We start from the raw sequence: 144179 nt of genomic DNA on the forward strand, positions 1-144179 counted from the left end.
TGACCAAAAGACAAAGGTTTTGATCATTTTGAGGGGAACATTCCAGTTCAAATAATAATGAAAAATGAAGAAAAAGAGGCTTCGATCTCAATGGGATCTTACCTGGTTAATTAAAGATAAATACATGAATAAAAAATCAAACAAATAATCAATACTATAGTTAATTATCTTGTATTTTAATAATTGTAAACTGCAATATTGATCTAAAATGACTAGACTTCTGCAGTCTTTATAGTGGAACTTAGCAAATGGATTTAATTGTTTTAAAAAATGGTCAGTCTGGATTTTTTTTTTTTTTAATAACGTACATGGATAAGTCTTTAAACTTTAAAGACTAATCAACTAATCATAAGAACGGCAGGTGGAAACTGACATTTTCTGAGCGCTCAAGTCTCAAACGCAGGGCAATACAGGATAAAAGAAACCGGCAATTTATCAAAATACAGTAGGTCATTTTTAGTATTGAAGTGTGATAAAAAACATTCTTCAAAGCACAGTCTCTGCATCCATCAACCCCAAACATGCACCATAGGGACAATCCTCCAGCTAAGACCCTGACAGAGTCCAAGACAGGTCCCCAAGACAGGTCCCCGCTTGTCCAGATCCTTTAAATGTTTAAATCCACGCGCTGCCCGGCCTTAAACGATACAAACTAAAGTTCAAAGATTGTACAACAGTTGAAAGGTCTGTGGGGGGTTGTCGCAGCAAACATCACTGACAAATGAAAGAAACGCAAGTATGTTTGAAAAAAAAAAGACAAAAGAACAGTGAGTCTTTTATACAGGCTTTAACTTTTTAAATAAATGCTCTCTTTTGTCACACTTGATTTGAAGATGAAAGTGGATTAAATTAAATAAACACATAGCTTTAGAATTGGATATTTTACTGGGGAACAATGCAAATGGCCAAATATGTTGCAGATAAAAATAATTGTCAGTGGATTAGAAGTGTTTGGCAGATAATATCCTTGTACGTAACGGCCTAAATAAAACGACATGATCTGTTCAGAAATCTTCCGTCCGATAGTCCATCAACACTAAAACCCCGAAAGACGCGACGCTGCCAGTTCCTCTCAGAGTATTACCAAAGTACCCACACGTCAATTACACAGCCAATCCATGCTATTCGCAATTACTGCTAATTAGCAATTAAGTGTACAATCACATCAACAACAGGCTAATGGGCTGCTGCGCATTACTGTCTTGTTCTCTTGGGCTAAAGGACTATGATTGCCCAAGTGTGAAGCGCCTTTCTTGGCCTGATTGGACCATTCAAATACGACTAATGAACTATTTCAGATTCATTTTGATTTGGTACCAACTGGGAGAAATACATATCTGACATAAACGCATTGTTGCTATTGAATAAAACCTTGTACAATGATGTTTACGGCTGTCAAAGGTAGTAACATACAGACAAATTATATATAGCATTTATATTCTGTATTGTATGTCAGGTTGGGCAATATTGACCACACCATTTGTATTAAGTACTATATTTTATATTTTATTCTGATGACAACATTTAGATGATAATATATCAATTTGCTAAAATGTGACTCAATATTGTAATTCCTTAATATATGCCGAGTATATCAGGTTGCAACAGGAGACATGAGTAAGTCAAAACTAAAATAAATACATACTTATACCGGAGCGACTTATCTGTGATATTATTTGTTATTTTCACATTTGCAACTGCATTTCATACTCCAGTGCAACTTATATATGTTTTTTTCTTCTCTATTATGCATTTGGCTGGTGCGACTGATACCTCGGTGCGAATTATAGTCCAGACAATACGGTAATCAAATGAGGAAAAAGTAATACTTGAAAAAAATTAAATAAAATTATAAACCAAATGAATCATATGTTCCAGTAGATTCTGCACTTACCAAGGGGGTACTTGGAATGATTTTCTGATTTTAAAAAGGGGACAATATTGTATTTAAAAAATAAAGAAAATATGATTTGGTGGTTGTAAATTTAACATCCTTAAGAATATTTTGGGAAGATTTTGGACACCAAAAATAACCGTAACAATAACAATATACTTCTGTATTAAACAGATTTATTTGCATAGTATCACAAGTTACGGGGTACTCCGAGTGTGAGACAAGGTTTAGGAGGCACTCGAGATGAAAAAGGTCGGCACCCACTGATCTAGGCTCTATAAACCAGACCCCATGTTATTGCTAAGCGGAGCTCTGTATGGCTGATTGAATTCTTGTCATGGTGAAGAACAGGTGCTCAGTCTAAGGCAGGTGATCCAAGAAGAGCCTCATAAGTGGTGGAGGTGGGTGCAGGCGGGTGGAGGCGGGTGGAGGCAGGTGCAGGCGGGTGGAGGCAGGTGCAGGAGGCTGGGGAAAACAGTAGGGGAATGGACGAGCAAATCCTGTCTTTTCTAGGATGAACCGAGTTTTAGCTGTGCATTCATCCAGGCAGTCAGTCACAGGGTTAATACCGCAGGAGGCTCCAGAAACAGCAGGCCCTTTCAGACACATGAGCCCATTGAGGGAGGGCGAGGAAGTAGTCAGGGAAAACTCAGGCCAACTTATCAAAATATGTCAATAAGTCATAGTTGGGCTCAATTAAAGGACACACATTATGCCCTATTTGTACAGTTATTGTCTTTCAAGCTCATGTTTTAGAGCTGAAAACAGCTACACATGACTTTTTATAAGTCAGGAGTTCCCTCATCAAGATTTGGTGTTAGCACTCCATCTAGTGGCAGAAGAGATAATTACCAAGGTGAAACGAACAAAGCTAGCTTACCTGCATGCTAATGTTAGCATGCAGTTGTAATGGACATGCTTTGATGACAGAAATGATCATAATTTCTGACAATGATTTATGGACTTAACAAGTACAGTCCCCAGTGATGAGCCCCAAAGACTAAATCTAAGAAAACTTCAACCAATTGATCAAGCTTTTTTAATTGTTATCATTTTTAAGCAGCACTGCTGTGTGCAAAGTGAGAAGACAAGATCGATTGCAAAGTGCATTTAAGGCTTTCTCTTCTTGGTTCTATCTTGTGTCTCATATTAAAAAAAAACTTCCCTTTAATTAGTCACCTTTCCCTCCTGTCAGCTGGGATGGAAAACAGCTCCTGCACCTGTATCCAGTCATGCACAAACACCAAATAGATACAAGGAAATGAGAATGATCAGACTTGGAAACAACTTCCAACAATGAGCTGAGTGCTTTGCCTGGACGTGCTGATTTTCTGAAAGATCGCAAACCACAAGGGGCAGCAGTCACGACTCCCAAGAGGCTAAGGTTCAGCCTGATATAGAAAAGAACACATTCCCAAATGCAGGTGTGGTACATAATAAAAAACAAAACAAAATATATATATTTTAAAAAACTCTTTCTCACCCTCCGCGGGTGGTCTCTCTATTCCTCCCCCTTCAAGCTCGGGTCCTCTACCAGAGGCCCCTGGGAGCTTGAGGGTTCTGCGCAGTATCTTTGCTGATCCTGCACTGGACCGAGATGTCTGATGTTTTTCCTGGTTTCCTGGTTTTTCCTGCTCAAGCCACTCCTCCAGTTTAGAGGTCACTGCCCCAAGTGCTCCGATCACTACGGGCACCACCGATACCTTCACGCTGCAGGCCTTCTCCAGCTACTCTCTGAGGCCTTGATATTTCTCTAGTTTCTCATGTTCCTTTTTCCGGATGTTTCCATCACATAGCACCACAATGTCCTCTGACCCTTGTCGACCACCACGGCTTTCCTCTGACCCTTGTTGACCACCACGGCTTTCCTCTGACCCTTGTCGACCACCACGGCTTTCCTCTGACCCTTGTCGACCACTACTATGTCCGGTTGGTTCGCCATTACCATTCGGTCTGTCTGTAACTGGAAGTCCCAGAGGACCTTGGCGTCCACCACCTTTGGAGGTGTTTTTACCACCTTGTCCTTGGGGTCTCCAGCCCATACTCTGCTCAGATGTTTCTGTACACTCTGCCAGCTACCTGGTTATGACGCTCCATGTATGCTGTCCCTGTCAGCATCTAGCACTTGCAGTTATGTGCGGGACTGTCTCAGGGCCCCCTTTGCACAGCCTACACCTTGGGTCTTGTCTGGTGTGGTAGATCTGGGCCTCTATTGATCTGGTGCTCAGGTCCTGCTCCTGTGCTGCCATGATCAGGGCCTCTGTCCTTCAGACCGGCTCTTTCTAACCATTTGTAGGATTTCGTGACATCAGCCACATCAGTTATGTTCCGGTGGTACATCCCGTGTAGGGGCTTAGATAGCTATATAGAATAATAGAATATATATATATATATATATATATATATATATATATATATATATATATATATATATATATATATATATATATATATATATATATATATATATAAAGAGATTAGCAAGAGAGAGAGATTTTATTATTAGGGATATTCAAGCGAAAATGTCTTTTGTATTTGAGAGATGTGGGCTAAAAAGAAATGATTTGCTGAGAGCCTGTTCCCAGAACCTCCTGCCTTTGATAATGAGGAAGTACTTTCAAACAGTGGCCATAGAAGTCATTTTTATTTTCATTCTGACATGATAAATTTGTGATTTACTTTTACTTGGGAGGATTCTATAACTTTCTGTTTTAATTTGAACACCATAATCTGAGAATGGAAATAGTATCTTTTAATACCCTTTGGGTTTCAGACAAGCAGAATATACAGTTATCCAAAAAAATACACATAAACAACTCAAGGCTGAAACGCTGTTGCGTAGTACAGCTAAAAATGACTGAGCTTAAATAACAAAAGATATCATGTCTAAACCAGTTCATTTTATTTAAATAGCAAACTGCAGATGAACTCTGAATGTTGCCATGGTGACAGGAAAGAGTAAAGTTGTACCATGGGATTTATGACATATATCTATCACAAGGAATACACTTGTCTATCTAGTCGGAATAAACTTTTAAATCAGATAACTGCTTTTGGATTAAAACTATTAGAATAATTTCTATCTCAAGACAAAACTCAGCTAAAAAAACTGTTGTTTTAGTAAACAGTCATATGATTGCAGACTTTGTCCACAAGATTAATTTTCTGTCCTGCATGTCCATTTAACTGTTTTATGACTCGTCTTGTGAACAATTTCCATCTATCCATCTTCTTCTGCTTTTCCGTGGCCGGGTCGCAGAGGCAGCAGTCTAAGCAGGGACTCCCAGACTTCCTTCCCCCAGACACTTCTTCCAACTCCTCCGGGGGGATCCCGAGGCGTTCCGGGGCCTCTTCCTGGTGGGACACAGCCACCCAGCCACCCAGCCACCCGACCTCTTGTATCCGCAATCTTGTCCTTTCGGTCACTACCCAAAGCTCATGACCATAGGTGAGGGCAGAACGTAGACCGACCGGTAAATCGAGAGCTTTGGGTAATGATTTACCCAGAGCTTTCGACTCAGCTCCTTCTTCACCACAACAGTCCGATGCAGCGACTGCATCACTGCAGCCGCTGCACCAATCCAACTGTCGATCTCACGCTCCATCCTTCCCTCACTCGTGAACAAGACCCCGAGATACTTGAACTCCTCCACTTGGGGCAAGGACTCCCCACCCACCTGAAGAGGGCAAGCCACCTTTTTCCGGTCGAGAACCATGGCCTCGGATTTGGAGCTGATTCTCATCCCAGCCGTTTCACACTCGGCTCAAACCGTCCCAGTGCAGCTGCAGGTCCGGGTTTGATGCCAACGATGACAACATCGTCTGCAATCAGCAGGGATGAGATCCTGTGGTCCCCCTGGAAATTATGTCCATAAAAACTACCGGTGACAAAGGGCAGCCCGGGTTGAACAATTTTACCTTTGTAACTACGTGGCCTAATGTTCAACCAATGGCTGCATTGGATATGTTCTGGATCTTCTTCTCTGGTCATGGCATGCATGCTGACAAGGAAGGTCCGAGGAGAGAAGTCTCTCCCCTGGCCTAGCGATTCTAAGCTAACATAGGGAACAAAGACATTCCTGAGAGAGATATGCCCGCCGCTAACTTTTCTCCTCCATAAAATAATCTTGTGCCGTCTTTGGACTGCAACATGCAAACTCAAGCAAAGGACCTGTTTTCCCAGTCTCCCTGATGTGTTTATTGCATGTTTTGCATGGGATTTCTTTAATGACGATGCATTTCACTTGTTGGATTCTGTCCTTGGGGTGCACTATAGTAGTTGTTTTTGTTCATCCTTTACTAAGGCAGGAAAAACTGTAATTACAATACAAAATGTTTTAAAGAATAACAAATTATTACAGAGGATTACTGACACAGAGGATTACTAATTACACGGTGTTAAATGCCAAAGAATAAAAGTGGGTCTAAATACGAGACTTAAAATATTACTCCACCTTGTCATTGTTTGTGCAACGATGCACAAACAATGACAATGATTTATTTTTCTAAAGGTCTATTAATAAAATGTATGTGCTTAGACGGTCCCAGATTGATCCGCCCGGGGTACACTTTAACACAATGCTATGGTTCACCCCCTCATGCTGCAGGTGTCAAAGGGAAATCGGATGTGACACTGTTCTCTGCTCTTCCATCTGTGCTGTGAGTTCAAATACATTTCCTGTTTAGTGACACTTTGCCATAAATAACAATGAGACCAAGAAGCTATTTTTTTTGTACAATTATAGTAGAAAAACAGCACAGTTTAACAATTATTCACAATTAAACCATAACCAAACAACAGTGAAATATTTCCTTTTTGTTCATTTCCTATTTAGATGCAGATTTTAGACCATTGATTGAATTTTAAAGACTTAAATGTGCTTCAAAATTTATCACAGTGTTTACGATTATATTGTGATCTAAATAAGCAGAATTATCAATTAACTTAATAAGCGTGTCATCCCTATTACAGACACTAGGCTTGTTTTTTCATCAGAAACACTTAACGTTCATGTTTAAAGCGTCGCAGTACTGTAACAGAGCGTGTAATAAAGCAGAGCGTGTAATAAAGCAGAGCGTCAGGAGCAAACGGAGTGACGAACACACAAAGGTGCAGGATACACACGATAAATGGCAAAAAGGACAATGATTACTTACCTCTCGTAAAAGTAAACTCCATGTTCTCAACCATGTCCTTTTATCCAACGGTACTGACTCCGTAAATGCTAAATATCTGTCTGATCCTCGTTTTACGAAATAAAAATAGTAACTTTTTTGACTTGATCCAAGAAATACAATGGTCGGATCATTTTGAAAACTTTGTCATTTCAAAGTAATTTTACTAGTCATTTTATCTAGACAGAAAACAGCTGACTCTAAGGTTAAAGTTAAAGTACACTTTATTGTCCCTGCAGGGAAATGAGGCATGCTAGCTTTGTTAGCTCGCGACTTTTGGCTCTGCAGTTTTTGTGGCGATTATAAGATTTTAAAATCTCATATGATTCTCCTCATGTCTTTGGTCGGTGCTTTTTGTCTAAAAATCGTTTAAGTCTCAAAAATCCTGTGGTTAAACTGTGTATGACAGAGAGAGATAGATAATCAAATTACAAACCTAAAAAATGTGTTCGATAATATTTTAACTGCACTTTAGTGCAACCTGTCATAGGCACTTTAATCTGATCCTAAATCTTCTCAAATGGAATTCTGGTAGTAAATAGGTCAACTTGGTAAGACTTGCATGCAGAGAAAGAGACTACATAGCTAAACGTATATAATGCCAGTTTGTGTAAAAGGCGTCCTGCGTTAAATGTCAAGCTTTTCCTAAGGGACTGGAACGAGAAAGAAAAGTAGATCAAATAAGCAGCAAAGTGTCCGCGCGCACGTTCTCCCAAAACCGCCGCCGCTGCAGTGTGTAAGTGTGTGTTTGTCATGTGCACGTGTGAGTAAAAGAGACGAGAGTGGAGGAGCGTTCAGGGCCTTCTGTCTCTGTGGGACTTTTTAGCGTTTCATTCAGACAACATCATACATCATACTGTGTTTATATCCAGAGCAGCTGTCGGAGAAAGAGCAGCGCCGTCACTGAAGGAGGAGCCAGGAAACAGGAACAGTGCAAGGGTAATAACTAAAGAGTGGGCGATATTGACGAAAATTAATATTCCTCTGTATTTTTGCAATAACAATATTTTCAGAAAGCATCAGGAATGTGTTCGAATGTGAATGTGAATGGACCGCAATGATAACCTTATGTTTGGGAGATTACAGATATTTCTTTCCAGTTTTGAGCTCATTTTTGATAGTTCAATTAAAGACGATTTATGCCATGTTGTAAATTGGCATAATACAAATTAAAATAAAAGTTTTTTTCATATTTAAAAAGGAGTGAGTTGAAGATATCCCACTCCCTTTTAATTATATTATACATTGCATAAAAGGAAGTTTCTCCCTTAATCCCTTCAAGATAAATCAAGGATATGACAAACCCAAGAATAACAAAACGGAAGTATCAGTTAGAGTTTGATTTGATGTCTTCATAGTTTTAATTGCTTAAGAATATTCCACAAAATGTTGCAACAACGATTGCAAAATCATCCAGCTTTTGATATACATTCCACCTTTTATTGTTGGCTAATAATAATTCATATCACAAGAGAAGTCAGTGTAACCCCTCATACATTAATTGTGTGGGTGAAATGTAAAAATAAAATAAAAATAAGTTCTGGGGTCTTTATTTGAACACAGTTTAAAGAGTAAATTAAGTCACATTGTCATGATGCATTCATTTATATACCACTTCTCCAGACACATAACGTTAGCATTGTAAACATAAGCATTGTAAAATGCTCCAGGCCTTCTCCAGCTCTTCTCTGAGGCCTTGATATTTCTCTAGTTTCTCATGTTCCTTTTTCCGGATGTTTCCATCACATGTCATCACAATGTCCACCACGGCTTTCCTCTGACCCTTGTCGACCACCTATGTCCGGTTGGTTCGCCACAACCATTCGGTCTGTCTGTATCTGGAAGTCCCAGAGGACCTTGGCTCGGTCATTCTCCACCACCTTTAGAGGTGTTTCCCACCTTGTCCCATATATATTATATATATATATATATATATATATATATATATATATATATATATATATATATATATATATATATATATATATATATACAATCTTTATTTGTTTAAATTTTTTTTTTTAATATATATATTTTGAAGCCTTAGTTTACAACCACGATCCAAACTACAATCAATCAAATGATGATGATGGGTTACGTACCCAAAGGCATTCTGGGAATCCTACATGCAGACACTTGTCAGCACTTACTCTCGAAATAACATTCTTGACGCGTTTTTTTCTTAAACTGTCCATAGTATTTTAATTATGCACTGAATTCAAATGAAAAAGATAAAACGGAGTGGAAGTTTTGAATTAAATATTAGGTATTGCGTTTCACACAACATAATAAATATATCCGTCTTGAAAACGGCTTAGTAAGAAAGTATAAAAAATATACTTCTACTACAATAGAGTGTGAAGGGTTTGTGGCACACTGTTCTCTTTGGGTATTTTGTTTGTCAATCTGTGAAGATAAGCCACAGCCCTGAGCCAAGCAGAAAGCAAATACCATTGAATAAAATAGAATTCATTTTAATACTTCTCCCCACACAAACAGGAGGCAAGAGGAATGAGAAAGTAACAAACACAACTGATGCATTGAAGAGACGCTGAAAAGACTTGCAACAGTAAATAAGTCCAGGGACCAGAATCTTGGTCTAAACAAATGTAAAACTGTGGTATCTGACTTTTCAAATGTGAAAAGCAGGACTCCTTTAATCCTCCTTTGGGGCTGCGATTAACGATTAATCCACTAATTGTGTCTAGTCAACTCAAAAAACACCTTTCGATAACAGTAATTGTCATCTAATATAAAACACAAAAGATATTTTTCATTACAAAGACAGTGGCAATATTAAATACAAATAAAAATTACATTAACATTCAGTCGACACATTTCAAACGTTATTTAGGGATGATTCATTTAAAAAGGCTCAATATAAAATTAATCGCTTGACTGGTCGACAAATTGTAAAAAATAATCACTGACCAGTCGACTGGAATAATCGCAGCCCTAATTCATGTGCATGCATTTTTTTAGACACGTACACAGTTTAGGACTTTTCACAAAGAAAAGTGAAGCAGGTTGGACCGCGACCGCACAGCCAAGACCAAGACTGATAAACTCAATGAAGATGCCAAGAGATTGGCCCGATTTCGATCATTTGTTCCAAAATATAATCATCTTATATAAATAAATCTTCTTTAGTCAGGTTTTTCATCCCAAGCTAAATATCGACCTATGTCCAACCCTACAATAAGTTGCTGCATTAAATATCACAATAAACGACACTATTGACACTACTTTATGCCACTGACACGTTAACCTTAAACTTATAATCTCCCTTTTAAGAGTCAGACCGTAAAGGAAACATGAGCTACAATCAATAAATGGCACAATAAATAATACATGTTTAGTCCATTTACAGTTCAATTTGTGCCATAAATAAATAAAATAAAACAAATAGAAAATAAACATAAAAATAAATTAAATAAAACATAAAATAAATGAAATAAATAATCAATATATTGTGACAAACCAAGACACACAACCTTTTCTTACAAGTTTACAATCGATAAAATGTTGTGCAGTGGACTGATTTTGCACTGGTTTTACGATGCACTTTTTGGGAAGAAAAAAACGGAACCTCAAGTCGACTTAAGTGTTACAAAGACATCATTTGCAAGAGAAAAGCTGGATAATGCAGCCTCAATATTGACACTCAGCTTATGCCTGCGCACTAATAGTGGTCCCTTTCTTTTCAAACGATCCAGTAAACTTTGAATCGATCAGTTACAAACTGTCAGTTTGCACACCAGCCACACTCATACAACATTTAATTTGCACTGTCAATAGAGCCTTACCTGGACTTGAACCTGGACTTGAACCTGGACTTGAACCTGGACTTGAACCTGGACTTGAACCTGGACTTGAACCTGGACTTGAACCTGGACTTGAACCTGGACTTGAGTTTTGATGAGTGTTATCACTGAAGTTCACCAGAAGAACTCCTGAATGATCCCTGAAAAAACAAAAAAAGATCCTGTAAAACAGCAGTCAAGGATAATACCTTTTGTCACTGGGGATTTTTCCATGTTTTCCACAAATATTTAGATGTTTCTGACTTTTCAAACAATTAAATAGAGGCTAAACAGTGTGACATTTCCAAACAAATCAAGTTCAACGAGATGATTTTCCTGTTAGTGAGGCACAGCACACGTATGCCAGGCTCCACGTGCAGCCGGCCGCAGTGGCGTGAGTTCAAATCCCGACCCTGATGATTATGATGTTTACTGCATGTCCGCCCCTCTCTCTCATCCCCCATTTCACACTCTCCTCTCCTGTCTAATAAAGCCTACGGGCAACAAAAGACAAACGAGTCTGGATTTGTGAAAACCATGCTATCAAGTTATGCAAATTTCAGAACGGCAAACCTTGCATATCACTCTCCAGGACAGAAACTTTGAGTCCTAAGTTCCACTTTAGCAGTACTTCAAACGCTCCTACAAAAACTACAACTGCTATAATCACTACCAACAGTCTCATCTTTTGTCATTAAAGGCGACATGTGATGCAAAATGGACTTTTAAGAGTTTTTCGGCTTGTTATTATGGTGGTATGAGGTTGTATTGAGTTAGAGGCGGAGCTATAAGCATTGTCCAGCAGAGGCGGGGTTATCAGCATGGTTCAGCAGAGGCGGGGTTATCAGCATGGTTCTGCAGAGGCGGGGCTATCGGCATGGTCCAGCAGAGGCGGGGCTATCAGCATGGTTCAGCAGAGGCGGGGCTATAAGCATGGTTCAGCAGAGGCGGGGCTATCAGCATGGTTCAGCAGAGGCGGGGCTATCAGCATGGTCCAGCAGAGGCGGGGCTATCAACATGGTCCAGCAGAGGCGGGGCTATCTGCATGGTCCAGCAGAGGCGGGGCTATCAACATGGTCCAGCAGAGGCGGGGCTATCAGCATGGTTCAGCAGAGGCGGGGCTATCAGCATGGTTCAGCAGAGGCGGGGCTATCAGCATGGTCCAGCAGAGGCGGGGCTATCTGCATGGTCCAGCAGAGGCGGGGCTATCAGCATGGTTCAGCAGAGGCGGGGCTATCAACATGGTCCAGCAGAGGCGGGGCTATCAGCATGGTTCAGCAGAGGCGGGGCTATCAGCATGGTCCAGCAGAGGCGGGGGCTATCAGCATAGTTCAGCAGAGGCGGGGCTATCAACATGGTCCAGCAGAGGCGGGGCTATCAGCATGGTCCAGCAGAGGCGGGGCTATCAACATGGTCCAGCAGAGGCGGGGCTATCAGCATGGTTCAGCAGAGGCGGGGCTATCAGCATGGTTCAGCAGAGGCGGGGCTATCAGCATGGTTCAGCAGAGGCGGGGCTATCAGCATGGTCCAGCAGAGGCGGGGCTATCAGCATGGTTCAGCAGAGGCGGGGCTATCAGCATGGTTCAGCAGAGGCGGGGCTATCAGCATGGTCCAGCAGAGGCGGGGCTATCAGCATGGTTCAGCAGAGGCGGGGCTATCAGCATGGTTCAGCAGAGGCGGGGCTAACAGCATGGTTCAGCAGAGGCGGGGCTATCAACATGGTCCAGCAGAGGCGGGGCTATCAGCATGGTTCAGCAGAGGCGGGGCTATCAGCATGGTTCAGCAGAGGCGGGGCTAACAGCATGGTTCAGCAGAGGCGGGGCTATCAACATGGTCCAGCAGAGGCGGGGCTATCAGCATGGTTCAGCAGTGTATTGTGATTATATAAAGCACTTTGAATGATTTTTGTACAAGTTGTGCTCTACAAATAAACTTCCCTTGACTATAATTTAATGCGTTAGATTTAAGTCTATTTTTGCACGTGTTCTGCTGCTCTTGAACTGCAATCTCCCCATTGAGGGACAAACAAAGGTTATCTCTGGATCTTAATTCCTTCGCCAAGTCGTCACGCCGCTTCACACAAAAATATCTGATTACCTTTCAATCCTGACTAAGACCTTCTCAAAAAATAGAATTATTGAAGAAACAATTGCAGTGACACAAATGATTTCAACATTAATCATGAGTTCCCCTTGTAGGCCTGTTCTGGAGAGTGCTTTTCTTTAGAGAGAAGGCTTGAATCACCAGAAAACATTCCGTCTTCATTCCATCGTATTGACACATCTTTATCACATTCTCAACATCTGTAAGTAATTTTGTTTCAAGACAGACATCCCTACAATCCCTTCTTCCATTCATTGTAACCTAGATCCAACTGCCAAGAGTAGCACTATAATACGGACATCCATCTCCACATACAAAACACAGCCTCGCACGGGGTCAGCCAATAATCACAAGGTTGCTGGTTCGATTCCCGGCCTCTGACCTCTGCACTGTTCTTTTTTTTCACTGAGAGGAGAATTATAACAGCTTTTTCTCTCAAGGCCAGAAGCAGAGAGTGTGTTGAAGCTTCAGAGAGGCTCCATTCAAAGTACAAAAGAGATCAAATGTAAAAACCATGGAGTATGCTAGAGTTTAAGAGCTAATCAATAATAACCCAGTGACTTGTTTTGTATATATCACTTCAACTAGAGTGGTCCTTGCTATATGACTTTGGCCCCTAAGAGTAAGTCGGACAGATACATTCTGAAATGCATATAAATATACCTAAACACCTAAACAAATTCCAAAACATGCAAACAAATTCAAAAGAATTCAAAAAAATTCCTAATCACCCAAACAATTCCCAAAGCATGCACACAATTCCAAAAACATGCACATAAATCCCAAACACGTGATACTTGAACCATTTTTAATATATACATTACCGGTAAATCAAAACGACATTGCTCTACTTTGCAGCTCCCTTATACTCCCGCAGCTAAACACTGCGATTCAAAACCTGACTTTGGGCCAGGAAATCAGGCCTTCACATGTTCAGTGTTTTCATGCAGATGATGTTTCAGGTTTTGTGTGGGATTTCCCTCTTCTCTCTAAGGCAGTGTAAAAGGTGAAGAGCTGTGTGTGGCCTCATCACAGGGAGAGTGATTGTGTGGACTCAAGCTAAACAGCCAAGATCAACTTTACAGCCAAATCAGGAGAACACTGCAAAAAGAGAATTTAGCTTCATTAACTGATAAGAGTATGTGTTTAGAATGTGCTTAGTTTTTATGGCTGGATATTTGTTATACTGGCCTAAAATGACTGGTGGTTAAGAGGTTTTTATTTTCTTGTTCACAGAATAAGAAAATGACAATAATAATAAATACACTGATTAAAAATAAGGTTTAAACACTTTAAAATAATGTTCCTCATCACTAGTTATTCGGTTATTGTATCTTATAACTAAAAAAGGCATTTAAAAGCATGTATTACTTGGACACAGAACATAGTTGAATGAGCAGCTTATTAATTCTCTTACAAACATTTTGTCCGTTCTTTATTACTACACTTTTTTTTCTTAATTGACTTTTTTATGACTTGATATATCTTAAATAAATAAATACCTTAAAAACTAAATAAAACAAACTAGTATTAATACAGCCTTATAATTACTAAGGATCCTTATTTTATTCTTATTATATTCTTACTACGAAAATATTTTAAAACAAATAAATAAACTATGATAATAATAATGATGATGATTATTTTAGTATACTAGTGGTTGTTTGTTTGTTTGTTTGTTTGTTTGTTTGTTTGAAAAGGAAAATTGTCAAGAAGATGGATCAAGGGGCCAAAGAAAAGGCAATAGAGAACTGAGAATGAGTTGGGTCTCGGTGTGGGCGATATGAAGAAAAATAAATCTATCCCAGTAACGACATATTCAACACAATATAACATTAGCAATAGCGATCCACTGGAAATGTGCTAAATTGTGCAAGTAAATGCATCTCAGTCATCGCACAAATTATGTAACATGAAGCAGAAGGGCAGGAATATTCAAGCGGCTTTTGACATTTTTTTCTTAGTGCAGTCAATATAATCAATACTATAGTCAAACTGTGCATATCGTCCAAACAACAATAGCAATATCATCCGCTTTGTTGATCTCCGCCCTCCAACCCAGAGCGCAGAAAGTCACGACACAAGTTCAACCCTCATCACTGTGCTTTACATCAGGGTTTCCAAGGCGTCGGCTTCAACGTCATTCAGGATTATGCCAATATTTGACAGTTCAGAAGAAGTTGATACATCAAAACAGAACCTTTCCCTCCCAATATGGCAACATTACCTGCGCCTCCTGCGTCTGACTCCTCGCCTCACATCCCGAGTACACAAGTTCAACCGTGTGCTCCCATTTCAGATGTGTTTTGCAAGCGGATCTATTTTCTTCCAGTTGGAGCACCTTCGAGCACAGGCTTATGAATAATGTGGTTTTGATCACACCGCCGTCTCATACGTGTCCGTACTCATGTGCAATGTGTATATGACTTTCATTTGCAAAGGACGCACTATTTGAATATTAGACGCACGCTTCGGACTTCAAATTTCTCGACGATCCCAATAACTTATCTGGACAAGTCTGCGTGTGGTTGTGTTCCTGCTGCTTGGATGTAACGACTAACTACGATCCCTCCACCGCGGCAGAGCATGTGCCGTGTTTTTTTGTTCCCTTTTTGGTGTTAAAATGAACGTTTTAAAAATAATATTTGAGTTTATTTGTGTTTATTAATGCTGCGGAAGCCATTTTATTAGCAGTTAGAGCTAAAAAGTGTTCGTGCTAATGCTATATTACTATTCGCCCCTCTTAATGTCTCTCAGCCCCATTGACAACTATTTGTTTCTTTGACCTGCAGTAGACTGGGACGAGAGCGGTCCGACCGGTTTGGGGGCAAAGGCGACTTGAATTTGGTCGCTAAACGCACCGAGCGTTCTCCGTGCACGTAAACGTAGTGACGGGCTGACTAAAGTTGCAACACAAATTGAATTTAAATCAGTGACACATTTTCAGAGTCTGTTTTTCGGTGAAACAAAGAACACAACGAAAGACCCGACATCTGTGCTACAGCGATTACACGTGCGCAGCGTTACTGAAGCCAACATCAATGAAACTGAGAGGTGGAGAAGAATGATGCAACTGACCAAAAGGACCGTTCAATTCTTTATCGCTCTGACAATGAGAGCTATCATCAATAGACCAAATGAATCATTATTAAAGTATTAGCAAACATACTTAATAAGATGGATATATGATGAAGCTTTCAATCAAATGACAGTTCAAGGCACACTGTGTAACCTTTCTGGTCAAGCGTCCACCACCTGCTTGTCTCGTGTTTGTAGTCTTCGCCTGGAATGTTCCATCATAGCAGTTCATATTTCGGTTTTCTCTCACATGGGCGTTTTTTTTTTAAATGTGCACCTTACTAAATTTTGTATCGTAAATGTATTTTGGACTCAAAACTCCTGCCATGAACAACACAAATGGATACATTGAGAACATACTTTTGGCGGCTGGGAAAAGGCCATCACAAAAACAAACTGCACCGAGGATAAAGGACTGGACCGACGCCATAACTGACATACGGACAAGGGAAAAACATCACGTATGGACTCAAATTGGAAATGGATAGATTTGATCGAAACCGGACTAAATGGGGCTCTTATCTTGTGTGCCGTAACCTTATTTAAATGTTTATTTTGGAAGCCTGATTTTTCCTAAATGTTTATTTTCAAGATTTTTTTGATTCTTTGATTTTTTTGAATTAATTCAAAAAAGAGGTTAAAAAAAAAATTTGAAAATCTATGTCTGAGCAAACCACTAATACAATATACAGATTGCACATATTGATGTCACAAGACTTAACACTACATTTTAAACCTGATTTCTTTGATGCACTGATAGTAAATATTTTTTTTTTTTTATAGACTGTGATTTTCAACTCAAAATAACTTTCTTTAGTTTACGATGTGGTTTTATATTAAGTATCAATTAGTATCTGATTTTTGTGACTTCGAACCAGGTGAGGCTTTTAAAAAAAAGATTATATCACCTCAATTTGAGATCTCCTCTTCTCAAATTCATTTTTAAATACCGTTATTTGTTTTACCAAGGTGTTTCCCCTCAATATCTGTCCGACCTGTTGCACGTTCTCTCAGGTCGACCCACAAACAAGGAGAAAAACAAGATCTTTTTTCTGATTTGTTTCTTCTTTTCTCGCTGGTGTTTTAATCTAGTTTGAAATGTTGACTTTTTTTTTTTTTTTTATTGTTCTGTTTTACATTTCTCTTGCGTGTCTCATGTGTTCAGATCATTGGTCGACTTTGTTGTTTTTAAAGCCCTACAAATAAAGTCATATTGGATTGGAACCCCACTTACATTTAAATAAGTAGATGTATATTCAGTTTGATTTACTTGTACATATTCTAGACATTCAATTAAAAATGCAAATATAATCAAACAGGATTAAGCTTTTCAGAGTCTTTTTTTTTTTTTTTTCAGGTTACACAAGTTCAGTGTACCGTAAATGGATAGTGTAGGTGTCTGTCTGCACTCGATTTGACAAATGAAATCCAAACCCAGAGGGACTCAAAGTGTCTGAGGAGCCCGGACGAGCAGTAAACAGATGGCCTGCGAGCGGCGCCGTAAACTCATAAAGAGCCGGGTTTTTTGGATTGGCCCCAGTCGAGGTTCAGAGGCTCGCTCGCTCCACACTCGGACAAAAGGCCCATTTAGGAGCCGCAGGTAGATTTCAGCGACTCCCCGGACACTAACTCTGTGGGTGTTTTATTTGAGCGGACGTCAACTAAAAATGTCAATTAAAATGTAATGTTGGAGAGGTGGGGGAAGCTTGACGTACGGATCAAAGATTAAAAAAACAAAACTATAACTACAATACTTTTATTTTACAACAGTGACACATATAGGGCAAACAAATAGATAATAATACTACAAAAAAAATAATACATTGATTTATCATTTAACTTGCCCAAGGACACAACAACAGCACGCATCGATCAGCACAGAGGTCTAACCGCCAATAAACACTGCACCACCAAGTGACTGAATAACCAGTACTACTACTCTAAGTATATCAATGGTTGAGAAATTGATGCAAATCCAAATGTCCCTGAAATCATATTAAGCAAATATTGTATTGACTTTGTGGATTGTTCTTCTTTGTGTAACATGTAAATCCACTTTATTCTGATTCAAATGTGCCACAACTGTACATACGGTAACTTCAAGTAATAACACAATATTAATAACGGCAAAACAGAATCCAGAAACTACATAAAAAGAAGAATATGAGAGACTGTATTTGTATTACTTGCACTTTGATGCATCAACTCAGGAAACAGTATCTTTACATCCAGCGAAAATAAAAAGTATTAGAGAAAATATAATAAGACAAAATGTTGAACTGTAGATAAAGAAATTAAATATTCTGGAATAGCAAGAGTACAATCGTGCTGCAACTATTAATTAACTATTAGTGACTAGTCTGTAAAAAAAACTGAAATAAATGTACAAAAATAACTTTTAGTAACAAAAACAGCGGTAAAAACGGAAATGAAGAATAAACAAAAGCCTTCAGTCCCCATATTTAAACCTTTATTTAGTTGATAATGTATTTTTTTTTTTTTTTAAATCTCAATACTGATCAACTAAAATCAACATCGCAGTACAGTCGACTTCTCAAATCATTGTTACTTGCAGTCATATTGTACAAACTATAACTGTATTTACAGCGTGCATTGATCATTTGTGTTATATATTATAACCAACCCATCACTATGTATTTGGTCATTCAAGATAATTGTAATTACATTGTGTAGAATAAAAAAATAAAAAAAACATAATAACATAACCGCGCAATGCAACATTTCAAAACCAAAGCATAACCCACAAATTGAGGGAAAGCTTCCACAGATTTATTATTCAATTCAATTCAATTTAGTATCTACCTTTTTTTGCCATAATGTCGCAGTCATTTAATTTCTGCTGGTGGATTCATACAAAACACAACATTACTTACACTTTTAATACGTTCTAATGACTTAAATAACAGGTAAAAGAGTTGGTTTCCAGTGTGAAATAACAAATGGTGTGTCTTAAGTGAAGGTGATGTGACAAATAAAAGCCGACAGGATAATAACAGGGCGTCGCACACAGACTTTTACAGTGGAGAAGACTGTTCTTTTAATGCAGCTTGACTTTAGTTTGAAACCAGCTGAATAATGATCAAAGGCTGGCAGTTGCATCCTGACTCAGACTGCTGCAAACTCTTCTTGTGTCCTTGGGCAAGACACTGAACTGCTTAGTGTAAAATGGGTTGTATAAATGAAGATCTGTTCTGGCAGCAGGGAGGAAGGTCATCGCAAAATAAAATGATGACACAAACTCAACCAACGATCGAGGAAAGGACTCGACATTATAACTGACTTGATTTGAAAAAAGGAGAAAATTACAATCGGACAAAATTTGAAAATGGACTAATCTAAAAGACTTAGGACTAAATGGACTGCCGGACTTCACATTTATCCAAAAAAACATCAAAACACTTGAAAAAACACCTTTTTATTGACTTGAGCAACTTGTGCATTAGTGTTTATATGTTTTTAATATTTGCATTGTGATTCCTTTTTTAAATTTTGTGTACAGCATTTTAGTCAGCTGGTAAGTTTTTAAAGTGCTTTACTAATAAAAATGGTATGATATAAAGGCAAACATTTTTATTCATAATAGATTACTGTAGATTTACTTGATTACGTCACATTTTTACAGAATGTTTACATGATATATTCGTAAAAAAGGTTAATAAATAATACAAATAAATCAAAAAAATCAAATAATTAACTAAGAAATAATAAACATGAGGTAAAGGGTTAGTAGTAGATGTTTTTGTCAGATTTGTATGTATTTATGTATGTTTTCCCAGTGTATAGCTCAGTATGTACTCTTCCTCAAATATATTATTACCATAAGGTGAGTTCCATGAGCTGTACTGTACATCGTGCTATTATGAATTTTAAACGTCACATTAGCTCCAACACTTCCACACACAAGCCGTACATTTAGCACTTCATTCCTTCTACATACAATAATCATCATCTCATTAGCATTTGTCATATGTTTTTTCTTCTTCTAATAACTCCATTACAATGTTGTGGCTCACTTCCAGATCCACTAAATATGTGTCTGTGTGACAATCTGCTCACTTGTTCTGGTGTTGAACGAGGAGGCTGTCGGAGCCATCTGTGAAACCAACACAGCTCCCAAACACTTGGACTATAAGAGTCGATCAAAAGTAATGGGACTCGAGCCGGCTGCTCGTGCGGAAGGCGAGAAGTGGCACGGTAACGCCGCGAAACACTGTCATTTCATTCATTTCATAAGCCCAGCGAAATTGGCACGACTCGGGCGGCCTCAACAACAGACTCGACAACTTAAAGACTTAAGTTGGTACAACAAATGATACTTTTCATTTTGTGTATTATTGTGAATCTATATTGAAAAAATGCAGTAAAATAAATACATCAGATTAAAAATGTCAAAAACAGACATTGACAATAGCGTGCCCATTATTTCTTGGTGTGTGTGTGTGTGTGTGTGTGTGTGTGTGTACATGTGCGTCTCTGATCTGATGTATTATCGTCGCCATTTCTTGGGTTGTGTTACGCTTCAGGTGATCAACAGTTGTACCATTTGTGAGAAGCGCTGAGAACTATTTGAACTTCTGTTATTTGAACTTCTGTTTACTCCTTTTGAGCTGTGAAAGTTTCCAGTTCTGTTTGAAGAATGTATTTGACTACAAACTGCTCAAATAAACACAGAGCAGAAACATTTACCAATTAATTATTTTAGGAAATAAAAAGGTAAACAGATAAATGCAAAACGAAAAAGTGTTGAATCAAGCCACATTGATTTTATTGGAATACAACTATTTTTATTATTCCATATAGCAATTAGCATGAATTTAGTTGCATGCTAACTTCTGCTTTGTGCTTGTTTTTTTCTTTCTCTATTACAGCATAATTTAAATAAGGAAATGCCCTTTAAAGTACTTTGTGTTACATTTTGTGAATGAAACACACTTTATAAATCAATATAAATTAGTTTGATTTGATTAGAGGTGATTACTTATACTGTAATTATTGTAAACTAATGATATTTGATGTCTAATGATATTTGATGTCATGAGCTCAAAATCAATCAACTAATCAAATCAAAAATATAAATAAGAGAAAATTTGCTGCATGTCCTCCGCTCTTCTCATCCTCATTTTACGCTAAAGCTGTCTTGTCAAATAAAGCCTACTGAACAAAAAATCTTGAAAAAATATTTTTTTTTAACAAAAAATGGAAAAATAAATGTTTGCAAATGAATTCCTTAAATATTCTTGAGTGCATTAAAATGTTTTTTTAAAGAGTATGGACATGATGCAAAAGGGAACAAATACTAACAAACACTAACATTAATAAAAAGGCACATTTATTTCTGAAGTATAATAATCATAAATAATAATGATAAATACATACATAAATAAAGCCAAATGTCACATAAATGACTCATATTTACCCGTAACTGCAAATATCACGGTATCAAAAGAGGTAAATTACTGTAAATGCATCGTTACTATCAAGAATATCAACTCATCCTTCACTAAATGGAACAATAAATTATCTTAATCTTTTTTGTACTGGGGAAGGTATAGTTTTTGTCATTTTTCTGTGCTACGATAAGATTTGAGTTGAAGCGTAAGTGCTTTCATTATTCATTTATTTGTCATTGCAGATTGAGCTTTTTTGTACATTTGTTCTGACAATCCTGCTTTAGTGTAATTGTTTACCGTCTGTACTTTCTTCAGAAATGTATCGCACACAATGTATTCTTGTGTGAAGTTATTGTAACATGTTTAACACACGTAATGAAGAAGCAAACAGAGCATGAGCGCACGGTTGCCACTTCGAGGCGAACACGGTGAAGGACACGCTCCATTGTCACGGCTCGAGCAGCCGTGATTAGAAAACACGTCAGATGTGAGAGAGGTCAAAGTTCAACCGTTTGTCAGCAAAATGTGTTCACTCCAAACTTGAAAACGCACATCTTAGTTGATCAACCGCGTCAACATCAGTCGAGCTAAACTGAACTTGAAATTTTCAATATAAATTGTAATATTTTTAATTTTAGGAAAGCATTTTAGACTCGAAATGGCAACGTTTTATTGTGCATTTTACTGAGATAATGTTAATAACAAGCTCTAACTGTAAGATTTGTATTTATTGTTTTTATTTTTTTACTGTTGTGCACCTGCAGATGGAACGTAGCAGTAGCTAAATCTTTTCTTTTGTAAGTTTAATGAATTTGTACATGGTTCCAGACAAATACAGATTAAATTAAACTGAAAAATCAATCAACTACGAAAGGACCAAAACAACAAACTGCACGATATACCAAAAATGATGCCTCAAAATATGATCCCATTATCAGGAAATGAAGCGGTATGACAAGAAATTGCGAAATTTGTCAATATTGCTATGCGATATTTCCACACATTTCTTTTTTGAGTTTAAGCAAGTTTATATTTAGAGAAACAAACAGGCAAATTGCTTTAGTCAGTTTATCTTTAAGCGTCAAAATGCATTACAAAAATGGAGTTTGCAATATTACAAATAGTCCCAAAAATGGAACTTAGAAAACATAACTTAAGAGTGAATAGAGTGTTTTAATGTAACCTGTCTAGACAAAATGTGTCAGACTATTAAACAATAACCACAAAGCTCATGTGTACAAGCACAAATCATATTAAGCCATCATCGTGGAGCAGAAAAGGTCTTTCGTAACCGCCTCCTGCATGCACTCACAAGACCAACCTCAAGTTTCCACTCACAACAACAATATGACTTGTTCAACATCATTTGCAATTTACAGTCGGAACAATGGAACGTTATGGAGAGTAACAAAGCAAAAAAGCAGTCTAAAATATGAAGATGTCATTTGCAATTTGGAGTTGATGTTGCACTATTAATGATGATTTTTTTTTCTTTCTACATAATTTATTACAGCATATCACATCAATTATGTCACAGATAAAATGCCACAGAAAAAATAGCTGTAGAACTATTTGAAATCAAAGACAAAATATGAATTGTATATGAAAACGTGAGTAAAACGTGAGTGCTGCTGTGTTCGGTGTGAAATAGGTTACAATCGCACCACGCCTTTTACTGTAAGTTACTGTAAATTGCGTGAGTGTTTTCAACCCTTCAAAACGAGCATAAAGTTCCCTCAAAGACACACGGCATCGGATCTTTGTTTCGTTTCGCGTTATTATGAAGCTGCACGAGACGCGTATGGACACGTCAAGCGCGTGCAGCAATCTGACACGTTCACGTCTGAAAAGAGGCACGTTACGGTCAAAGTTAACCCCCGTAAAGCGTCAGCAAGTGCAGTATCAAGGCACAATCCTGTTGAAATTCATATTTTTCTGTGTTTAACCTTTTTATTAATCCTTGCGTTTGTGCGCTCCGCGCGCGTAAAAATCCGCGGTGCCCTACCTGTTCCGTCCACTTCTGACTCCTTTACGCGCGGTGGATCCTTACAAACGCCCTTTTCTTCCACTTTCCCAACAAACAACTTGCGGATTTGTTTAGTTCATTAAAGAAAAAGTGGTCAAATAGAAACAAGAAACCGTCTTAAAAGTGCTGTCTGTCCGCTGTATCGTCCTCGTGTTTGTTTTTTGTTAAATTTCCACGCGCGTTTTGTTGAAAGTCCAAAGTTTTGCGTTTGGATTAAATAGATTCACAAAAAGAGTGAGGTTGTGGATGGATGAAGGGGCGCAAAGGTGCAGCACATCCCGACCGGACACGGGCAGGATCTGTCATCCGCGGCGCACGTGAGATCAAAGTGGAGCGGTAAAAAAACAAACGGAGAACGCGTCCAAACGTCCTCACACTCGCGCGACTGGATGGTCAGAAGAAGCATGAGTGTTTCCTCGTGGATGAACAGAGGAACTGAGAGGAAAAGAAGAAGGAGAGGATACGAGCCAAGCAGGAACACAACGCCGCGCTCCGCTGCCGCTTCTGCCGCGTCTGCCGCTTCTGCCGCCCGCTGATGCGCTGAGCGAGAGAGCGCGCTGCGAGCTCATCTCCTTCTCCCGGTGCAAGGATGATGATATGCCAAGCGAGGCAGAAACGGAATGCTGGGGGATCCCCTGCTGCGTCCAATCCTGACGTCTCTCCACCGGTGCGTGCACGTGTGTGGCTGTGTGTGCGTGCGTGCGCGAAAGAACGAACACCGGCGCGCGCTGGTGGTGGGGCGAGCGGTGCGGAGCGGCTGTGGCGCGGCGGAAGGAGAGAGAGAGAGAGAGAGAGAGAGGAGAGAGTGAGAGAAGGAGAGAGAGAGAGAGAGAGAGAGAGAGAGAAAGAGAGAGAGAAGGAGAGAGAGAAGGAGAGAGAGAGAGAGAGGAGAGAGAGAGAGAAGGAGAGAGAGAGAGAGAGAGAGAGAGGAGAGAGAGAGAGAGAGAAGGAGAGAGAGAGAGAGAGAGAAGGAGAGAGAGAGAGAGAGAGAAGGAGAGAGAGAGAAGGAGAGAGAGAGAGAGAGAGAAAGAGAGAGAAGGAGAGAGAGAGAGAGAGAGAGAGAGAGAAAGAGAGAGAGAAGGAGAGAGAGAAGGAGAGAGAGAGAGAGAGAGGAGAGAGAGAGAGAGAGAGAGAGAGAGAAGGAGAGAGAGAGAGAGAGAGAGGAGAGAGAGAGAGAGAGAAGGAGAGAGAGAGAGAGAGAAGGAGAGAGAGAGAGAGAGAGAGAGAAGGAGAGAGAGAAGGAGAGAGAGAAAGAGAGAGAGAAGGAGAGAGTGAGAGAGAGAGAGAAGAGAGAGAGAGAGAGAGAGAGAGAGAGAGAGAGAGAGAGAGAGAGAGAGAGAGAGAGAGAGAGAGAGAGAGAGAGAGAGAGAGAGAAGGGTCAGCCGTGACTTTGAACCGTGCGTCCTGAAGTGCAGGTGACGCACGGTTAATGAGCTACTCTTCACTTTTCCTCATCTTTTCCTCATCCCTGCAGTGCCTGTGTTTGACTCTCCACATCATATCAGCTGGTTTATGATGATACTAATAATAACAACGCCACATAATTGAATATAAAGGGTCTAATTGCAAAGGCCTATGAAGCTCCACACAAAGTCCACAGTGGTAAATATTTCATTCATTTTGGCCACAGAGATATAGAAAAATTCTAAACAGATGTGTGGTAATAAATGTCCATAATACAGTGGTTTTGCGAAATGATTTAATAACTAAAGGGTTTATTAAGATAAGCTTATAGGTCTGGTGCTTATCAGTACCACATAGCTGATGCAATTTTCATGATGAATTTATTATCATGATAATAATTATTAATATTTTAATAATAATAAACAAAACACACAACGTATCAAAACATACTGTTCTCTAGCCTCAACATTTTTTTAGCTTCATTAGTCATAATCTAGCATGCAAAAATAAAATCAAGCTGAAATGTGATTTAAATCAGGCTGTAATGTCACTAATTTGCCAAAACAACCATGGTGTTACGTATCCTGTGATATTCTGAGAGTAAGTTTGTTCATTGAAGTCACATTATGTTCCCCTTCACTTTTTCTTTCAGTTGCCTCAATTTAGAATGTATTTGCTGACTAACTTTTAAAGTATCTATATAGAAGTGGGAGATGTATCAACAAATATATTAATATTGCTATTATTGTTTTGGAAAGAAGCTAAATTAGAATATTCAATATATCTACATAAAAATATTACCAAAAAGAGTCTAGTGTAATCCCCAAACAAGAAAAAATATGTGGATGTTTTATCATCCATCCACATAGTTGAATCTCAACCATTTATCTGAATTAAACAAGTAGTTTTGTGTCAGTATTGTGTTTTAAACTGGGCTGTTATTATAATGATGGGGCCCTTTGTCTCTGAATGTTTTGTGGACATAAAATATGGAATTGATGAGAAAATTAGTCTGCAGTTTCAGTCTATTTTTTATTTTATGTTTTAGCATTTTTAAACATGTTTTTTGTGTGTGGATAAATACTGGAATGTCTTTGTGCGTCTCAAAAAAGTATTTCTTTTAAAGTCCAAAAGCACTTTATATTTCCTCAGATACATTGAAATAACATTGTATGGTCCTTGGCCTTTGCAGAATGCACTCTCAGCTTTGTCAAAATAAAATGGTTTGGAGGATTTTATGAAATGTATTATTTATTTATTTTTTTACTAAAAACTAGAAGATTAAATATTTTCTTCATACCACTACCGATCTCTTGTTTGATCTCAGAAGCAAGAGAAGAGAACCTTGATTTGAGATTAAAAAAAATAACAAAATAAATACCCCAAAACTTTAAAAATAGCCTTAAATCACACACTGTGCAGGTAGAGTAAAAATGAAGAGAACATTTAATTAAAATGTAATTAGCAGGTACAGTGACTTGAGTGTATTAGGTACAAGAAGTGGCTATGGCCTTGATTGGACAATGGAGCTTAAGCCGGTAGAAGGATCTCTCCATCACTCTTCTCCCTGAGGTTTCTACTTTCTCCCAAAGGTTTTTTTTTGTATTTTTTCCTTGCCGAAAAGGAGGGTCTAAGGACACGAGATGCTCTGGGACAGTTATCCATTTGCAGTATTGGAAACTTAGCACTTTTTAGTGAAGAGTATAGAGCCAGCACCCATTTTGTAATACTTTGTTGTGTTGTGGGATTCAAAGGATTCAGTCTTTTGCCTCCACATGCAAACATTAAAGACACAAGTTCAACTCTGGTAACTTCATAACAACTTCAGAGCATTGCAGTAAAAAGAACAGACTGCATTTATTGTTACTCTTATGTAAGCGCCCAAGGGTGTTCTGTCTGTGTTTTCATCTATTCCACTTTTATATAACAAAAGACACCGTTATTAAGAATAAAAAAGGTACAAACGTGCATTGTTTGTGTCACTAGAGTGAAATAATGTGGTAAATGACAATCTCAGTGACACATGTAGCACAAAAGACTTTCTACAAACACTAAACAGCCTTGAAAAGGTAATTGGATTAGCTCATATGCTCTTCTGATCATTTTGTATTATTATTTTAGGTTATTTTAGGTAATTGTCAAAATAATGAATACATGGCTCATTAAAAATACAGACATAAAGGTAAATGCACAAAAGAACACAGCAATACAAAAATAGACAAAAAAGGGTAAGTTTCAGACAGACCCCGCTTGACCGCCGCTTGACCTCGCTTGACCCCTGTGAGTCCTATGTGTGAGTCAAGGTAAACGTTCCCTCGTCTCTGTTGATGGTCCGTGCCTCATTTCTCACCTCTCGTGTCCATCTTTTGCACTTGTGTTCCACTGTTCCCACTATGTTTGTTCTGTCCAGTCCATGATGTGGTTTTCTCTTTTTCTGCTAAATACTTTCAGTTATTGCAGATTTAAGGTTTTCTTGTGCTGCCTTTTCTTTTCTTGTGTTTGTTGTCCTTGTTTTCCTTTTCACACTCTTTTTGGTGTTACTTTCCCTTGTGTTAACATAATGACATAATGTCAATCATCTTGGTGCAATGTTCTCTGTCCATATAACAGCTGTAAATAAGAGTGTCACTATTGTTATTATTATATAGTATAATAGTTTTTTTATTAGAGTTTTATTCATAAGAGCTTTTCTATAAGAGTGTTTTTTATATTTTTTTATAAGTTATCTGTTTTTTATTATTTACCGCTATACCTACTTTGTGTTGCAACACTGGAATTTCCCCATTGTGAGACAAATAAAGGCATATCTTAGATCTTACATCCTCTTAAATGTTCTCCCAGTGCCTCTCCCAGTGTCCCCGATATATGTTTATTGCATATTTCACATGGGATCTCTTAAATGACATTGCACTTCTGTCTTATTAGAAGAAAATACAAGTTCATATTAAAAATAAGACAGAATTAATATTACAAATATTTGAGAAACAAAACAAGATAAAATAATTCTAGATTAATCAATGAGGAGACAACAAACCATGAACTAAATATACAATCTAACAGCAGCCTAAAATAGAAAAAGGCTTTATTAGAAACCTAATAATAATATATCATGATAAACAATACAAGAAAAAATATGAAGTATTTGACTGCTACTGTTGAGAAGAATACGTTGAAATTGTATTGAGTTACAGAATACTGAATATTTGGAATAAAATGTATTTACTAACACATTCAGAGTACAGTATTCTGAATATAAATACCTTTCACAGTGTGATGTAATATATTTTTGTGTAAAGGAATAAGACAGTTTTAAGCGTGTTGCACTGCTTGTTATCTATATATTAAGAATGTATTTATCACTAATTGGAGAAGAGGAAATTGCATACGCACTCACCTCCAAAGTTGCGTTTTCTCTATCTTGCTCAGTCTCTTTTTAAAAAATCCCCCTCCCACGTCTACAATGGGACGCGCCTGATGCGACATCACGATTGACGGCTCCGGTTTGTCAGTGTGGCTGTGGATTATGGTTTGTGTGTACAGTAAACAACATTGATCTGTGTCCAGCCGCTCGCCGCTGACAGATGACCGCCAAAGCCTTCACTCTATCACACGGACAGCAACATCTGGGTCATTTTCATACCAAACATAATCATTTGCAAAACACTCCTTTCAAAATATGAAATGATGGTGAAAACGCTGGTCAAAATGGTCATGTCAAATTCAATAACTAGGATTGTAATTTATGTGTGAATCTGTTTTTTTGATGCAAATTGTATATAAAGTGTCTGCCTGTCTCCATGGAGATGTTATTGCTTTTGTCTGAAATATAACAGTATGGCATGTGGGTCTTTTTATCACAAAAAAGTACCTTGAAAAACATACACCGGGTGAGGAAACTCTGTAGACTTTGTAATAAATAGTAGTCGAATCCGTCTGACGCGAACATATTCATGGGCTAATATTGCAAGTTTTAGACAAGAAATTCACGTTAAATGTAAAACCAGACTGGATTTGTCAGCATTGCGATGGGGACAGTAGCTGAGGAAGTGCCAAGCTTTTTTCCCCCCCTCCATAAACCGCATTAGAATTGGTATTTGGTGAGTATTGCAATTGTTGTTCCATATGTGGTGTCGGAACAGAAAAAAAAAATATCATATGTGTGGGCCGTCTGCGTTTGGATCCAGTCAGGCAGAGGCAGCACCAATACAATAAAAAGAAAGAAAGAAATGAAACAAGAAAAAGGTGACGGGGGAAGTATAGAAATCCTCATGCAACTATACTACTACTTGTCCATACACAGATGTACATTTTAGCGGTGTCAAAAGAACGAAACATTTGTCAGTGTCATCTTTTTTTGGCAACCCAAGCACGCGCATAAATACATATTACATTTATTATACATGCACATATGTTATGCCTACACATACTGTATATACATGCTGTTTTATTACATTATCATTTTGACATATTTTTACTCATATTGATCGGTCACAGTTTGTTATCTTCTTGTTAAAAATACATGTAAAAAGGCTAAAAAGTAAAATTATTGAAATATACATTACACAGGAACCAAATAAATAATAAATCATATTAAACAATGGTAAAAAATCTTCTGCCAAAGTTTTAAATTTGCTCAAAATAACAAAGCTGATCATTGACAATTAGACGAATCCAGCACCATTTTCTTTTTTTTTTTATTTGCAAATTATTTTTGAAAATTTATTTTAATTATTTTTTTTTCATTGCACAATGTCAAAATGTTTCTTATGGCACTTTTAGCTTTTTGCCATTTTTGTTAATGTTTTGCTCCAATGTGGTTTTGAAACAAACATGACTAAATCTCAGTCTTGATTAAAAATCTGATTCCCTGCACAGCCTTGAGAGAGAGAGTGCATTTATAGGTTGTGATAGTGTGACAATGACAGACGGGGGCAGGTTTGCAGTCGTTTGAATCACTGTGCGTCTTTATTATTCACCCTTGTTTAATTATCTACAAGAGAAAATCCTACTCCATACGGTAAAGTATTAATTGAATTTGGATCCCAGCGCAGTCATTAAAAGGAACATGTGTTATAAATCTAATATGATCCTGCAGGAGATGAGCCAATAAACACACAACAGCATTATTACCACTCAAGCTAATGTGGCAGCTTTCAATTTGGATCTAACTTATACATTTAAATAATGCATGTGCAAGAAGTCAAGTCACTGGTTTAGAATAGGCCAATATTTGTGGTAAATCTTTTAGTATAAAATGAAGAGATGGAAAAAAAGAAGACATTTCCACATTGTGCAACAAAAAAAGGTTCTCTTTATTTTTTCGTATTTAAAAAAAAAATCATAATCAGATATTGAATTGACAAATTATGCAAAATTCTATATAGCAAGAACAATTTAAATATTTCTTTACCATTGCCAAAATATCTATACAAACGGAACAATTACATGTAGCAAGTACAAGATATATATTAAGTAGATTAATGTATATTATATTATTAATTGCAAGAACAGATATCACAATTTTTATTTTATTTTTGTTAACAATCTTTTACAGATATTACCAATGAAAATAATGTTGAGTAGATTTTATCAATGGAGATGAAATAATATTTTGATGATATTTTTGCTGCAATTGGCTTTAGAAAACATTAAACTGCCTTCAATACTATTTAATTTTTAACGGCACAAATAATATATGAACATTTTCTAAATATATAAACAATGATATTCTATTCCAGCTTAAGTTCACAGTCTTTTTTGTGGTCTGTTGGTATGAGCATAAAAACAAGATTAAACATATGATTACATATTTTACAGCATATGAAACAAACAAACTGTACATCTTTTTATATTTTAATTCAGTGCACATTCAGAATTCAACTGCATTATTCCATAGACTAATTCATGTATGTGTCAACACTGCTGTTTTACATACATTGACATCCAGAGTATTAAATATGCATATTAATAACTGTCATTCACTGATCATTATGTTCTTTTCCTATTACACAGTGATGTCTTTTTATGCATGCAGCCACACAAGCTCTGCGGAAAGAGAAGACACCCACTGACAAGCTCTCCGTGACTCCCTGACATCCTTCTCATCTGAGGCCTGCGTCCAGAGAAACAACATGCAGATGTATGGCTCCTCAGGGTCAAACACGGAAAGCCCCGAGGAGGAAGTGAGCGAGCGGGGATCAAAATAAGAAGTGTGAGTAACAAGTGGAAAACACACAGGGACAGTTGGATTCACTGCAGAAATAGAGTTTTTTTTTGTTTTGTTTAACAAGCTCAGGATATTCCACACATGGGACATTGGATTTTTTCTTTATTTATTCCATTTTGTCGACATCTTATGTAAGGGAACTCTGTTGTACTGAAAAATAACAGTAAATAAAAATAAATCGACTTGCAGTCAAATCAATCATTCTGGGAAGAATCAAGGGCAGTTTGTACTCCAAACCCACAAGTAGAAAATAACCCTAAAAGTCCCTAAAACACAATTTTTGTGAATTTACCTTAGGACACCTGCTATACTCATTCATATAATTAACAAAGAAAACCTAGGGAGAATTTAAAATCTAAATTCCTCTGTGCAGAGCTTGTTTTTACTATAATTAGAGTAAAACAGACATCAGAGTCTCAGCTTCACAAAGAGTCCAGCCAATTGTTTGTGCTCCACTCATTTTAGTCAGGCGTTTTAGGGGACGAAAGACACTAGGCGTAAGGCGTTGTATGAAACAAAATAGATGGTTGGCCATTAATTTACCAATTTATGCCAACAAATTACTCTAATTATTTTTTTAAATAAATGTCTTTGATATTTTAATTCATCTTTTTTTAGTGCAGTTTGATTGTATTTTAAATTAGTTATTTCATCAACAGTTTTGTACGGTGTCCTTGAGTGTCTGGAAATATTAATTTGAATACATTATTATAATTATTATGATTATGATTATGAATTAAAATCCCTGTGTCATGTTTTATTTAAGTTAATCATGTAAAAGAAAAAGTAAATAAAAAAAAGATGTAGTGCTGCCCAGTGGTCGAGTGGTCAAGTCACTCAAGCACAGCCGGCCGCAGTGTCCTGAGTTCCAACTGACGATTTACTGCATGTCTTCCACTCTCATCTGCAAAATGCAAACATTCAGGATTTTCTTTATTTAATTATTTCATTTAGATAAATAATATAAATATTGAATACACTAAATAACCAGCTAAAGATAAATTAACTTAAGTCAGTCAAGGTAAGTTAGACCCTTATTTTGAAAAACTCTGAACTAATTGCCACGTCGGGATTCATTAATTGAATGTTAAATATTAAATCTTCTCTTTATTACATCTATTTGACATTTTTCAATAAACTTCTTCACATTTAAAAACTAAATATCTGCCGATGAGAAGAAAAGAAAATTACACAAAATAGTTTTTGGAAATCAGAGATTGAATCTCACTCCAATAAAAATACATTTGAAAAAAGGCCGAGATCTTATGGAACAATTTCAAAATGTTGCCTGTATCAATCCAAAGTTATCTCGTCATGTTAACCTTTTTACAGTGCAGTGCAGGAAGTGGCCAGAGGAGCTGTCTGTGTGTGAAAACCCCGGGGCCCCGCACATGGACCCAAGGACAGGTGTGAATCCAAGCGCATCCTCCCTGTGTCAGTGTCAGGCCGAGAGGGGGGAGAGAGGAGAGGGAGGAGAGAGGGGCGAGAGAGGAAGGAGAGAGGGAGGAGAGAGGGAGGGGAGAGGGATGAGAGAGTGAGGAGAGGAAGGCGAGAGGGAGGAGAGAGGGGGGAGAGGAAGGAGAGAGTGAGGAGAGAGGGGGGAGAGGAAGGAGAGAGGGAGGAGAGGGGGGAGAGGAAGGAGAGAGTGAGGAGAGAGGGGGGAGAGAGGGAGGTGAGCGGGGGAAAGAGGGGGCCCATGTGTTAAAAGTATATGTACATGGACTCTGCAGAGACGCCGTGGCAGTCGAGCGCACCATTGTGTCTCCTGTGCTTCCCTTTAACACTTACTGGGATCAAACATGTCAAAGAAGAAAGAAAGTGGAGTGAACAGAGTCATATACATTTTACACATTTGTTGCAGAGTGTGAGTACATGGAAGTATAATAAGAATCAAGAATAATCAAGGGACCAAGTGATCACTCCTGACCAATCAGCGCGATGGCCAGTGTTGGGAAAGTTCACTTTCTACATGAACTAGTTCAGTTCACAGTTCATAAATCAAAATTTTGAACTAAGTTCACTGCTCCAAAAAAATAACTAGTTCAGTTCTTTTTTTTCAATATTATTTTATAATTCTTCTAAATTATTTCCACAGCCCACATACAACCACAGGCAGTAATTATTGTATTAGTTTAATGCTGAAAATATGTGTCAGATTTCATCTTCATATCCAATTTTGAATCCTTACCCAGGATTATATTCACATTGAAGACAGACTTCTCCCATGTGTTGCTGTCCATTCAGCACCACACTAGTGGCAGTTGCAGTAGCAGTAGTAGTAGTAGTAGTAGTACTAGTAGCAGTTGCAGCTTTCAGCCCCACAGTATATTCTCAAAAACATGAGGGAAAACTTGCTGGCAAAGTTTGCACAGAAATGTTAGATTGTTCCCATCCTCACCGACCTTATCATAGAACTCACGTAACTGGTTGTAGCAGGCGAATCGTTGCTGCTCTGTTGACTTCACGTTGCGGTCGCGTCAATGCTGCTTTTTGTTTTGATGCGCATGCGTAGTGCGGTGCTGTTGCCGCGATCTATCGGCCTCTACAACTTCGGAGCTCTCACACTTGCCAGACATGGGCTCTTTTTGGGCAACATAACGGTGTGTTTTTCACCTGGAAGTCTCTAGAAATCTGACTCCTTATTGAACGAAATTAAAAAGAATGAACGTGCCGTTCACAGACACCAGAATGAACGCGTTCATTATCGTTCGTCTGCAGTAATACAGTACGTTCAGTTCACGTTCACCAAAATTATGAACCCGTCCATGAACTTTCATTCAATGAACACGTTCAGGCACAACACTGGCGATGGCTGCTTGAGCGAAGCTAATTGCTACTTTAAGGTGCTTGGAGAATTACAAGATTTGAAAAGTTCATGTTGTGAAAATAGAAAATAATCTCTTTCATATCTGACCTTTGTGGAAACTTCCTGTCAGTCGAACACGAACAGTCTGATTTCACACAAAATACATTGCCATTCTACGGGATATGTAGAATGCAGAATACAGCAGCTGCAGTACCGGAGAGTGGCCACTAGTCAAACTGGCTTCAGGGCACATTCCCATTATAGATCCGTGCTATAGTCTCTTTACTCACTTTTGTCACAGAACGTTGTTTCTACATGGTTCTCATTCTACTGCACGCCTCTTTGGATAAAACGGACAAATAAAAAGCATGGATCATAATTTTCTGTGTCTATTAGTTGTATATTGCACAGCGTGAAAAAACATTTCACTGACCTGGAAGACATTTGTTCCAGGTACAGGGTCTTTAAAAATGCATAATGTCACTTTCAGGAGGGTCTGCCACTCGCATTTCTCATTGGTAACGCTTTGCTTGGAATGTTCCAGACGTTTTAAGCTTCGAGTCATATCTGACTGACGGTGACTTGATATGGACTTTGGTCCTTGGTTTGGCCTTGACCAGCCTCGTCGGACATGCTTTTGTCTTTTGCTCCTCGGTCTGAACATGGTTGGCCCTGGCCTGGAGTTGAACGCACCGTGAAAGAGGCCCCGCACCCCGCACCCCGCACCCCGCACCCCGCACCCCGCACCCCGCACCCCACAGCAACAGGCGGGAAAGAAAATATGACTTTGTGAAAAAAAAATCTGGTAAAATAGGAAATCAAATAATTAGTTTCCACAGTTCAACATTAAGTTTCTCTTTTTTTTACGGTTTCAAAGATTATAGACTTCACAAGAAAGCTGCATCACTTTTGTTCCACTGCTCCAAGACTTAAAAAAGAAATACAAATAAGACTACATTAAAACTCAGGCTCAATCCGTCTGTAAGAGATCTGAGTTTGATATTTCTTTAGGTTTTGGAGGTAAAAGCAGTCGTCGACTCCTCTACAAAGGCTGCGGTGGAGACAATGTCCACAAAACCACCAGTGTTTGAGAAAAGTGAGGCAATTGGACACATCAATTCTCTAAAGAACCAGCTATATGGAGCCGTTTGTCTCTGATACACAAAAGGATGACACATATACAACAGAATTACACAGGTTTGATCACTGCATGATGCTTGAAGAAGGGCTATATCCTGCTATGAAATGTGTCCACACAAAAAAGGGTTTCTTCTCGTTTTAGTTGTAAAAATGTGGCCAAAGTAATCCTAAAAATATTTGCAGAAAACACATATATGAAACTAAAAAAATCATGAACAATTCTTCAGCATGTGTCTTCAACATATAGCATAATATATCCACGCAGCAGCAGAACCATCAGCCTCATAAGCCTCTTTCTCTTCATCAGCAGTGTCCCAACCAATCTATCATTCACTTTTCATTACCCGAGCACTGCACAAAAAGAGAAAAATACAGTTCAAAATAAAGTGTAAGAACCATAATGGAGTGTATAAATAGTTGGCCTGAGAACTCAAAAAAACAACATTGTGTATTCATGGGTTTATGTTTTCCTCTTTGGTGGCGGCATTTAAAGGATATAAATACTATGTTTGGAATAGTTCAATGACACACAGAAGAAAGGACATGTTTCCAGTGATTTCAGAATTCCATAAAATTGTATTTTTGATAAAAGTGTTGTGTAAAATGGATACTCAGATTCAGATTATTTTATTCATCGCTCCAGGGGCCATTCGTCTGAGCAGCATCAGGCAGAAGAAAGAAAAAACGTGCATCATAGTGGGGGGCGGGGTCTGGAGTGGGCGAAAACTCTTTGTTATTTTAATGGGATATGCAACTATTTTCTCTCTTTTAAGACATTTTCTGGCAATTTACATGTATTTCAAGCACAACAAATTCAAGTCGAGGAACAACTAAGTCTTGACGAACGTTTTGGACCTCAGAAAAGTGAACACATTTTTTCGTAGACGTTAAAATAACAGAAAGCGGGGCTAGCATCGCGGTGGCATTTAGCCTGCAGCTACTGTTAGCATTCTTTCATATTTTCACAGATTTTGATCATTGGACCACTTTAATTTTCTCCATCACTTTGTGATTGTATTTGGGACACTAGATCTCCAGAACTTGGGTTTGCTCTAATAGCTATTGAACAGTGCATGTTAGATCTGCTGAGACTCTAGAACACTTTAAATATTTGTTAAAAAACTACCTTTTCTCTCTGGCCTTTTGACATGAACTGAGCTGAGGCATTCTTTTTTTATTAACTTTATGTGTATTTTTAATTGATTGTATACATGTATTATTGCACTTTAATGTGCGGCACTTTGGGCTTTTAACGTTGTAAGTGTGCTTTATAAATAAACCTTGATATTGATAATGATTCCCTCAAATGTTGGAAGAAATTGACTTTCAATTTCTTATTGACAATTGCACATGCTTCAAAATAAACCAAATGAAAGATCTACTTTGTGAATTGGCTTTGCTACGTTGCTAGTCCTAAATGTGCATGACCAAAGGGAAAAAATACTTTGTAAACCATTAAAATCATAACCAATAATGTATTCTAGAACGAAGCTAATGTGACAGCTTAGAAACTGTAAGTACGTCAGCCAAAGTATAGCACTTTAATTACTCGGTCATGGGAAAAACTGTCCGGCTTTACCACGTTTTTGGGTTCTCTTTTGTGGTCGGTCGCCGCTGACAGTTTCGTAGTCCCGACACTCAAAGCTGAAGCTAAAACAAACACGTGTTGATGGGTCTCGCTGGAGGCACAGAGGGGAAATGGACAGAAATGTATATCCTGCTAAGTTCCTCTGTGTCGTAGAGGTACAGACTAAACTTTGGGAATTGATTTGGACACTCATCACACAGATTTGTTATAACTTTAAATTCTTTAAACCTGGAGGCTCCCACCGGGAAAGTACAAGTCAGAGTTACGTGACTACCTTTTTGAAGAGTAGTTTTGACATGTTTTCTGTGGTGGGTAGTACCTAGTTACATTTAATCAGTTATATTTACTTTGTGGTAAATTGTACTTTCAGACTGCGTACTTTTAGTCCTTCCTCGTACTTGAATAATATAAGTAAGTATTCGTAATAAGTCTGCTGGTGATGATTTTAAATGATTTTCACAGTCTATGATTACGTTTTTCTCATGTTTGTGGAAATACACTATTTCAAGTTTTGTCGATAAAATTAAATCAATTTGAAATAATATGTTATGTCCGGACAGTTATTCATATAGTTAATAATACTACTTGAGTTGTTTAGTTTCCCAAAATACTTTTCTGCTTTTACTTACGAAATAATACCTCTGCTTGAGTACCGGTAATATCATTATTATAGGCCACAGCGTACAGGAGGGCTGATGCCACCACAGAGTTCTACGACTCACTGTGGTGGCATCAGCCCTCCTGTACAGTGCGGCCTGCTGGAGCAGCAGCATCACAGAGAGGGAGAGGAAGAGGCTGGACAAAGTCATCAAGAAGTCCAGCTCCGTCCTGGGCTGTGCTCTGGACTCGGTGCAGGAAGTGGGGGACAAAAGGGTCCTGGCTAGATTCACATCTATGCTGGACCATGAGTGTCGCCCCCTGCAGGACACTCTGTCCCCTGCAGGACACTCTGTCCCCTGCAGGACACTCTGTCCGCTCTAGAGAGCAGCTTCAGTGAGAGACTGATCCACCCTCGCTGTGGGAGGGAGAGGTTTCGTAGGTCTTTCCTTCCTGCTGCTGTCAGACTTTATAACAAACACTGTTAGTCCTGAACACTCGCAATACTGACCTAACCTAATACTGATGTGCAATTCTGTCATATGTGTAATTACTGTTGTGATTCATGTGGAATTACTGTGAAATTCATGTGCAATCCATGTGCCGTCGTGACACATATTCATGTGCAATTACTGTCGGGATCACATGCAATGGTATTTATGTATTTATTTATTTGTCTATGGGAGTTTTTGTTTATAGGAGATCTTCTACTGAAAGTGTTTTTCAGACTTCCTATAAGTGATCTGTTCTTTTCTTCTGTATCTGCCTCTGTATCTTCCTGCGTTGCACCAATGAAATTTCCCCATGTGGGACAATAAAGGATTATCTTACCTTATCTTATTTTATCTTATCTTATGTTAAGATTAAGATTAAGTTATGTTACTCTTGCTTGAGTACAATCTTGGCTGCTCTACCACCCCTGCATATTTCAAAACATATCGAGACTTCATGATTTTTTATTTTGAAGAAAAGTTAAAGAAAAATAATCGCTACTCTGAACAATTTATGTAAGTGATAAAAGCTTTACACCGACTAAAGTTTGCATTGTAATTGCAAAGTAATTTTTCAAATGTTCACTGTACCTCTTGCGTGAAAAAAAAAAAAAAAAAAAAAAAACATACTGTACTATTAAATACAGCCCCCCATGGTCAAAGTACAGAAGAGCAAACATACAGAAACTCAAAGTGGCATAATGAAAGCTTAAGTCACCTGTTTGTGTCAACGGGGATCGAGGCTTTTCATGCATCTCTCGATTTAACTATTGTGTCGAACAAATCTCACACCAACAAGTGGGTTGTCTTACTTTATGTGTTTAAAGCTCTGGTCTACGAGTCTGAGTTATACAAGTTGGATGATGATGATGATGAACAACGTCACAAACTTAACAATTCTTACTTGAGAAACATTTTTGGCGCTGACGTACAACTACAGTAGGTGGCGGTAATGTAACACTTTATCGATACCAACCACCATAAAACACCAAAGAAGAAGAAGTTAGACGTACAACTACAGTAGGTGGCGGTAATGTAACACTTTATAGATACCAACCACTATAAAACACCAAAGAAGAAGAAGTTAGACGTACAACTACAGTAGGTGGCGGTAATGTAACACTTTATAGATACCAACCACCATAAAACACCAAAGAAGAAGAAGTTAGACGTACAACTACAGTAGGTGGCGGTAAATGCACCTCTTCAGTTGGCTGCCAACTGCCATTAAAAGCAACAGAAGAAGAACATTTTTGGCTACTCTCTCCACCTCTGACATATATTTATCCATCTCCATCTGTGGTCTGAAGAGCCCCAGTCAGAAACAGTTTACATTTGGTATAAACAAAGTAAAAAGGATGAGTTTTTTGTTCTTCCGTTCCGTGGAAACTCAATCATGTGCCGAGCTGTCGAACACTTTTGGACAGCAGCGGAGGAATCTCTCTATGCTAACATATAATGCACATACACACACAGCTAAGAAAATAGAGAAAAGCCACAAGAGGAAGACGCGGTGACGACGATGTTTACCTTGTGCCTATATATACGCGCTGGCCGCAGATCGGGTTGCTAATGGCTAAAGTGCCAGATGAACCTGACTGCACTTGGTGTTGAGGGCCAAAACCTGTTTTTCTAATAGATTTTCAGAAGTAGGCCATGCAGCGACATATTGGAGAAAATATGTCATATGTAATAACGGTTATGTTTATTGTCAAAATGATCTCGGGTGAGCTGTTTTAAATGCCCATTTTGAAAGAACTAGATTAGAATGGTGAGTAATGAAATGTTCTCCTGTAAGAGCTCAACACACAACTGAAAGAGTGAAAGAGCTGCTACAGTCTCATAGCAAATATACATATACGCAACATTTTTGCTCAATTTAAGTTTCTGTGTGAGATGAAAACTTTAAGTACTTTTTCACAGCCTCAGGAATATTTTATTGAAGGAAAGAACAGTAAACAGTTCACAATATGTGTCAGTGATGAATGTGAGCGTAACTGCAGTGTTCCTGTTCTTTATCTGGTTTTCTAAAACTGTTTATATGATTTTCTTTTTTTAGGTGTCAGGTGCAAACTAAATATTCGGCAGAGTTTAGACCTTTATATTTGTTTTTAGACAGTAGCAGCACTTTCACATTTTATTTGTGGTTGGAGCTCCTACATTTCTCGCCACTGACTCTCAAAGCAGTGTTTCCATGTACTGCTAAAATTCATAATATATATATATATATATATATATATATATATATATATATATATATATATATATACATTTGTTCATTTATTGTCATGAATGCCATTTTGACATCAACCTGTCCAGGGACTGCAGATGGAAATTAGCAACTTTGCCATAACCTAGGAACTATCATCTTTGCTGTAGGTCAATGTGTTATGTGCTATGTCATTGATAAATAAACTAATCACTACAGAAACGGTCCTAACTTCTCATTGCTCTCTAAATCCATGGATAGCATCACACATTTTATTTACACGTCTGTAAAAAATATATTTATGTAGAACATCCAAGAAAAAGCAATAACATGTCACATAATGCACCTTTAACACTTCTATTGAAATATAACCCATCTGTGGAGTCATAATGTAAAATAATTAAATAATGTTGCTTTTCAAAATCCCATGACAAACTTGCTTACTTCATGTCTACCTTTCTCTCCTTGTATTGCTTACATCTAATCCTTTGATCCTGAGTGGCCATTTTCGAACTTGCGTTTCTTTTACCTTGCATGGAACCCGATCCCCCCAGTCATGCCCGCCCCCCCTGCCTCTTCCCTTTCTGGAGCCTGTGTTTGTCCTATTGGTCAACAGGCTTCTGTCCTAAACATTGTCATTTGATTTTCGTGTCTCTGAAAATTGCCCTGGCCCTATCGATTATGTGAAAGGTACAGAGAGGCGTGCATACAGCTATTTATGTGCTACGCTCCGGATTGATTTTAGCTCAGGTGCATGGATCAGGTGCGGGCCAATATGAAAAGTATCTGTTTGCTGTGGTTACTGCTGGTGCCATGTATTTGAGAGGTAATTAATACCAGCAAACAGCAAAGGTCTTTGATGTCGCAAAACGAACAAAGGGACAAAAACTGTGTGCCATTTATCACGTTCACAGACACACGCAGATGCTCAGCAAAGGTGGGAAATGACTCAGTGGGAGAGAGGGGTCGGGGGCCGCTGATACACAGTGGGACGGTAACAGAGAAAGGTACATTAAAAACTGCACTATAATGAACAAAAAGTACATTGGAAGTTGATCATGTTTATGGATTTGACATTTAAGAGGTGAAAAGACTCGTCACTAAAACATGCTCTAAAGTAGATTGATTTGTGTCAAATCATGTGACCAACAAGTCAACACTGCACCGATTCCCTGGGCGGCCCGGAAATGTTTTTTTAGTCTGTGTAGAACTTATTTTCTCTTGGGTCGGCAATCTTATGTTAAATAATACAACTGGAAAAAGGATCACATCATTTGGCGGTGCTCAGATAGGCTTCCGGGAGATTCCAAACTAAACGTCCCGTCCCTAAATTAGTTTCAATCCGATGGAGATCATCAGATTGAAAATGACTTTGGGTGGAAGTCGAAACTATGGAACACGCCTGGAGGAATGCGGGATTACACCGCCTCCATGGAGAAGTTTCATATTTTGCCTGTAACGAAAGGGAACAAGCGGTAGAAAATGGATGGATGGATGGATGGATGTTCCAGAGTATGATATGCAGTGTCACTTTTTTAAAAATTTTTTTTTTAACTACATCTTTTTTTCTTCAGTTTCACATTTTAAAATGGTACTATCACATTTTTTCTTGATAGTAAAAATAAAAAAATTAAAATGAAATAAAACAAATATATATATATATATATATATATATATATATATATATATATATATATATAATTATAATACATTCTATTCAAACACCTTTGGTAGCTCAATGCTTCTGTACTTGTCCCCATGGAAATAGATAATTTTAATCACTTGCTGGGCACATTCATTGCAATAACATCTCTATGGAGACAAGCAGGTGGCAGGCTGTCCATCAGAAAAGTTTCATAGTTCACATAGCTATTGGAACGATGCACAAGCGTTTGCAAATATGTTGTACCCTGGTGCTCTTCAGATTCACTGTACAGAAAAAAGGGGGCTAAGGGGAATTAGAAAAATATAGTGGACACCTTTATTACTGCAATTCAATACTTCTTCACTCACTGCTTTACAAAACAATCCCAAACAGCGACATCATTGTTTGCGTAAGAAACTCTGCTATTGCCATATTTTCATCACGTGGGACGGCGTTTGTATTTGAGAAAATAAACACGCGCTTCCTTGAATTAGGCCGGGCACCGCTGGGGAGTTTCAGTTTGCACATGCACATGTGTGCATGTGTGCGTTTCAGCCGCCTGTGTCACCGTGCTGAGTTAGCTCAAGTGTTTCTGCGATGAAACATATGCATAGTTCAGTAATTGTATCATGAGGTTATGTTACTTCGAGCTAAACAATAGAAGATATGAGGAAAGAGTTTAGGCACTGATGCAAACGTGCTGAAATCAACGGTGAGGAACAGAGTGTAAAATCTAACCTTTTGATTTAGGCTTCGGTTAATCTAGGAACTGGGGAAAAAGCCGGTAATTAAACCCAAAATTAAATAGGCTATGCTTTTGGTTGCCGCAAGAAAAACATAGAGCTATGGAGCTTAACATTAACAGCTCACCACTATTCATTTCATCCTGTAGGCTCTCCTATACACCAATACTATCCATCCATCCATCTTCTGCCGCTTTATCCGGGGCCGGGTCGCGGGGGCAGCAGTCTGAGCAGGGACTTCCAGACTTCTTTCTCCCCAGACACTTCCTCTAACTCCTCCGGGGGGATCCCGAGGCGTTCCCAGGCCAGCCGGGAGACATAGTCTCTCCAGCGTGTCCTGGGTCTTCCCCGGGGCCTCTTCCCGGTGGGACATGCCTGAAACACCTCCCGAGGGAGGCGCCCAGGAGGCATCCGGAACAGATGCCCGAGCCACCTCAGCTGGCTCCTCTCGACGTGGAGGAGCAGCGGCTCTACTCCGAGCTCCCCCCGTGTGGCCGAGCTCCTCACCTTATCTCTAAGGGAGCGCCCAGCCACACGGCGGAGGAAACTCATTTCGACCGCTTGTATCCGCGATCTTGTTCTTTCGGTCACTACCCAAAGCTCATGACCATAGGTGAGGGTAGGAACGTAGACCGACCGGTAAATCAAGAGCTTTGCCTTTCGACTCAGCTCCCTCTTTACCACAACAGTCGATGCAGCGACTGCATCACTGCAGCCGCTGCACCGATCCGCCTGTCGATCTCACGCTCCATCCTTCCCTCACTCGTGAACAAGACCCCGAGATACTTGAACTCTTCCACTTGGGGCAAAGACACCTATACCATTTAATCTAATTACAATTTATAGTACATAGTATTATTTTCCTTTTGACTCGAACAAATTAGATGCAGCCTACTCTAAAAATATGGAGGAAAACAAATATAAAATGTACTTCAGAAACACAGCTGTCTTTGAAGTGGGCAGGACTGTTGAGCCAGACTTTTGATGTCATAGATCTGTCCGTCATCAAAAGTCAGATTAAAGAGAGAAGTTGTCCACTTTTTCCTCAACAGTCTATTAATGAACATTAGTTCTAAATGAGTCATTTTACCGTTAAGAGTTAAATCATAATGTTTGAAATTGAAATGTTAATTTAAGCACTTGGGAGGATGAATTGTCAACTTTATTAAGAGCTGTCCTTATTCATGTAACTGATGGGAGGCTCAGGTTCTATTGATCAGTGTGAAAGAGATCACTTTGCTGTGGTCGGATAAGTGAGTTATATTCTGCTGTAAAGAGATATCCAGCTTTGACGACACAAAAAACAGCTATTTATTTTATTATTTCCACTCATTCAACACAACTGCTTGAGTTTCAAAAATGGCATGTGAATATGAATCATAATTACACAAAAAGAAACTGAAAGTTTGAATACATGTATTATGTCATCTATTACCACCTAAAAGCATACATAAAATAAATAAATATTATAAAAGTATATTACATATATTATTATAAATAACTGTATCTGATTTTCTGCCCTTTATTGTTAGATGCAGACAGCACGCAGTGGTCTGATTTTGTCACAAAGTGGTGCTGGCTTTACAAGATAATATATATGGGGAGGAAATTACATGGAATTCTTACTAAAATCATATGTATGGACGAAACACAAAATTTCTCTCTTAGTGCTCACCTTCTTGTTTTTGGAAAATGTTTGGCTCATTTATATGTCAAGTTATTTTACGGCTCAACATTTTAGAAAGTCTGCAACCTTTATAAATGGAACCCCTGAACATGTCCAACAGTCCAATAATCTGACACTGCTGTATAATTGTTCTTACAAACGAGAATGGTCAATGTCTGCATGCTTTGAAATGTTTATTTGCTGCCAATTGGAGTATCTCCCAACTCATGCCTGAAGTCAGAAATAACCCTAACCACAAAAAACAGAATGATAAACTAAATCCTCAAACCTCGATACATCCCCCTCTAAAGAATCTACAACACATGCAGTTTGAGCAAAGCCGAACCTTGAGGGGGAAAATGGACAATGAATAAACAATGCAGCAAAGAGGGGCGAGAGCCAAGTCCGCGGCCACTATTTACATGAAATACTGCCAATGTGCAGCAGTTAAGCTCTACCCTTTGGGCCCAAGCGTGCGCCTGGGGGGATGGGGGGGGGGCGTGGATCCAGATGAGCCCTGCTGACGGAGCGCTTTTACGGGGAGAATAAACCAGGATCGAGGAAGAAACACCCATTCGCGCTCGCCGGGCGGAGTGGCTCATGTCCACAGGATCCTCCCAGCGCATTTGCCTTTCCATCACCGGCTTTGTGTTGTCAGGTGCACCAGTTTATGTCATCATTATAGCACTTACACTGTCTCACACACGGGGCTGCACTACATCAATATCTATAAAACCGCCTGTTATTGCCCTGAAATGTCTTTTGCCCAAACCGGGACCACAAAATAACTTTTTAAGTCACTGACATGGCAATTCCAGAGGTATTTTGTAATAATAATGTCCGTCCCAACACTGACAGTACACAAACTGGGGAGAAGTCTAAATAGGGACAAAATGCTCTTTAGACATCGTTATATTCGGCTGGAAGTGCATCTTGTTCACAGTAAACAGAGCTGAAATGTGAGACGTGTGAATTTCATTTGAAAGTATTATATTCCAAAACAGGCAAATGAGACATGCATAATTCATGGAAAAGTAAAGTCTTGAATAGTCCAATAAAAAGCCCTGGATTGTGGCATGTCTTATAGCTCGAAGGGTTGTTAACAATACAATCATGACTCTACAAACACTGCAAGTGTTATACAAGTATACATGGTTTTAAAAATAGATAAACAAGAAACTATATAATTATTTTTCTTTTCTAATGATCAATGAATGGGCAAAGCTTCAAATATGGCATATAGGCAATGGGTCAGCAGGTGATTTTATGTATTTTTTTTAAGGCAGGACAGTAAAATATTGTTAATCAGAAACACAAAGGATTTCCCAGTGAAATGTATATAATAGTCTATAACTTTATTAAGCTTTTTGGGAATAATAACTTTCTGAGGTCCAGATAATGAGACTGATTCACATTTAATTGAACTATTACACATTCCTGTTCATTTTTGTTGATTTATAATCAAATTATTTTAGCGAGTTCCAGCCTATTATAAAATAATTGGATAATGAGTGCACTGCACACAATCTCCAAAGGCTGGTCCATATGCTGGGGTTAACTGTTGCTGTATCAATTAGTCTGCTCAGTCCTGCAGGGCCTACTAAGACTTTTACTGCTCTCCACAGTGATTAACTCGACCTATTTCTACTTAAAATAATGTTTCCAGCCCAGACTTAAACTCTTAGAATGGAGAAAGACGGCTGAAGTTCACACAATAGTTTAAAGTCCAATTAAAGAGTTTTTCTTTTTCAGTCTAACAGTTCTATTCTCTGCAGCCTTTTACTGCGACACAGTCAGTCCTCTGCACAAGCCCAGCCCCATATCCATCTGACCGCTTTGACTTTATCTCCAAAGCATCTCTAGCTGTGCCTCTGATCCTTCTCGTCCTCCTGACCCAAAAGCACCTATATCATGAGCATTGTCTTGTCAAGTAACTTCGCAAGTCACTAATACGTTAAATCAAATGAACCTCTTACAAGCTTTGCTGCCGTGCATTTACTCATTGGACAGTCGTAGCACCTCCAGCTCGGCCAAAATTACAATATATAAATTAGATTAGATTCAGATGCAAGAGATCACAAATCGTCGCTCTGATATTCAAAGCTGGAAAAATCCCAGTCACGCTAGTACAAACTACAAACACGGCCTGCCCCATTTCTGCCCCTGACCCATCATTAAAGGCCCACAGCGACGGCGGCGTAGTTTGAACGAGCCTGGATTGGCTTGATTTTGAAAGTGCACAAGCGGGGCTATCCTCCGTGTGATACTCTGAATCCCAAGCCAAGCCATTTGACGGTGGAGTATTTGAAGAATCGCAGGAGGGGGCTGCTTGAAAATCCCCCACTGTGGCGGCTCTTTAAACTTTCTTAGCATGGGAGTGAGATGGAATAAATTTTGCTTCTGCCGCAAACCCAAGCTCATTAGAACGCTCCCTTGTTATGTTGGGACGCAAAAAAAAAAACATGACCCACTTTTGGGGTCCACTCCAAATGTGAAGAAGTATCACTTTGGCCCGTGCATTGAAATTATACAGTAAGTTTAAGTGTCATGGCTGCGCGGACTTTTAATTGGCTTTTGATAAATAACTGACAAATAACTTCAAAAAGTCACAGGATTGCAATATTTTATTTATTTTAAAGGAAGACATTTGAATTTCAGATTCGAACAGATGAAGGAGCTGCACAGATAAGCACACTTGACTAAAAATATAGTAAGCAGCATTCATTAGATATGAATTGATATGACCCTCAATGATCACTTACATTGCGCTTTACTGCCTACTTATGTGTCTCAAAGTGCTCACTTCTGCACACACGCAGTCACCGGTGCGTGTAGACAGTGGAGGGAGAGTTGGTCGCAGCAAAAGTAGTGGGAGCTGAGATTGAACTGCCAACGTTTGGATTGGTGGGTTAACGCTCTACTATCTTAGCCATGTCCGCACAATGATCCATAGCAATATTTTCCATTTAACGCATTTAGTTTAGAGTGTAGGGTCCAAGTTTGTTGTGTCTTTTGTGTTAATCATTATTTGGAACATGGTTATGCATGGTTTAGATGAAGCTTAGATGGTGTTTAGTTTCATTTTAGACCTGGTTTTGACATAATTTAGGCCTGGCATTATCCTGATGGTACTCGGAAAGCCAGTTATTTTCATGGAAATTTAACCTATCAAAATAGATTGTAAAATGGCACACACAGAAGCTTCATTATATTGTTGAAGTAATAAATGCAATCATGAAAGTTGCCATATGATGCAAATGAAAAGGGTTTTGGCAAAAGAGAATAACATTTTACATTTAAACATATACACTTTTAAGGGTTCTGATTTAGCCGAGGATGGAGACAGTACCATCTATAGATTCACCAGTGTCTGTGTTCTTGTTTGTTTGGGACCTGTCCTCCAGCGATGCCATTGCCATGTGAACACAACCCATTGAACGAGAAAGCTCCTGCTGTGCCGTGACTCAATGGTGCAGGTTAGCATGGTTGGCAGTTCTTATAATCCTTGACGATAAATATGGCTGGCCGGAGTAAGGAAGTATAGTCCAAAGCACAGAAAGAACATCCAAGAATACCCACAAGAGAAGACGCCAAGCAAAATGTCAGATCAGAACATAAAGATGAATTACAAGCATTATAAATGGACAGTGTGAAATGCACTGTTGGTTTCATGACAATTCTAAAGTGACACTTAAAATGTTGAAATAATGTTTTGTAAAGTGGATGTTGCTTTTTATCTTATAGTGATTCTCTTCAAAGTGACTGTTGAGCCAGTTAATGAGATTTATTGAGCTTATGCACATACTTACACTTAAAAAATGCTCAACTGATGAAAATTTGAACAAAATTGAGCAAATAAATATTATTTATTTGCTCAATTTTGTTCAAATTTTGTACTATTGTCTTGCTCAGATTTACTTTCAGTTTCTAATTTGCCTCATAAACTTGTTTCTCAGTTGTTGCTTTGCCATTGAAAACGGCTGGGGGAGATAAAGGACATTTTCTCTCAGCCCACAGCTATTCATTTGTGTGAGCCCAAAGTCCATATCAGTGATAAGAGTGTAACAGACATGAGTAGCTTGCATTTTTTATCTGGTTTTGTACAACTGTTTACCAGCTTTTCTTCTTTTAAATGTCAGCGGTCAACTAAATATTAAGCAGAACAGCGGCCTTTATCTTTTTTTTTTAATCGGACTGTAGCAGCTCTTTCACATTTTGGTTGTATTTTGAGCAGATTTTTTTTACTCATCATTGACACAAACTCAATGTAAAAATGTCAAATGTCGTGAAGTCATTTGCATAACCTATATAGTCATACTCTAAGCATGTACATTTTCTACAAGGTCAAAATTGATCAGCATTTAATTTGTAGGATGAACAATATGTGTTCAACAATGTGGCCGTTTCTCCACATAATAGAGGGGGGAACATAAACGTTAACAGGATTAAAGCCGTTGACCTGCTCGTCTTCTGACCTCTACATCTGAACACATCGCTGAACATCTCACACTAGCATTTTCTCTGTTACAGGACCGGATAACTGTTCCTGACATTTGGCTGTCCGGGCATACAGTGTGGTCAGAGTCATTCTCAGTGATATGCATCAACTGTCTTTAAAGAAGGTTTTGAAAAAAAGAGATTTTGGTACAATCCAATCATTTTTATTTATTTTAGTTTAGTTTTCTCAAATGTGGAAGCTCTAATGTCCTTGTAATATTCAGAGTTCAGTGATGTTTCTCAGTCCTGTGCTTTGCTTTGTTTTTATTTTTCATCGGTAAGCGCCCACGTTTGTTCTGACACTGACGGACCGTGCAAGAAAGGATGCCGTTCCAGATCCTACGTCTTGCGTGTGCTTCTGTTTGTGCTCTGAGAGAAAAGGGTGGTGACCTCAAAGGGTTCTGGATCTTGGAAAACTGTCCGACCACACTTCCATCAGCCCTCTACAGTTCCACGTGCTTTTGGACTAGATGCAGTGGGGAATACGTCCATAGGGGGGGGCGTGGTCTGGCGTGGGTGAATACTGTTGGTTGATTCAACAGGATTTGCAACCGTTTTTCCCTCTTTTCAGATGTTTCTTGGCAAACGATGTGTATTTTAAGCACAACTAATCCGAGTCGAGTCACAACAGAGACTTACTGGTTGTTGTTGACTTGACGTTACACCAGAAAAAAATCTTAATTTCTTTGCCACGCTGAGTATTTATCCTGGGGGGAGTGTGGCAGCTTGAGCACTATTTGCTGCATTGTTATTCACATGTTTGTCTTGTTCTTCCACTGGAGCGGGACTGTTTCAGACACTGCTGCCCGCCCCATCTCACCACCCTGACCTGTAGACCCGGATGCTTCTCAACTGGCTGAGGAACTCCCTCTTGTTTGGCCTTGATTTTGGGCATTACAAAAATAAATTGAATTGAAAACATGAACAAATCGATCTTAAAATACAGCAGGCGGCGGTAGCAACTAGCCCACCACTACTGTTAGCATTCTTTGATATGTATTCAAATTTGGGTCTTTGGGCAACTTTATTCTTCTCCATGTCTTTGTGTCTGTATTTGCAATATATATCTTAGGGGTTGCGCTTGTTGTTTTTGAACAGTGGGTGACAGACCAGCTTTTCCACACTTAAATGATAGGTTTGAGACAAGAGAGTGGGTGTTTGCTTGGACGCCGACTGGATATGTTTTCAACAGCTTCCATTAGCCCACCCTTACTGGGACGTTTACTGTTACCAGGTCTACGGATGTCACTTTCCAAATAGAAGTATCCAGGGATGTTGTAGATTCTATATATTGTAAAATACTGCTGGTGATACAAGAAGCAAACATCATGCTTTTTGCACAGACGGCCATTAAACAGATGGTTGATATTTTGATTTGCACCAGGTATATTAAAAACCTGCTGTATATATACAGTATATGCTCCGTAAATAACGTTGAGTGTCATTAAAAAGTGTTATATAAAGCTGATGATTAACCTAGAATAGAAGTCCGACTGCTGAAGGTGCCCTAACGTCTATATGAAACTGTATCAGAGGCAGCATTGACAGCCTGCTGTGTTGAGGTAGGTCTGCAGCCGTCAGACCGGGAGATTGACAGGGCAGACTGTATTGTGACTATGCTCCTCGGGGCCCCTCAGAAAAGGCCATGTCTCCAGCAGCCTCGAGTCATTTCCATAGCTATTGGATCAGTCATAATATTTGAGACGCGTTTGGGACCAATTCTTCGATTAAAAGAATAGTTTGAGAAGAGAAAAGAAGGTAGGATCACAGAGTGGAGAGGACGTGAAAGGAGATCATGAGAAAGTAGACTGACGAATGACCTTTTGAATTCAAAGCCTATGTTCAACTTACAGAGCATGGACCGAACATCCAAAAGTATTTATTTTTCTCTCTGCTTTATGGTATTGCTGGTTTTAAAATGGCCTTTCAGACAACATCACCGAGGCCTTAACAGTGTCAATGTGGAATAGTGATGTCATGGGTCTAATCAACAGTACAAATTAATAACTCTTTGTGATAATGTATTTAAAAACAGGGCACAATCAATACAAAGCAACTGATATGATCTTTTGTCACGTTGTAGAATCTGAAAACAACCATTATTGTTTGAGAAATGGAAAATACAGCTCATATTGTATATTTTCTTCTAATAATAGTGCTAAAAAAGAAAAAAAAAGAAATATTTTAGGGGTTGCGATGCAGCTTTTGCATATAAACAAGTACATTTCAATTAAGTTTGGCTCTGACAAAACTGGCAGCGTCATCAAACTTCTGTATATCGAAATAGAGGCACTCAAAACACTTCAAACACATCAAATCCCAGCCCATATTTTATCTTTTATTGATCTTTAATTAAAACTGCCTGGACACTATCAACACTTAAACTGCATGTTGATATGCTTTTGCCTTTGTCCCAGAGAAGAGCTCGCCAAATACGACACAGGAAGTGCAATTTCTACAAATCGTTTAAATTTTGAGCAATGCAGGTTAGGATGAAAGCAACCTTTTCGGCAGCACCAATTATCCTCGACTTTGGCTGATGAGAGAGAGATCAGACAGGTTCATCAGACATTTAAATGTGAAATGCCCCTCATTTCACATTTAAATGTCAATAGAGTACGCATACTGTATACACTTAAGGTTATTGTATTTGGTTACGCGTAGGAAAAAATGTGTTTGAAAGGGAAAACGTCCACAAAATGTTACAAAAATCACGTGACTGAAACCCATGTAGAAGTAGATCTTGAGCCAGGACTGCGACTATGAGAACTTTGAACTTACTTGGCTGAAAGCGCACTAGAGTTTGTTTCGATTCGAGCAAGAGTAAACACGGCCTCATTGTTCCACAGGACTTGGACCTGAAGCGTACTGCTCAAGACCTCTGATTTCAATAGGACCTGATGATGCTCTTGTGTTCACATTTCCACAAACAAAATGCAGAGTTAAAAACACACAACAACTGTCCAGACATCACATTTATACTAGACGAATGGGGAAAATGACATGGACACAACAACAGTGCAGGTCTGAGCAGGGATCGAACTGCCGACTTTGGAGTTTGTGGATGAGCATGTTTTTCACTCTTGATCTTAGTATAGGTTAGAAGTTTGTGCTTTAAATGACAGCCACCATACTCACGCACTAAACATTGTAGTTATTTATGCTATAGTAGCCTCTTGTTTCATCTCATATCTCCTTTGTTCTTGTTTGTTCCCTCTTGTTTCTTCTTGTTCATGGTCTGGTCCTTCTTGTCTCGTACGACTCATGTACTTACACATTAGTTAGAGGGTGTTTCTATGTCCTAGATTCCCCCTGTTTCCCCTCTAAGCCTCTATTTACAGATGATCAAAAAACATAAAATGGACACATTTGTAGGACTTTGGACAAAATGGGACATATATGCAGGACTAAAACTTTTGAACATTTACCAACTCTCTGTGTCATGTTTTATGTTGTGTTTTAAAAAATAAATAGAAAAAAGGTTAAAAAACAAAACATAAAATGTACATGTTTCTATTGCCTTTTTATTAGTAATTCTTGCTTTGTCTGAGTCATGAAACGTATTTCTCAGCAGATTGAATATTTTGAAGTCTGTGTATATTCCAGATAATAATTATTCAATTAATTAATAGGTGATTATCCCAATAATTACTGAATTGTAATTCAACTTTGTAGGGGATTGAATATGTGAAATTCCTCAACTGCAAGATAACAGGAAAACCTCTCTGAACAATGGGTTTTTCTCTTTCCTCACCACAGGAGGGCTGTGGTACTTTTGTGATAACTGACATTCTCCCCTAACAAACATTCCTTACAGGAGGACTGATGAAAATGATGTGTTATGTGATATTGTCATGAATGTTTGTCTGGATCTGCTCCATACACCGCATGTTTTATCTTGTGTTATGCATTTTCCACTGTTTAAGGTTTTATGTTTCAACGCTCTAACTCGAGTGCCCATCAAAGGTGAAAGAAGATGTAAAATGTGTCTACCTCAAGAAATAATGTGCACAAACTGCTAAAAGTGTTTAACGTGTAAATGTTAAAACAGGGTTTAATGTTTTTGCCAAAATTACGTTATCCCAGTTTATTTTCTCGGTCAGGACGACGTTAAACAGGCAGTCGTCGCACTAGCGCCCGCCCCTTCCGCTTTCAGCCGCGCGCGTTGGACAAAAACGAAGCGCCCGCAGGCAAACTTTTTCTTTTGTCTTTCTTTTTTGTAGCAGTCTCCACGGACGAGCTTTGACCCTTCCTTTGTCTCAACAAGCGTCCGACACGTGGGTCGACAACGCTAGGCCAGCTACGTTGCCCTCTGAACTCTGAAAACACCTGGAATTACGCTAAGCGCTAAATGGACCGAGACTTTATTTTTCTACCTCGTTTATTCTATTTTTTTCTTGAAGTAATCTACGTCGTTTACGTGGATCAGCGCTACGTTCTCATCTGAGTAAAGGCCGCGTGAGGAGTTAACACGCCGCTAACGCGTTCCACCGCTAAGAGAGGAACTCTGGACCAGTTTCAAGCCACGCGCTGCCCGCCGCTGCCTTCGTCACGGACTTCCCTGCGGACAGGCACACGAAATGGACCAGATCCACGCCGCTGCCTCGCCACGGATCCCGTCCGCGGACAAGGACCAGCCCGGACCGAGTTCTACAAATCATAAGCCGATTTCAGTGTGCGGTCCTTTGCAGTGTGGCGTGATTTGGGTAGAACTCAGCTGTTCCTCCTCCTCCCTTAGCTCCTCATTTTCCCTCTTTTCGATCTAGATTAGCATAGACACGTTTGATTATTCAAGGCAAAAACCCTGGTTTAACATGACTATCTGCATGAATCTGCCGTTTAAATCTGATACGAAGATCACCTGTGATTTACCTGCATGAATCAGCTGCTCCGGTGCCATTGTGATTGCCTTTTTGATAAATAAACTACACAAAAGAGTTATTGACTATTAACTGTTTGATTAGACTATGTGTAAGTCCCTGAATCGTGAAGCCACCCTTCAGACCCTTGTAACGAGCGCGATTAAGGACCTTATTTTAGCTTTTGGATTTTACCCTGGTGCCCCGTTGTTTCGTTTCTACTAAAGAAATCCTCCTTAATCACTAACCCTAGACCACTAGACCCTACAACTTGAAATCCAATACAAACTCAAACCTTTGGCGACATCTGTTCAAATTGCTGCTGCTGTTCGTATTTGCAAACCTGGCATTCCTGCAGCTATATTCTCCTGATGCATAATCCGCTAATAGGGACAAAATGTTACTTTATTAACCACTCACTCTGCCTTGATTATATTTCGTATCACTTCGCGTATCGATCGCGTATCGATTGAGTGGAATGGGCGCTCCTCCGCTGCATGATTTGGATGTTGTTCTTGGCTTTGACAAACGTGAACAGGTCCAAATTGTGGTGAAGGCCAGCTGCTTGGAAACATCAATAGAGAAAGAAGCAGCGGAAGGTGATGCAATAAAAGCTTATTCAGTTCAAGGTATTCGAAAAGCTACTAGGTTGAATAAATCAGGTGTGGAGGCAGTAGGAGAGCCACAATGCGGATGAATAACTCCTATATCTAATGTGTTGCTTGATAAGTGAATCATTTTGCTATCTATGCCATCAGAGCTGTCCATATAACACACAACGAAAAACTAGATCTGATCATCACTTTTAAATTGTATTGTTGGGCAGCTTGGAATGGTTGAGCTTCTGATTGTGAACGAGGACTTTTCTATGTGAAGTTTGCATGTTCTACACACAAACACATTGACAGTGTGGTTAAAACAAGTTTTTATCAGTTACGTCTTTTAGCTAAAGTCAAGCCTTTTTTAAAATTGCACCTACCTTGAAAGGACTATTCATGCTTTTATCAGCTCAAGAATCGATTATTGCAATGCACTTTATGTTATCACCCCGGTTCTTTTTGACCTCCATTGGCTTCCATTTATTCTTAATTGATTTTAAAATGTTACTTTTTGTTTTTAAAGCTCTAAATGGCCTGCCACCTCCTTATCTGGCCGAGCTTCTGTCTGCTCGTAACCCAAGCAGGGCTTTTAGGTCCCCAGAGCCAGACTTAAACACTGGGGGGGTCGAGCCTTCTCTGTTGCTGGTCCCAGACTCAGCCCCCCTCCCCTAAATCTAGGGTTAAAACTTGTTTTACACTTTTTTTTTTAACACTCTGTAATGACACTTTATTTTGTACAGTTTGTTTTATGTTTTGTAATGTCTTGATTTTATTGTGAAGCACTTTGGTCACTTTGAGTGTTCAATAAATAAAGGTTGGTTGAAGGTTGATTAGTGTGGTTATCCTTGTTTTTTACTCTGACTAATTTATAGGTTGAATAAAGTTAAACTAAAAACAATAAAAAAGTTGGTTGCACTGGTTCCTCCCACATATTCCAAAGTAAACCCACTCAGACACAGGCAGAACATGCAAATTACAATCATAAACACTTTATACGGTCCGGCACAGTTGCGGAGTTGCGAAAAAAGGTCCCGGGTTGGACTCTCGGTTGGCGTGAGGCTTTTCTGTGTTGAGTTTGCATGTTCTCCCTGTATCTGGGTGCGTTTTGTCCACTTAACCTTCATTGAAAAGTATTTTGACAATATAGAGCTGTGTTTTTCATCTTTCTGTCGTTGTTGTTGAAAACATTCCACTGCACACAGAAAAATAGAATATTACCAAATCACAGCTAATAAATATAAGTGCTATTTAAAGTAGCAAATATTACACCCATGCCACTGGTTGTTTACTTTTGACATTTGTGGTGATGGGTTTGCTTTGGTGAAGAAGTTGCTAGACACGCCAAAAAGGTAAATTATTCAATGAAATCCATAGTTTTTCAGTTTTTCAAGGCAAACCTTTAAATACTTCAGGGCGCGTGTTTATAAGTAGTGACCCATGCAGTTTATTTTTAGTGTTTTGGCTAATGTATCTCTGGATGTTTTTCACTGCTAACAAAGATCTAAAGATAAGGCAGAGTAAGAATGAAAAGTTTTATTGGCTTTGTCAGTGAACAACGTAGTCACAAATTAAGGTATTTATATGCTAGACCAACATCACATGATCTCTCTGGGTGGAGTCTGCATGTTCTCCCCGTGTTACCGTGGGTTCTCTCCGGGTTCTCTGGCTCCTCCCACCGTCCAAAGACATGCATGTGTTAGGCAAAAATGTCAACTCTAAATTGGCCCTAGTGAATGAATGTGAGAGTGAATGGTTGTCCGTGTGTCTATGTCTCTGTGTTGGTCCTGCGGCTAGCTGGCCCCTGTCTAGTGTGTGCCCCGCCTAAGGCCCGAAGTCACTGGGATAGGCTCCAGTCACCCGCGACCCCTAACGGGAACAAGCAGTAGAAAATGAATGAATGAATGAATGCTTTGGTATTATGGTACAGCATTGAACGATTCATTGAATGCTGGACAAATGTCCCAACAAAGCCAATAAAGAACACCCAGAGTTTAAAGTGTGCCGAAAAATAAAATAAAATAAATACAAATAATTAAAATAATTTGTTGAGGGCCCAACAAATTATTTTAATTATTTGTATTTTGGTGCATTTTAGATTCAATATTATTAACTCATCACTTATTTATTATGAGGGCCCTCACAGTCCCTACATTTCCTTACTCCGCCCCTGCTCCAGTGTCACCCAAAGCTCTTCTTCTGTTCTTCTGCAGAACAGGGCTCTAGAAAACACTTCAGGCTGCAAACTATTGATGCTTTCTGTTGCATTTATGTCAATTGTATGATTGACATGATTTAGACATTTGAAAGAATTTGAACCACTTTGGCTTTCACGCTTTCTTACTGATGTTGCCAATTTTCATCATCTAAAGAGCGTTTTACACCTTGTGGTTGCTAGAATACGTATGCAGATCAAAACTGTTCCAGCTGTGCCCCCGAGCTGCCTCTCCTAGTCCTAGTCTGACTTGATAAAGAAATACAGACAGAGTAGACCTACTGTAGGCTCACAGTTTGATTGCAAAAGGAACAGTGAAGCTGCTGCAAAAATAGCCTATCATGTCATTCAATCCAAACTGTCCCTCGGATATATATATATATATATATATATATATATATATATATATATATATATATATATATATATATATATATATACCTAAATGTGTGTGTGTGTGTATATATATATGTATACCTACATGTGTGTGTATATATATATATATATATATATATATATATGTGTGTGTGTGTGTGTGTGTACATTCAGAGGCTACATTTTACTTTATATAATGCCTATTTAAAATATTTAACATTTTATCAACATTTATGCCTTTTACCCTGATAAACACCCTATATCTACATCTTATATACTATATCTACATCTTATATACTATATCTACATCTTATATACTATATCAACATCTTATGTACTATATCTACATCTTATATACTATATCTACATCTTATATACTATACTACTTCCCAACTTCCACTTTAAGCCCTGAGAACACCTAGTGAAGCAAAACGGGCGACGGCTAACTACTTTACTCCTCTGCCGCCCTGATTCAGCCTATGGCAGTTGACCTTTGAATCCAGCACAGTCCTACTTCTCGGCTGACTCAGAGGATTGCTGTTTTTAAGTACTTCATTTTGCATCTGGCACAAACTAGGACAAAGTGAGAGTGTGGTGACGTGCCGCTGACATTTGGCATTCACTTCCAAATCTCCCCAGAGTTGCTCTTACCAACTCTATTCTGGTCCGTGTTTCTTGCTGTTTGTTTGTGCGCACATTAGTAGTCACATTTTTCCTCCTTTCTTTGCCCTAAATCTCAGTAGATTTCCAATGCCTGGAGAACTAATTTACTTTTGTATAGACAGGGCCGTACATTTGCAATGAATATGGTGGTATTTGCAGAGCATCAGCGACATAAGAACAATAGAATCAACCTTGGAGGATGTATGGAAGTACAGTATTTAGTTGAATAATACATACTTGAAATATGCATAACATGTCTTCTTTAAGGTGTTAAGTTGTTAATATATGTACTGCAATATTGTAGGTGGCTCCTGGATTCTTACAAAGTACTTTTAGTTATCTCCTATGCACACCAACGATGTGCAGAACAATTCATACGAAAATGGAAGTGATTTCTTTATAATTGTCCAGTGTTTATGGCTGCATTCAAGTAAGTAACACATGGATGGATTTATATTTTATTTGTGTCTTTTCTTTTATGAGATTATTAATAACCAAGATAATTATGAATAAACTATAAACATTAATTTAATTTAAAATGAACTGTCAGAGAGTATGATCAGTTTTGTATTGTTGCATTAGGCAAAAGATGACTCTGTTGTTAAAGTCCATGATTGTATTAGACATTTTGTTACTGCAATATGTGATTTTTAAGAAATATAATTAGAATTTTGAGGGTCTGTTTGAAAAAATGGCAAGCTACATCAAATCACATCAAGAATTCAATCCGCACTTTTGCATCAACATTTCAGTAACTGTGCAATGTCCTTCCTTTCCCCCAGTCTATGAATAGACATCACACAAACATACTCTCTATTAGCTCACTGAATAGCTCCCTGTTTTTGTTGCGGCGTTGCCTATTTATGCAGCGAGCAGGCGTGTCCGGGAGCAGAGGTGCACTACACAGAGAAACTCTCCCGGAGGGGTGAAGAGGCGAGGCGACTGCGAGCACTGTGATAACTTCATCTCAGCGTGGGGGCCCGGGCGCGTGAGGGAGAGGCGCCCGCAGGGAGGGGGATTATGGTTAAGGGAGCGGGGTCCGGCGTCCAGACCACCTGCTGCGCGAGAAGACGCTTGACCCACGGATGCTTGGGCAGGGCGGAGGAAGACTGGATATCATCACTGGTGTTTGTGACTTCTCCTCGGCGCTGATGCTATCTGTGAAAGGCAGGAGAGCGGGCCTGAACCTTTGAGAGAGGAGTGTTTATCCGTCACAATGCACCGGCTGCCTTTTACACAGCGAAAAACTGAAATATCCACTGTGAAATAACAGTGGTGGAAATCAATAGGAAAAAATCACTTTATCTATCCGTTAGGAACTTTGTTTGCAGCCAGAGCGCCAGCACAAAAAGGGCCTCGACACATCCCTCCATAAAAAGCACATTCAGAATAAATAATAAATAGAACAAAACAAGCACTGCTTCAGCACAAAGCAGCCCACAATGTGGCCTAATCAGGTGTTTAACAGGCGGGTTGAGGTGGGGAGGGCACTGGATGTGGCCCTCGCAAAGAAGTATCTTAAAAATCTTTAGGCATCTAACTTTACTTAAGTACATTTTACAATGTATGCTTTTAACTCTACTTCATTTCCTTCACATTTGAGAGCAGCTATCTGTACTTTCTACCCCACTATTTTATAAAAAGACTGAAAAATAAAAAGTAGGGTTAGGTGCACAGATATATTGGTATCGGCCGATATTCATATCATTGATTATTATCGGTTTCAGTTCAAAACCACCGATATCAGTCTGCGATGTCGTTAACTCTGCTGTTCCTTCAGGAACAGGAAGAAAACAACAGCTGCAGAGGCTGCTATAGTCTAACAGAACAGACTTTATGCTGAACGAAAAGACCCAGAAATGATAAAGCTCTAGAAATGTTTTAGACGAAACATATCATTAAAGATAAGCGCAATTCAGTCACTCGCGACCCGCGATCAACGCTGTTTTTTTCAGACATAATTTGACTCCTAAACGATCAGTTTAGACAGGTTTACTCTGAATAACATTAGTGTGAGAGGTTTTAAGAAGGAGAATGCTGAGTGTGTGATCAGACACAGTCGGAGGAGGAGAAACTGTTACTGCTGATGTTACTGGAGGAAGCGGAGCAACACGAGGATGAGACACTTTAGTCTGAGAAAGGCTGATTTTACTCTAATTAAGACTAATCATATTATAGGCTGTAGCCTGCCTATATCTAAACCTAGTGCTACATATTCTGTATCAAACTTTTTCCTTTGGCCCCTGTGTTGGTATTGGCCCAACATTTCCATATTGATGCACTTAGTAGTAAAAAGTACTTTTCATGGTGTGAGGGGATATTTTTAGCATTTTTATGGCGATACCCTGACTAAAAAGATTTGAGTTCAAGTCTTCGAGCAAACAAAAATATACATATACATATAATACATATACATATAATCTAGAAATTGATTGACTTGAAAAAGAAAATTCTTAATCAAATCCAAACATATCAACTTTTCATCAAAAATATGCACTTAACTGTGCAGATTCTATGATCTTATGACAAAAGCACTGCTTCATGGCGTTACTGTAATGCAGGCACAGCCGACTTTGTGATTGGCTTGGGAATTTGCTTGATGTCCGTGCTATGTTTGGCTGAGAGACACTAGCAGATATCATCCCACGCTCAATGAAAGACTTCAAAACTCCTCAGCTGACACAACAAGAACAGTTTTTGCTATGTTTTTTGTGTGAATACATTCAACGCGATCATTAAATGTGAAAAACGTATCCAGTCGAATATGTGATCGAGCAACATATAGGCAATCCTGTAGACCTTCTGAACAAACTGTATCTGAACTAAAATCAAAATGAATTCAAACTCCACTCATTTTAAAACAACATGACCTGTTTTTTTTCTTTTTGCAGTGCAGCTTTCCTCTCCCTTCAGTCTCCTCCACTTCTTTTGGCCTTTTGTACCTCTTTCGCCTTTTCCCTTTGACAATCGGTTACCATGGCGAATGACAAGCACAAAGAGCCTAAGCCGCGCCATTATATCCCCAGCCCGTCCGGCAAGCACACTTTAGCACACGTTAGCTTGCCTTAGCCTTTCCGCGCAATCTGACCTTTTGTTGGCGAGCGAGTGCGGAACAATGCAAGGAGGACAGAGGAGAAGGCACGAGCTGGAAAAAGAAGAAGGATACAACAGCAATTAAAAGATAATTATCGTGGTGGAAAAGAACATAGAACTTCCATATGGTGTGTGTCGGCGAGTGGCAAGCGAAAAGGCGATCAGAAAGAGTACGGACCCCTGCTGAGCAAATGTCACACTGGCATTTTGACCTTATGCTACATGCTCGAATATTTCTGCTGTTACGAGACAAGTCCTGGAAATATATATATTGTACAATACAAAATAAATGTTACAAATTCCTATACCCAACATTTGTCACCTCTTTGTTGAAGCAGCGTAAAACAATAGCATCTGCCTCAAGATAATTAAATGCATTTTTTGCCAAGTTGCAAAGTGTCGAAGGAAGATCTGCTGAGAGATATCCAAGTTTAAGTTAAAAAGACTATTGTCAAGAAAGTGAAAATAATATACTTTGTTTCTTAAGGCAACAGAAAATAAACAAATACAGAAATACAATCAACATTCTAAATGTCGGACCACTTCTGTTAACGTATTTTGCCAAAGCAATTTAATTTATTGACTGGCTTTCAATAGAGATTTTTGACAAGCTTTCTGGGGAAAATCTAAGTGATTCCGATCTAAGACTATTTAAAGATGCCTTATGTAGCTTTTTTGGATGGGGATACACCACCTGCTTGATTCCAGAATGTTCCCAACGTTTTTGGAGTAATAAAGTCACAATTTGTTGCCCCAGTAAAGATATTGTAAAAGCAGCTCTAAGGGTCAGAATCAGAACACGTTGTGCTGGCTGCATCTAATTACAGAGCTACTTTATTTATGCTTTTATTTTTTTTATGATTGAAAAAGCTGGACTTTCATCCAAAAATCATTCCATCCATTTTCTTCCGCTTATCCGGGGCCGGGTCGCAGGGGCAGCAGTCTAAGCAGGGACTGCCGAGAGACATTGTCCCTCCAGTGTGTCCTGGGTCTTCCCCGGGACCTCTTCCCGGTGGGACATGCCCGAAACACCTCCCCAGGGAGGCGCCCAGGAGGCATCCGGAACAGATGCCCGAGCCACCTCAGCTGGCTCCTCTCAATGTGGAGGAGCAGCGGCTCTACTCCGAGCTCCTCCCGTGTGACTGAGCTCCTTACCCTATCTCTAAGGGACCATCCGGCGAAGGAAACTCATTTCAACCGCTTGTATCCTCGAGCTTGTCCTTTCAGTCATTACCCAAAGCTCATGACCATAGGTGAGGGCAGGAACGTAGATTGACCGGTAAATCGAGAGCTTTGCCTTTTGACTCAGCTCCTTCTTCACCACAACGATGCATCACTGCAGCCACTGCCTGTCAATCTCACCCTTTCACTCATGAACAGATACTTGAGATACTTGAACTCCTCCACTTGGGGCAAGGACTCCCCACCCACCTGGAGAGGGCAAGCCACCTTTTTCCGGTTGGCCTCGAATTTCTATATCTTTTTTAAGCTTGGATTTCTTTTTTGTATTGTGATTTGATATTGTATTGAGACTATGTTTAAAAAAAAAAAAAAAAAAAGTTGAATTGTTGTTAGAACATGGATAAGAACATGGATTCATTGAAGATGTGTCTTTTAAAGCACTGTACTGTAAAGCAAGTACTGTGGGACATTCTAGGCAGAGCAATAACATTTCCAAATGTCATACTTTCCCCTTAACCAGAAAAGTTACATTGTGCACCTTTAATCTACACAGGGACAGTAAAGTCTAAAGATACCAAACAACTACACAAATCTCACATAAACAAATCTTAACAATATTTGCTTTTGGTCACAGGAATAAACGAACCAAAAAGCCAACACTAATTATATTAAAAGATCCCATTGAGCGCAGTTCCATGCATCCTCCTGGTTAATGATACAGGAAGCACTGTGTGTATATCAATGTTTAACAATCCCATATGCTGTGGATAACATAATTCTTGTGTTTTGTGAATGCATGTAATTTATTTGGCCGAGGAAAAGGTGAAATTTGGAGCAATCAAGAGGCAGAAGCTGGAACGGTGTCACATGTTCTCCAGATGTGCAGCGATAACTTCATGAGCGAGTGAATACTGCATGTGGCCTTGGAAGACATCAGACAGTATAAGTGGATTGTAATAACACTCAAGCAATTGTTCCTATTGATCGGAGTTGGGGGTAACGCGTAGAACGTAAAGTGTTGGTTTTGTGCACACATGTAATCTAGTGCTAGTTAATCAGTAACGCGTTAGTTTTGGTTAGGTCATCATCTCTTTGCCGGTCTCATCTCTTCACCGCAATCCAGGTTTGTTTCCCAGGCGCAGAGAGAGAGAGAGCACTTTGTGTCCGAGGAGTATATGTAGGGAGTTTAGATTTAAGTTTTGATTCAAATAAACGACCTAAAACAAGTGTGTTCTGCGGCGGTGCTCTTGCCAATTCACAATTATTTTTTAAGCAATGTTTTTCATTGCTTGACGACAGGCCTACACGTGCTTATTGTATGGCTTTGTATTGTAGTAATCTGTCAACATAAAAGATAAATATTAAAGATGCATTTTACTGTAGGCTGTAGGCAATACAATAATGTTGATTATTGGTAATGCAGGAGTATTCTAATGTGTTACTTTTATATAACACAGTAGCGCAGTTACATAACACGTTCATTTTCCAGGGCAGTAACGTTGAAAGGTAACGCTACCCAACACTGCTATTGATACAGAAAAAATACCATTCTTCATCATTAGGTGCACATATTGCACTATATTCTCCCCATCAATCAGTACTAATTTGTGTTATTTCAAAAGCAAGAAAATATTACATACATATGACAAACGTAATATAAGGTTAAAGGTCCAAAGGTGGAAGAGGAACTTGTTTTGTGAATGTGATAAAAAGGGAAAAGCCACGAACATGTAAAGATTTCATAAGACAACTTAAACCCACTGTATTATTATTTACAACATGGATGCACAGTATGCAGCTTACCCATCCATGCAAGAAATTCTTATCCTTTAACTATTGCCTTTTCCTGTCATTTGTCATGTTAAGCTATACATATAAGAGTACTGTTGAAGGATGAACAGAATTAAAGCGACAGCGCATGGTATTGCCCATAATCGTTTGTTTACTCCTGGGGTTTTGTGGGCGTCCCTGCACATGTCAATAATATGTAAGTACGCTGTCATTTTTACAAGACAAAAAACAACCACAGACTTACTTAAATAACGATATTTGTTCAACCTTTTGACATTATTCTTGGGAGGGATTTTGACCTAAAAAATTGGAAATACTAAAAAAGCATGTGAGGATTGATACCAAATATTCATATATCAATGCTCAAGTATCAATACTCAGGCTACCCCAAATAAATTGTCTGTTTGCTGTAACCCGAGTCAACATTTTTCAAGTGGCTCGGACGGTAGGCAAATTCTTATTTTTTTTTTACTTTGAAGGCAAAAAAAAGATCCAAATTTTGTAATTTTTTGAGTCGGAGTGACCACCAGGGGTCAGGCTTCAACAGTCAATGACGGAAAACGTCTCTATCAACCCGATCGACTAAATCTCACGATTTTAAGATATTTCAATCGACCTTTTGTACGCCACTATCCATTATTTTGGTAGCTAAGGCGAGCGGGGAAACATGCGGGGGACACGGGCGCCACCATGTTTGTTGTGATGACGCTGCTGGGCGTGTTTCAATCCCAGAATGCATTTGCGTTAGTCAAATTTCTCACCCTGACAGAAGGTGACATTACTATGGACATCTCAGTGGTGCCGACAAGGGAAAACCAACTTGTAAAAAGCAATATGGCGACTTGTACGCGCGATCTGTTTTATCACAGACGCTTGTGGGGGCTGAAAATGAAGACGCGCATGTGTCACGCGGTGCGTAATCAGTCCTTTGAGATGAAAGATATTATGTTTACCAGCGTGATAACATTTTCGACAAGGTGGTTCAGGAAAGACCGGTCGGTGAGTCGGCGAAATAATTGAATTGAAATTTGATGTTTTTTCAACAAAATGCTGATATTTTTTTTTCAGTCGGCTAGTTTCATAGCGGGTCGGTTGGGTTACGGCAAACAGACATATTGTTTTGTTCAGCCTCATGATAATCTTTTTTTTTATTTTAATTTTTTTATTTAGTGTCTATATGTGAGGTTTACTGCATTTTGTTTTGTGTTTTAATATATATAAAAGCTGAAGCTGGGATAGGCCTGTCTATATAATCTATATAACTATATAATCTAATAAATAATAGACAGAGCAATCATTTTTGAATTATCATTCAAAAAATCATGGATATTTTTTCTTTGTGCTAGCTGGGGGATTTTTTTATTTTATTTTCTAAACTATGGTGATGTATGTATGAGCTGTAAACGATTGGATAAATAACTTGCATGAGATACAACAACTACATTCTGCTATTTCAATATTGCAACTAATTTTTTGTGATTATTGTGTAATGTTTGAGTCTATATTTTCTTATTACTTTATTCCACACTGCAAAATGTGTCATAGTGACAGGCCTAAGCTGAGGTGGAGCAAACATAATGATACTTATATGCACCAAGGTAAAAATCTTCAAGCCATTGATATTGGTTCAATATCAGGATACTAGTACTGTACCGGAATCAAAACTAGTACTTCCCATCCCTATACAACTTTACATATATTTTCACCACTGCACAATGGATTCAATGATGGAGAAATCTATTAAGTAAATCCGTCTGTTTCTGACTTGCCAGCTACACTTTTCTTGGGTCGGCTGTCCTCAAAAAGTTGGAAACGCCAACGAAAAAGAAAAACCTCCCCCATGCAAAGGGATTACACGGCAGCACTCTTGTCCTGGTGTTTTATACAGAAAATGAAAGAGAACAAAAAAACACAAGTAGCAGAAGGAAGCCGGGTCAGAACGCGGATGGATCTCTCGGCGAGTTGTTCACACCAGAGAGTTTCCGATATAACAAAGTCTACAGAGGCCGGGATAACAGGTGCCAAATGTCAGCCGCTCCATCTCCACCGAGCTCCGGCTGCTCTACTTTGTGCTGAAATGCAGCTGTATGCACTGTCATAGAGACGCCAAATAAGCACCTGAGGGGGTTCCGACGAGCGCTTGCACACAAACACCGAAAAAAGATATATACCATCACCTCCCCAACACAATGCGACGACACTTAGAAAATATGGATACAACTCTTTTTAGGAACATCAGTGTGTACATGTACGTAAAGACCTGCATGCAGAAGAGAACAGCAGGGGAGGAGAGCCAAAATAGGACGGCATGGATGTAAGCCGCAACAGCTTTTAGAAGGATAACTGTCACATACTTGCAATCATCAATGCGTTGCACCTTATTTTTGGTAAATGCGGCTATTTTGGGTTCTTGTAAAAACCTCTATGTGAAGAGTGGAGAAAGGATAATGTCGTTATAGTCAACTGTATAGCATCAGTGAGTGAGTATTCAAATTTTCTAACCCATTACTATATAAAATGGCGCTCTAAAAATATAGTGGCGTCTTGCGTTCTCGAAAATATTCTCATTATTTGTTGTTGTTGCGTAAGAATTGGGCGCATTGGGAAAAGATCATGCGGAAAAATAAATTGCAATCGTCCACTTTTAATCCTCTTTGAGTCCAATTTGGCAAGTCGTTCAAACGATGGTTAAATGCTCTTATAGCCGGCAATTTCAATATGAATTTACTGTTAATCCATGCAGCATTAAGTACATAGAACCTTTTAATTCCGTGTCTCTGCAAAAGGACTTAAAATGTTCTATGCTCACAACAACCGCTAAAGTTGGAACAATCGCAAGTTTTGTTCTAGCAATGTCATCCAAGGTGCTCTCACCATAAATGTATTTTATCATTCCGGAGACTCGTATTTTTTGTTCTACAGGCTTCAATCGCCGCCTAAGCATAAAAAACTCTATGATCTAGACACCTGCCCAAAAGCAGGTTACAGGTGCGTCAATTTCCGATGACAACCATTACGCACATGCAAAAGGAGGAGCTGGCATTAAGAAGCAAGTTCGCTGTGACATTTTTAGATTCTGCTAAAAAACCTCCCAAGAAATAGCTTCCATTGCGTATTTTTTAACCAAGACTGATATCATATGTGTTTTAATTTAACCGCGCTAATCCATTACAAGCGCATGACACACGACATAACAGCGGGGCTATACATCACTGCGGTAGAAGACATTTTGTTCCATAAGGAGGTCAGACACGTTCACTTTTGGTTGAGGATCCTTCTTTGAATTTCAACAACCTCTCAAGCATGCGTTGTGGGACCAAAGTTATTTTAACCCTCATCTTGAATGATTGGCCTCTCAATTTTTACTACTACTGGGATGCGGGCACTGTATTCTTGTCTTTGAATGTCACAGCCATCAGTGGAGAGTTGAAGGATTTTTTGGGGTCTTTTTTGTTCTTTCTACGCCATAATAAGCGCGGCATTCTCGCTTGTCACATCAACTACGACCAAAATCTCAACTATATGACCACCATGCCTAAACCTTTCAAACAGTCTTTTTTGCCCCCGTGTGTGTGTGTAGCGCGCTGGGGGCTAGGCAAGGTCCCTCACCGCGATTGGGAACGACAAATCTTCCCCCGAAAATGTTACTGGTCGGATGACTGTACCCTGCATTTTAATTGGTCCAGCCGTAGTGAGGTTTCCGTGGAGGTCGTACGTTGTTCCAGCTTCAAAACGAGTCAAAATATTCACAACAGGAACAGAGGGGTTTTCCATAGCAACACTGAACGACCAATAGATTTGCGTTGAAATACTATATCGAAATGTGCGTGCGTCATTTCCTGTTACGATATATACAACCTAAAGCAGCCAATCACATTCAAGGAGATGCGTAGATGTTGTGAGACGTCTTTATCAACAAAAATGTGCTAAGCTCAGTGGACTTTGCCAACAATAATTCTGTGTTAAACACAAAGAAAATGAGCCAATACAAGAAACAAAAATTGAGGTCTTGAGGTCAGAAATGTTGAAAAGATCTGAGCTGTTTTATTATGGTGAGTGTTGGTATTTTGTTCTGACTTTATAACTGTAATGTATTATTATTATTATTATTATTATTATTATTTTGATCGATATAAGACTGAAATGACCAAAAAGAGTGTAATGGAATGGAAATAGAACGAAATAGAATGAAATACAACGATGAATGCAAAATAAATATTAGATTCTGGTAAATAAGAACTAGATTTAGGGTTTAGAGAGAAAAAATATTAATACGTACAATAAAAACGTTGATACTAATACTCAAACTCGAAAAGAAAAATAGTCAAAAAATAAAATAAAAGATCAAGTTGGTTTCGAATGGCATTGATCAAAATTAAAACGAGTGTAAGACCAAGACCAAAAGTGCATTATTTCAAGTTGAAAATTATAGCCTCAGACAACGCTAGAGTTATCAAAAAATCCATTGTCAATTTTGTATTTTTAAAAGACTAATTTTGTGTGCCATAGATTTTAATCAACATGTAACTGGCCACAGACAAGGCTGTTTGAAACCACGGAGGAAGACGTTTTGTGTTGTACGAAGGTCAGTTCTTTGTAGCCACATTCTGCAAAGATGATTTTTGTTGTCTCTAATCTGTTGGTTCTAAATGGAGCGTGGCCGTCAGAAATCTTTCTATCAAAAAATGACTGAATTTACGGCTATTTGCGTAATTCAATTAACTAACAGCATAATGCCACTTTGCCACTGAACTCTGAGTGTTTTCATTTCAATTTCAAATGCACTCAAATGAGAAAGGATCACATTTTGACATTTGTTCATTCACCGGCACAAACAAAAGTAATACAACTGCAATTCTGTGATGATGTACGTTGGTCTTACCGTGTTGGGAATGCTCGAAATGTTGACCGCACGTCACCTTGCCTTTTGTCTTACTGAAGGGCACCGCAGTCACATCCGAGGAGCAGCACCTACGAGGCACACGAAAACATGCTTTAAACATTTTTTTCAACATCTAAGTGTATTTTAATTTAAAAATAACAATTGCTTCTTTGATTTTAGAGTGAGGCGCAAGGTTGACCGGGACGCAATAATCAACATTGCTTCAACATCCAGGTCTATTTGAACTTCATATGCATAGCTTCCTGTAGCCGCTCGGATGTGCACATTGTGTCCTGACCTTCACTGTTATGCACGCTTCAGTTGTTGCGAGATAAAACACACACAAAAAACTCAACCAGGATGAAGTGTCAAGTACAAAAAAACACGGCTAAACATCGAACCAAAACAGGTGACTTGACTTATAGCCAGGAAGATAAAGCACACCTCGAATTTCAGTCAGAAAATGACCAAGATGCGGATTTTAACTGAAGTTATTTGACAATTACATTCAATGGGGCTGTTGTCTGTTTGACTTGTCTATGCGTTTTGAACCCACTGCTGAGAATCCACCACGGATACATCTGAAACTGTACATTCCTCCGAACAACCTTGCCTGAACTAAAAGCTTGTGCAAACCAAAGCGAAGAGAAAGTATCTGCGTTTCTCTTGGTCATGAGCTCGACTTTCTTTAGCGCTCTCATTCCCACTGTTAATGAATAAATCTTCAGATGAGAACATTTCAAACAGCTTCCATTTACAAAGCCGACTAAACCAGAGAGGGGTTTCCCAGTTGAATGCCGCTCTTTTGCTTTTAGCGTGCCAACAATACCAATGTTGCACATGAGCTTGTTGCTAATCAAAGCTTTAAGGCCTCTATTTTGTCAAATTACTGAGTTTCGAACATCTAGTTTATTGCTCTAACTAAAGCTAACCAAAGCTAGCACAAATAAAAAGAGCTTACAGTAACATCTCTTGCTGCATTGTCCTGTTTTAGCCTCTCGCCTCCAGCGCTAAAGCCGGCGCGGTCGTGGGAAACACAGTTGGAGGCTGGTGCCCTGATGAGGGCCGATGGCAGCCCGTTTGGACCCCTGAGGACGTGCACTGTCTCTCTGTCGCTTTCTGTTTCGTGCCCCCGTGTCACAAACCCCCGGGCGACCGTTTTTGTGCAGCGACCGAAAGCCAGGTACAGGGAGGGGAGATAGACGATTACAAGCGGCATGTAGCTAAAAGGCTAATGCTGAGGATTTTCAGACCCTTTTGCGCCTGTGACACAGCACTGTACACATGCAGAGATCAGGGGTTCATCGGGTCAGTCGTTACATTCGCTTGGTGTAAGGGCTGCGAATGTCTTTAGAAAGAGAAAAGCGTAATGTATAAAGATTTGGAGAATGCATTTTCTGCTAGCAAGACTTTCTGACCTTGGGGAAACGTGAGTATATGCGTCTATTCTATACTTACATCTAAATCCAAGGTTTACCAGTGCTCAGCGGGAAGTGTTGAATTACAAGTACTCAAAACTGGAATTGAATACGTTTTTTTGATAATAGTACTTTATTACTACTTGTAATTGAGTATACTGGTACTTTTAGCGCGCAACTCTACAGTTACATTTAAAAACAAAGGAGTTACTAAATATCTGCTGATTTGTACACCTACAAACTCATAGAACATGACGGCGTCATGGGGTTAAAAATAACTTAAACCAGCTTTAAACCGTTTCATTAATCTAGTTTTGTTTTAAAATGAACTAAAACTGTGTTAGACTGTAACTAGTATTTTTTGGTATTGTTCAGGTGTAGTTTTTACTTTTACTGAAGCGCAATTTTGAATTGAGTACATATTTATCCATGTAAATGTACTTTTACTTGAGAACAAAATTGTAGTACTGCTTTTCTACATCGTACATCTATTCAAGCTAAGTATTTGTATTAACATTGGGTGAATAAGTTACATTCTAATGTAGGTGTGTCAAAATTACTAAATTAAATGACTAAAGCATAAGATAAATGTAGAGTATTAAAAAAACTGTTTCATAATAGTCATTCAATTGAACGGGCAGTTTACTAAACTTTTAGTCAAGACGTTAAAGGAAAAATATAGCTAATATTATATTATTATATTATTATAATAGTACAACATTTCATTGGGAGTGGCTGCATTTGGGACGGCCAACTTGTCTGATTAGGGCAAGAAAACGCTGCAAGTTTGCAACGAGCGAGGTGCAATCTTCCCACAGATTGAAATCCTAATCGTCTTGTATCACACTGCAGTCTGGAATTAGACATCTTGCAACACCTGATGGAGACTTGGCTAAATATGTAATTCACAATTTGCATGAATAAATCATAATTTTAAAATGAGCTAAAAAAATATATATATATATATATATATATATATATATATATATATATATATATATATATATATATATATATATATAAATAATATGTGTGAGCCAATCCCAAAATATAATGAATAAACTGAAAAGTTATCTCTCAACATACGTACTTCGTTCAAGTATTATTCTGTATTTATTTAATCAGTGTATGTTGACTGAGAAAAAGCAAACAAACAAATGTTACGATGTGTTAAAATAAATATGTTCCAATAAACAACATTTAATCAAGATTTTTAAAAATACAAATGCAAATATTTGAGAAATTAAATATTGTCAGCAGAGAGAGCAGTAATATGGCAATAATTCATGTTAAAATCATGTGATTATTGTATTAGTTTTGCAGTCATTACAGAATTTCCGTCGTAAGTACTTCTCGAGGTGAACAAAGTCTGAATGTAGATTTCAATTGCGTATATTCCCCACATTATTTTGTCAAAATCTGTTAAGAAATGATGTATTATTATGAAAGAAATTGCTTGAATTTAGCTTGATTAAGCGCTAAAATCTGATTGAAAGTTGCTGACGCTGTGTTGGAGTCGAATACCATGTCAAACGTCACCTAAGCCTTACGATAATCTGCATCTGATCCTCATGGAGTCGAGTGACGGGACAGTTTGACCCTCGGTACGCTCCAGTGTCTTTGTGCCTCTGCCCTGTCAGTAGTCGCCATTTTGTTTAACCCTCGCTGCTCCACCGCTCTCAAAGCTCGTTGGTCATGCCCGACATTTGTGCATTCATGCGCTTTTGGTCGGATGCTGAGAAGAACACGCTTGTGACTTTATATTTTGTGAAGAAACTACTTCAGAGGTCGCTCATACAAAATAGCATGCGCTCTATCTCTTTTGTTGTGAACTATCTTTTGACACCCGCCAATCAAACGCTCCTGACGTCACAACTGTTGTTAGGCTGATTCCAGATTTCCCATTTTGCGACTTGAGCAAACGACTTGGTGCAGTGTTCATGTTCTGCTCGGAAAGTCTTACAATTTGTCTTATTGTCTTGGACCTATAGACAAACTTTATAGAGCCACAACAAGGGAAATTGCTATGCTCCCAAATTGCAATATACAAATAGTTCTTAATAAGAAACCCATCATGTGCAACTGTAATATAATGTCAATCATTAGCGGTAAATCACACTGACGTCACTGTAGCCACTATTTAAACTTCACTGTACATCATAGACCATTATTATACTTGCAGTTTTGAGGCTTTGGGCTGGTTTGAAGTCTATTTTTAGTAGTTATGTTTATTATGTATTTATTTTGTGTGTGTGTGCACGTTTTTCTGATGTTCTTTAACTTTGCGTTGCAGCACTGGAATTTACACATTTTGGGACAATTAAGTTTATTATATAGTAATAATACAAAAGCTACTGCTACTACTGTTATTACTACTACTGAAATGCACAAACTAAAAACAGGACAAAAATAGTCTTGTACAGACTAGTGTCAAAGATGTTTCAGTCAACAAGGGGCTATAAATTGAGAAGTACAATTCATTTTAAAACACAGCTTTTAAACCACCAGAAGAAGTTTCTGTTTGTCAGTGTGTGGGATGACCACAGTTCACCAATTCAAAGCAAATTATACAAATACCGTTATTGCAAGGTAAAATTTATTATTATGTCAATTTGTTTAAATTGACATAATAAAAATTACCAGACAATTGTGTTTTTTGACATTCTTGAAATAGCTGCTAATTGTAAATGTTAAAGTTGGAAGCAGTGTAATCAGTACCATGTAAAGACTGAAAGGGGGTTGCACTTCTACCCACTCCTTTTAAAACTATTTTCTTGTAGATACTAAATGTACAACTACAAATGTACGTTGATTTTTTTAATGCTCAAAATGAATATAAATAAATATAACCTTACTACTAATACTGCTTCAAATAATATTACAAAGTAACATTTACAATACAGAATAGTTAAACTGAAATAATTGAAGGCTTTAAGTATTTTTTTTTCAAGTAATATAAAATATGTCGATATATTGTAAAAGCAGCTTTTGGTGCTCTCTTCTGATTAAAGTATATAATAACAGTACGTTTGTAGATTATCTGTGAAGCAAAATTGCACTGTTAGCATGCTAGTTATTGTTAGCTTTATCGTAAAAAGCAAAACTCGCTCTGGCCTCAGAGAGAAAAGCACGTACAAACGAATTACTGGAAAGGTTTAAGATGCTCAGAAAGCATTAGCAAACAATACATGTTGACCGTTGCAAATAGTATAAAATTAACTAGTTCTGTTTTTTACATTTTCAACTCCTGAAACTATCATCTATACTAAAATTAGCGTCTCAAATAGTCGAACATAAACGACAGAAATATTGAGATTTCTAATAATTTTACCTGGTGCTATAACTTTTCTGCAGTGTAGGCCTGTGCTCCTCGACATGGGGTTCATTTTGTGTGTTGGAGTGTGAACCGCTGCCCCCCACGTCTCCCTGTCCAACCTTATTCCATGGAGTCCTGTCGCGCACTAGGCGGCCATTTTGTGCCGAACTGCAGGTGCTGCCACAGCCTTGGTTTGAGCTGCCTCTTTTTCAATTTCAGATTCGCCCTTCTGTTCTTTAGAGGAGCGGCTTATTCATAGCAGGACATGTTCACCTCCTTCAAAGGAATTTTTCTAAAGCTATGATCACAAAAGCTTTAAAAAGTAGTTCAGTTTGTTGAAAGGAGAATGTCACTTTCCTTGAAAATGTACCAAAAATTTCAAGTTAGACGGGAAAAAAAGGTGAAATACATGGACATTATTGTAGTGAGTAAGGACGATAAACAAATAGTGGAGTTGAGCGTTTGCTGAGAAAAATTCAAGGGTTAGCAATTCAAATCTTGATAAAAAATAAAGATGTTATATAATTTTCCTTAAAAAAAAGTGGCAGTGACTGGACGCACAGCTGAAAAATGTATTCATTTGCTTTTTCTTTGCATTATCTGGAGCTGTGGAGCTTATTTATCGCTCAAATGAATGGCAAAAATGTAAATTGTAAACTGAAAGTCGTTTCCCTGTTGTTGCTTTGACATGTAACTTGACATGTTGAGCTGTATATTTTGATATGTTATTAGAATGCGGCAGCTCTTTCACATGAAAAAAATGTAAAAAATGTCGTTACTTTGATTATTTTATTCTTAGTGTCTCCTTGTATTTTAATTTAAATCCTAACTTTTATACAGTCGTTTATGATTGACACATTTTAGGATTAGCATGAAGTGTTTTCGCTTTAAAATTCCAGAATGTTGGGATGTCTCCTGCATAACCGCTATCCATAGGTTTCAGGCAAAGGGATTCCTTTCTTATTCGAAGGATAACCATATGTACCATCCACTTTTTTAAATATAAATCTTTCTTTGTCCAGGGACATCCCACTGAGATGATGTATTTATGTATTCTCATTTACATAGGGGAGTCTATTGTACATGTTTTGTCTTTGTTTTTAGTGGTATCCCCGGCTCACACGTAGGAAGAACATGCTAATTCCACATTGAAAGAGTCCATGCCGCCGGGAAGTATTGTATTCAAATTGCAAAGTATCAGTATGAGCAATAAGAAGTCTAAACTTTCCATAACGACATTTCCCCTCACTTATATTTATGTTTTGGTCTCTCGGTTTTTGTTTTGGATGAAATGTTGGTAACTGGCTGATAGTTCTGACTGGGTCAACTCTGAAGAATTATCCCCATGATCTGAACTGCGGTCGCCCACTGGTTGAGGCTGCCTTAAGGTGTGGCGTCAAGGCATCGAGTTTATATTTAAAGTCTATGTGGAGGCATGTTCAGCGTTTTTGCTGCGCATCCAGAGTGTCCGAGCGGTGCAAATCCCGCAGTTTGAACGTTTGATGCGGTGAGTTTTGGGTGTTTAAGCATTGGCCTCCTGAAGTTGGACAAAGAATTTCATTATCCAGAAGAAAGACCAAAACACCCCGCACCGGTAAAAACAAATCATCCAGAGGCAGCTTTTGGAGCAAATTATGAAATACACCAAACTGGGATCGTACCGGACGCCCAGTTGGACAACTTTACATTTGAAGGCAGACATTTTGGACGCACGTGTGCTAGTGAGTTTTTAGTTTTCAGACGGGCGTCCAGTTGGCCAACTGGGCGTCCGGTGCAAATTTGGCAGCGTCAACACATAATTAGTATCGGGGGTTTAGTCCCGTCTTGCACCCAGCTTGATTCTGATGTAGACTTGATTTGGTCCTGTCTTAGTATTGGTTTAGCTTATTGTTCTGGGTTTAATCTTAGTCCCATTTTTTTAAACATCTTTTACAAATGTGAAAGATACAGATTCAGGGGTCTTAACATTTGAGAAATGACTGAAATTTGAACAACTAAACTATTACAAGAACCCTAATTAAGAACATGTAGTAGAAGTCTAAACTGCAAGGTCTTACACAAAAAAACATTATTTATATTTGCAATATGTGCGATAAATTTTGACCATTCAAATTGCAATGTTTATTTCAGTTCCCAAACTTTTTTGTGCCAATAAACTTTAAACGTCCCACACTTCAAAATCAATAATGACTATATTTAATTGATTGATATGATATTGATGTACAAATCCAGTGAGTAAAATAAGAATTTGAATGCAATTTTGCAACTTACAAATTAGGGAGGGATCTGACATTTTTATCATAGGTGCTTTTTCACCGTGAGAGACTGAATCTAAAAAACAAAAACTTTTTTTTTTTTTTTTTTTAAATAATGCATTTGAATATTATTGCTGCAAATAAGTATTTGAACACATGTCAATCAGCAAGAATTTTGTCTCTCAAAGACCTGTTAGTCTGCCTTTAAAAAGTCCACCTCTCCTCCACTTATTAACCCTTCGGGGTCCGGAGCTTTTTTGGCCGTTTTTGGGTACCTTCAATTTTGCCCTGATACACTACATTAATCTAAATGTAGCACCTGTTTGAGCTTGTTAGCTGCATAAAGACACCTGTCCACCCCAAATCAGTCAGACTCACACTACTGCCATGGGAAAGGCCAAAGCGCTGTCAAAAGAAACCAGAAACAAAGTGAAAAAAGATAACTGTTGTTGGAGCAATTGTTGGAAAATGGAAGAGGCTAAAGATCACTGTCAATTTCCCTCGGACTAGGGCTCCATGCAAGATCTCACCTCATGGAGTATCAATGATGATAAACTACATGGGTGGAGTTGGTCAGTGACCTGAAGAGAGCTGGGACCACTGTCTCAAAGCTTAGTCTCGGTAATACACTATGCTGTCATGGAAAGTCATGTGGTCAGATGAGACCAAAATTGATTTTTTTGGTATAAACTCTAGAAACATTATGCTTTGGGGGTGCTTCTCTGCACAGGGGACAGAACGACTGCACTGTATTAAGGAGAGAATAAATGGGGCCATGATTTTGAGCAACAACCTCTTTCCCTCAGTCAGATAATTGAAGATGGGTCGTGGCTGGGTCTTCCAACATGACCCGAAGCACACAGGAGAACCAAGGAGTGGCTCCATAAGATCAAGGTCCTGGAGTGGCCTATTCAGTCTCCAGACCAAAATCCAAATGAAAAACCTTTGGAGGGAGCTGAAAATCCGTGTTGCTCATCGACAGCCCCAAAACTTGATTGAGGAAACATTTGACTTCTGTAATTGGAAACAAAGGCTTCTCTACCAAATATTAACGTATTTGTTCAAATACTTATTTTCCTCAATGTATGTATTAATTTATTGTTTAATAAAAATTAACAATTTAACCTTTTTAAAATCCGAGACCATTTCAAATACCCAAGTCTACTTTGAATGTAATAAATTTCCATCTTTAATTATAATAATTCAGTAATAATCTCAAATATTTTCTAACATTTATTTTTATTTTTTTTAAAGTATACCCTTTCTAACTGCTGTTTAATATTTTGGTGGCTTATGTTTTACAGGAGGCCCAGATGAGACGTTTCAGATGTGAGCAAGATATCATGTTCTTAAATGAGCAGCAGTTATATGTTGAGACCACCTGTGAGCACAGAGCATGAGCAAAAATACTCCCCGTCCGGACAGAAGGGCTAAAGCTGCCTCTGCGCCTGCCGATAAGCAACACCAACAATGCCCCAAACAGGGACCTCAGTGTTTTGGAATGAAGTGCTCCCTCCGCATGTGTCTGACGGTGTAAGGCTGTGACCGTCTCTGTTTGTAGTCTCTGTTTGTTTGCTGAACAATCACATGGCCTGTTCATGCCTACGTGCACTGACAACACATACTCGCTCATTCACCGCTTTCTCCGCTGTGGCATTCATTTGCACCAGACGCACCACACGCATCATTGTCATATTTCCTGCTCTCCTCTGACACTAATTCACCAAGGTCTTTAGGATAATTCTAATAATAATACACACCAGCTCTTACCTATTGTCTGTTGGACCAAAATCAAGCCAGTACTTCCTGGTGGTTTAAATAGGCGCTGTTAGCGCCGTGGTGCTGACCATGTGACATCCATGATGTAACCACAGTAGGCGCTGTTCGCGCCGTGGTGCTGACCATGTGACATCCATGATGTAACCACCATTTTACGCATTTCTACTGTGTTATTTTGAATATGAACGTGTAATTTATGAGGCTTGCTTTGCAGGAAGATGCCACACATGTTTGTTGTACATTTAGTTTGTGTTTTAATCATCCATGTCCGTCACCAGTTACAGTGCAGGTAACAGGGGTCCTGAGAGTCAGTCTGTCACCAGTTACAGTGCAGATAACAGGGGTGCTGAGAGTCAGTCTGTCACCAGTTACAGTGTAGGTAACAGGGGTGCTGAGTCTGTCTCTCACCAGTTACAGTGCAGGTAACAGGGGTGCTGAGAGTCAGTCTGTCACCAGTTACAGTGCAGGTGACAGGGGTGCTGAGAGTCAGTCTGTCAAAAGTTACAGTGCAGGTAACAGGGGTGCCCAGAATGTGTCTGTCACCAGTTACAATGCAGGTAACAGGGGTGCTGAGAGTCAGTCTGGCACCAGTTACAGTGCAGGTAACAGGGGTGCTGAGAGTCAGTCTGTCAAAAGTTACAGTGCAGGTAACAGGGGTGCCCAGAATGTGTCTGTCACCAGTTACAATGCAGGTAACAGGGGTGCTGAGAGTCAGTCTGGCACCAGTTACAGTGCAGGTAACAGGGGTGCTGAGAGTCAGTCTGTCACCAGTTACAGTGCAGGTAACAGGGGTGCTGAGTCTGTCTGTCACCAGTTACTGAGCAGGTAACAGGGGTGCTGGGAGTCAGTCTGTCACCAGTTACAGTGCAGGTAACAGGGGTGCTGAGAGTCTGTCTGTCACCAGTTACAATGCAGGTGGGTGACAGGGGTGCTGAGAGTCCGTCTGTCACCAGTTACAATGCAGGTAACAGGGGTGCTGAGAGTCATTCTGGCACCAGTTACAGTGCAGGTAACAGGGGGGCTGAGAGTCAGTCTGTCACCAGTTACAGTGCAGGTAACAGGGGTCCTGAGAGTCAGTCTGTCACCAGTTACTGAGCAGGTAACAGGGGTGCTGGGAGTCAGTCTGTCACCAGTTACAGTGCAGGTAACAGGGGTGCTGAGAGTCAGTATGTCACCAGTTACAGAGCAGGTAACAGGGGTGCTGAGAGTCAGTATGTCACCAGTTACTGAGCAGGTAACAGGGGTGCTGAGAGTCAGTCTGTCACCAGTTACAATGCAGGTAACAGGGGTGCTGGGAGTCAGTATGTCACCAGTTACAATGCAGGTAACAGGGGTGCTGAGAGTCAGTATGTCACCAGTTACAGAGCAGGTAACAGGGGTGCTGGGAGTCAGTCTGTCACCAGTTACTGAGCAGGTAACAGGGGTGCTGGGAGTCAGTCTGTCACCAGTTACAATGCAGGTAACAGGGGTGCTGAGAGTCAGTATGTCACCAGTTACAGTGCAGGTAACAGGGGTGCTGGGAGTCAGTCTGTCACCAGTTACTGAGCAGGTAACAGGGGTGCTGGGAGTCAGTCTGTCACCAGTTACATTGCAGGTAACAGGGATGCTGGGAGTCAGTCTGTCACCAGTTACAGTGCAGGTAACAGGGGTGCTGGGAGTCAGTCTGTCACCAGTTACAGTGCAGGTAACAGGGGTGCTGGGAGTCAGTCTGTCACCAGTGACAGTGCAGGTAACAGGGGTGCTGAGAGTCTGTCTGTCACCAGTTACAATGCAGGTAAACAGGGGTGCTGAGAGTCAGTCTGTCACCAGTTACAGTGCAGGTAACAGGGGTCCTGAGAGTCAGTCTGTCACCAGTTACAATGCAGGTGACAGGGGTGCTGAGAGTCAGTCTGTCACCAGTTACAATGCAGGTAACAGGGGTGCTGGGAGTCAGTCTGTCACCAGTTACAGTGCAGGTAACAGGGGTGCTGAGACTCTGTCTGTCACCAGTTACAATGCAGGTGACAGGGGTGCTGAGAGTCAGTCTGGCACCAGTTACAGTGCAGGTAACAGGGGTGCTGAGAGTCAGTCTGTCACCAGTTACAGTGCAGGTAACAGGGGTCCTGAGAGTCAGTCTGTCACCAGTTACTGAGCAGGTAACAGGGGTGCTGGGAGTCAGTCTGTCACCAGTTACAGTGCAGGTAACAGGGGTCCTGAGAGTCAGTCTGTCACCAGTTACAGTGCAGGTAACAGGGGTGCTGAGTCTGTCTGTCACCAGTTACAATGCAGGTAACAGGGGTGCTGAGAGTCAGTATCTCACCAGTTACTGAGAAGGTAACAGGGGTGCTGGGAGTCAGTCTGTCACCAGTTACAATGCAGGTAACAGGGGTGCTGAGAGTCAGTATGTCACCAGTTACAGAGCAGGTACCAGGGGTGCTGAGAGTCAGTCTGTCACCAGTTACAATGCAGGTAACAGGGGTGCTGGGAGTCAGTATGTCACCAGTTACAGAGCAGGTAACAGGGGTGCTGGGAGTCAGTCTGTCACCAGTTACTGAGCAGGTAACAGGGGTGCTGGGAGTCAGTCTGTCACCAGTTACATTGCAGGTAACAGGGATGCTGGGAGTCAGTCTGTCACCAGTTACAGTGCAGGTAACAGGGGTGCTGGGAGTCAGTCTGTCACCAGTTACAGTGCAGGTAACAGGGGTGCTGGGAGTCAGTCTGTCACCAGTGACAGTGCAGGTAACAGGGGTGCTGAGAGTCTGTCTGTCACCAGTTACAATGCAGGTAAACAGGGGTGCTGAGAGTCAGTCTGTCACCAGTTACAGTGCAGGTAACAGGGGTCCTGAGAGTCAGTCTGTCACCAGTTACAATGCAGGTGACAGGGGTGCTGAGAGTCAGTCTGTCACCAGTTACAATGCAGGTAACAGGGGTGCTGGGAGTCAGTCTGTCACCAGTTACAGTGCAGGTAACAGGGGTGCTGAGACTCTGTCTGTCACCAGTTACAATGCAGGTGACAGGGGTGCTGAGAGTCAGTCTGGCACCAGTTACAGTGCAGGTAACAGGGGTGCTGAGAGTCAGTCTGTCACCAGTTACAGTGCAGGTAACAGGGGTCCTGAGAGTCAGTCTGTCACCAGTTACTGAGCAGGTAACAGGGGTGCTGGGAGTCAGTCTGTCACCAGTTACAGTGCAGGTAACAGGGGTCCTGAGAGTCAGTCTGTCACCAGTTACAGTGCAGGTAACAGGGGTGCTGAGTCTGTCTGTCACCAGTTACAATGCAGGTAACAGGGGTGCTGAGAGTCAGTATCTCACCAGTTACTGAGAAGGTAACAGGGGTGCTGGGAGTCAGTCTGTCACCAGTTACAATGCAGGTAACAGGGGTGCTGAGAGTCAGTATGTCACCAGTTACAGAGCAGGTACCAGGGGTGCTGAGAGTCAGTCTGTCACCAGTTACAATGCAGGTAACAGGGGTGCTGGGAGTCAGTATGTCACCAGTTACAGAGCAGGTAACAGGGGTGCTGGGAGTCAGTCTGTCACCAGTTACAATGCAGGTAACAGGGGTGCTGAGAGTCAGTATGTCACCAGTTACAGAGCAGGTAACAGGGGTGCTGAGAGTCAGTATGTCACCAGTTACAGTGCAGGTAACAGGGGTGCTGAGAGTCAGTCTGTCACCAGTTACTGAGCAGGTAACAGGGGTGCTGGGAGTCTGTCTGTCACCAGTTACAGTGCAGGTAACGGGTGCTGAGAGTCTGTCTGTCACCAGTTACAGTGCAGGTGCCAGGGGTGCTGAGAGTCAGTCTGTCACCAGTTACAATGCAGGTAACAGGGGTGCTGAGAGTCAGTCTGTCACCAGTTACAATGCAGGTAACAGGGGTGCTGAGAGTCAGTATCTCACCAGTTACTGAGAAGGTAACAGGGGTGCTGGGAGTCAGTCTGTCACCAGTTACAGTGCAGGTAACAGGGGTGCTGAGAGTCAGTCTGTCACCAGTTACTGAGCAGGTAACAGGGGTGCTGGGAGTCTGTCTGTCACCAGTTACAGTGCAGGTAACGGGTGCTGAGAGTCTGTCTGTCACCAGTTACAGTGCAGGTGCCAGGGGTGCTGAGAGTCAGTCTGTCACCAGTTACAATGCAGGTAACAGGGGTGCTGAGAGTCAGTCTGTCACCAGTTACAGTGCAGGTAACGGGTGCTGAGAGTCTGTCTGTCACCAGTTACAGTGCAGGTGCCAGGGGTGCTGAGAGTCAGTCTGTCACCAGTTACAGTGCAGGTAACAGGGGTGCTGAGTCTGTCTGTCACCAGTTACAATGCAGGTAACAGGGGTGCTGAGAGTCAGTATCTCACCAGTTACTGAGAAGGTAACAGGGGTGCTGGGAGTCAGTCTGTCACCAGTTACAATGCAGGTAACAGGGGTGCTGAGAGTCAGTATGTCACCAGTTACAGAGCAGGTACCAGGGGTGCTGAGAGTCAGTCTGTCACCAGTTACAATGCAGGTAACAGGGGTGCTGGGAGTCAGTATGTCACCAGTTACAGAGCAGGTAACAGGGGTGCTGGGAGTCAGTCTGTCACCAGTTACTGAGCAGGTAACAGGGGTGCTGGGAGTCAGTCTGTCACCAGTTACATTGCAGGTAACAGGGATGCTGGGAGTCAGTCTGTACCCAGTTACAGTGCAGGTAACAGGGGTGCTGGGAGTCAGTCTGTCACCAGTTACAGTGCAGGTAACAGGGGTGCTGGGAGTCAGTCTGTCACCAGTGACAGTGCAGGTAACAGGGGTGCTGAGAGTCTGTCTGTCACCAGTTACAATGCAGGTAAACAGGGGTGCTGAGAGTCAGTCTGTCACCAGTTACAGTGCAGGTAACAGGGGTCCTGAGAGTCAGTCTGTCACCAGTTACAATGCAGGTGACAGGGGTGCTGAGAGTCAGTCTGTCACCAGTTACAATGCAGGTAACAGGGGTGCTGGGAGTCAGTCTGTCACCAGTTACAGTGCAGGTAACAGGGGTGCTGAGACTCTGTCTGTCACCAGTTACAATGCAGGTGACAGGGGTGCTGAGAGTCAGTCTGGCACCAGTTACAGTGCAGGTAACAGGGGTGCTGAGAGTCAGTCTGTCACCAGTTACAGTGCAGGTAACAGGGGTCCTGAGAGTCAGTCTGTCACCAGTTACTGAGCAGGTAACAGGGGTGCTGGGAGTCAGTCTGTCACCAGTTACAGTGCAGGTAACAGGGGTCCTGAGAGTCAGTCTGTCACCAGTTACAGTGCAGGTAACAGGGGTGCTGAGTCTGTCTGTCACCAGTTACAATGCAGGTAACAGGGGTGCTGAGAGTCAGTATCTCACCAGTTACTGAGAAGGTAACAGGGGTGCTGGGAGTCAGTCTGTCACCAGTTACAATGCAGGTAACAGGGGTGCTGAGAGTCAGTATGTCACCAGTTACAGAGCAGGTACCAGGGGTGCTGAGAGTCAGTCTGTCACCAGTTACAATGCAGGTAACAGGGGTGCTGGGAGTCAGTATGTCACCAGTTACAGAGCAGGTAACAGGGGTGCTGGGAGTCAGTCTGTCACCAGTTACAATGCAGGTAACAGGGGTGCTGAGAGTCAGTATGTCACCAGTTACAGAGCAGGTAACAGGGGTGCTGAGAGTCAGTATGTCACCAGTTACAGTGCAGGTAACAGGGGTGCTGAGAGTCAGTCTGTCACCAGTTACTGAGCAGGTAACAGGGGTGCTGGGAGTCTGTCTGTCACCAGTTACAGTGCAGGTAACGGGTGCTGAGAGTCTGTCTGTCACCAGTTACAGTGCAGGTGCCAGGGGTGCTGAGAGTCAGTCTGTCACCAGTTACAATGCAGGTAACAGGGGTGCTGAGAGTCAGTCTGTCACCAGTTACTGAGCAGGTAACAGGGGTGCTGAGAGTCAGTCTGTCACCAGTTACTGAGCAGGTAACAGGGGTCCTGAGAGTCAGTCTGTCACCAGTTACAATGCAGGTGACAGGGGTGCTGAGAGTCAGTCTGTCACCAGTTACAATGCAGGTAACAGGGGTGCTGGGAGTCAGTCTGTCACCAGTTACAGTGCAGGTAACAGGGGTGCTGAGACTCTGTCTGTCACCAGTTACAATGCAGGTGACAGGGGTGCTGAGAGTCAGTCTGGCACCAGTTACAGTGCAGGTAACAGGGGTGCTGAGAGTCAGTCTGTCACCAGTTACAGTGCAGGTAACAGGGGTCCTGAGAGTCAGTCTGTCACCAGTTACTGAGCAGGTAACAGGGGTGCTGGGAGTCAGTCTGTCACCAGTTACAGTGCAGGTAACAGGGGTCCTGAGAGTCAGTCTGTCACCAGTTACAGTGCAGGTAACAGGGGTGCTGAGTCTGTCTGTCACCAGTTACAATGCAGGTAACAGGGGTGCTGAGAGTCAGTATCTCACCAGTTACTGAGAAGGTAACAGGGGTGCTGGGAGTCAGTCTGTCACCAGTTACAATGCAGGTAACAGGGGTGCTGAGAGTCAGTATGTCACCAGTTACAGAGCAGGTACCAGGGGTGCTGAGAGTCAGTCTGTCACCAGTTACAATGCAGGTAACAGGGGTGCTGGGAGTCAGTATGTCACCAGTTACAGAGCAGGTAACAGGGGTGCTGGGAGTCAGTCTGTCACCAGTTACAATGCAGGTAACAGGGGTGCTGAGAGTCAGTATGTCACCAGTTACAGAGCAGGTAACAGGGGTGCTGAGAGTCAGTATGTCACCAGTTACAGTGCAGGTAACAGGGGTGCTGAGAGTCAGTCTGTCACCAGTTACTGAGCAGGTAACAGGGGTGCTGGGAGTCTGTCTGTCACCAGTTACAGTGCAGGTAACGGGTGCTGAGAGTCTGTCTGTCACCAGTTACAGTGCAGGTGACAGGGGTGCTGAGAGTCAGTCTGTCACCAGTTACAATGCAGGTAACAGGGGTGCTGAGAGTCAGTCTGTCACCAGTTACTGAGCAGGTAACAGGGGTGCTGAGAGTCAGTCTGTCACCAGTTACTGAGCAGGTAACAGGGGTGCTGAGAGTCAGTATGTCACCAGTTACAGTGCAGGTAACAGGGGTGCTGGGAGTCAGTCTGTCACCAGTTACTGAGCAGGTAACAGGGGTGCTGGTAGTCAGTCTGTCACCAGTGACAGTGCAGGTAACAGGGGTGCTGAGAGTCTGTCTGTCACCAGTTACAGTGCAGGTAACGGGTGCTGAGAGTCTGTCTGTCACCAGTTACAGTGCAGGTGACAGGGGTGCTGAGAGTCAGTCTGTCACCAGTTACAATGCAGGTAAACAGGGGTGCTGAGAGTCAGTCTGTCACCAGTTACAGTGCAGGTAACAGGGGTCCTGAGAGTCAGTCTGTCACCAGTTACAATGCAGGTGACAGGGGTGCTGAGAGTCAGTCTGTCACCAGTTACAGTGCAGGTAAACAGGGGTGCTGAGAGTCAGTCTGTCAACAGTTACAATGCAGGTAAACAGGGGTGCTGAGAGTCAGTCTGTCAACAGTTACAGTGCAGGTAACAGGGGTGCTGGGAGTCGGAATGGGATAGTTAAAGGAGACACAAGTTTAAGTTGATCACTATTTTGAAACGCTCTACATATATGGGTTTTAAGTCATCAATCTTCCTCACTGTAAATATTTTGCACTATTTTCGCACTTTGGAGTTTAGCACAATAAATCCACCAGCGCACTTGCAATTCGACTTTGCCTAAGGTTTAAAGAGACAAAGGCACTTATCATTAAAGGTGACATGTTCTGCTTTTTTTCATGTACTTAGTATTGAACTATAACACAAGTAGCTTGTCATTTTACATGTTGTACATTGTAAACAGCAATATTGATATAGAATGGCTTAGTAACACAGTAAAACAGTTCCATTGACTTCCTGTTCAAAACTGCAGAACTCTCCGCCTCTTCATAGTGGCATTTCTTTGTAGTAGTGAATGTCATTTATGTATTTTGATTTAAAAAATATGTTTGTGTGACTGTTTAGAAACCAACATGTATCACTTGCAGTCTTAATTAAAATACTATGTCATCAGGATAATAGTGTTTTTAATGTCCTTTTGTTTGTTTTTTCAGCAAATGGTTCAGGGCCTTATATCACTGCACCACCCACGAGCATTTCTGACAAGTTTTTGACAATAGACTTTAGCATTGAACTTCAAAAAGTGACTGTTATTGACAATTTTTGAAGCAGCAGTACAAAAGTCAATAGATATTTATCAAACAAAACAATGTTACAAGAGGAATGTTGATCTATTGGACAATGTGAATGATTCAGTATTTCTGTGTTGCACTGTCAGTGTCAAAAATCTTCAGAGATTCTTGCCACAATAATCCCTATTCTAGAATTGTATTTTTGATGGATTCATGCTTGATATCAGTTTTAACCTACCCCCAAAATTCAGACTTTAGTTACTAACGGTTAAAAAATGTAGAGTGGCAAATTTTCACCAATAAAAGCACATGAAGTCAACAGACCTGTTTCTATTATGAATTCGCTTTTTAATCAAAATTGCTGTTGAAAATTGACAACATTTACTATGATTATCTATTCATGTTACGGTTTACTACTCAATACCTGTAAAAAGTACAGCCTTTGAAACGTTTGATGACAGACAATTGGACCAAGGTGAACAAACTTACTTCAAACTAAACACATTCAAACACCGAATGCTGTTTTATCATGCACATTGGTAAAGCCGTTCATTGAAAGCTTACGTTATTCACTCAGTCACTGCATGGAGAGCTCTCATCGAGCGAAGGCCTCGTGAAAGAGAACAGCTGCGGTTCTGGAGGTCTGAACGACGATAGAAAGTCATAAAAAAGGTCGAAACATTTTTGGTTTAGTCCTGGTTCGGATTTGGTTTATCATATATTTATTTTGTACTTTACCTTAAGTTTAACAACCTGAAGTCCACAGGTTGATTTCAGGGGTTCCCTGGATGATTTGGTGAACATTTTCCATTTTAAAGCAACTACGGTAGATCATATTAACCATGCAACAAATCTTGCTTTTTTAGTTCCTGTATCGATATTCATATTTGGGATTTGAGTATCTGCTGATGATACACAATATCAATCAATACCAGTTTACGCTCCTTAGAACTACTTCAAAACGTCTGAATATATTAGTTGTAAATACTATAATGATATGCCACCACTATTATTTGTACACCCTTTACAATCACAACAACAAAACCCACTGACATCAACTCAGTGATTTAATGTTGGGTTATGCACTTTAAAATGAGGTCAAATAGATAATTAGAGCATTACATCAGAAACAGTATTGTTAGCGGGACCTTTGATAAGAAGTCCAACTGCCGAAACATCAGGCAAATGAGCTCACACCTTTTTACAACATCTATTTTATTAGAAGAAAAACACAAGTCGATAAAAAACTGTGTGCGTGGCCTATTTCTAAACACAACAAAAATGTTTGAGAACCTCTAGTTTAAAGTGCGTTTAACCGATTAGATTACGGTTTTTAATAACATCTGGTTGTTTCAAGTAATTAACATTGCCAATTTACAACATGTTTAATAAAATGAAGATAGAGGGATTCAAGTCCAAAACACAACATAAGTACTTAACAACTTTATCATCCCGTCTTATCCCTTTGGAGTGTGTCAATATTTCAAAGTAACGTGTTCCAAATAGCGCTCTCTCTGTAGGACCGTCCGACTCCTGCTTTCACACACTTTCCTTTGACATCACCCAGAGGACACATCCGCGTTGATTAACTCCCAATAAAGTTCTGCAAACAAATGAATCCGCACAGCTCTGTTTACAACATTAGAATATTTATGAGACAGCGCGGAATAACAAATCAAATTATTTTGTTCACTTTGCCGGAGCTCGACAACCTTCATGCCGGCGTTTAGCTCATTTCCTCTCTCAATAACTGCCTTGTGTACCTCGGCATAAGAGGCTGTTGCTTGTTACTAAAGTGGCAAATATGAGTCAAATTTACTCCATAATAAAATAAACATGAGTCTCGACACTCAGCGAAAACTTAACGGCAAAACATCAAATCAAATCAAATCAATTTATTTTTGTAAGGCCCAAAATCACAACAGTTGCCTCTGAGGGCCACAGGGAGAAATGAATCAACAATGTCTGTGGTGGCGATGGAGTCAGACAATGTCCCTCGCCAAAACACTTCGCATTTGGATTGTAAAACTGCGGCAATCTTGCGCTCACTTCTCGGCGCAGGAATGTTGAATGCGACATTGAAGCGGCGGCAAAGTATTTGAAAAAAAAAGTGGTTTGAATAAATGTCAGCCCAGCCCGCGACGCCGGCGTGTAACTGTGGTGTAACTGAATCCTCGTCATTTATCTCGGGGCTGTAGTAACATGGTACGGCTGCACAGGAGACAGACCAGGGATGCTAAATAAAATCTGCACTGATCAGGGAGTATCAGAGGGGAAACATAGTGTCAGAATGTCACAAACAAGACATTTGCTTCAGCGGTGAATAATACATACAGTACAATATAAACTATGATAAAATAAGACATGCATACAATAAGGTGTTAGAATAAAAAATGACTTTGACCATAAATACAAAATATACAGTACATGAATATATATATGGACAGAATAACAGTATTACTACTGAACATTTAATATCCAACCGTGTTTGAAATGATCTGAATTCAGATTATTACTCTTGATTTGTGCAGTTTTGACCAGAGATTAGATTTCTATTTAATGCCTTATTTGTCGTAGATTATTGGATTGGTTTCAAGACATTTCTGACTTTTGATTCATCTTGGAATGAGAAAATACATTTGCTTATGAGGTAAGTAAAAAAAATAACAACAATTAAAAACAAACCTCTGAAAACTGGTAAATAATCTTAAATCCTTCAAGGAAATGCATCCAAACAACTCAACATTATGGAAATGTTAATAAATATCCTGAATTTAAGTTATTTCAACCAGACTTTTCTACATTTGGAAGAAATGTTCATTAAGCTTTACTTTATTTTGTTTTCAGACTTGTACATTTCTAATTTCCACCGCTAAAAATGTAATGTTAGAGTTTTATAGTTTTGGTTTGCCTGACTGTTGGATGCACAGCAGCCAATCTCCTCCAACAGATTGTCCAAGCTTGAAAAGTGTCTTGCTCAAGGACAGAGTGATAATTATTAGTCACATTTGCTATGTCCTGATTTGACATGAACAATACAATTTTAACTTGAAATCACATTATAAATACAATTCTGACGTTTATGTGAAGGTAGCTTGCACCAAAAATGTTTTATTCTTGTTATAAATTGAGTACCTTACCCACATTTAGTATATTTACATTTTTAATTTTAATAATGCTATATAGATAAAAAAAAAAAGTGCATCATTTAATCATTTTGTTCAACTTGAGTGGAATTCTTTATCAATGTGTTTGAGATTTCACAGTCTCTACCAACCTTTTTTTTCCAAATTTTCATTGAATTTGAAACACATGTTAAATTTCCAGTCAATCAGAGACAAGGCAGTCAAATCTTTCACTTATATGACAATAGCTGATTAAACATCACTACTTCTCTTACGTCCCAGCCCAACTCTGAACAAAACTTTAACTAAACAACCGCTTCATGTGAACGGGCCCAACTTCCTGCTCAAGGTTTTTTTTAAATTAAAATGAGAACAGATTTGGTGTGAGATTCGTGTAGGAATGAGAGATGTGCCCGAACAGCCTCAAAGACACCGAAGTCATGACACCCTCCCACTCGCCTGTTAGCTAAAACCGACCCGCCGTATCCGTGTCTGACCTCACAAAGTGCACACACACATTAGCGTTAGCCGCGTGATCCGTGTTGCCTCATTGCACAGATTTTTGGCTAACTCGTTTTGGCGTTTTTGACAAGTGCACTCGGATTTCAGTAGCAGGAGATGCAAAGACGGAAGGGCAGAGCGTCTGAGAGTACGACTCCCACAATGACGATGAAGCGTTTCTGCAAAATTATATAAAAACGGGTTGTCAACACTGATACATGCTCGTGTTGTATTACTCACATTGTCAATCTTGCCGTTTTGTGGAAAGTCTTTTAACACGTGTTCCTCTTGTAGGTGCTTTATGTCTGTTTTTGTAAATTTGTTTTGTAAAATAACGCTGTATCTGATTTTTATTGTCTTGAAAACAGGAGTTCATTTTACATAGTTTGCAGCGGTCTAAAGTTATTTGCATTTCGCATTCCGAGCATCCTAATTCATTCTATTAATCATTTGAAACAGACAGCACACAGTAGTCTCATTTTGACTCTGAGCACTGCTTTTACAATATATCTGCTGAGGCAAAACATTTCTATTCTATATTTAGCTCAAACAAAAGTCATTTTAACACCTTCCTATGAGTCACGGATGATAAATTGTAAAGTGGTTAAATACAATATATAGTTTTATGTCAGTTAATATGATAAAACATATTATTATATTTGTACATGCACCAGGTCAAGTCCATAAACATAAATTTGTTTAAATGAAAAGAAATTGCGTTTTGTAATTTTGTAATCTGAGAGTGAGTTTGAGCCCATTGAAAAGTGTGAAAAATATATAATGTTTATTTCATGCAAATCTATCTTCATTTGTATTATGAATATATATGTTTTTAATTTTCAAGCTTTAAATATATTTGGATTGGGAAAATACGGATTATTTTTGTTTCCAAAAATAATAATTTGAATTAAAAAATTGAAAATTAAAAAATGAAATCCATCATAACATTTCACCCAGACACAAAACACAATATTGTATACTTTGGGGAGTGGTGGTGGTGTCCATATTGTAATTGTTTTAAAATCACAAATGTTCAATTCAATTATTATTTTTATTTTTCTACTGAAAAACAACCTTTATCGGGCATACAATCTGTACCCATAAATACTCTTTTCTTGCACCGTCTTCATTCCCTTTGTTGTTTCAACATAAAAATATACAGACAGTCAGGTTAATAATTCCGGTTTTAAATCGGTGTAATCCGTCATTCATCCAGAAGTATTAAGTTGTATCATCTGGACTGACTTTAGTAAAGATGATACAACTGCATTTTTTCTACAATTCCGGTCTTAATTGTACATCATTCACTGTACTCTTGATTCCAGGCTCCAAAAGCTACAAACACCTTAAAGTAGATTCTGTTTTCGAAGGTAAATGGTGCGTAACACGTGCTCTTGTAACACATCAACAGCACCAAACCTCTATCTTTAACTGTCAGCGCTGACTGTGACGTATGGGAACTATTGTTGAACGGGAATCCGGTTTGGCGCCTTAAAGAAAGGCCTCACGTGGAGACGGGACGCATACGTCTGAAGCTAAATGATCCTTCACTTCTACCGGCCTTGTGCAAATAAAAGTGCTAAAAAAAAAACAGTTGGGGATGGAAACTGGAACGGAATAAAAGAACAGACTGAGAAACAAAATAAGCATGGGAAAGAAAAACCAAGTTGTGGGAATAAATCAGTGGGGCAGATTGAAACAAATGGAGCACGCGGCGAGTCTCGAATTCTCCAATGTCTCTGTCTCACTCACACACCTGGTAGCAATTGAAAAGTAACCTTATTACTTGAGGAAAAAAAACAAAAAACAAACTGGAAACGCCACCCTCGGCACGCATAGGCCCGCACACACGCAGCCTATTACAGCGGCTAACAAGGCCTATTTATGAGCAGCATCACACTTACTCCGATTCAGCCAAATGGAGACATATATTCCAGGGCAAATTGGACACAACGTAGCCACCTACAAACTGCAGGGAATGGAGAAAAATGAAAAAGAACAAAACATGCTGCTGCAATTGTGTGTTATTTGTGTGTTTGCCAATTATGAGGAAAAAACAAAAAATGGCAATTGTAAAGTATATAGTGCATTTGTAAAACAGTGTTATAATTCAACTGCGGTAATGAGGAGCGCTGGCAATGGGATGTATTCCGTATTGTATTTGACTCAACGTTGTCACTGTCAAAAATTGGACAATAATCAATACTGGTAAAACTAAAAGTATCATAATAAATAGCTTTAGTATTATCTTGATCTATAGCTGATCTCGAGTGACATTAATGAAACTACTATAATTTAGTGTTGAAATTGTCTTCTATTGCCTATGAGAATAGCAAATGTGCATATTTATCACTGTTGTTTTGAAATTGGCATAGACAACCGAGCTTTTTCCTTAGTACACCCACAGCGGCGCTAAGGCTTATTAAAAGTGACATGGCGGACCTCCTGCACAGACACGCTCCCTGACCACCATCAATCACTCACTCCCCACCATTTAGACAATGGTCAAGTGTCTTGGTCTTTAGGACAAGCCTTTACAGTGGTTTGAGCTGTACCTGGTTTTTACTGTCTCAAACAAATTTGAAAAGCGGAACTAGTTAGTTCTTAATTCGTTCTAAGCATCCCGATTATTCTTTATAAGTACTTTCCACAACTTTCAGAGGTCAGTACCAGAAGCCATCTTTCAAGATGTCATTTTCAAAACAAAATACTTACAATAGTTGACTACCGCTTTGAGATTTGACACTTGGCCGAACTTACAAGACAAAAGTTCAGCGGTGCACACTTCATAAGGGCATTCCTGCAGTTCACCACCACAAGTGCAGCTGTGGTCAAGGGAAGCCATGCTTAGATGAACTTCAATCACTCGCTTTTGGAAAACAGATTTCAGCACACTCACAAGTCCAGGTTCCGTGACAATAGGAGGAATAAATCTTGCGTGTGATGTTACCAAGGGGAACAAAAAATCTGGTTTGTGGCTTCATTAGGATTTCCATGCACCTGGCCCTGAGACAACTACTGCAAACAAGAGATTGTATACATTATTCTGGCTTTATAATATACTTCTGGGCATTGTAGATTTAGTATTTCCCCTTTTACAACGTACAATAATGCATATTTGTGTGTAACCTGACTTTAATGCATATACTTGGCTTTCTACAGCAACAGTTTAAAGAAAAAAGGCCAAAACAAAGCAGCTATTTGCCTTACATTTTTCTTTTAACTTTTTTTTTTTTTTAAATTGCTCAGTTTAAATGTATATTTCATCATCAAAATTACCCATTTTATGTCTGAAATCAGAGTTCACTCAAGCTCGGCTCCATTTTCTCAAGTTTATAAATGCATCTTTTTATAGATTTGTGCAAATATTTATCAGTAAACATTTTTTTTAGCACAATAGTAAGTGACTGAACATATGTGACCGGCCGTATGAAACCCAGTTACATGTCTACCCGGAGACATTTTGAGTTATTCACAGATTCTGAAAGTGTGAATTCAAAGCTTTCCAATGATGTCTCACTCATGTAGATCTGATAATATTTGAGTAAGTTGTGGTCATTTGAATGTATACAACTCTCAAACCCATTCACTGAGAAAACGGCTTCCAAAGTTTCTCACCGGAGTGAGCCCAGAGTTACAGGGGGGCTCATTTGCATCTCATTGAGATAAGCCCTCCCCCCTGTCACACTGACACCACCTCCCCCTACAGCTGTCACTGAAGACTCAAGAGGAGTGTTGTTATTGATGGTAACTGGACTTGAATCAGAATTAGAAGTTACTATATTAAAATGGAAATACTTGGATTACAAAAGGCCCTGAATAGAATCAAAGAATCAGAATGAGAATAGGGTTCATTGCATTTGTCGAGAAACATAATTCACAGGTGATTCAGTGCACCAACAATGGTGCACTGAATGATTCAACACAAACAACAAAAAGATAAGATAAAATAGCCTTTAATGTTACAACGCAGTAGATACAGGGGGAAAGGACAGTAACTTATAGGAAGTTTAAAAAACACTCTTAATAGAAGAACTCTTATAAACAGATGCCAGGGCCAGGTATACGAACTGCAACGGGTCCATGGCTTTGAATATATGAGATATGAGATAATAGATATGATATGTACACCACCAGAGTCCAATTACATCAGAGATCACATCCTCATCCTCTTCTTCGTCTGTGCACTCTTCTGTGCTGTGACTCTCGGCTCTTGGCATCAAAGCTGTAAACAAATAACAGGACATTTAAGAAATGGCTAACTATTTCACATAAAACACTCATTAACTATTTTTTTTTTTTTTAACACAATGTGAGAGTTTCAATATAAATACCTGAAGTGCTGATAACTCTTGATCTTTGGAAGCCGTCTGAAGAAGTGGGATATTGAGGTGAGACTCAGGAGAGCTGTTTTCCACTCCCTGATGACAAGGGCGACACTGTAAAAAAATGAGAACAGAAGAAACATATCTTAAGCAGAGAGCAGCACTGAAGTTTTGCCAGGCTAATGTTTACACATTACAGTAGTCAAATAATATAAACTAACCTCAGCGATGTCTTCCAAAGTGTCAACCCTGGTCTTCATGTATGCTCGCTTGATAAGTCCAAAGCCGCAATCAGGGGAGAATTTGGTGTGGCCAGCAATGAGGAAGTGGATGTCCATTGTGTAGTGAAGCTTGGCCCCGTCTGCAGAGGGTAGTAGACAGAGAGAGAAAAGGAGATTAGATTAATACATATGACATTTGATTAAGACGTATATGTCTCTATAATTGCTATTCTGCATTTGCACTATCATTAGTACCTGCTGTGCAAAGTCAAAGCTGTAATGCATCCTGATGTCTTTGCTTGCTGGCGGTGAGGGTCCGAAAGACAGCCCATTAGATTCTGTTAGAGATCTGTGCGTGGCCTGCAGCTTCTGATGTGTGGGAGAAGCTGTTTCCACATTGATCTGAAGCTTGATTTACAAACTGCAGGCTCACCTGAAAAACAGATGTTGCTTATGGTTAATTATACTCTAATCATTAAAACACGAAAATCACCAAAATAATGTTTTACACTTACCACGCTCCTTAGCAGACTTCATGTAGAGACAGGTCATGTCAGTCAGGGTGTCTTTGCCAATTCTGAAAAGGGGAAAAAAAGGATTAGGGTTAACAGTAATATGGGAATAACACGCTTCACAGATAACAGTTCGCATTGTGACGTTAACGGTGTATTTAAGATGCAAAACGCGGAGATATTGGGACATCTGCCCTCGGCTAGCGATGCTAGCTAGCTCACTTGAGATAACACTGCGCGCTAATAACCGGTTTAGCACCATAAAACACACACAAAGCACGACCCACGGGTCAAGAAATACTACATAAGTATATAATTTGTACAGACAAAACGCCGAAAAATAACCCGATAACATAGCAAAGTTTAGCTTACAACTTAGCTCCGAATAGCTGCGTTTAGCTCCGGGCTGCGGGGGTAACAGCCGGTTTAGCACCATAAAATAGACACAAAGCACGACCCACACAACCCGCGGGCCAACCCACGCCGAAAAATAACCCGATAACATGGTGATAACAGCAAGTAGTCACATTAAGCCCGTATTGCAGAGTGCACTGAAGCAACATGTTAGCTTAGCATTAGCTCCACCGGAGCAGACAAGTAAGATTCTAAAGTGATCACGAGACCGCCGTAAAACACAGCATTAAAGCAATAATTTAGTAGTAAAGTAAAAGTGTACCTGAGTAAACAGTTCCGTTCCAATGTAGTCCAGGAAATGTAAGCTCTGAAGACTGTGCTCTGCAGACGGTCTGGAGTAATGAGAGAGCACGGAGCACGCAGCTGTAGCCATGCGGATCACAGCTGATTGGTGGAAAATGTAAACAACACGTTGGCTAGAAAAAGGTGACGCCCCCCAGGGGAGCAGGAAAAAGACCCGAAAACTCCACATTTTTAACAGCTTAATGTATACGTTTAAGACAACCAATAGTGTTATCTGAAGCACACAGGGGCTTATTCATAACTTCAACTAGCACATTCTGCAAAAAAACGAAAATCACAAATTTGGGGAAAAAAAAGTAAAATGCTGTTTTTCTCAGTTTCACCGAGGCCGACATGGTCCGACAATTCTCGTGGCGAGTCACATATCTTTTGTTGTATCCAAAGTTGTGTTACTATAAAACATCAGTGCTTGCATGGAAAGTATGTAAGGCATGAGCAGTTGATGTGAACATAAAAAACACAGAACAAAGAGAAAAGATATGAAATGAAATCAAATTAAAGCACATCTACATTGTGTTCCACTTCATTATGACTATTTTCAAATTATTCCCGGTGCCAGAGTATATTCCAAAGGTATCCACTGTGTCCATAGCAGGAGATTTAAAGCCCAGATACTGTATGTAGTTCTGAAGTCCAGTGGGATGCCAGTGGCAAAGACGTTCATAATACTTTGTCAATCTCAGTTCAATAGTGATCTGTTCTTCTGGATCTACCTCTGCATCTACCTGCGTTGCACCAATGAAATTTCCCCATGTGGGACAATAAAGGAATATCTTATCTTATCTTATCTTAATATAACAGGACAGTCCCAAAACACATAAGATAATGTTGTGCCACCTAGCAACCGCCGTTTCTTCAATTAGCAAAACTGTATTGATCCACAGAGAAACTTACTTTATTCAATGTTCAAAAAGTAAAATAAAAGTACAATTAACATTATAAATATGCAGTATCTCATATAGAACAGCCTAGAAGAAATGTTTGACCTTTACATACTTGTGCTGCCCGGTGGCCTTCATGCACCACTTCCTTAGCCTTGGAAGTTGTTTTCCCGCTTGCTGCTGTAACAGTTGGCTGCACGGCACTAGGTGAGGTGGAAAAGCTATACATTAAGAGTGTGGAGACGTGACTTCATGATTTTCACTGCCTAAATACGGTTTAGTTTGTGGTCCAACTCATTGAGTGGAAAATGTAAGCGATTCACTGCCACAAGGAGTTTTGACAGTACAAGGAATAATCTGGTTTCACAAATGGATTTGAGAAGTACAGTGCTTTTTGGACTTTAAGCCAGTACTTTTTTCCCACGCTTTGAACCCTGCGGTCATTACAACGGTGCACCTAATTTATAGATTTTTACTGGCAAACGGCCACCGGGGGGCACTCTAGCAGGAAGCGCAATCATTTGACAGACTGTAGAAGAAGACATCTGTGGAGAGTGGTCTCTATATTTTAACCTTCAAAACGCTGTGCCTTTTATTATAATCAGACTCATATTCCCAGAGAAATGAGTCTAATGAGGAAGTGAATCTAGACGCGCGAAACACAAAGACACGGAGAGCGCGGACATGCGATATACAGCGGTCTGCAGTTTAGAGCCTGCTGCATTGAAATGAGACTTTCTTGGCCCGACCTGACTAACGGAAACCTGTGGATCACTACTGTGGAACAATCTTTGTGTGTAAATATCTCGCACAAGTTCAGGGGATCAGATGAACCAGATGTGAAGACATAGACGCAGGTAAATCAGCTCACACAGAGTCATCGAGGACAGAGGGGACAGTAGGGACAGCTGTGTTTAAGCTTCAAAATTGTAAAATTATGTTCAAGAGACTTTATGTTACTTCTGTTTACATTTTCATTGTCTGTTTAAAAAGGCCAAGCTGATGAAAGAAACTCAGAATGACACACACAGACTGGAGCAGTGCAGAAAATCATCTAACTTTTCAATATCAGACCAAAACCACTATCACCGAATTCACCAATGACCGCTAACCTATTCCTAGCCTCTACCGACTCAACAGTTACACATTCGAGGAAGTGTCTTGCCCATGGACATTGAAGGGATTAAAACAGTCAATCTTCAAGTAGTTGGGCAAATTTAACTTCCAAATACAACTGCACTGTAACCCAAAAGATAAACCATGAAAGTAAAAGGTTGACCAAACGTTCTCTTCAGTCTATACTGCATACGTGGACTAATATGGAAGACGGCCCTTAAGAACAACATGGGGCCATGGCTATCCCATGATGCAATGCGTATGGGAAACCTGGGTACGGTGGCCTTAACGATGTCATCCTCCGCGGGGATGTTTTAAATTAGATTTGTTCATTAAAGATGCAGGTGGTCTTCAGGCTGTTCCCTTTGGACAAACCTAACTCCACTTTCACTATTGTTTCAGGTTCCCAGGCCCAGATGTGGAACAAACTCAGGGCAAGCAATAAACATAAGAGGCCCTGAGGGAGAAACCTTTAATGGCAAAAATCAACCGATGCAAGATGATGGTATTTTAAAATGTTACGCATTAATATCACATAACTCTAAAAGAAAATACAGGTGCTGGTTAAACTTTTAGATTAGAATGTATGGTGAAGTAGTGTATGCACAAAGGTCCAGACAGTGAGCCATCCAAATGTCCAAGTTGAGGAGAACGTGGAGGATTAGCCTGTATTTTGAGCTATTCATTAATTGATGCATTAACTATTATATGTGACCAGGTTAAAAAAAGGGGTAAACTTGCAGCATATAATCTTTTTTTCTTTAATCGTGGGAAAAAATGCTGTCGTTTAGTTAATGTATTGTTTATGATAGTGTCTCTGGGTGCGTTTGTGTTGGGACAGTGCATGTTAATGAAAACACGTGAAATACACGCCGGATTCACTCTCACACACTCTCATTCATACACCAGACTTGAGACCAGCGTTGTCGTTAATTTGATCCTTGATTATGTCCATTTCAGTCCTGACGTGGACTTGGTTTGGTCCAATTCTATTTCATGTTTAGTTCTGACCTAGTCCATGTTTAATTGAGCGGGTTTGGTGAGTTATCTGGAGTTTAGGGAGTGACAGTTTAATCTGCCTTTTCGCTAAGATCCATGTAATTGTGAAAGCTTTTGACAGTGCCACGCTTCTTTTTAGTCGACTTGCACAGGGCGTGGCTTTAGTTGAATAGTACAAATTTATTTAGGGTTCGTTCACGTGTGTCCCAGCCTAGTCTTATTCAATGGATTTGGTCTTGTTTTAGTTGTGGTTTGAACCCAATTGTTATGTGGCAGTTGTAAGTGCGAACATTCACCCTATTTCATTAGGTTTATTTCTATATAACTATTTATGAAGGTGAATTAGAAATATTCCTAACAATGGAATGTTTGAATTCACCCTATTCAACATACATGACATGGGACACTCTTGCCTCATAGGAAAAATGTCCTGGATTATTTTCCTTGATCTATGCAGGACTTTTCCCGTCTTAACACAAAGACCCACAACTTGTTGTTTGAATCATCTTTTAATCTCTGTCTTTTTCATTGTGAAGCACTTCTATTTTAAATGTGCTATACAAATAAAAAATACTTACTAACTTACTTCAAAAAGATTGCTACCACCCTTTAATGCTTCAGTCTGTAGTTTTTTTTTCTTTTTCCTTGTGAATCAACTGGAACAACTTTATCCTCAAACTACTGAGGAAGAAAAGTGGAGGAAATCCGAGAATTGGTGGGGCTGTCGTGGCAGTAAGTTTGAGCTAAATGCTACAAGGAGTCAGAGTTCAAGAGTCATGAAGCCATCCGAGCCGATGCCAATAAGGAGCAATAGCTGTCAAATGTCAGGTGGATAATAGCAAATGTCACGGGTATGAGCCCCGCTGGGATGGGCCGTTACCGCACAAGCAGGAGCAGGCAGAGGTACACATCAAACACAGAAATAACAAGAGAGAGGGAAGGGTAATCAACGCTTGTAAACGTTGGCATTCGTAAACAGGACTTTACATGGCACTGGGCGAGTTCATGCAGACGATCATGGTCGCTAACTGCCAGAGGGTTTCTGGTGATGTAATGTATGCAAGCAATAGCTGCGTATGAATTAATATTGTTTGATTCAGTAATCATAGCAGAAACTATTTGCCTTGGAGCCTACTAAAATAGCTCTAAATCTTGACTTCAGCCATGTGATTGGTTCCCTATAATGCTGCTTTAGCTAGCGAGCCGAAGATGATTGGATAAGAGAGAATGCAGATGCAATTATGAAATAGAAATTAATAATTTCTCACCCAACACTGACTTGATCTTGTAACAGACCGCCATATTTCTAGTGATATAAAATAATATGTTGGGCCATCGTTCTTAGTAAAACAAAGCTACCGCACAGTAGCATAATCTGTTTCCTGTTTATTGATACACAGCACAAAATAGTACATTTCCTGTCCATAATGCATCTAACATTGGCTAAACTCACTTCATTACATCCTTAAAATGTGCTGTAGAGGTGCTGAGAAGAGAAATAAATGCAGAAAAATCTTTGTTGACTCACAGAGCGACACAAACCTGGAATTACTAAATATCTTTTTGCTGAATTGTCAAGTATAAGTAACGTAAACGTAACGTTTAAGATTTAAGTCAATTTCAGCTGCTCAAAATTTCTTTTTTTAGAACAATATCAGATCCACCCAAACTGGTATTGAACTGTGTAAACTAGGATTAAATTCAAGCAAAAAAACAACAACTAAACAATAAATAAATGAATACATACAAATAGTCTACCGGAGGCAATTATCATCCCCAATAGGCAGATAAGGTAGATTGAGAATTACATTGGAACAAGTCTGTCATGCATACGCAATTAATCAATAACCTAAATTAGCAAAAAAGTTGTAATATCAAGAAAACAAAATGCAGTAATTGACACTACTTTAGACACATTTTTGGCATAATAAATGCTGCTGCATCAGAGTTCTTGAAATCACTCTCCAGTGCGTGTAGTTCTTTTTCTTCCTGTTTGTCCAGCCTATTTTCACGATGATTCTGAGGCGTTTGTTTAAATTTGTTTAAATACCAAGCCAAACATAAACAGCCATAAATCTTCCATGGAGGAACACAGGCCCTGAAGTCCCCGGGGACCCTCTGTTTCAGGCCCCCATTGAGAGTGCTAGTTCTCGGTGCATGACTGTAAATGGCAAATTCCCCTGAAACTCTTTGTCCCATTTTAACAACTCTGCTCAGGTCTGCTGGCTCGCATTTGGAGACGGATTTGCTGCATGTTTTTTCCTTACCTCTGCAGATAAAAGCAAGTTAAACTGAAAAACAGGTATCTAGTAGACTTAAGACCAATTATTTTTGTGTAGTTGTGATACGTGTCTATAGGCCCTACTTGACTTTGGAAATCACAATTTTAATTTAGCTCCATTGGCCATTCGATGATGTTTGGTCAGAACTGATCATGGGTCAAATTGCACTGACTGATAAAAATGCATGTGGGCTTTTAGTAGACACATCATTTTAAGTTCTAAAACATGAGCTGCAAAAGTAAAGATATAAAAAAATTATTACAAATAATGCATAATGTTTGTTCTTTAAATCGTCAAATTGACCCAAAAGTTGCAATCCATTGGTAAATATGTTTTACAGGATATTGCCCACTATACTGCCAACTTACAGGTTAATACAGTGTTCTGACAATGTTTAAGATGAAGTTCAAAGATTAGACTGGATCTAAACCTTGGATCCAGACTGGTTCCCTCTATATCCTGGGTCTACAATTGGCGGCTCACGGACCATTTTCCTATAACTAAAAATATATTTAGTGTTCCTTCGGCGATGCTATGCTATCCGTGGAGCAACACAACGCTCTGCAAACGTGTGATGACTGTAAATAACAGCTTCTTTGATGATTTGGTGTAAATATAACGTGCATAAGGGCCGTGTGCTCCGTGTGTTTGGAAGTCTGCTCCTTAACGAAGAACAGTACGTGCCGTGACAGCGGAGGACAGCACGTTTTCCGGGCTTTGTCGTTGGATTGAAAGGCCTTAACCTGTGCTGTTGCATGGTAGGTCAGAGTGCTGTGGGTGATGAGTGGGTTGTCCCACGGGTCGGGTTGTGAAAGGTGGACCTCGGTCTTGTCTCGGGGACATGTGAAGCTTTGCACTAAACGTATGCACTCATAGGCTAATTGCTTTGTGAATATGCGTCGGATTGTGATAAAACACACATAATTTTACAGATTAACAAGCAGAGAACGTGACTCTGGAGGTGAAGGAAAGACTCAGTTGTCATAGTTATTTTTAATAGATGCAAAGTGGGTGAAAAAAATAGACGCCATGGCGCTGAGCATCATGCATGATCCTGTGCATGTGGCCTAGTGTCAGCTGTGTTTATTCTTACGCACTAAATGGCAAAGCTAGCTCTGTTTGTGGTAGCCTACTGTAGCCTACTGTAGCCTACTGCAGCCTACTGTAGCCTACTGTAGCCTACTGTAGCCTACTATGCTTTTAATATAATTTGAACCAAATGTTGTGATGGCATTTTTATGATAGTCCTGGTTTAGTCCTTCTTTAGTGCTTTTCAGACCTGGTTTAGACTACTTCTGTGTGGTTAAAGCCTGCTGTTGGCCTAGTTCTAGTTCTATTTTAGACTAGGCCTGATAGTCCAATTATCAATTGTATTTATATATGATCCGTATTTTTCTGGTAGATATGGTTTGTTTAGACTTGGTTTGAACCTGGTCTTGTCCTAGGTCTGCATTGCACTAGTCAAGTCAGGCTTCTGGTAAACACTGGATTTGTATTGCCTTGGTTTTAATTATTTTGTCCTGTTTTTAGTAACATTGTTATGATTTTATAATTCTCTGAATGTAAAATAAGTCAATTTCTCTTGAATTGTGCCACTGTGAGTTGTTTGTGGCTCTTACAGAGATAAAGCATAACAACCAGTTTGTGAACTCTGGGAGAACAAGAAGGTGTCCAAGAAGTGTCTTCTTGACTAGCAAGGCAACATGAACATATATATATATATATATATATATATATATATATATATATATATATATATATATATATATATAAAACCTCTCACTCAAATAAATCTAAAGGCGTCACCATTAACTATTACAGTACATTTTTTAGCTCTTGAAAAACAAGTAACATAATTTATGGAGATGCAATCACCCGCGCACATATAACTGCTGGTCAGTCCTGATGGACTGTGCAGACGTAAACATTTAAACGTCCACTGACATTCACAGCACAGGGTGTATTTTAGTCACAGTTTGAAGGATTATGCTTTTGTGAAGGGCTAGTGATTGCGCTGAAGGGCTTTTAGTGTTCAAGGCTTCTTAAGGTTAGACCCTGACGCCTGAAGTTTTATTCCTCACTTAAACATTGGCCTCATATTCCATGGTGTATTTTTACCTATGTATACTAGTTTAAATGATCTCGATCGCTAAAGAATGTGTAAACAATGGAGAAACTGGGATTATTCACACAATATTTAAAAAATCAATGGTTGTTTTGGGAAATCAAAATCTCTAAGATATTTCTGAGTAATGTCAGAGCCTAGTTTATTGACGATTGCAATAACATTTTTATAAGGGCTAAATCATTTTTTTGAATACTGGACAATTACTTACAGAAATGTTGATTCTACAAAAGTTCTACAAATATATTGCATACCTTAACCCAATTTATACAAGCACTAGAAAATATAAAAATGTCAACCTTTCTAATAGAAAAGCATACATTTCTACCCTAGGAATTCCAAATAAAATCATTAGCATTTAGCTCTTATGTAATTTAATGATTGAAAATGTGTTGTGTCTATTCTGTCTTGGAAAAATAATCTTATAATTCAGGGAGTTATTGATTACTTAATTCTCTGTTTGGTAAAAGTGTAAGCTTATTATGGTTCAAATCTATATATTGACACAATAGGGTAACTTTTGTGTGGGCTCAAGTTCTTTAATCAAAGTTTGAGGTTTCCTGCCATATGATTACAAATAAAATGTCCAATTGCTTTAAGGAATGTACTTTGCTATGGAAGGAGAATTTGATAAGATGTTTAGCTTGACAGGACAACATTGCAATCTCATTCTCAGTACTGCTGTGGCATTTCAATTTAAAACTTTCTTCTATACCAGGGGAAACGTATAAACTTTCACCAAGGTCCAGTTCATGGCATTTCTGCCACTTTCATATTATAATATATATTATTATATTAGAACATGAAGGGTGTTGTTATAGGCCCAGTTATTTTTTCACAATCATATTCATATCAAATAAATGTGTTATTGCTCTTTTTAAAGTTGATGTAAGGTAGAATATAGAGTTAACGCTAAAGATGTGGAGCAGAATTCTGCTTTTGGCTGACCAGAACATCACACACTGGACTCTGACTTCTCTCTGTGCTAAAATGCAGCCATGTGATTGGCTGATTGCCCTTACGTGAAAAAACGTTTACGTTCCTCTCTTTGCTCTAAAGAGCAGAAAAGTTAAGTGTGGCAAAGCGAAGTCTCTCATCAGTCAGAGAAATTAGGTGAACTCCCTGTTCATTACTCTAACACGGTGAGGATGCACTGCTCGTTCTCCGTGAATGAGGGGCTTATGTTTTTCACTCCAAAGTTTTGTGTCGGATGTTCGGGTCCGGACCAGACTCTATTAGTGACCTGGGCTCTATACGCTCTCAACAAAAAGTGTACATTTATTTATCAGAAACAAACACTTCTGTACCAATATATAAGTCATGTCACAAAAGATGATAATTTACTTTCATGTGATGCCTTAATCCACAATAAAGCTTTGCTTAAATGAAATGGCTTGAATCAGTTTAGAAAGCGTTTTCCTTTGTTAGAACGCTGACTCTGTGATAAGATCTACAGTTTATAAAGCAACATTTGAGTATGATTCTTGTTGACAATAAAATCTCCATGAAAATGTGAGCAACATTAGCATAACAACCTAATTCATTCATAAGTGCAGAGGCTGAACGGCTACACAGGAGCAGGTTCACAGACAGCGTAATAAGTACTATCAACATCAGAGATATTGGCTTTTTTACCATCACAAAAAGCAGGGCGCGGCCATGTTGGATTTTCCAACTCAGGCTTGGAAAAGGTTTAAGTCTAAGGTCTAAGAAATGTGCGTTTGAAAGCTGATCCAGTGTTTATGTACGAGTCACAAAAATAAAGAGTTTCGAGGACAACTGGAACGCAGTTAATTAATTTGTGAAGATTTACAAGCAGTGCTCATAACACCACATTTTCTCGTAGCACGCAACATATTATTTTTTATGTATTTGTTTGGATTTTTTAAATAGACTTAAATGCAGGACAGTTCAGGATTCCTCAAATGTGCATAGTAAATCAACCAAAATACAACTTAGAGTAAGCTTTTATGAGCTCTATAACATCTATAACAACAGTCAAAAGCAAATAAAAAGTTGATCTTGTAGTTTCTCTAGCTGTTAAAAAAATATTTAATTTAACAGAAAATCTATTGTGACTCTGATCTTATTGCCTAAAACTAAACTGAAACCCACTGCGCGGAGAGAGCTGCTTAGTCCAAGAGGAAGAAGCAACGTTTGGGTTTTTTTTGGTGCTTTTTTTTCTTTTTGCAGAGGCGGACGACGAAACACGATCTCTCCAAACACACCTGCTTGTAATGAATTTGACCAAGACGTCTGCAGTCAGTCCACTCCATGTGTGTGTCCGAAATGCACTTCAGAAACACAGAGAAACCCACACTCAAGCACCGCAAGCATGGTATAGATTAGCGTTGGGCAGACTAGCTAAACATGCTAATGTAAACAGGCTATCCACGCACTCCGGAGGGCGTCCGCGCCGAACCCGCCTCCGTAATGGTTTAGGAGGGGATTGTGAAGAGAACATATGTGCAGTAGGATATATTGTAAAACAGTGTGCGGGCCGTGCATAAACATGTCATTTTCACTTAGAATTAGGGAAGGGGGGATAATGGAGGTCATTATAAACACACACACGCCTCTCTGCTGAGCTAATATACAGCAGAGCGCGGGCTGCCACTCACTTCCAGCCAAAGTGGATAATACGAGCTAATATGTGCAGATAGAAATGAGAGATGACGGCCGCAGACTAAAGTGAGTTCATACGTATGTAGAAAGCATAATGCAACTAGAGACACACTATTATTATGCTATTCACCTTATCCCGCCCACTTTTTCCTCTTTTTTCCACGCATCAGCCCTTCTGTTGTAATTGCAGTTTTGGTCAAGCGGCAACTTTGTTGGTTTAAAAGGAAAAGAAGGGAAAAGACTTGCCGCTAAAATATGCTATAAAGTAGATTGAGCTGTGACCATGGATCTATGATATCAAGTCCCCCTCTATCTTGAAGCAGATTTGGTAAGTGGCCACTTCAGAGGTACTGCAGCAAATGAGAAAGAAATAGAGTGCAAATCTATTTTTGTGAACTCAGACTGCCCATGTTCAGCTGACAGGGAACTACAGCTTCAAGAGGTCGGATTTTGAATGGATTCTTCTCTGTAAGGTTTAGCCTCGACTTATCTAACCATGCTCAATGCACTGTTTGGTCAGAACTAAACATAAGACGAAGGTTTCTGTCGTACCATGGTGACGTTTATTCCCTTTTGATCAATGATCAAAGTGCTTAAAAGACATTTCTTACAAAGAAAGGAACTCAGATCTGGGAGCTTAGATCTAGTAGATGAGCTAAGAGTTTAAAATAAATTTGAATTTTGTGAAGCAGCATTTTGTCACTTTGGTACGTGTATGTACGTATACTAGGATTGTCATAGAGTCAGGACTAAACATGGACCGGCCTCCTGCTGGTGCCAGAGTCAGGACTAAACATGGACCGGCCTCCTGCTGGTGCCAGAGTCAGGACTAAACATGGACCGGCCTCCTGCTGGTGCCAGAGTCAGGACTAAACATGGACTGCGGTCGGGTGCATATCAAATCAAATCAATTTATTTTTGTAAGACCCAAAATCAAAACAACAGTTGCCTCTGAGGGCCATATGTGTGCTGTCGCCTTAACCACTCGACCACCGGGCAGCACCTGTTCTATGATTTTAATGTATTTTTTCCTGTTGTGTAAATCACTTTGTATTGCTCTACAAATAAACTTGCTTTACCTTGTGTGTCGCACTGTTCACAAAAGTGATGTTTGGTGGAGCGAGGCCCCCTGAGCCTCCAGCCCCCGACCCCCCAGCCCCCAGAGCCCCCCGAGCCTCCAGCCCCCGAGCCCCCGACCCCCCAGCCCCCAGAGCCCCCCGAGCCTCCAGCCCCCCGAGCCTCCGACCCCCCAAGCCTCCAGCCCCCGAGCCCCCCGAGCCTCCGACCCCCCGAGCCTCCAGCCCCCCGAGCCCCCCGAGCCTCCAGCCCCCGTCTGCAGCTGTGCTCGGAGTTACGCTCTGTTATTTCAAGGCTCGTGCTACTTCTACAGTTGATCACATTTTTATTTGAACTACATCTTATACTTCTAATCATCCCCAAATCATCAACAAAACAGCCTTTTAGGCTTTTAGAACCTTTCTGCACTTGGTGGAATTTCAAATTGTAATGCCGGCATATAAACATTCAAAATGTTCAATTCATTTAAATAAATTATTTATGTTTTATTTTATTGTGCTGTTTTTCTCGCTTTCTGCATTTAATTCTGTAACTGATATTGGGTTAATTATTTTGGCAGAACATGTAGAAACATTGTGTGTTATTTGTATATGTGTATTATTTGTGTATGTGTAAAAAGTAAAGTGTGTAGTGTTTCTTTTTTGTGGCACTTTTTATGTAAATATCTATATTTAAGAGGGTTAATCACGTTTTCTTAGTTTTGAGGGCATTTGTGGGGCATCATTTGCATGCTAAGACTCCTCCCAAGAACACATTGGACAGGAGTGGGCAGCGCCTTGGGACCCTTACATCATTTTTTGGCTGGTGTGACTTATACTCCGGTGCGACTTATAGTCCGGAAAATACGGTGCCTAGTTGGGGGACTAGTCTGTTTCGGATGATAGGGTGAAACTGCAACCTGACCATAAAGATCATTTCTCATGATTTTTGTGAGTTCAGAAACTCTTGTTAGGCTCCTGCTGTTGAGTTTGATTGTGATTGGGCCCAAACCACAATTGGTGCGAGAATGGACCAATCACAGGGCAGCATTGTAGAAGCCAAAGGTGAAGCACTCAGACGAACCAAAACAAACATGGCAGCAGCAATGAACAGACTCTGGTCTATTTAAGCAGAAACACAGGCTAATTTGTTTTGGGGTTTTTAACGAGATGAAGGAAGCGTTCTGTGCATTCGTGGACCGGAAAGATGTCTCAACTTGATTTAACAAAACATCCTGATTGCATTCGGCGAGAGTCCTTCCAGATTGATGTAAAGTAGAACTCCAGTCAGAGTTTCAGACTTATAATCAGGCGTCGGCCAGGTTAGTGAAACTGAGTCGCAAATGTCAAAGTTCACACAGCAGTCATTAGCAACAATTTAGAAATCAGAATATAACTGGGCAAAACAAACAAGATGCTGGAGCAGTTTCCCCATTCACAAAGCCAAGACACTGACCCTCCATTGACCCATTCACCAGACATCATTTAGTTTGCTTACTTTAGCCCTGTCACTTTGGTCAAACCACTTTATGTCTAACATCTCCACTGCTGTTTATGTTCTTTACAGATATTTCAATCTTTGGTTTTGGAGCGAGCTGAGGCGGGGCGCTCCTCCCCTGACCTTTGGGTGACCCGCCCTCTCTCCATGTAATATTCAGGCAGGCTTCTTTGGCGCTTTGTCTTACTCCGTCTTGCACTCCGTCTTGCACTCCTCCAGCGGCTTTTTCATATTTCAGAAGGTTTTAGGGAGGAAGCACGAACGTTTCTCTCAGGTTAACTTGCCTCTTTTTAAAGGTTGTCTGCTACACACTGTCTGCACTAAAACAGGAGGAGAACCAGGAGCAGTATTTTTGTGGAACACTTACCTTTGTACTTTTATGCCCCCCTGCTGGCAACATCCAACAGCAATACAGTACATACGATTGTTCTGTTAGTCCCCTTAAACCTCTGATGAAGTTCAGGCTGATTGGTGGTTGATAATAAACTCATGGGTCAGTTTGGTCCAGCCATTCGAAACCTTATTGTAATGAGAAGTACTTTGCTGTAGTCGACCGTCTAATACAGATACAAAAAATTAATTCAGTTGTAATCATCTATCTTAGAAAAAGGGTAATAGAATATGGATTCCAATCAACAAAATATCCCTGCAGTTGAAACCCTTTCAAACCGGTGTGAAATGGGATAGTTTAGCAGTTCATGTCCTTCTTCTCTCAGATATTAGTGCTCATTGATATGTTTAAAATGTGCACTGTGAACTGACTGTTAAGATAATTTGCAAATGCAGAGATAAAACGCAAAAACAGAACACATTTTTTAGTTAAGGGGATTTGCTCAAGAGGAGATGGAAAAGTGTTTTCATCGCACTAAAACACAGTCGCTTTGGCTTTGGAAAACACTGCTAGACAAGGAGTACATTGTAATTTTGATCCAAAATCGTGCAGCTCTACAAGGTGGAACATTAATCCACAGCTAGGTTATAGTTTTACACCATCGTGCATAAAACTGACATCTTCACATCACTGCCGGCTGAACTCAACCGCGCAGTTAAACCCTTGGGAAAACCTCAACATGAGAAACCAGGAAGCGGCTACGATGGCGCTAAGCTATCAAATGTTCGCCCGGAAGTCCTACCCCAGAAAGGCTGCTCCTCGGAGGGAAAACGTAACCAGCCTCTGGGACGGACCCTCTGACATGTCTGAGCAGAAAGTGTGGGAGAGATGGAAAGTACATTACAAAACATAAAGATAACTTACAACGAGCACGAATTAAGTGGTAATGCGATGCTGCGATGGCGCCCTATCCTTCCATCGCTCTGTGGAGGTCATCTTTGCTTAGCTGTAGTGCATCCCAGCAGGAGTATGGCTGTTCACGCAGGTCAGGCTGGATCTATGCCAGGCCACAGTGGGATCATTGCTCGAAGACAAAGCACCATTCGCAGTCGCATTGTGGCCAAAGGGCCAGGGAAGAATGACCGAGCTCCTGCCCCATGCTGCGGTCCAGTCTGTGAACCCACGCAGGTAATGGGAGAACACGCAAACTCTACAGAGGCCGCTACCAATCAACACGTACGCTCCGGATGTACAAGAAAAGAACGGAACCTATAGAGAATGGATTACAAGAGTGAGATGTATTTAAATACAGTTGTTATAAGAATGAAAAAAGACGCTGAAGTTGTACTTTGTTTCTTGAGCAACACCAGAGATGTTGATTTAAATATGCTACATGTTATGCCATATTTATGATATTTAGTAGTGAACTGTCAAATATGTAGCTCAGGGTTTTACATTTTACAGACAGCGACTAATGATTATTTTAGTAGCCGTATAAGGTCATTGTTTTCTCGAGTAGTTGATTTTTGGGCCTTTCTCCCCAGTAGGCCCTGGACCAGTAGGTCAATAAATGTGAGACTTATTTATTTTCACCAAACAAAGGTTGAAATATGACTGAAGGCTTCTAGATAAAGAATAGTTACAAATGTGGTTAAAATCTGAAATACCTTACGTTTTGTGTCTTTGTTTTATGATGTCTTTTGGCATGTGTTTTTCAAATTTGTATCGTCCATTTCATTTCATCACTTATAAAATGATGACGATTTTAATTGTTGACAGGTTAATTATTCCGATTCATCATTGCAGCACCAATAAACCGCTTCTACAACTGAAACAGGTCAATTGCAGAAGTTCTTTATAAACCAGAGCAGAGCCGAGTGAACTTTGATGATCATGGGCAAAACGTTTTGTAAAAGTAAACTACATTAAATGCTTTGACATATACATTTACTACTATGGGCAGAACACAGTTAATAATATATATATACCAAATTGTTTATGAAACAATTTAATTAAAGGACTGAGTTTTTGAGTTGGGCTTAGGATACTAATGAACTAAGTCTGAATCATTCTCATTAGGAATGAAGTGCTTGTAAACACGTATTTATTCTGGAAAAAAGGTTAAATTAGGCGACTACATTGAAATCGTTCGCAGTGGTCTACTTCTAAATCAACCGCCCCCTTCTTTCCTTTTCCTTGCCCTGACGCGTTGACATTTCTGTTGTTTCTATTTATGTTGCGATGACAAGCCGCCCCGAATCCCGCGCTCTGATTGGGTCCCCGTGCGCCGTGTCCTGCTGCATTGTGGGGGAAAACGAACACGCTCACCGGCTGACCCCGTCAGACCTCTGTCACCGCCCGGGAAGTGAATTTGTATGTTCTCTTTATTTGTGTTTGTGTGTTTTTGAGTGGGGAGGACAGATATGTGTACATTCTAACCAAGCGTTCCCCTCGCAGTTCAAGCACAGGTCAACTTTGAAGCTCTCCTTTTTACAAATCCAAGGAACATCATCTTTTCCGCAGTTTGGTTAGCGTCGCGGTCTCTCGTGCATGTTTTGTATATTCTCTTGTTTATGGTTTATGGAGTATCAGTTACCGCCTGCATGTAACGTCCCCTTTGACCAATCCGTCTCATGTATCGAGTGTGGCAACCCAAATGGGAACAATGATCAAACTTCAGTTACAACAGAAATCTGATTACAACTATTGGGTTACACTGTGTTTGGAGCAGGATAATTAAAATGGCCTGTTCAATGCAACGCAGAAAGTCCAGAATGCACGTTTTTATAATGCTCTTTTGTTTTGTTTTGTTTATTAGCGCAACGGAGCGCATCGCATCTCTCGTCTCCCGTAGATTTCTGTCCACTTCTGAGTCAGCTCGAACTGTCTTTCTCCGTCTTCATTTTGCCCCGTACACTGAGGGAACTATATCATGATAGATAAACGTCGGCACAACCCGCACGCGGCTGCAGGTGAGCGATAGGTGCGTTTTATGATTGATACGTGGCAGGACAAATAATTTATCCACGCCACGAGGAAATATCCTAAAAAATTTGCTGAAAAAAATCGTCCATACCACCTTTAAGTTAAGGTTTTGAAGTACCTGTTCAAAATGTACTTTTTTTTTTACAAACCTTTTTGGGTGGGAGGCTTTAGTAAAGATTATTTCCCCCCCAACTAATATATTGTAAAAGTATTTTTTTGTGACAAAATGAGGCTGATGCACACTCTGCATAAACATAAAGTATTTCATTTCTCGTCAGAAGGGCCGAAAGCAGCGCTCTGATTGGCTGTGCTTGAAAGGTGCGTCCCAGTTTCACTTCTGAAAAAAGCACTTTTCAAACTGTGCACGCGCTTAAAATGCATGTGACTGTTAACAATGTGCAAACACAGATTTAAATACCTATGTTCTTCTGACGCAGTTTGAAAATCAGATACTTCAGAGTAAAAGTGCAGAAACGACTGAATCAATTTACTTGTGTTTATTTGTGTATTTTTGTATATTTTTGTTTTCTCAATGTAAGAACGTTAACTCCAATGTGCTAACAATGACCCCTCAGGCATTTTAAGTGGTTTCAAAGTACTTTTTTCTTCCAGTTAGAAAATATAGTGCAGTAGAAAGTAAATATAACTGCTCTCAAATGTAGTGAAGTAAAAGTGAAAAGTGTCAACCTAAGTACATTTTACAGTGAAGTATAGATACCTAAAAACTGTAGTTAAGACTTTTGTCATCTTCCACCACTGAATTTTATGGATTTAATGAAATTATTTGACAATGACTATTTGAAAGTGTATTTATGTGTGTCAGTTGTATTCAGGGAATAACAAATGATCTAAAACATTCAAGAGGAACTATTTCTTCCTCAAACATTAGTCATCAAATCTCTCTCCTTTTTGAACCTGCATGTATCATGCATCACTCCATTATGTCTGAGCAGCACCCGTCTGAGCAGCACCCGTATGAGCAGCACCTGATGAGCAGCACCCGTCTGAGCAGCACCCGTCTGAGCAGCACCCGTCTGAGCAGCACCCGTCTGAGCAGCACCCGTCTGAGCAGCACCCTCTGAGCAGCACCCGTCTGAGCAGCACCCGTCTGAGCAGCACCCGTCTGAGCAGCACCGTATGAGCAGCACCCGTATGAGCAGCACCCGTCTGAGCAGCACCCGTATGAGCAGCACCCGTCTGAGCAGCACCCGTCTGAGCAGCACCCGTATGAGCAGCACCCGTATGAGCAGCACCCGTCTGAGCAGCACCCGTATGAGCAGCACCCGTCTGAGCAGCACCCGTCTGAGCAGCACCCGTCTGAGCAGCACCCGTCTGAGCAGCACCCGTCTGAGCAGCACCCGTGTGAGCAGCACCCGTGTGAGCAGCACCCGTCTGAGCAGCACCTGTCTGAGCAGCACCCGTGTGAGCAGCACCCGTCTGAGCAGCACCCGTCTGAGCAGCACCCGTCTGAGCAGCACCCGTCTGAGCAGCACCCGTCTGAGCAGCACCCGTCTGAGCAGACATTACAGGTCAAACAAATAGACAATGATGGGACAAACATAAAAGTAAAAGAAAATTAACTGACCTGTTTCTACTGTATTATTAACTGTAGAATAATTGTAAAGGTTTTAAATATACATTGAATAGCTAAAGTGGCACAGCTAAAGTGTGAAATGGGTAGGGAGAAGGGAGACATTCAGCAAATGCTCGTGGCCAGAACGTGAACACACTCGGCCTGTACTCTCTGCTCGTGAACCGAAAAGGTGTGAGAAATATGATGAGTTTGCGTGATGAGAAGTCCATGTTCACAGGTCTGAAGCAGAATGAAAGCAGGAGTCATCTTTTAAAACAGACGTCTCACTCTTTTGAATTGAATTTATTTCATGCAAGAGTTTTGTACTTGTTGTTGTTGTTGTTGTTGTTGTTGTTGTTGTGTGTGGATCAGCGCTCGGCCCGTCGTGTTCCAGTCTGACACAGCACATGCCCCTGCCCCCTGTTTGACCCCGGCACATCCAATATTCACTCTACTCACCCTTCCCCTCTCACTCCCTCCCTCTCCCTCTCCCTCTCCCTCTCCCTCTCTCTCTCTCTCTCTCTCTCTCCCACTCCACCTCCCTCTCGCTCTCTCTCTCGCTCCCTTGCTCCCTCTCTCTCACCACCCCGCCCTCTTCACCACCTCTTTCATATTTCAGTAGGTTTTAGCAAGGATCAACTCTCTGAGGTTAAGTTGTTCCTTTTTCTGCGGTCTGCATGTGTCTCCGGGCGAGTGTGGCTTTTAATGTGTGTGACCGAGAAAGAGAGGGAGAGGGAAGGAGAGGGAGAGAGAGAGGGAGAGAGAGACAGAGAAGAAGAGAAGAAAAAAATAGTTAGGAAGAACGAGGCAGAGAGAGGGATGAAAGGAAAAGAGGAAAGAGAGGAAAAGAGAGACAGTGGAAGTTGAAAACGAGCGATAAAGAAAGACAAGGTAAAAACGAAAGAGGGCGAGAGCTATTGAGTGTGAGAGCGACACGCGATAAATATGGAGAGAGAGAGAGAAGGACAAAGAGATGGAGAGAACAAGGGTGGCTCAGGGGTTAGAGCACTTGTCCTGTTCTGCTGTGTTCTCAGGCGAGACACTATGTAGTTTGTGGAGGTCGGAGAGGTCGACGGCGCAGATTGGCAGCCTCACTTCCGTTAGTCTGCCCCAGGGCAGCTGTGGCTACATCTATAGTTTACCACCATCGCGTGTGTTTAAAGAATAAAAGTTTTATTTTCTTCAAAGATACACTTTGTTCATAAATATCCTCAACCATATTTCCATCTCGTTACACTTTGTTACTTCAAAACTCTAACATACAGTATGTTATACAATGTTATAATTCATTTCTTGCTTTGAATAGTTAGAGCAGTGAAAAAGATAATGATGAACATAAAAGTAGATGTTTTAGTGTTGTTGTCGTGTTTATAGCATTCATTTGTCTCCCACTTATAAGTATCTATGAAAAAAATTAAAATTAAAAATGATGCGGCGAGAGATTATCATGTATATGTACTTTATGTATGTATGTACTGTATGTACAATGTATATATGTAATGTATGTGTATGTAATGTATGTGTATATGTACTTTATGTGTATATGTACTGTATCTGTATGTACTGTATGTGTATATGTATATGTACTGTATGTGTATATGTATATGTACTGTATGTGTATATGTATATGTACTGTATGTGTATTTGTACTGTATGTGTATATGTATATGTACTGTATGTGTATATGTATATGTACTGTATGTGTATATGTATATGTACTGTATGTGTATGTACTGTATGTGTATATGTATATGTACTGTATGTGTATGTACTGTATGTGTATATGTACTGTATGTGTATGTACTGTATGTACTGTATGTGTATGTACTGTATGTATGTAGTAGTATATATATATATATATATATATATATATATATATATATATATATATATATATAGCTATTTTAAAAATATGACTATATCTATCAATTTTATGAGGTATCGCTAAAAAATAAATTAATACAACTTTCAAGAGAAGGAAAGAGAGGGAGGAAGAGAGGGAGAGAAGGGGAAAAGAAGAAAGAAAAAGGATGGAAGAGACAAAGAGAAGAGGTGGAAAAGATTGTGAAAGATAAACATTTAAAACTAGAGTATTGTTTGGAAGAAACGAGAGCGACAAAAAAAAGGGAAAAGATGGAGAGGAAAAGAGTAAAAAAGAGAGAGAGTATCAGTGTTGTCCAAACAATAGGAGCCGTGTTTGACTGTGGCCGGAGGACTTTGTTCTGCCCCATGTTTTCTCCATCACTTTGAAACTGAGCAGGTCGTCAAAAAGCACCGGCGAAAAAGTCACAATCTTTCAGCATCGTCTCTTCTATCTTTGGCCTTCATTTTTACGGCGCAGTAAAAAAAAAATCTGCAAAGTTTATGAGTTTTACAGTAAGTCAAGCCATGTGTGTGTTTAAAGGTGAAGGTGGAGGCTAAAATGTCCACCGGCCCGACTCTGAGAGCATGTCTCCTCCTACTGGACACACACTGCCTTTTCAAAGACACTGTCCAAACCCTTCGTCCACACACCTCCAGTGTGTGTGTGTGTGTGTGTGTGTGTACGTGCGTGCATGTGTGTGTGTGTGTGTGTGTGTGTGCGTGTGTGCGTGCATGTGGTGTGTGTATGTGTGTGTGCGTGTGTGTGTACATGTGTGCGTGTGTGTGTGTACGTGCGTGCATGTGTGTGTGTGTGTGTGTGTGTGTGTGTACGTGCGTGTGTGTGTGCGTGCGTGCAGTGTGTGCGTGTGTGGGTGTAGGTGTGTGTGTGTGCGTGTGTGTGTGTGCGTGTGTGCGTGTGTGTGTAGGTGTGAGAGTGTGTGGTGTGAGTATGTGTGTGTGTGCGTGCAGTGTGTGCGTGTGTGGGTGTAGGTGTGTGTGTGTGTGCGTGCGTGTGTGTGTAGGTGTGGGTGTGTGTGTGTGTGTGTGTGTGTACGTGCGTGTGTGTGTGCGTGCATGTGTGTGTGTGTAGGTTTGCATGTGTGTGTGTGTGCGTGCGTGTGTGTGTAGGTGTGAGAGTGTGTGGTGTGAGTGTGTGTGTGCGTGCAGTGTGTGCGTGTGTGGGTGTAGGTGTGTGTGTGTGCGTGTGTGCGTGCGTGTGTGTGTAGGTGTGAGAGTGTGTGGTGTGAGTATGTGTGTGTGTGCGTGCAGTGTGTGCGTGTGTGGGTGTAGGTGTGGGTGTGTGTGTGTGTGCGCGTGTGTGTGTGTGTGTGTCTGGACTGTGTTGCATTGTTGTTAGAAGTTCTAAAACACAAACTTAATTGAAGTGAAATTAAAACGAATAAACAAAAAGAGAGACAGAAAAGAAGATGATTAGTGTGATTCAACCAAACGCACAATCGAGAGGTGAAACCCGTTTACACTGCAAGAACTTTTTTTAAACAACAAATGTTTAATGTAAAAAGTTACTAATCATTATACAAACATTAAGAAAAGTTGAATCATCATTGACAAAAATAAATAAATAATCAGTGACAATGATTTTACCAATGATAATACATTATCATTAAACATATGTATTGATTCATTTTTATTTATTTCATTTTTTCCTCATCATAAAATTTCAACTATATTTTTATTATATATATATATATATATATATATATATATATATATATATATATATATATATATATATATATATATATATATATATATATATATATATATATATATTATTTATTTATAGGAGATCTTCTACTGAAAGTGTTTTTCAGACTTCCTATAAGTGATCTGTTCTTCTGTATCTACCTCTGTATCTACCTGCGTTGCACCAATGAAATTTCCCCATGTGGGACAATAAAGGAATATCTTATCTTATCTTATCTTATATTATTTTACATATACATGGAGGTTTCTTTGTTGCTGAATTCCAAAACACTTTTCTCCCCTAAATATATAACAAATTATAAGATTTTTTGGTATTTTTGGATCTTACAAAACATCAGAAGCTCCAAAGCGTGACAAGAAAATCAGGATTTTATGTACGATTCAGTTCGGTGTCATTTTTACCCTTTTAAAACCCTGAAAGATGCAGCGCACTCTCGGGTTTGCTAGGAAGGCCTTGGCATTTTCTTTTGGCTTTAAAAAAAAGAAGAAGAAAAAATCAATGTCAAATATCAAATTATAATGTTTGCTTTAGCTCTTGGAGGTGTAATGCAGTTGGGGCATTTCCATAAAAATAGCTCAGACCTTTCAGCACCAAAGCTAATGGTGCCTGGCCCAAATCCAGCGTTTCATGATGTTTTGGAGGCAGTGGGCACCCAGAGTTTGGGTGACATTTCTAACCAGTGTGTACGGTTTGGTGATAAGGCGTTATCTGCTCCGTCCAAAGCTCCCAGCCGCTGCTTTGCTCACATTTCAGAGGAGCTGCAGAAAAGAGGAGAGATTGTGTTGCGTTTTGGTTACAAGCTAAATAAGTGCTCGCCAAAACTCTGTAGTCCGAGTCCAGCCAGCGACACTTTCAGACCCAGATGTGTTTGAATGGTCTTTCTACAAAATGCTCTCAGTGTAAAAGGTATTCCATGCAAGTTTTCTGTGTCGAGTCCAACGTGTCTCCATGGAAATGTTAGTAATTTGTCCACAGAGTTCTACGGTTTGGCATTAAACATACGTTGCCTGTCTAAAAAAACATATAAAGCAGCCACATGGATTAAACACAAACTGGTCCTTCTCTTACTGGAGAACTGCTGCAGGTGATGTTCTTTCAGCTGCAACACTGTATTTAAACCAAACTGATGCAGTGAGTTTCAGAAACAACCATGTGGAAAGACAAATCCCGTAGTTATGGAAAAGATGTCAGTGTGTTTGAGAAGGGTCAAATCATTGGCATCGAGCAGAGAAAACATCTAAAGGAGAAGCAGAAGCTAATGTATTACAGAACCTGAGTGAGAGTGTTTGGGACGAGCTGGACAAGGCTTTGTGCAGTGGTCACTCTCTTCATCATCAACACAAAATCAACTGTGAAAAATAATGAAACACTGGATGGAAACAAATCTTTTAATATTGCAGGAGATCATTTAAACTATGCCACAGTGAATGTGTGCTTTTTGTGGCAACTTCTTTTTGGACAGGCTGTGTATTTGTATAGGATGTATGTATTTACAGGTGTTTGTCTCTTGAAAAACATCTATTCTTACTATGAGCGGGGCTCAAAGATCTGAACCGTAACTTGGCTGCACCAGGAAAGTTACATGGTGCACTTTTAAAGTCGTTAACTAAGTTTGAAAGGTTAACGTTGTGCACAGTTCTTTTAATGGCTGCCTTTGTCACCATCCTCAGATCTAATAATTATGATAATGCATACCTCTTATATAGCGCTTTTCAGAGAAGATGTTTCACATGGCAGTATTCATTCACTCCACACTTGGTTGTGATGAGCTAGTGTTGTAGCCAAAGCTGCCCTGGGGTAGACTGACAGACACAAGGCTGCCAATCAGCACCATCGGCCCCTCTGACCACCACCAACCATTCACTCACACACCTGATCCACACTGGGTAATGTGGGTGAAGACACAATATCATTTCCTCCAGTCAAGTCAATTTTATTTGTAGAGCACTTGTCATGCCACAGACAGTTCAAAGTGCTTTACAATAAAAAACAACATTAAAACAAACATTACACATTTGAAGAAAATAGTACTTTAAAATGAATTAATACATACTACTTACATTTACTAATATATTAGACATAGGCAATGCTAAACATATGCGTTTTTAATTTAGACTTAAACATATTAGGCCTTGTATGACATATCACAGTTTTTAACTCTCTTTTACTGAGGGCAGAACAGGCCTCATTTCAAAACGTAGATCTTCTGGAAGAAAGTTCCACATCTGGGAGGCATAAAAATAAAAAGCAGCTTCATCATGTTTGGTTTGAACTTTTTGCACCACTAAAAGAGCAGTAGCAGCTGATCTCAGGGGTCGCCGGGGCCCAAAAGGAGTCAGCAGGTCCGCCGTACACTTTGGACCTCTAGCATTTAGTGATTTGTGGAACAATAAGAGAATTTTTAAATTAATTCTGAGAAGGACTGGAAGCCAGTGCAACATTTGTAATACTGGGGTAATGTGTTGTGTTTTTTTTTGTTTTGGTGACAGCCCTAGCATTTTGCATTAGTTGTAGCTGCCGGATTGAGGACTTTGTGAGACCTGTGAACAGGCCATTACAATAGTCCTACTGAGCATTTCTATCATTAGGATTGTCAACATGTATGTTCATATCTCCAGAGATTATAATATTGTCGAACTCAGTTACTGCGAAATGTTTGGTAAATTTGAGCAATTAACAAAAACATGTTTAGTAATTGCAATTGTGTGGTGCTGTAATGCATTAGGTTTTGGTGACGTTAGATGGATTATGAACTCAGAAACATGATATATTTGGTCACAAGTGCTGTACATCAATGTAATACTTAACCCTTCGGGGTCCGGAGCTTTTTTGGCCGTTTTTGGGTACCTTCAATTTTGCCCTGATATACTACATTAAGAAATGTTTACCAGACCAATGTTGGGTATCTTTTTTTTTCAGCACAACCTCACCTATATGATCAGTTAGTTAGTTTTTAGAGAGAGTGACTCATACAAGTACCTGGGTGTTCATCTGAACCACAAACTGGACTGGACTCATAACACTGACGCACTGTACAGGAAGAGCCAGAGTCGGCTCTACCTCCTGAGGAGACTCAGGTCTTTTGGAGTGACAGGGCCACTCCTGAAGACCTTCTATGACTCTGTGGTGGCATCGGCCCTCCTGTAGGTGTGGCCTGCTGGTACAGCAGCATCACAGAGAGGGAGAGGAAGAGGCTGGACAGAGTCATCAAGAAGCCCAGCTCCGTCCTGGGCTGTGCTCTGGACTCGGTGCAGGAGGTGGGGGACAGAAGGGTCCTGGCTAGATTCACATCTATGCTGGACCATGAGTGTCGCCCCCTGCAGGACACTCTGTCCCCTGCAGGACACTCTGTCCCCTGCAGGACACTCTGTCCGCTCTGGAGAGCAGCTTCAGTGACAGACAGATCCACCCTCGCTCTGTGAAGGAGAGGTTTTGCAGGTCTTTCCTTCTGCTGCTGTCAGACTCTTACAACATGTGTCATTCAGCTTTCATGATCATGTGCAATACTGTCATAATCATGTGCAATACTGTGATATAATGTCAATTATCCCGGTGCAATAGCAGAGTCGTCCGTGATGAGTCCGATGATGGCAGAGTCATCAGAGAACTTCTGCAGGACACAGCTGTCTGTGTCATGTCTGAAGTCTGCAGTGTAGAGGGTGAAGAGAAAGGGCGCGAGGACAGTGCCCTGGGGCGCCCCCACACTGCAGGTCCGAGTGTCAGACACACAGTTCCGGGCTCTCACAAACTGGGGTCGGTCTGTGAGGTAGTCCAGGATTCACTCTGCCAGGTCATACTCCACACCAGCCGTCTCCAGCTTGTCCCTCAGGAGCAGCGGCTGGATGGTGTTGAAGGCGCTGGAAAGATCGAAGAACAGGATCCTCACAGAGCTGCCAGGCTTTTCCAGGTGAGAGAGAGAGCGGTGCAGCAGAGATGACAACAAAAAAATCTCATAATTTCGAAAATTATCTCGTTCAATCAGCAGCTTTTTACCATCTAAAAACATTGCCAAAATCAAAATATAGTGTCCAAACCAGACTTGGAGAAACTTATCCATGCGTTTGTCTCCAGTAGATTAGACTGTAACGGCCGCTCACTGGCCTCTCCAAACGAGCTGTAAAACAGCTGCAGTACATCCAGAACGCTGCTGCTCGGGTCCTGACTAGAACCAGGAAGTACCATCACATTAGTCCTGACTAGAACCAGGAAGTACCATCACATTAGTCCTGACTAGAACCAGGAAGTACCATCACATTAGTCCTGACTAGAACCAGGAAGTACCATCACATTAGTCCTGTTCTCAGGTCTCTGCACTGCCCCCTGTGGCTCAGAGAATAGACTTTAAAGCAGCTCTGTCTCTCCATGGCCTAGCACCAAAGTACATCTTGGACGTGTTAGTGCCATATGAACCATCTCAGACTCTGAGGACCTCAGGGACTGGCCTCCTGCTTGTGCCCAGAGTCAGGACTAAACATGAACAGGCCTCCTGCTGGTACCCAGAGTCAGGACTAAACATGGACCGGCCTAGCTGCTTGTGCCCAGAGTCAGGACTAAACATGGACAGGCCTCCTGCTGGTACCCAGAGTCAGGACTAAACATGAACCGGCCTCCTGCTGGTACCCAGAGTCAGGACTAAACATGAACCGGCCTCCTGCTGGTGCCAGAGTCAGGACTAAACATGGACCGGCCTCCTGCTGGTGCCAGAGTCAGGGCTAAACAAGGACCGGCCTCCTGCTGGTGCCAGAGTCAAGACTAAACATGGATCGGCCTCCTGCTGGTGCCAGAGTCAGGACTAAACATGGATCGGCCTCCTGCTGGTGCCAGAGTCAGGACTAAACATGGACCGCCTCCTGCTGGTGCCAGAGTCAGGACTAAACATGGACCGGCCTCCTGCTGGTGCCAGAGTCAGGACTAAACATGGACCGGCCTCCTGCTGGTGCCAGAGTCAGGACTAAACATGGACCGGCCTCCTGCTGGTGCCAGAGTCAGGACTAAACATGGACCGGCCTCCTGCTGGTGCCAGAGTCAGGGCTAAACAAGGACCGGCCTCCTGCTGGTGCCAGAGTCAAGACTAAACATGGATCGGCCTCCTGCTGGTGCCCAGAGTCAGGACTAAATATGAACTAGCCTCTTGCTGGTGCCCAGAGTTATGACTAAACATAGACCGGCCTCCTGCTGGTGCCAGAGTCAGGACTAAACATGGACCGGCCTCCTGCTGGTGCCAGAGTCAGGACTAAACATGGACCGGCCTCCTGCTGGTGCCAGAGTCAGGACTAAACATGGACCGGCCTCCTGCTGGTGCCAGAGTCAGGACTAAACATGGACCGGCCTCCTGCTGGTGCCAGAGTCAGGACTAAACATGGACCGGCCTCCTGCTGGTGCCAGAGTCAGGACTAAACATGGACCGTCCTCCTGCTGGTGCCAGAGTCAGGACTAAACATGGGGAATCTGCGTTTCAGTTTTATACAGCTAAAATCTGGAACATTCTTTCTGAAGATGTGAGACAATGTTCAAATCTAAGCTAAAAACACTTTTGTTTAGCTGTGCTGTGTGTAAAGCACTTTGAATTGCCTTGTGTATTTGAATATGTTCTCCAAACAAACTTGCCTTGCCAATGACAAATATTAACTACTCATATGCGCATTAACTTGTCTCATCAATGGGAACAGTTACAATCATTTTGCCTACAAAAGTACTTTATTGATAACTGACACTTAATCACACATTATAAATCAAACACTGTCTGATAATATACTGTCTATTTCTGTTCTGCTGACATGGGACTAAAGCCCAAACATGCCTTCTAAACTGGACCACCATTCATCACATACAAACTCATGGACACGTATCTATTCTCAAGAGTGGTGCACCATGGGAAATGATGTTCCATGAGTACGCTGGGCTTCCGCAAGCATGGTGCAGCATACAGGTTTGTCATTATAGCAAACCAACGTGCCTGTTTGAGGATGGATAATTGAGAGGCACTCTTTCCATATGGCTGCTGTGTAAATGAAGTGTGCCTAATGATGCGCGCCGGTGTGAATTGTAATCTATTTGTTCACAGTGAGGAGAATGGCTGCGGCATTTGCATAAAGACCTCACTCAATGTGTTTATACTGTACACGAGCCAGAACGCAGACGCACTGAACAGAGGTGCTGACCTGTGTGCCACAAGAACATGGAACCATGACCAATTGTTGTTACATCTTCAGGTTTAAATGAATTTAGGGTTTTGTAAAATAATGTTAAAATGTGTGTTATATTACATTCCAAGGGCATGATTTCAGGCCTTTGCACAAAGTGAAATTGCCAGTAAAGTGTGAGGAGGGGAAAAAAGAGAAACAATCCAAATGTTTTATTGTACAAACATATGATTGAGAAAAGATTATTGGAACATACATTGCATAATACAATTTGAATACATGCAAATAGTTTCAGCTTCCTGTAATATGCAACATTGTGTGGACATTTTCCCCATTCATAAGAAAGGATATTTTGTTTTGAATTGTTAATCTCTATGGTAACAGCACCTCTTTATAATGATTGTTCAACCAATGGATATAAGGAAAAAATAAAGAGCACAAATTGTGCTAGATAATAGATCCTTGAAGGACTGAACAGTGGTGCACAAAGCCTCATGCTGATATAAATGATCCGTTCCATTCATTTTAATGTGGCAGCTAAATAAAACCATGAACTGTGAGACTTGTAGCGAGCACAGACAAATGGTCGTTCATATCGTCATTATAGGCCTATTTGCCTATGATGCCTATTATGCCAAAGCAATAAAAGTGAACAGTGACTAGTGTCGGCCAGATTTGTGCTGCATGTAATAAATCTAAAAACTATTGTGGCTCATAGTGTTTCAATGTTTTGGTGCATTACTGTCCGGCATAGCATTCGATTTAAGAAATGTTTATTACATGGTCGTTACGCTGTACGCTAATATCACAGATAATCGCTAACGTTAATAATATACGTAAAACAATGCTACACAAGGTAATGTTTTATAGCGAGGCTCTGGTGTCACTCTTTGGAGGCTAACGCTAACACTCTAATTGAAAACACATAGTATATTAGTTTTTAGAATGTAGGCAATTAGTTTACAAACTGTAAAATGCTCTTTTTTAATACTAAATATTGTTTCCTTGTCCAAAACTTCGATCTTGTAGACTACTGGTAATGCAGACTGTTTGTGTGTCCTTGGGCCAAACACTCAACCCATGTAGTCTGAATACATCTCTAGTTCCTATGGTGATAGAAATGGTCTGTGGAAAAGGGATCATACACTTCTTTGTACCCAAGTTTTTTTTCTGATGGATATGACTCATGATTAGTGTTATTCTTCTCACATAATCTTCCGTGCCTCATTAGCACATCAGTTCTTTGTTTTTTTAGGCACTCCTTCCTGACATCTTCTCACATTATTGTACGTCTGTCTGCTTCCAGCATTCCCTTCCCCCTCTCCCTCCTCACCGCTGTCCAAACAGATACAAGTGTCCTACATGGAGCAGCGTCAGGTAGTGATTTATGCTCCGGAGTCTTGAAATCCCAGGCCTCTTCTCCCTTTACCCCTACACACAAACATACAAGCCCCTCCTGCACACGCGTACTCACACTCGCCCTGAATACCACAGAGTGACCCATAAATCTCCTGTTGACGGACACAACACACTCTAATGCATGTAAGCTCACTGAAGTTAATGCTATGTGCGGCTAATTTCACCCAATATTACATGACTCACTCCCAGGCGAGATGGGTCAGTGGGAGCGGTTGGAAATTGAAAAAAAAAATATATATATATAAAATAAAAAATGATGATCTATTACGTTACTCAACGAAAAAGTTAAAAAACAAAATCATTATGATACATTTTGGAATTTATGTAATCAGAGACACCATAAGGAAGGTAAAACTGTGCAAAGTTTTTTTTTGCTGCTACAAAAATGACATCTCACAGGTATCCATCAATAGTTTCCATTGTTGGTGTTTATTTTCTGAGATACATTGTTTTAAGATCAAATGGAGTCAGTCTGCAGTGCCTCATTCAATCTCATTTGAATATCTTGGACATAAAACACCGACAATGGATATGAAAAATACTTGTCTTACATTACTGTGTTATCAAATTAACGGAAAACAATTGCTAACAATACATATGACGATGGGTATATTTACCAGATATTGGGACAAATGGGGCAATAACATTAGGGAATGTACTTTTTTATTTTTTAACTTAGAATATTCTCCTTGTCTTTTCATTTTGTATCTTTTCACATACAAAAAAAGTCGGAAATGTCATGTTTGAAGAATTTGAAGAATACCTGCTACTACCACCCCAACATATAGGCCTTTCTCTTACTTGATGACATCAGCTTCTCATCAATAATTTTAATGACCATCAAGCGTGCACGTGAAACAGAGAGGAGCGTGCACGTTCACATGCACGCAGGGGAGTGTGCACGTCCTCGGCAGCAGGCGCCACACATCCTGGACAGCAATTACTGCCTGCACTTTGTTTGTTAGATGATACGAGAATCAGGGGACTGCGTCTGAGCGGAGAGGAAGAGCACCATTTTCATCAAATTAGCTTCTTCTTGGGGCCCTGTTCACCGCTGGCACCTCGAGAACCTCCACTCACTGACATTAAAACTGTAAATACAAATTGGTTGAGGCTTAGAGGAAAGAGAGTGGAAGTCAAACATCAGCTGTGTGTTTTATGCCCTGCTTGCCACTGGGACCTTGATCTCTATTAAAATTGTGATATATAGTTTAAAAACAGAAATATCTATGGATGGACTAAACTTTTTAAAAGTTGGTTATTAGGAATGTTTTCTTACTCCATACAAATGTAATACATATTTGTGAATCTGCGTTTCAGTTTTAGGCAGCTAAAATCTGGAACAGTCTGAGACAGGCTTCAAAGCAATGTTCAAATCTAAGCTAAAAACTGTTTTTAGCTGTGCATATGACTGAAATTATTTTATTTTCTTCTATTTATGTCTTAAAATGTTGTGTGATTTTTGTCATGTATTTGTGATTTTACTTAAACTGTTTGAAGGTCTTTCTTTAGAGAAATTCTTTATAATTCTAAAACTACTAGTTAGACACAATTACAATTGAGCATGTAAATAATTCTGCTCGACACATAGTGCCAGTGTCCAAGCGCAGCAGCTAAGCAGGTTCCTGGGGAGAGGGTCAGAACACACGCTGGTCAGATTGTCAGTCGGCACTAAGGCCACACAAAGCCCAGGAAGAGCCTGGTGCACCTACCCACTGATCAAGAGTGAGTTTTAACACAAAAAGCTTTGGTCGAGTTTTGTCTGGACAATTAGTTTAGTGAAAGCTAAATCTAGAGAGGGGCAGACGAGACTGGGTCCATTGTTAAAGATATAAAAGCTCCACACATAATGTGGAGGCGTCGATGAGAGAGTCGTTGTAAAAGATACATACGCTCAACACAGACGTGTGCAGAGGCAGATAGCGCGCTGACGTCCAGGGACGGTCAAACATGGGAAAGAATTAATCTAAAAGTGATGTGCCCATCCCGGAGACGCCTGTCATGCTGGCAATGTCAAATAAATATGGGAAAGAGTGACTGGAGTGTCTGCCAGTGTGGTCCAAGAGATTTGGTTCTCCATCTGGTGGATCACTAAGCACGGATGAAATGTATGAGTCATGTCAGCAAAATTGTTGAATTGAATGAATAAAAATGAAGGTTTTGTGATTTCTGTCATGTCTTTGTGATTTTAATGCAATTTTTCGCTGTTGTATGAATCACTTTGAATTGCCTTGTGTACGACTTGTACGACAAATAAACTTGCCTTGCATTGTGCAGGCAGAAATCAAACTCCAATATTTAGACAAAATATATATTTATCTTGTCAAAACAAATCAAAACAAGATTAACCGAAATTCAATTAATTAAAATTTAAAAATTGCAAACATTTTGAATGTGATGTTTGTAACTTGTGAAACTCTATTCAAACACACTTTTTTAAAGAGCACCATTTGGATTCAGTGAGTTTGTCGTTTGTCCCTTGTCAAACCCTGAAATGACAGTCCCATTACAACTAGAAAAATCTATTCTTGCTTATGGGAAAAGAAGCAAAAAGATGAGGGCATCAGATCTATTTAATCTAATTTAGACATTAATAAAATCTTTCTTCACAAGCAGATGATGCCGGCAAACGCACAGCTTTCCCAGAATGTACCGCTTTAATCCTAATGGAGGCTGACAATAATAGTGTAATTAGACAGCGTTTCACCAGACAATGTTTTATAAAGCAAGAAAAACTGTCAGGAAAGATACACTTTATCCTTCTGTATCTGCTTGTTTTGACACTGATTTATGAATTGAATGATTATTTAAAATAACGATAACACTGTCAAACCATTTACAATGTACAAATCCAGGGTCTGAAGGAAGTCTGGGAGTCCCTGATTAGACTGCTGCCCCCGCGACCCGGCCCCGGATAAAGCGGTCGAAAATGGATGGATGGATGGAAATCCAGGGTAATGGGTTTGTTATTTAGATGTAAATGTGGTTCAGTTTTATTAATTAAGTAATGTTGTCACAATACTAACATTTATAATTTGATTTCAACTGAGAACATTAATCATATTCATAAATTTAAAGTACATTTAAACAATGTAATTTAATGTGTACCATTATATTGCAGTACTTTCTTTATGTTACTATGTGGCCTTTACTGATATAGCTCATTAAAACTGTTGAGAAACGGTCACATTTTGTCTCGCTTTTGTTATTTTTTTTAGTATTGATACTTGGTAAAAGAAGTGTCTGGATTCAAGTTTTGGTATCTATTAGTGCTTGATTTTATAAACTTTTGAACCTTAATCATTAGGGAACTGTACCGCTACTAGCCTACAACAGAACTTAATACTTTCTTTTTTAAGTATAGTACTTACTGCTACTAACAACCCATGTAATCTGTTCAGAAAGTACATTTTGCCAGATACTGCGCCATACAGTCTGGGGCCTTATGTGGAGTTTGCATGTTCTATCTTTGTCAGCCACTTCTCCTGACAGGCCTTACAGATTGATGTAGAATATATCTTAAAGTTAAGCTTAACTGTTTTCAATTTACAAAGGCAGGAGCAGTCTTGCTTCTACACTGCAAAATGTTAAAGCCTCATTTAATTAAGTCATTATGCAAATTGTAGTGTATTTAACTAGTACTGGCAAGTAATGGCCTTTGCTTGTGTTAATTGTGAAGCCACACTTTGTTGTCTAAAATAGAAGAGAGTTGATTCAATTAGAAAGTAAAACGTTTTGAGTTCAAAATAAAATACAGTAGGAGGAAAAGAAGTGTGTCTATCTTCAAAAAAACATTCACTGCATCGAGTTGAATGAAATCGCTTTGATAACTTGCACGCGTCAAGTTAAATACAGCGATATATTTGATGGAAGTTTCTTTGCAGCTTTGGCATTAGCGTTTTCTGGTTGATGTGCCCTGTTTCCAGAGGCGTCGCTACAGGCCGAGCAAGCCTGGATACGTCGTCTGAATGCTCAATTGCACCGGTTCTTTTACAGTTGTTTACGATAGCATAAACACTAAAGATTTGCACCACTGTAAGCACAATAAGTCAGTTCACACTTTGTCCAAAACAATACACACAGTGATCTGCAACACTGAACACACTTGTATGTGTTCAGTGTTATCAAGTTTATCAAGATTCTTTCTATTTCTAATTCTAAAGCACTGACTCTCAAATGACCACACCCATGTGCCAATCCATTGAACACTGTCATCAGGCGCACAAACACAAGATCGCTTAATTTTAGAAACACCAATCAGGTTCAAGCACTATAAAAATGCAGCAGGTGAGTTCACCAAACTTAACCAAAATGGAAGGAAGAGGAAGAGTGAGGATGAGAAGGGGAATCGGAGGAGGAGGAGAAGGAGGCAGAGGCCGTGCCAGAGGTAGAGGTGGAGGTGGAGTTGGAGGAAGAAGAAGGAGGAAGATGAAGACTTCAAGCAGGAGGAGGTGAAGCTGAAAGGAGAAGAGGTCCAACTTTACTGTGTTTTCTTTTTTGGGGGGTTCTTTTTGTACTGGATAAAACGTTATGTTCATGAAAACTGGGAAATGTTTTTTTTTCCCGCCATCATGGCTTGAGTATAATGGAAAAAAATAATGGACATAGTCAACAGCATGAGTCTTGTGTCCTGTGTGGTGTCTACAGTAACACATACAAGTGTGTGTAGTGTTCACTGTGTGTATTGTTTTGCAATGTGTGAGCAGACATTGTGTTTACAGTTGTGCAAATTCGAGCGATGTTTTGCAAATCCTCTGTGTACTTCACCCATACGACTCTGTGCACTTAGAATTAGCAAAAAGTGTTTAAGGTTTTCCACAGCAGTGTAACTGGTGCAAACATAGTTAAAGGCGCAATGGACGATTTGAGAACTCAGGCGGAAGTGCACATGCCACTCCCCCGTGTGGACTGATACAACACACACGTGCGTTTGTTTATTAGCGCAACGGATCACATCGCATCTCTCGTCTCCCATAGATTTCCGTCTTCTTCTGAGTCAGCTCGAACTGTCTTTCTCCGTCTTCATTTTGTCCCGTACTCTGAGGGAACTATATTATGATAGATCAATGCGCTTAGACACGGGGAAACGTGCTGCTCGTGGGGACGAGCCAGAACGAGGCTGCAGGTGAGCGGTAGCTGCGTTTCATGATTGATACGTGGCAGGACTAATCGGCCGTCCACGCCACAAGGAAATAAGACTCAGATTTGGGTCAAAAAAATCGTCCATTCAACCTTTAAGTCATTTGCAACGTGTGTGTTTCATAAGGTAAAAAATATGGTTTTGATAAATTAGTGTATAGTTTTGACAAGAATGTTTCATTTTGCAAAGGAGCTAAGGTGTTTTGCTAATTGGGTTTGTGGTTGTGCTAATTGTGTGTAGGTTTTTTTCTAAATAAAACAAAACAATCAAAATTGTGTTTATTCAATCGTAAAAAACTGTAACACCGGTGATAGACATTGTACTAGTCAAATGAGATCTAACATATTTTCCGGACTATAAGTTGCACCTGGCAACCGTATTTCACATGTTGATTATTTTCACACTGACAACCACAAGAGGGCGCTCTAGGCTCTAAGTGACGCAGAAGAAGGATTGGAACTTCCTCTACGTCCAGAGTTTGCAGAATTGTTTAGAAGTGACACAGAGGAAGAAGAATTCAATGGATTTAGTGATTTGGGGAAAAACTGATGCTTTGGTAAACTTGTTAGCATGTTCTTTATGCTATAGTTATCTGTTAGCATGTTCTTTATGCTATAGTTATCTGTTAGCATGTTCTTTATGCTATAGTTATCTGAATAACTGTTCATATGTTACGTTAACATACCAGACACTTACCACAGTTCTGTCTGTGCCTCATGTAGCTGATTGTTCTCTAATCTGTTATTATTTTAAATTGCATTTCAAGATTAAATGTCTGTTCTTGGTTTTGGATTTTATCAGTGCGACTTATATATGTTTTTTTCTTCTCTATTATTCATTTTTTGGCTTGTGCGACTTATAGTCTGGAAACTATGGTATTTAAACCTTGTCTGAAGCTCCATGGGCGTGGTCTAAATTGTGATTGCCCCCCACCCCTCCCCAACTGCTTACACAAATAAAGTGACAATATCCTTCAGAAAGTGAAAATGGAAGACTAAAATGAGATGAAGAGAGAAGAAAAACAAGACAGTGATGAGTGCAAAGTTTTCTACAGAGTAGTTTTGCTAAATCTCATGAGTTTAATAGTAGCTAACTTAGTCTTAACTAAGCTAAGCAATCTCTGCAACTGTGACTTGTGTGTCAGCGTCATGCATAGTAATGGGCTAAAGAGACATTTTTAACAAGGTCAAGCATTTCTTTTTTCATAGTTTTGGCCGGGGTGCTACTTATACTTATATTCATACTTATATACTTATAATTTCACTCCGGAGTGATATTATTTGTTATTTTCACACTTGCAACCGCATTTCATACGCCAGTGCAACTTAAATATGTATTTTTCTTTTCTATTACGCAATTTTTGGCTGGTGCGACTTATAGTCCGGAAAATACGGTACTTAGAAATAGGCACTTAGAAATAACAGAAAAGCGGATGATACAAAAAATATCTTTATGTTTGAAGTTTGTTATTTGATAACAGTTTTAACAGTACATTGTTTCTAATATTAAACCAAAGTCTTTTGGTTTGATACTTTTACTGTGGTAATATCTGGTGTGAGAGTCTCCCATTATTTTTGCTCGGGGCCCCATGGTATCCTTGCAACGCCACTGCCTGTTACGTTTTACAGTATGTGGTTATCAACAACAATAAAACCGTGGCCTTGTACTTAATACTACAATCACTGTTTATACTTGTGTTCAGCAGCGTCCTTGCCCCACCACGCCGACCCTCTGCCCTCGTCTGGATCCCAGCGTGAGTGTGCGTCTGTGGGGACGAGCTGGCCACATCTGCAGAGCTGAGCCTGGCTGCGCTGCTGCTGCTCTGGGCGCGTTCACACACATGGTGCAAGGCCTCAGAGAAGCACCCTGACGTCCCGCCAGGGCAATCCGCACCGCCCCACACAAACACTGCTCTCCTTCAAAACCTAACACGTCTATATATAGCGAGAAAATGCATCTGTAAGTTTGGGGTTTTGCAATAGAAACTCACTTTCAGTCACGCTATTTTATGCAAAAGCAACCTTTTTTGGTAATGCTTTTAAAAAAAGGTTTCATGGTAAACTATTATGAAGGTGTTAATTGTTTATATGGAAGATAATTCCTAGCATTTATCGACTGTAGGGTTATAATACCTTACACATGTTTTTAAAAATGTGTATGTTAATGAAATGTATGCAAATTTAAACTGTTTTCAATAGAGTGCTTTTAAACAAATAACAAGTGCTTATTAATGCATTATAAACTGTTTCCTGTTATTTTGCTTTTCTCTGGACCTTGTTTTTGTTGATTTATGATCCAAAAAAAAAATCAAAATAAATAAAAAAGATTATAAAGCATACAATTCCATCCATCCATCCATTTTCTACCGCTTGTTCCCTTTCGGGGTCGCGGGTGACTGGAGCCTATCCCAGTGACTTCGGGCCTTAGGCGGGGTACAGCATACAATTATAAAACATTACTCTATTTATTGTATTTGTTTTTAATTAACTATGATAATAGTAGTCTTCATATCGACACCATTTGCGTTATATTTTCAGTCATGTTTGAGTAACGGAGCATTTAAGTTCAAGGAGACATGTTATGCAAATGTCTTTTTCCTCAAAGTTTAAATAGATTAATGCATGTTGAGGAATCCTGTATTATTCTATGTCAGAGGTTTGAGTGTTGATACTAATCAAGATTAAACTCATTCAAACTCATTTTATGCATGCAAAATAAATCACAAACAAAATTGCACCTTCCCTAAACATTTTTGTAATAACATTATTTTTTATCAGATGAGACCACAATAAGAAGACTTTTTGTTATTGGCATTGTGGTATTAAAGTTTCAAACAATACAGTGTATTTCTTTTTATCAAAATCAACAACACCAACTGCGATTAGTGAAAATGTTACTTTTTTTTCATAAACATTTTTTTCAACCTTACCTTTCATGACAAACTGAAAAATAATTATTCCCAATGCTCAGTTTTCATATTATTGTTAGCTAAGGTACTTATTTTACTTTTCTTTTATTCTACTGGGTCTAATATTACTAAAAGTCCAACAGGATCTTACACAACATTATCTTACATTGACAGAAAATGGCAATCTCCTGCCGTTGGAGTCAGAGTATGTAAAACAATGTACGACTTTTTGAATTAAAGTAATTACAGGTCTATTACATCCAACCAAAGCGCGGTAATAAAACTTAATTAATTCCTGTGTGCATTAGCTAGTAATTGATGCAACAGGAGACACGCGTCATATCTAATTTGAAATAATTACTCAAGCGATGCTATAAAAAAACTATAATTACACAAAGACTTTGAAATGCGGTGACTTTGCTGCACCGTGGCTCTGTGATGTTTTATGAAAGACGACAAACTGCATGTTTATTTCGATGCCTGCTCAAAAATCAATACAATGTCAGGCTGTCACAGTCAAACAGCTTTTTGTAGGACATTTGGACTTAAATATGAGTGAAAAGCATTATTTTCTCATTAAGAGGCACTTTGGAGGACTGCAGCATCAGCATTCAAAATGTGGAGCTGTCAAGAGAACAGAGCTCCACTGTGGGCAGTACAGTACATGCGTTTACTCCATAGATGTGTAAACACTTACATAAAACAAAAATGCTAATATTTACTCATGACCATATTTGGTTTATAGTCAAATCTAATAATGAATACATTTATTTTAAGGAGAAAAACTGAGGTAAAACCATATTTTTCAGATTATAAGACACCTTTTTACATGGTTTGGCCAGGGTGCAATTTATACTCCAAGAGTCACTTATATGTGATATTATTTGTCATTTTCACATTGACAACCGCAAGAGGGCGCTCTAGGCTCGAAGCAATTTGGGGTAATACTGATGCTTTGGTAAACGTGTTAGCATGTTCTTTATGCTATAGTTATCTGAATAACTGTTAATATGTTACGTTAACATACCAGACACTTACCACAGTTCTGTCTGTGCCTCATGTAGCTGAAGGTGTTAGCGTTAGCATACGTCATGTAGCTGAAGGTGTTAATTTAGCGTACATAAATGTATTGAGTGTCTGCGTGATGTCACGCAGGCACTATATGTTCTTGTATTTTGAGTGATGTCACGCATTTTTTATTATTATTATATTTTCCGTGATTTTCCATTTAGCCAGTTTCAACTCCTTAACGCTTCAACCGATTTCAACATGTTATACCTCATTATGATCGCTTTCACAGTAGTACGTGTGCTATTACTTTTGACATTTGAACAACTTGTACTTTTTGCAGAATTTTCAAAAGTATTAGTACTTTTTCCCCCATTTAAATTAATTTGGGCGTTGAGTGTCTGCGGAATTCTTTAGCCTTTATTCTTTAGGCTTTATTCTTTAGAATTTTGTGACGGAGCCAGTCAAGCGAGAGAGAGAGAGAGGGGGAATTTCAAGATGGAGGACTCTGGGACATTGTCCCTCGCTACCACAGACATTGTCTGACTCCATCGCCACCACAGACATTGTCTGACTTCATCGCCACCACAGACATTGTTGATTCATTTCTCCCTGTGGCCCTCAGAGGCAGCTGTTGTTGTGAATTTGGGCCTTACAAAAATAAATTGATTTGATGAAGATGAAGATGAAATATCTGTTCTTGGTCTTGGATTTTATCAAATATATTTCCCCCAAAATGCGACTCATAATCCAGTGCGACTTAAGCTGCATTCACACTGTGGCGTCCATTTCGCGCCCGACGCAGGAGTTGGACATTTTAAGGCGCGTCCAGCGCACATGCTCTGTGGAGGAGTTGTTGTGTGTCCCTCTATAGCTGTGCAATGGCAGAACAAGTGGCTTTGGTTTATTGACACTATAAAGTCCAAAAACTGAGGCGATGGGCTCCGGGGCTTGTTTGGGACCCTAAGATACTTCAGAGCTGAGCAGAGTTTAGTCAATATCATTATTTGCTCCAAGAGCTGCGTCTTGAGAATTGTTTTATCATTGCGGGGTTTGTTTTGGGTCTTCTTCCTTGAGCTTTGTCCAACTTTTCTGGTGCGACTTATACGCCAGAAAATACGGAAAATCATGTGTAGTTTAACAGAATATTTTGCTGTTGTTGTTTGATATGTTTTTCTTTGTACAGGGACAATGTACAACAATTAATTAAGATGCTTATTTTCACTTTTTGATGTTACAATCTAAAAACTGATTCTAAGATGATACTTGACCTTGACGTCATACATTTTTCATATAATATCAATACAAACAAATGATACAACCCAACATGAATTACACAGGGAAGGAAAGGTGAAGCTCCACAGGCGAGTGAAGCTCAAGTGCCCCACTAACGGTTTAGGTTCGCTGACAGTCTGTGGAAGATGTTCGGGACAAAGCAAATGTTTTTGTACAATCTTAAGCAAGAAAGTACAAGCAAATGTAATGCTGATTTAGAATATCAGAGTTAGGACTTAGTTAATGTAATGGGTTGCATGTGACAGATACAGAAATGCAGGGGCGTTATAAGAGCTTGTGGTGAATGAAAGGCAACAGACACAGAATTATCTTTAAATAATAATTACATTCAATAAATTCATAACATTTAATTTTTCATAAAAAAGAATTAGTTCTACGATCGAATCCTTTGTTTGATGTGCAAAACGCAAACACAAAGTTCAGTTCAGCGATGAAAAATCTAATCCAACTGAGGAACAAAATCAATTCAACTCGGGAGTCTGTATTTGGTAACCAGGAAGGTAACCAGAGGAAATTAGGGTGGAAAAATAAAAACCTGGACCAGTGAGTTTGAATATTTTCCTTTGAAGATTCATTTAGTTATGAGTAGTTTAGTCTCGCCTCAAGCCGCAAGTTCTGCACAGTCCACAGCCGGAGCAGGAAGATGAGGCAGGACGATGAGGCAGGACGATGAGGCAGGACGATGAGGCAGGACGATGAGGCAGGGAGATGAGGCAGGACGATGAGGCAGGACGATGAGGCAGGACGATGAGGCAGGACGATGAGGCAGGGAGATGAGGCAGGACGATGAGGCAGGGAGATGAGGCAGGACGATGAGGCAGGGAGATGAGGCAGGGAGATGAGGCAGGACGATGAGGCAGGACGATGAGGCAGGACGATGAGGCAGGACGATAAGGCAGGACGATGAGGCAGGGAGATGAGGCAGGACGATGAGGCAGGGAGATGAGGCAGGACGATGAGGCAGGGAGATGAGGCAGGACGATGAGGCAGGACAATGAGGCAGGGAGGTGAGGCAGGGAGGTGAGGCAGGGAGATGAGGCAGGACGATGAGGCAGGGAGATGAGGCAGGGAGATGAGGCAGGGAGATGAGGCAGGACGATGAGGCAGGGAGATGAGGCAGGGAGATGAGGCAGGGAGATGAGGCAGGACGATGAGGCAGGACGATGAGGCAGGACGATGAGGCAGGACGATGAGGCAGGGAGATGAGGCAGGACGATGAGGCAGGGAGATGAGGCAGGACGATGAGGCAGGACGATGAGGCAGGGAGATGAGGCAGGATGATGAGGCAGGACGATGAGGCAGGATGATGAGGCAGGGAGATGAGGCAGGACGATGAGGCAGGACGATGAGGCAGGGAGATGAGGCAGGACGATGAGGCAGGACGATGAGGCAGGACGATGAGGCAGGACGATGAGGCAGGAAGATGAGGCAGGGAGGTGAGGCAGGACGATGAGGCAGGGAGATGAGGCAGGACGATGAGGCAGGACGATGAGGCAAGACGGTGAGGCAGGACGGTGAGGCAGGACAGTGAGGCAGGACGATGAGGCAGGACAGTGAGGCAGGACGGTGAGGCAGGACGATGAGGCAGAACGATGAGGCAGGGAGGTGAGGCAGGACGATGAGGCAGGACGATGAGGCAGGACGATGAGGCAGGACGGTGAGGCAGGACGGTGAGGCAGGGAGGTGAGGCAGGACGATGAGGCAGGACGATGAGGCAGGACGATGAGGCAGGACGGTGAGGCAGGACGGTGAGGCAGGACAGTGAGGCAGGACGATGAGGCAGGGAGATGAGGCAGGGAGATGAGGCAGGACGATGAGGCAGGACGATGAGGCAGGGAGATGAGGCAGGACGATGAGGCAGGGAGGTGAGGCAGGACGATGAGGCAGGGAGATGAGGCAGGACGATGAGGCAGGACGGTGAGGCAGGACGGTGAGGCAGGACGATGAGGCAGGACGGTGAGGCAGGACGATGAGGCAGGACGATGAGGCAGGACGGTGAGGCAGGACGGTGAGGCAGGACGGTGAGGCAGGACGGTGAGGCAGGACGGTGAGGCAGGACGATGAGGCAGGACGATGAGGCAGGACGATGAGACAGGAAGATGAGGCAGGAAGATGAGACAGGAAGTGGCTCGAGGCTCACACGTTTTCAAATCTGTGACTCGCCGCGGTAAAACCAGCAACAAGTCGACGCAGACGGAATAGAGAAAAACAGAGTTTTAGCTTTTTTCCCCCCAAATGAGTGATTTTTGTTTTTTTGCAGAATGTGAAAGTTGAAGTTATGAAGGAGCCACTCCGTGTTTCAGATAACAATATTCGTTACCTTAAAAATACACATTTAAGGGTTATCGGCCTCTTTGCGGCTTATTTTTCGGCGTTGCTTTGTATTTCTTGACTCGTGGGTTGTGTGGGTCGTGCGGGGTGTGTTTTATGGTGGTTTGGCGTCAGTTTTTGTGATTTTATTGTCATTTTCGCCAGGTTTTCGTGGCTTTAGCCATTCTGAAACCAAAAACAGTGTGACAGTGTGAGGAGGGGAGGGCTTATCTCAATGAGATGCAAATGAGCACAATTATCCAACCTTGTGAGCCCAGGTTAGGAAAGTTTAAGCCCCGTTTTCTTCTAAAAAGGATTTCAGAGGTATATACATTCAAATGACCACAACTTACTCAAATATTATCTACATAAGTGAGACATCATTGGATAGCTTTGAAAGTACACTTTCAGAGTATGTGAATAACTCAAAATGTCTCTGGGGTGACTTGTTCCTGGTTTTAAGACGGCTGGTCACATTGTTCTTTTTTCTTCAGTTTGCTCTCTCAAAATAAGCTTTCAACTGGAAACAACAACTTAATTTAATCAACTTTAGTCCATTGTTTTATATAGGACGTTGTAGCTTCAAAGTCTGTTTTCCAAAATGCATTTTGGGACATAAAGATCACCTGTTAGTGGAAAACAGACCAAACTTCCCAAACCTGGTACAAAACATGTTTCAGATTTGGATGTTCTAAATATATGCCATTTGGTTAATTTCTGCCTTATTTTATATGAAAACATGATTATTTTTTTGTCCTTATTTTCACATTCGTAAACTAGACAAGAAGTTTCAGAAGAGTTTTTTTCTTTTCACCTGAAGTGTCTTCTCTCAATTATGTTCACTTTGTGTTTTTAAAGTGAGTATTTGCATTTGAAGGTCACGGCTTTAGGAGAGATTTCCCCTGACTGAAATGCTGAACATTTAGAGTAAAATAAACTATGTAACCTAATACAAAAGCATGAAATGTAGCAGTACTTTACACTATATTTTACATTACTGTGTCAGGAACAAGCTGCAACTGTGTCTAGCCTTTTATGGACGAATTGAAAAGTGTCATCCAGTTTTAATGGAGAGACCAGTGAGTCATTCATCCTCTCGGCGTCCTCCGTCTCCCGTAGCCATGGCGACCGGGTGAGTCTGCGTCGCCATGGTGACCAGGGTCGAGGCTCGGGCCGCGTTTAATAAGGCGGAGATGGCACAAGAGTCTGATAATTGTCAAGGGGATTGTGGGAAAAAAAGGGAGGTTTTTCTATGGGGATTTTAATTGTACAGATTGAGCTGCTATTTCGGCTTCTAATGAGCCCAGACATGACAGCATTTAGGGACAAATAACAGGATTACATCAACTAAATCTGGAAAAAAAGTATCTAAATTCAATCTCTTTTCTCCCTTTATCCAAGCTAGGGACAGATGCATCAAGTGTGCCAACTTTTACATCATAAGTACCAGAGGATAAGATTCCTTTTTAAATGTATTCAGAATTCATTTACACAAGTAACCTTCTAATATGTGTGTAGACCCTTTTTCACATTAAGCCTGTACATAAGTGACTAAAGTAGATTTAATACTGTATTTTTTGGTCTGTTTTTTGCCACTTTACATTCGTTTTTACATTATTGCTTTTTGTCTCTGTTGGTTTTTATGTTTTATTACTTTATTCTAGTTCATGGTTTTATTTTTACACAGTTATTATAAACATAACTGTGTTATAAGACTTACGGAGGCACAGAAGGTTTTGCATTTTCCCGCAAATCAGTCGCACAGAACGAGAAGTGGAAAATGACAAAGTAGTTCATGCATATTGGACAAAGTCTGATTGAGCAGTAGAACATTTAGACTTCCCTCGACATGTTTTCCACCGTCGGAGCCCGCTTTGTGCCAAAGACGCCCCTCGGCTGAATGACGTGACTGTTTTTGGACTCTCTCGGCTCGAGCGGAGGCCATTTCGGTATTTGTGGCGGGCGCCTGCTGTGCTTCAGAGAGTGGCAGAAGTTTGTATGCGCGTGTGTACTTGTACTTTTGCCTACCTGCGCCTTCCCTCTGTGCCCACTGCAAAAAATAACACCTACTAAATGAAAATGACTTGTCCTCAGTTGTAACCATTATGCAAAAAGATCAGATATTGTGCTTAATTAATAATTCATATATGCTAAAATTTGAAGATACATTTTCATTTTCTGCTAATGTAACTGTACAATATGTCACTTTTTTTGGTGTTGGATGGTTGCTTTGCCTGGAATGTTCCACAGTATTGCGTCAAATTTATCATGTATCGTGCAGCCAGGGGGGATGTATAACTGTAACGTATCCGGAAATCTAATAACAGCTCTATGAAGACAAGATAGTTCAACTTTAAACACACTACAGAGACATTTGCCCAATTTATGCCCAGATTTGCTTCTCCCAGACTTCCAGAGGTGTGACTTGACTTTGGATCCTTGTTTTTTCATGTCATATTGTAACCATGAAACATCACTGCTACTGCAAATAACTGTATTTCTCACGTTTCATCAAACTGTCACTTTCTCATCCGATCCTCTGCAAACTTATGAAAACCCAGTGCCAAAAGCATTGCTATTAATCCACTCTTTAAAAAATAAAAGTGGTGAAAAAGGGATACGGTGTTCATGATGCGAGGATTTGTGGAGCTACGGTAAACACAAAACTAATTCCACTGTAGTCTGTCGCCGGCTTTCTGTCAAAATATTTGTTCTGATTCATGTTTTATAAATAATAATTGGAGAATTGACTCACCTCTGAACAAGACGTGCAACGCTCTGATCGTTTTGTGTCTAAAAGTGAGAGGAAACAGCTGACTGGCTTAGTTTGCACACAAAAGACCGTAAGACTTTAAATCGTATACAACTCTCCTCCTGTCTGTAGTCTGCACTTTTTGGCTTTAAAAAATGTCTAAAATCATGTAGAGTGTACAGGCCTTAAATCAAATATATATGGTTTTCATTAAAAGTATAGAACAGATTAAAACCTGTAAATAGTTGTTATGTAGTTAAACCTGTTAATAGTAAAATGACAGTAGATGACACAGTAGGAATTACTTTTTAAACTTTAGATCCTCGTTTTGCAGTGGAGTTCTGATCTGATTTGTCGTGCGCAGCCACAGGTGGTTGAAGCGGCGCCATGGAAACGGGATGCTTCCATCTGTGGTCGGTGCGCTGGGTGTCACTTTAATTAAGAGGTGACATCTCACGCACAGAAAGACAGTGGACTCGCAGCAGAGGCCAGGGTTAATCTGATTACTGGGAGAGAATGTTCAATCAAGGTTTTTATAGAAAAATAGAACGGAGACGTAGTTGTTTTTTCACATAGACTGTTCGTATATTTAGCAGTAAAAGTTTGCAATTTTTGGAAGGAATAGATGAGGAAATTGAGATGAAGTTATAGAGGGTGAACAACTGGACAAAAGTCTTACGAGTGAATGCGTTTCCAAGTAGCTTCTTCAGGTCTGACAGGGTTAGGTTGTTTACAGTAAGGTTTATCTGTTGTTGGAGTAATTTTCGCAAAATAATGTAATTAGACTTTGACGCACTTAATTGAGGATACTTGAGGATCACAATTCAGTTTTAGTTTAGTTTTTAATTTCCTTTTGTTTTAGTCAATGTTTGGCGTAGCTCAGTTGGTGTGTGAGTCAGCTGACAGAGAAGGGTCTGAACATGGAATATACCCCATACAGCCATTGTTTGAACATTAAGTAGGCAACATAGTTACACAAGGTAAAAACGTTCACACGATCAGTCATGAAACAGTTAGAAGAACATGTAGAACCACATTAACATTATGCACAGTAAATTAACCGGGTGGAAAAATTCTGCAATCAGGAAAATGTTTAATATGTTCGGCGGGTTGGATTTAAGCATTTGGGGGGCTGGATGCGGTCCTCTGGCCTAATGTCTGACATTACTGTCACCACGGCAACGCTCGGAGGTCATCCGCAGGTATATTAGCAAAAGGCACTGTATGCCAATACACAAATCATATCATTGCTAGCCTGGCAGCACAATTACTGAGCAGCTTGCAGTCTTACCTCAAAGCAAGAGTAGTTGTGGGTTGTGAATAATGACAAAATAATGTTAAAGCAATTTATTTGGTTCAATTACTGCATGACCCCAAACAACAATGAACTCATGTCCCTATATTACATTTATCAAATTATGTGTTGGCGTTCTTCAAGTATGTGACCAGCTCATTGAAATAAAACTATGTAAATTAAGGCAGCAGTGCAAAGTATGGATTTAGCAGGGAGGTGTCAAGAGCTAGATCACAGTACAATACTGAAGCAGCAGCTCTCAAACAACAACCCCGCCTCAGTGTGGAGTGGGCTCCGGCTTCTCACCAATTACAAGCCAAGAGCCCCCCATGCTGCAGATGACTGAAAATTGGCGGAGGAACTCAACACCTTCTAATCCAGGTTTGAGAAGAGAAACAGTAAATTGTGTGTACATACTGAGATTATTTTATTTTTTATCTTAGGTCCCATATAATGCAAAATCGACTTTTCAGAGCTTTAAACCTTCTTACAGTGCTCTATTGGTGCATCATACATGTGTCCAAAGTGTTTTTTTATTGATTCCTGCAGTTTTTGGATAGAGAACAGTCTCTATCCTTCCCCTCGGATGAGCAGAAGAACGGGGACTACCCAGCACTCAGCACGCTGTTGCATTCTTATTTGATTTGATATATTTAGCTTTCATTATTGTTCACTGTATGTTGCAACGAATCACGAAAGCAAGTTCCTAGCCTGTGAATTTTGTTCACTGACAATGGCAAAGCATCTTTCTAATTCTGATTGATAGCTATATTTCAAGCTTAAAATAATAAATATGACTTTTACACTTACGGAAGTGCTGTTGTAAGTCGACATATAAGTACACCTTTATTGCCTTATGGTGTAAGTGAAAAACAAACAAAATCATAATAATAATAAATCTGCTATTGCTTAGCTGTATACTGTATATCACCAGCATACATCCACATATCCACATTTTTTGCCTTATGTGCCCCCCATTTGCCCATGTTACCCAAGTATAACCAAGTAAATAATGTTGCCCTATTTGCTGAAAATGGAATAGGAATAAGATACAAGTATAGATTGAGTTAAAATTGCTTGATTTCTTTCAATTGTGTTTTTTTGTTTTGTTCTTAGTAAATCGTCGAACTCACAACACTGCGGCCGGCTGCACTTGGAGCTTGGCATATGTGTGCTGTGTTTTAACCACTTGGCCACCAGGCAGCACTAAATTCTAATTAATTAATCTTTCAGAGAGCGAGTTTTGCCGGTAAAAGCGAACAACAATGCATTAACAGCGCACTTCCTGGTTCTCTGAGAATACAACGCTTTATAATTAGATGCAAACAGCACTCAGCAGTCTCATTTTGAAAAACATATCTGTACTATTACATATTAAGTATGTATTCAAATGTATTTCATTTCCTAACTCTCACAAACTTCTGGCACATTGTTAATATTTGTACACACATATTTTCAAGCCCATGTGTGGCTTTAGAACAGCTTTTTTCAGACCGTGAAGTGAAGCTTGAGCGTACCGCCGAAGCATAGCTGCGCGCCTTATCGCATTTACATCCAAGTTGAAAAATCTAAAATACTTTATTAAGAAATGCAGCGCGCACATCAGTCTGATTTTGTCTCAGCGTTCGGCTTCGGCTCGAGGAAAAAAGTACCCCAGCTTTAAGTTATTCACTGATAATAATACAGATTTATAGATTATATTACTTTTTGAATAGACATTTTAAGGGCACTATGTAACTTTTCTGATGAAGGGAGTATAATAATAATAATAATAATAATAATACCTTTTATTTATATAGCGCTTTTCAGTGACCCAAAGACGCTTTGACATATACAAAAAGGGGGAGTATTTACAGACAGGGGGGGACAGCACGTACAATACACAATAATATACACAGTCCGAAAAAAGAACAGATAAAATAAACAAGACAGAAGAAGTACAAAGAAAATGATGGGGATGTAACAGGGGGTAGAAGTGTAGACAGTGGGGTAGAGGAGGCTAGGGGTAGGGGAGGTCATAGGCTTGGGTGAAGAGGTATGTTTTCAGGCGGGATTTGAATGTTGTGAGTGAGGGAGAGTGGCGGACAGGTTGGGGGAGGGAGTTCCAGAGTCGGGGTGCAGCTCGGGAGAATGCTCTGTCACCAAAAGTTTTGAGTCGGGATGTTGGTGCAGTCAGGGTGAGAGAGGAGGAGGATCGGAGGGCTCGGGAGGGGCGGTGGGGGATGAGGAGGTCAGACAGGTAGGGGGGGGCTAGGTGGTGAAGCCCTTTGAAGGTGAGGAGGAGTATTTTGAAGTTTATGCGCTGCTTGATGGGGAGCCAGTGGAGAGAGCGGAGAACGGGAGTGATGTGTTCACAGGACCGGGTGTGGGTGAGGAGGCGGGTGTGGGTGAGGAGGCGGGCAGCGGAGTTTTGGACCATTTGGAGTCTATGGAGGGAATGGGAGGAGATGCCAGGGAGGAGGGAGTTGCAGTAGTCGAGGCGGGAGGAGATGAAGGCATGGATGAGGGATTCAGCAGCGGGGAGGGTGAGGCAGTGTCGGATTTTGGCGATGCGGCGGAGGTGGAAGTATGAGGTCTTGACGATGTGGCTGACATGGGGAGTGAAGGAGAGGGTGGGGTCCATGATGACACCGAGATTGCGTACCAGGGTAGAGGGGGTGATGGTCGAGGTGTCGATGCTGAGTGAAAAGGGACCAGTTTTATTGAGAGTGGATTTGGTGCCAATGAGGAGGAGCTCTGTTTTTTCACTGTTCAGTTTGAGGAAGTTGTGAGTTAGCCATGTTTTTATTGTAGAGATGCAGGTTTCGATGTGGCTGAGGGGAGGGTTTTGGGTGGATTTGGTGGTGAGGTATATCTGGGTGTCGTCAGCGTAGCAGTGGAAGTCCAGGTTGAGTTGGCGGAGGATGTGACCAAGGGGGAAGAGGTAGCAGATGAAGAGGAGGGGGCCGAGGACTGAGCCCTGGGGGACCCCTGCGTTACTGGGGAGAGGGTGGATGAGTGACCGGAGAGGGAGATGAACTGTTGCCTGTTGGTGAAGTAGGATGTGAGCCAGTCAAGTGCCGAGCCCTCAACACCCAGTTGGCGCAGTGGCACAGTATGGCATTGAACCTATCCATATCTATAGCAATAATGTATGAATAAATGCTCGTTTGATAGTTTAAAGGCAGACTGTGGCACATTCCGCCCACTGCCGCACAACAAATTGAGCTTCCACAGTGTTTGGTCAGTGCTTCTGCTGTGAAATCATCAGTCAGGCCACATTTAACTGGCACTCGGCTGCCTTTAAAACTCTGTCCATTAGACCTGATTTATAAGCTTCTCCAAAATTGTTACAGCCATTGTCATATTTTCCTTAACAGATAAGGTTTAGGATCCCCGCTGTGGCATTTCCATTACCCCTGTTTACCTGCACACAGCGAGGAAGGCCCGCGTCCACATGTTCGCGGCCATTTGTCATAGCAATTAGAGCTTGAATGGAGACTTGTCCCTGCTTCCCGCGCACACAAAGCACATTTCAAAAGGCAGATTATTACGCGACGCCTGTGATGTTTGTGCACGCTGGATAGTGCTGGGTGCCAGTCACGTGCTTCATTGTCACGAGCGTTTGCCGAGCTGTCAAATGCAATGCGCCTCGAAAAGAACCACAATTCATTATTATAAGTGTAGTGACAGAGGTGTCATTTAAAAGCATATGTTTTAATGCCTCTGTTTGGACATAATTATGAAAGGTCTTTGACAAATTAATAACATGGGATCATGGTTTTGAACATGTCAAAGTACTGTTAACCTATTAGTGTAAATGAATGCTATTTTTCAACTGCATGATGGGTTTCCAGAGTTTTGTCTCCATGGAGATGTTATTGGTTTGCCTGAAATGTTTCACAGTATTACATGTATATTCCTCTAACAGCTGTGAGCAAACAAAAAATATACTGTACATATAAAAGTCGATAAACATTAAGAAGATGGAAAAATCTGGATCTAGATAGAAAATCAAAAATCTGCACAAAACACTTTTACTTTTTTTTTTTTTTTTTTACTTTTTTCAGTCATTTTACTTGGCCAAATTTTTTAAATGTAGAATTCTAGCCTCACTGTCTGAATGTCACCTTGAAGTATTTAAAACGCCATACTGTTCAGGGGCCAAAAACACAGGACGTGAAGAGTGCATCAATGAGCGGCAAACAGGACGGATGTAAATGTTTAAAGTGTTTTTATGTGCAATGTGACCCCATTGTGTCAGTTGAAGACGGAGCAGACAGGGGGAGCAAAGCAGAGAGGAGCACGGCCCGGGACACCGACGTGAGACAAGGTGATGGATAGCTGTTCACGATAAAGCAGCGATTCTTTTGATTCTTCTTTGAGTGAAATTAATTAATAGATTTTTAAAAAATAATGGCAGA

This window comes from Eucyclogobius newberryi, unplaced genomic scaffold, assembly GCF_026437365.1.
Source record: "Eucyclogobius newberryi isolate DKJ021-1_F unplaced genomic scaffold, fEucNew1.0.hap1 SCAF_4, whole genome shotgun sequence".
NCBI classification, from domain to species: Eukaryota; Metazoa; Chordata; class Actinopteri; order Gobiiformes; family Gobiidae; genus Eucyclogobius; species Eucyclogobius newberryi.